Here is a 144,179-nt window from a genome sequence, read left to right as displayed (position 1 = left end):
TCCACAACTAGAAACTCCACAACTAGAAATTCCACAGCCATAAACACCACAACTAGAAACTCCACATCTAGAAACTCCGCAACAACAAACTCCACAACTAAAAACTCCACAACTAGAAATTTCACAACGAGAGACTCAACAAATAGAGACTCCTCAACTCAAAGCTCCACAACTAGAAACTTTACAACAAGAAACTCCGCAACTAGAAACCCGACAACTAGAAAATCAACAACTAGAAACTCCCCACCTATTAATTCCACAACTTGAAACTCCACAACTAAAACTGCACAACTGAAACTTCACAACTAGAAACTCCACAACTAGGAACTCCGCACCTAGAAACTCCCCAACTAGAAACTCCCCAACTAGAAACTCTGCAACTAGAAACTCCGCAACTAGAAACTCCACAGCTACAAACCCCAATACTATAAACTTCACAACTAGAAACTCAACAACTAGAGACTGCACAACTAGAAACTCCACAACTTGAAACCCAACAAATAGATACTCCAAAACTACAGACTCCACAACTTGAAACACCACAACTAGATACTCCGTAACTACAAATTCCGCAACTAGAAACTCCTAACTAGAAACTCCACAACTAGAAACTCCCCAACTAGAAACTGCACAGCTAGAATCTCTGCAACTAGAAACTCCGCAACTGGAAACTCTGCAACTAGAAACTCCGCCACTTGAAACTCCACAGCTAGAAACCCCACAACTCTAAACTTCACAACAAGCAACTCAACAACTAGAGACTGCACAACTAGAGACTCCGCCACTAGAAAATCCACAGCTAGTAATTCTGCAACTAGAAAATCCACAACTTCAAACTCCACCACTAGAATCTCCACAACTAGAAAACTCCGCAACTAGAAACTCTGCAACTAGAAACTCCACAGCTAGAAACTCCCCAACTTGAAACATTACAACTAGATACTCCACAACTACAAGTTCCACAGCTAGAAACTCCACAACTTGAGACTTCGCAACTAGAAACTCGGCAACTAGAATCTCCACAACTAGAAACTGTGCAACTAGAAACTCCGAAACTAGAGACTGCACAACTTGAGACTTTGCATTTAAAAACTCCTCAGATAAAACTACGCAACTAGAAACTCCACGACTAGAGATTACATAGGTAGAAACTCCACAGCTATAATTTCTACAACTAGAAACCCCACAACTAGAAACTCCACAACTAGGAACTCTGCAAATGGAAAATCTACAACTAGAAACTCCACAACTAGAAACTCCACAAGTAGAAGCTCCACACCTATAAATTCCACAACTAGCAACTCCACAACTACAGACTCCGCAACTCGAAAACTCCGCAACTAGAAACTCCCAACTAGACACTCCGCAACTAGAACTCTACAACTTCAAAATCCACAACTAGAAACTCCACAACTTAAAATTCCACAACTAGATACTCCTGAACTACAAACTCCACAACTAGAAACTTTGCAACTAGAAACTCCGCAACTAGAAACTCCACAGCTAGAAACTTCACTACTTGAAACACCACAACTAGATACTTCAAAACTACGAAGTCTACAAATAGAAACTCCGCAACTAGAAACTCCACAACCAGAAACTCGGCAACAAGAAACTCCGCAACTAGAAACTCCACAACTTGAAACTTCGTAACTAGAAACTCCACAACTAGAAACTCTACAAATAAAGACTCCACAACTAGAAACTCCACAGCTAGAAAATCCACCACTAGAAACTCCACAACTAGCAACTCCAACTACAGACTCCGCAACTAGAAAACTCCACAACTAGAAACTCTCAACCAGACACTCCGCAACTAAGAACTCTACAACTTCAAAATCCACAACTAGGACTCCACAACTTGAAACTCCACAACTAGAAACTCCATCACTAGAAACTCCACAACCAGGAACTCGGCAACAAGAAACTCCGCCACTAGAAACTCCACAACTTGAGACTTCGCAACTAGAAACTCCACAACTACAAACTCCACAACTAGAGACTCCACAACTAGAAAATTCATCACTAGAAACTCCCAACTAGACACTCCGCAACTAGGTACTCTACAACTTCAAAATCCACAACTAGAAACTCCATAACTAGAAACTCCACTACTAGAAAACTCCGCAACTAGAAACTCCGCAACTAGAAACTCCGCAATAGAGACTCCACAACTTGAAACACCACAACTAGATACTCCAAAACTACGAATTCCACAACTAGATACTCCACAACTAGAAACTCCCCAACTTGAAACTCCACAACTAGATACTCCACAACTACAAACTCCGCAACTAGAAACTCCACAACTAGAAACTCCACAACTTGAAACTCCACATCTAGACACTCCGCAACTAGGAACTCTACAACTTGAAACTGCGCAACTAGAAACTCTATAACTAGAAACTCCACTATTATAAAACTCCGCAACTAGAAACTTTGCAACTAGAAACTCCGCAACTAGAAACTCCACAGCTAGAAACTTCACTACTTGAAACACCACAACTAGATACTCCAAGACGACGAATTCCACAACTAGAAACTTCACAACTAGAAACTCCGCAACTAGAAACACCGCAACTAGAAACTCCACAGCTAGAAACTCCATAATTTGAGACTTTGCAACTAGAAACTCGGCAACTAGAAACCCAACAACTAGAAACTCCACAACTTGAAACTCCACAACTAGAAACTCCACAGCTTGAAACACAACTAATAGATACTCCACAACTACGAATTCCACAACTACAAACTCCACAACTAGAAACTCCGCAACTAGAAACTCCGCAACTAGAAACTCCACAACAAAAAACTCCACAACTTGAGACTTTGCAACTAGAAACTCGGCAACTAGAAACCCAACAACTAGAAACTCCGCAACTAGAAACTCCACAACTTGAAACACAACTAATAGGTACTCCACAACTAGAAATTCCACAACTAGAAACTCCACAACTAGAAACCCCGCAACTAGAAACTCCATCACTCGAAACTCCACAACCAGAAACTCGGCAACAAGAAACTCCGCAACTAGAAACTCCACAACTTGAAACTTCGCTACTACAAACTCCACAACTAGAAACTCCACAACTAGAGACTCCACAACTAGAAACTCCACAGCTAGAAAATTCACCACTAGAAACTCCACAACTGGCAACTCCACAACTACAGACTCCACAACTAAAAAACTCCGCAACTAGAAACTCCCAACTAGACACTCCGCAACTAGGAACTCTACAACTTCAAAATCCACAGCTAGAAACTCCACAACTTGAAACTCCACAACTAGATACTCCACAGCTACAAACTCCACAACTAGAAACTCCCCAACTAGAAACTCCACAACTTGAAACTCCGCAACTAAAAACTCCACAGCTAGAAACTCCATAATTTGAGACTTTGCAACTAGAAACTAGGCAACTAGAAACCCAACAACTAGAAACTCCACAACTAGAAACTCCACAACTAGAAACTCCACAGCTTGAAACACAACTAATAGATACTCCACAACTACGTATTCCACAACTAGAAACTCCACAACTAGAAACTCCGCAACTAGAAACTCCGCAACTAGAAACTCCACAGCTAGAAACTCCACAACTTGAGACTGCAACTAGAAACCCGGCAACTAGAAACCCAACAACTAGAAACTCCACAACTAGAAACTCCACATTTAAAAACTCCACAACTTGAAACACAACTAATAGACACTCCACAACAACAAATTCTACAACTAGAAACTCCACAACTAGAAACTCCGCAACTAGAAACTCCACAACCAGAAACTCGGCAACAAGAAACTCCGCAACTAGAAACTCCACAACTTGAAACTTCGTAACTAGAAACTCCACAACTAGAAACTCCACAAATAAAGACTCCACAACTAGAAACTCCACAGCTAGAAAATCCACCACTAGAAACTCCACAACTAGCAACTCCAACTACAGACTCCGCAACTAGAAAACTCCATAACTAGAAACTCTCAACCAGACACTCCGCAACTAAGAAATCTACAACTTCAAAATCCACAACTAGGACTCCACAACTTGAAACTCCACAACTAGAAACTCCATCACTAGAAACTCCACAACCAGGAACTCGGCAACAAGAAACTCCGCCACTAGAAACTCCACAACTTGAGACTTCGCAACTAGAAACTCCACAACTACAAACTCCACAACTAGAGACTCCACAACTAGAAAATCCATCACTAGAAACTCCCAACTAGACACTCCGCAACTAGGTACTCTACAACTTCAAAATCCACAACTAGAAACTCCATAACTAGAAACTCCACTACTAGAAAACTCCGCAACTAGAAACTCCGCAACTAGAAACTCCGCAATAGAAACTCCACAACTTGAAACACCACAACTAGATACTCCACAACTACAAATTCCACAACTAGAAACTTCACATTTTGAAACTCCGTATCTGTGAGTCCGCAACTAGAAGCTCCACAACTAGAGATTCCATAACTTGGAACTTTTCAACTAGAAACTCAAAAACTACAGACTCCACAACTAGAAACTCCACAACTAGAGACTCCACAACTAAAGAATGCACAACTAGAGACTCCGCAACTAGAAGTTCCACAGCTAGAAACTCCACAACTAGAAACTTCACAACTAGAGACTCCAGAACTAGAAACTTCACAACTAGAGACTCCGCAACAAGAAACTTCACAACTAGAACCTCCACAACTAGAAACTCCACAACCAAAGACTGCACAATTAGAGACTTTGCAATTAGAAACTCCTCAGGTAGAATCTACACAACTAGAAACTCCACGACTAGAGAATCCATAAGTAGAAACTCCAAAGCTAGAATTTCAAAATCTAGAAAACCCACAACTAAAACTCCACAACTAGGAACTCCGCAACTAGCAAATCTACAACTAAAAACTCGAAAACTGAAACCTCTAACTACAAACTTCACAACTTGAAACTCCACAACTAGACACTCTACAACTAGACAATTCGCAACTAGAAACTCTACAAACTGAGACTCCACAACTAGAAAACTCCGCTAATAGAAACTCCACGACTGGACACTCCGCAACTAAAACTCCACGACTAGAAACTCCACAACTACGTACTCCACAACTAGAGACTCCACAACCAGAAACCCTATAGCTAGAAACTCTACAAAATGAGACTCCACAACTAGAAAACTCCACAACTACAAACTCCATAACTTGAAACACCACAACTAGAAACTCAACAACTACAAATTTCACAACTACAAACTCCACAACTAGAAACTCTGCCACTAGAAACTCCGCAACTAGAAACGCCTTAGCTAGAAACTCCACAACTTGAGATTTTGGAACTAGAAACTCGGCAACTAGAAACTCAACCACCAGAAACTCCCCAACTAGAAACTCCTCAACTAGAAACTCCACAACTTGAATCTCCGCAACTACAAACTCCGCAACTAGAAACTCCACGTCTAGAGACTCCATAACTAGAAACTCCACAACTAGAAACTCCACAACTACAGACTCCACAACGACAGACTCCACAACTAGAAACTCCACAACTAGAAACTCCACAACCAGAAACTCCGCAACTAGAAACTCCGCAACTAAAAACTCCACAACTAGAAATTGCACAACTAGAGACTCCACAACTAGAGACTTCACAACTACAAACTCCGCAACTAGAAACTCCACAACTAGAAACTCCACAGCTAGAAACTCCACAACTTGAAACACCACTACTAGATACACCACAACTACAAATTCCACAACTAGAAACTCCACAACTTGACACTCCACAACTTGAAACCCAACAATTAGATACTTCACAACTACGGACTCCACAACTAGAAACTCCATAACTAGAAACTCCACTACTAGAAAACTCCACAACTAGAAACTCTGCAACTAGAAACTCCACAACTTGAGACTCTGAAGCTAGAAACTTCACTACTTGAAACACCACAACTAGATATTTCAAATCTACGAATTCCACAACAAGAAACTCCACAACTAGAAACTCCGTAACTAGAAACTCCGCAACTAGAAACTCCGCAACTAGAAACTCCACAGCTAGAAACTCAACAACTTCAGATTTTGCAACTAGAAACTCGGTACTAGAATCTCAACCACTAGAAACTCCACAACTAGAAACTCCTCAACTAGAAACTCCACAACTTGAAACACCACAACTAGATTCTTCACACTTACAAGTTCCACAACTAGAAACTCCACAACTTGAAACTCCTCAACTTGAAACCCAACAAATAGTTACTCCACAACTACGGACTCCACAACTAGAAACTCCAACACTAGAAACTCCACAACCAGAGACTCCGCAACTAAAAACTCCGCATCTAGAAACTCCACAGCTAGAAAATCCACAGCTAGAAATTCCACAACTAGTAGCTCCACAACTACAGACTCCGCATCTAGAAAACTCCGCAACTCTAAACTCCATACTAGACAATCCGCAACTAGGAACTCTACATTTTCAAAATCCACAACTAAAACTCCACAACTTGAAACTCCACAACTAGATACTCCACAACTAGATACTACACAACTACAAACTCCACAACTAGAAACTCCACAACTAGAAACTCCTCAACTAGAAACTCCACAACTAGAAACTCCACAACTTGAAACTCCGCAACTACAAATTCCACAACTAGAAACTCCACAACTTGAAACCCCACAAATAGATACTCCACAACTACGGACTCCACAACTAGAAACTCCAACACTAGAAACTCCACAACCAGAAACTCCGCATCTAAAAACTCCGCAACTAGAAACTCCACAGCTGGAAATTCCACAATTTGAAACTCTACACAAACTCCATAACTTGAAACACCACAACTAGAAACTCAACAACTACAAATTTCACAACTAGAAGCTCCACAACTAGAAACTCTGCCACTAGAAACTCCGCCACTAGAAACGCCTTAGCTAGAAACTCCACAACTTGAGATTTTGCAACTAGAAAGTCGGCAACTAGAAACTCAACCACCAGAAACTCCCCAACTAGAAACTCCTCAACTAGAAACTCCACAACTTGAAACTCCGCAACTACAAACTCCGCAACTAGAAACTCCACATCTAGAGACACCATAACTAGGAACTCCACGACTAGAAACTCCAGAACTACAGACTCCACGACTACAGACTCCACAACTAGAAACTCCACAACTAGAAACTCCACAACCAGAAACTCCGCAATTAAAAACTCCACAACTAGAAATTGCACAACTACAGACTCCACAACTAGAGACTTCACAACTACAAACTCCGCAACTAGAAACTCCACAACTAGAAACTCCACAGCTAGAAACTCCACAACTTGAAACACCACAACTAGATACTCCACAACTACAAATTCCACAACTAGAAACTCCACAACTAGAAACTCCACAACTTGACACTCCACAACTTGAAACCCAACAAATAGATACTCCACAACTACGCACTCCACAACTAGAAACTCCATAACTAGAATTTCCACTACTAGAAAACTCCGCAACTAGAAACTCTGCAACTAGAAACTCCGCAACTAGAAACTCCGAAGCTAGAAACTCCACAGCTAGAAACTCCACAACTTGAGACTTCGCAAATAGAAACTCATCAACTAGAAACTCAACAACTAGAAACTCCACAGCTATAAACTCCACACCTAGAAACTCCACAACTTGAAACCTAACAAATAGATACTCCACAACTACAGACCCCACAACTTGAAACACCACAACTAGATACTCCACCCCTACAAATTCCAAAACTAGAAACTCCACAACTTGAAACTCCACAACTAGAAACTCCACAGCTTGAAACACAACTAATAGATACTCCACAACTACGAATTCCACAACTACAAACTCCACAACTAGAAACTCCGCAACTAGAAACTCCGCAACTAGAAACTCCACAACAAAAAACTCCACAACTTGAGACTTTGCAACTAGAAACTCGGCAACTAGAAACCCAACAACTAGAAACTCCGCAACTAGAAACTCCACAACTTGAAACACAACTAATAGGTACTCCACAACTAGAAATTCCACAACTAGAAACTCCACAACTAGAAACCCCGCAACTAGAAACTCCATCACTCGAAACTCCACAACCAGAAACTCGGCAACAAGAAACTCCGCAACTAGAAACTCCACAACTTGAAACTTCGCTACTACAAACTCCACAACTAGAAACTCCACAACTAGAGACTCCACAACTAGAAACTCCACAGCTAGAAAATTCACCACTAGAAACTCCACAACTGGCAACTCCACAACTACAGACTCCACAACTAAAAAACTCCGCAACTAGAAACTCCCAACTAGACACTCCGCAACTAGGAACTCTACAACTTCAAAATCCACAGCTAGAAACTCCACAACTTGAAACTCCACAACTAGATACTCCACAGCTACAAACTCCACAACTAGAAACTCCCCAACTAGAAACTCCACAACTTGAAACTCCGCAACTAAAAACTCCACAGCTAGAAACTCCATAATTTGAGACTTTGCAACTAGAAACTAGGCAACTAGAAACCCAACAACTAGAAACTCCACAACTAGAAACTCCACAACTAGAAACTCCACAGCTTGAAACACAACTAATAGATACTCCACAACTACGTATTCCACAACTAGAAACTCCACAACTAGAAACTCCGCAACTAGAAACTCCGCAACTAGAAACTCCACAGCTAGAAACTCCACAACTTGAGACTGCAACTAGAAACCCGGCAACTAGAAACCCAACAACTAGAAACTCCACAACTAGAAACTCCACATTTAAAAACTCCACAACTTGAAACACAACTAATAGACACTCCACAACAACAAATTCTACAACTAGAAACTCCACAACTAGAAACTCCGCAACTAGAAACTCCACAACCAGAAACTCGGCAACAAGAAACTCCGCAACTAGAAACTCCACAACTTGAAACTTCGTAACTAGAAACTCCACAACTAGAAACTCCACAAATAAAGACTCCACAACTAGAAACTCCACAGCTAGAAAATCCACCACTAGAAACTCCACAACTAGCAACTCCAACTACAGACTCCGCAACTAGAAAACTCCATAACTAGAAACTCTCAACCAGACACTCCGCAACTAAGAAATCTACAACTTCAAAATCCACAACTAGGACTCCACAACTTGAAACTCCACAACTAGAAACTCCATCACTAGAAACTCCACAACCAGGAACTCGGCAACAAGAAACTCCGCCACTAGAAACTCCACAACTTGAGACTTCGCAACTAGAAACTCCACAACTACAAACTCCACAACTAGAGACTCCACAACTAGAAAATCCATCACTAGAAACTCCCAACTAGACACTCCGCAACTAGGTACTCTACAACTTCAAAATCCACAACTAGAAACTCCATAACTAGAAACTCCACTACTAGAAAACTCCGCAACTAGAAACTCCGCAACTAGAAACTCCGCAATAGAAACTCCACAACTTGAAACACCACAACTAGATACTCCACAACTACAAATTCCACAACTAGAAACTTCACATTTTGAAACTCCGTATCTGTGAGTCCGCAACTAGAAGCTCCACAACTAGAGATTCCATAACTTGGAACTTTTCAACTAGAAACTCAAAAACTACAGACTCCACAACTAGAAACTCCACAACTAGAGACTCCACAACTAAAGAATGCACAACTAGAGACTCCGCAACTAGAAGTTCCACAGCTAGAAACTCCACAACTAGAAACTTCACAACTAGAGACTCCAGAACTAGAAACTTCACAACTAGAGACTCCGCAACAAGAAACTTCACAACTAGAACCTCCACAACTAGAAACTCCACAACCAAAGACTGCACAATTAGAGACTTTGCAATTAGAAACTCCTCAGGTAGAATCTACACAACTAGAAACTCCACGACTAGAGAATCCATAAGTAGAAACTCCAAAGCTAGAATTTCAAAATCTAGAAAACCCACAACTAAAACTCCACAACTAGGAACTCCGCAACTAGCAAATCTACAACTAAAAACTCGAAAACTGAAACCTCTAACTACAAACTTCACAACTTGAAACTCCACAACTAGACACTCTACAACTAGACAATTCGCAACTAGAAACTCTACAAACTGAGACTCCACAACTAGAAAACTCCGCTAATAGAAACTCCACGACTGGACACTCCGCAACTAAAACTCCACGACTAGAAACTCCACAACTACGTACTCCACAACTAGAGACTCCACAACCAGAAACCCTATAGCTAGAAACTCTACAAAATGAGACTCCACAACTAGAAAACTCCACAACTACAAACTCCATAACTTGAAACACCACAACTAGAAACTCAACAACTACAAATTTCACAACTACAAACTCCACAACTAGAAACTCTGCCACTAGAAACTCCGCAACTAGAAACGCCTTAGCTAGAAACTCCACAACTTGAGATTTTGGAACTAGAAACTCGGCAACTAGAAACTCAACCACCAGAAACTCCCCAACTAGAAACTCCTCAACTAGAAACTCCACAACTTGAATCTCCGCAACTACAAACTCCGCAACTAGAAACTCCACGTCTAGAGACTCCATAACTAGAAACTCCACAACTAGAAACTCCACAACTACAGACTCCACAACGACAGACTCCACAACTAGAAACTCCACAACTAGAAACTCCACAACCAGAAACTCCGCAACTAGAAACTCCGCAACTAAAAACTCCACAACTAGAAATTGCACAACTAGAGACTCCACAACTAGAGACTTCACAACTACAAACTCCGCAACTAGAAACTCCACAACTAGAAACTCCACAGCTAGAAACTCCACAACTTGAAACACCACTACTAGATACACCACAACTACAAATTCCACAACTAGAAACTCCACAACTTGACACTCCACAACTTGAAACCCAACAATTAGATACTTCACAACTACGGACTCCACAACTAGAAACTCCATAACTAGAAACTCCACTACTAGAAAACTCCACAACTAGAAACTCTGCAACTAGAAACTCCACAACTAGAGACTCTGAAGCTAGAAACTTCACTACTTGAAACACCACAACTAGATATTTCAAATCTACGAATTCCACAACAAGAAACTCCACAACTAGAAACTCCGTAACTAGAAACTCCGCAACTAGAAACTCCGCAACTAGAAACTCCACAGCTAGAAACTCAACAACTTCAGATTTTGCAACTAGAAACTCGGTACTAGAATCTCAACCACTAGAAACTCCACAACTAGAAACTCCTCAACTAGAAACTCCACAACTTGAAACACCACAACTAGATTCTTCACACTTACAAGTTCCACAACTAGAAACTCCACAACTTGAAACTCCTCAACTTGAAACCCAACAAATAGTTACTCCACAACTACGGACTCCACAACTAGAAACTCCAACACTAGAAACTCCACAACCAGAGACTCCGCAACTAAAAACTCCGCATCTAGAAACTCCACAGCTAGAAAATCCACAGCTAGAAATTCCACAACTAGTAGCTCCACAACTACAGACTCCGCATCTAGAAAACTCCGCAACTATAAACTCCATACTAGACAATCCGCAACTAGGAACTCTACATTTTCAAAATCCACAACTAAAACTCCACAACTTGAAACTCCACAACTAGATACTCCACAACTAGATACTACACAACTACAAACTCCACAACTAGAAACTCCACAACTAGAAACTCCTCAACTAGAATCTCCACAACTAGAAACTCCACAACTTGAAACTCCGCAACTACAAATTCCACAACTAGAAACTCCACAACTTGAAACCCCACAAATAGATACTCCACAACTACGGACTCCACAACTAGAAACTCCAACACTAGAAACTCCACAACCAGAAACTCAGCATCTAAAAACTCCGCAACTAGAAACTCCACAGCTGGAAATTCCACAATTTGAAACTCTACACAAACTCCATAACTTGAAACACCACAACTAGAAACTCAACAACTACAAATTTCACAACTAGAAGCTCCACAACTAGAAACTCTGCCACTAGAAACTCCGCCACTAGAAACGCCTTAGCTAGAAACTCCACAACTTGAGATTTTGCAACTAGAAAGTCGGCAACTAGAAACTCAACCACCAGAAACTCCCCAACTAGAAACTCCTCAACTAGAAACTCCACAACTTGAAACTCCGCAACTACAAACTCCGCAACTAGAAACTCCACATCTAGAGACACCATAACTAGGAACTCCACGACTAGAAACTCCAGAACTACAGACTCCACGACTACAGACTCCACAACTAGAAACTCCACAACTAGAAACTCCACAACCAGAAACTCCGCAATTAAAAACTCCACAACTAGAAATTGCACAACTACAGACTCCACAACTAGAGACTTCACAACTACAAACTCCGCAACTAGAAACTCCACAACTAGAAACTCCACAGCTAGAAACTCCACAACTTGAAACACCACAACTAGATACTCCACAACTACAAATTCCACAACTAGAAACTCCACAACTAGAAACTCCACAACTTGACACTCCACAACTTGAAACCCAACAAATAGATACTCCACAACTACGCACTCCACAACTAGAAACTCCATAACTAGAAACTCCACTACTAGAAAACTCCGCAACTAGAAACTCTGCAACTAGAAACTCCGCAACTAGAAACTCCGAAGCTAGAAACTCCACAGCTAGAAACTCCACAACTTGAGACTTCGCAAATAGAAACTCATCAACTAGAAACTCAACAACTAGAAACTCCACAGCTATAAACTCCACACCTAGAAACTCCACAACTTGAAACCTAACAAATAGATACTCCACAACTACAGACCCCACAACTTGAAACACCACAACTAGATACTCCACCCCTACAAATTCCAAAACTAGAAACTCCACAACTAGAAACTCTCCAACTATAAACTCTGCAACTAGAAACTCCGCAACTAGAAACTCTGCAACTAGAAACTCCGCAACTAGAAACTCCACAGCTAGAAACCCCACAACTAGAAACTCCACAACTAGAGACTCCAAAACTAGAAACTCCACAACTACGAACCCCACAACTACTAACCCCACTACTAGCAACTCCACAACTAGAAACTCCACAACTAGAAACACCACAACTAGAAACTTCGCAACTAGAAAGTACACTACTAGAGTCTGCACAACGAGAAACTCCAAACCTAGAAACTCCACAACTACGAACCTCACAACTAGAAACTCCACAACTTGAAACTCTGCAACTAGAAACTCAACAACTAGAAAAGTCCGCAACTAGAAACTCTGCAACTAAAAACTCTGCAACTAGAAACTTCACAGCCAGAAACTCTACAACTTGAAACACCACAACTAGATACTCCACAACTACAAATTCCACAACTAGAAACTCCACAACTAGAAACTCCGCAACTAGAAACTTCACAGCTAGAAACTCCACAACTTGAGACTTCGCAACTAACAACTCGGCAACTAGAATCTCCACAACTAGAAACTCTGCAATTAAAAACTCCGCAACTAGAAACTCTACAGCTAGAAACTCCACAACTAGAAACTCCACAACTAAAGACTCCACAACTAGAAACTCCACAACTAGAAATTCCACAGCCATAAACACCACAACTAGAAACTCCACATCTAGAAACTCCGCAACAACAAACTCCACAACTAAAAACTCCACAACTAGAAATTTCACAACGAGAGACTCAACAAATAGAGACTCCTCAACTCAAAGCTCCACAACTAGAAACTTTACAACAAGAAACTCCGCAACTAGAAACCCGACAACTAGAAAATCAACAACTAGAAACTCCCCACCTATTAATTCCACAACTTGAAACTCCACAACTAAAACTGCACAACTGAAACTTCACAACTAGAAACTCCACAACTAGGAACTCCGCAACTAGAAACTCCCCAACTAGAAACTCCCCAACTAGAAACTCTGCAACTAGAAACTCCGCAACTAGAAACTCCACAGCTACAAACCCCAATACTATAAACTTCACAACTAGAAACTCAACAACTAGAGACTGCACAACTAGAAACTCCACAACTTGAAACCCAACAAATAGATACTCCAAAACTACAGACTCCACAACTTGAAACACCACAACTAGATACTCCATAACTACAAATTCCGCAACTAGAAACTCCTAACTAGAAACTCCACAACTAGAAACTCCCCAACTAGAAACTGCACAGCTAGAATCTCTGCAACTAGAAACTCCGCAACTGGAAACTCTGCAACTAGAAACTCCGCCACTTGAAACTCCACAGCTAGAAACCCCACAACTCTAAACTTCACAACAAGCAACTCAACAACTAGAGACTGCACAACTAGAGACTCCGCCACTAGAAAATCCACAGCTAGTAATTCTGCAACTAGAAAATCCACAACTTCAAACTCCACCACTAGAATCTCCACAACTAGAAAACTCCGCAACTAGAAACTCTGCAACTAGAAACTCCACAGCTAGAAACTCCCCAACTTGAAACATTACAACTAGATACTCCACAACTACAAGTTCCACAACTAGAAACTCCACAACTAGAAACTCCGCAACTAGAAACTCCACAGCTAGAAACTCCACAACTTGAGACTTCGCAACTAGAAACTCGGCAACTAGAATCTCCACAACTAGAATCTGTGCAACTAGAAACTCCGAAACTAGAGACTGCACAACTTGAGACTTTGCATTTAAAAACTCCTCAGATAAAACTACGCAACTAGAAACTCCACGACTAGAGATTACATAGGTAGAAACTCCACAGCTATAATTTCCACAACTAGAAACCCCACAACTAGAAACTCCACAACTAGGAACTCTGCAAATGGAAAATCTACAACTAGAAACTCCACAACTAGAAACTTCACAACTAGAAACTCCACAAGTAGAAGCTCCACACCTATAAATTCCACAACTAGAAACTCCACAACTACAGACTCCGCAACTCGAAAACTCCGCAACTAGAAACTCCCAACTAGACACTCCGCAACTAGAACTCTACAACTTCAAAATCCACAACTAGAAACTCCACAACTTAAAATTCCACAACTAGATACTCCTGAACTACAAACTCCACAACTAGAAACTTTGCAACTAGAAACTCCGCAACTAGAAACTCCACAGCTAGAAACTTCACTACTTGAAACACCACAACTAGATACTTCAAAACTACGAAGTCTACAAATAGAAACTCCGCAACTAGAAACTCCACAACCAGAAACTCGGCAACAAGAAACTCCGCAACTAGAAACTCCACAACTTGAAACTTCGTAACTAGAAACTCCACAACTAGAAACTCTACAAATAAAGACTCCACAACTAGAAACTCCACAGCTAGAAAATCCACCACTAGAAACTCCACAACTAGCAACTCCAACTACAGACTCCGCAACTAGAAAACTCCATAACTAGAAACTCTCAACCAGACACTCCGCAACTAAGAAATCTACAACTTCAAAATCCACAACTAGGACTCCACAACTTGAAACTCCACAACTAGAAACTCCATCACTAGAAACTCCACAACCAGGAACTCGGCAACAAGAAACTCCGCCACTAGAAACTCCACAACTTGAGACTTCGCAACTAGAAACTCCACAACTACAAACTCCACAACTAGAGACTCCACAACTAGAAAATCCATCACTAGAAACTCCCAACTAGACACTCCGCAACTAGGTACTCTACAACTTCAAAATCCACAACTACAAACTCCATAACTAGAAACTCCACTAATAGAAAACTCCGCAACTAGAAACTCCGCAACTAGAAACTCCGCAATAGAAACTCCACAACTTGAAACACCACAACTAGATACTCCACAACTACAAATTCCACAACTAGAAACTTCACATTTTGAAACTCCGTATCTATGAGTCCGCAACTAGAAGCTCCACAACTAGAGATTCCATAACTTGGAACTTTTCAACTAGAAACTCAAAAACTACAGACTCCACAACTAGAAACTCCACAACTAGAGACTCCACAACTAAAGAATGCACAACTAGAGACTCCGCAACTAGAAGTTCCACAGCTAGAAACTCCACAACTAGAAACTTCACAACTAGAGACTCCAGAACTAGAAACTTCACAACTAGAGACTCCGCAACAAGAAACTTCACAACTAGAACCTCCACAACTAGAAACTCCACAACCAAAGACTGCACAATTAGAGACTTTGCAATTAGAAACTCCTCAGGTAGAATCTACACAACTAGAAACTCCACGACTAGAGAATCCATAAGTAGAAACTCCAAAGCTAGAATTTCAAAATCTAGAAAACCCACAACTAAAACTCCACAACTAGGAACTCCGCAACTAGCAAATCTACAACTAAAAACTCGAAAACTGAAACCTCTAACTACAAACTTCACAACTTGAAACTCCACAACTAGACACTCTACAACTAGACAATTCGCAACTAGAAACTCTACAAACTGAGACTCCACAACTAGAAAACTCCGCTAATAGAAACTCCACGACTGGACACTCCGCAACTAAAACTCCACGACTAGAAACTCCACAACTACGTACTCCACAACTAGAGACTCCACAACCAGAAACCCTATAGCTAGAAACTCTACAAAATGAGACTCCACAACTAGAAAACTCCACAACTACAAACTCCATAACTTGAAACACCACAACTAGAAACTCAACAACTACAAATTTCACAACTACAAACTCCACAACTAGAAACTCTGCCACTAGAAACTCCGCAACTAGAAACGCCTTAGCTAGAAACTCCACAACTTGAGATTTTGGAACTAGAAACTCGCAACTAGAAACTCAACCACCAGAAACTCCCCAACTAGAAACTCCTCAACTAGAAACTCCACAACTTGAATCTCCGCAACTACAAACTCCGCAACTAGAAACTCCACGTCTAGAGACTCCATAACTAGAAACTCCACAACTAGAAACTCCACAACTACAGACTCCACAACGACAGACTCCACAACTAGAAACTCCACAACTAGAAACTCCACAACCAGAAACTCCGCAACTAGAAACTCCGCAACTAAAAACTCCACAACTAGAAATTGCACAACTAGAGACTCCACAACTAGAGACTTCACAACTACAAACTCCGCAACTAGAAACTCCACAACTAGAAACTCCACAGCTAGAAACTCCACAACTTGAAACACCACTACTAGATACACCACAACTACAAATTCCACAACTAGAAACTCCACAACTTGACACTCCACAACTTGAAACCCAACAATTAGATACTTCACAACTACGGACTCCACAACTAGAAACTCCATAACTAGAAACTCCACTACTAGAAAACTCCACAACTAGAAACTCTGCAACTAGAAACTCCACAACTAGAGACTCTGAAGCTAGAAACTTCACTACTTGAAACACCACAACTAGATATTTCAAATCTACGAATTCCACAACAAGAAACTCCACAACTAGAAACTCCGTAACTAGAAACTCCGCAACTAGAAACTCCGCAACTAGAAACTCCACAGCTAGAAACTCAACAACTTCAGATTTTGCAACTAGAAACTCGGTACTAGAATCTCAACCACTAGAAACTCCACAACTAGAAACTCCTCAACTAGAAACTCCACAACTTGAAACACCACAACTAGATTCTTCACACTTACAAGTTCCACAACTAGAAACTCCACAACTTGAAACTCCTCAACTTGAAACCCAACAAATAGTTACTCCACAACTACGGACTCCACAACTAGAAACTCCAACACTAGAAACTCCACAACCAGAGACTCCGCAACTAAAAACTCCGCATCTAGAAACTCCACAGCTAGAAAATCCACAGCTAGAAATTCCACAACTAGTAGCTCCACAACTACAGACTCCGCATCTAGAAAACTCCGCAACTATAAACTCCATACTAGACAATCCGCAACTAGGAACTCTACATTTTCAAAATCCACAACTAAAACTCCACAACTTGAAACTCCACAACTAGATACTCCACAACTAGATACTACACAACTACAAACTCCACAACTAGAAACTCCACAACTAGAAACTTGAAACCCCACAAATAGATACTCCACAACTACGGACTCCACAACTAGAAACTCCAACACTAGAAACTCCACAACCAGAAACTCCGCATCTAAAAACTCCGCAACTAGAAACTCCACTGCTAAAAAATCCAAAGCTAGAAATTCCACAATTAGAAACTCCACACAAACTCCATAACTTGAAACACCACAACTAGAAACTCAACAACTACAAATTTCACAACTAGAAGCTCCACAACTAGAAACTCTGCCACTAGAAACTCCGCCACTAGAAACGCCTTAGCTAGAAACTCCACAACTTGAGATTTTGCGACTAGAAAGTCGGCAACTAGAAACTCAACCACCAGAAACTCCCCAACTAGAAACTCCTCAACTAGAAACTCCACAACTTGAAACTCCGCAACTACAAACTCCGCAACTAGAAACTCCACATCTAGAGACTCCATATCTAGGAACTCCACAACTAGAAACTACACAACTACAGACTCCACAACTACAGACTCCACAACTAGAAACTCCACAACTAGAAACTCCACAACCAGAAACTCCGCAATTAAAAACTCCACAACTAGAAATTGCACAACTAGAGACTCCACAACTAGAGACTTCACAACTACAAACTCCGCAACTAGAAACTCCACAACTAGAAACTCCACAGCTAGAAACTCCACAACTTGAAACACCACAACTAGATACTCCACAACTACAAATTCCACAACTAGAAACTCCACAACAAGAAACTCCACAACTTGACACTCCACAACTTGAAACCCAACAATTAGATACTCCACAACTACGCACTCCACAACTAGAAACTCCATAACTAGAAACTCCACTACTAGAAAACTCCGCAACTAGAAACTCTGCAACTAGAAACTCCGCAACTAGAGACTCCGAAGCTAGAAACTTCACTACTTGAAAAACCACAACTAGATACTCCAAAACTACGAATTCCACCACTAGAAACTCCACAACTAGAAACTCCGCAACTAGAAACTCCGCAAATAGAAACTCCACAGCTAGAAACTCAACAACTTGAGATTTTGCAACTAGAAACTCGTCAACTAGAAACTGAACCACTAGAAAGTCCACAACTAGAAACTCCTCAACTAAAAACTCCACAACTTGAAACACCACAACTAGATACTCCACAACTACAAACTCCACAACTAGAAACTCCACAACTTGAAACTCCGCCACTAGAAACTCCACAACTAGAGACTCCATAACTAGGAACTCCACAACTAGAAACTCCACAACTACAGACTCCACAACTACAGACTCCACAACTAGAAACTCCACAACTAGAAACTCCACAACCAGAAACTCCGCAACTAGAAACTCCGCAACTAGAAATCCCACAAGTAGAGACTCCACAACTAGAGACTTTACAACTAGAAACTCCGCAACTAGAAACTCCAAAACTAGAACTCCACAACTTGAAACACCACAACTAGATTCTTCACAACTACAAGTTCCACAACTAGAAACTCCACAACTTGAAACTCCTCACCTTGAAACCCAACAAATAGATACTCCACAACTACGGACTCCACAACTAGAAACTCCAACACTAGAAACTCCACAACCAGAAACTCCGCAACTAAAAACTCCGCAACTAGAAACTCCACAGCTAGAAAATCCACAGCTAGAAATTCCACAACTAGTAGCTCCACAACTAAAGACTCCGCATCTAGAAAACTCCGCAACTATAAACTCCATACTAGACAATCCGCAACTAGGAACTCTACAACTTCAAAATCAGCAACTAAAACTCCACAACTTGAAACTCCACAACTAGATACTCCACAACTAGATACTCCACAACTACAAACTCCACAACTAGAAACTCCACAACTAGAAACTCCTCAACTAGAAACTCCGCAACTAGAAACTCCGCAACTAGAAACTCCGCAACTAGAAACTCCGCAGCTAGAAACTCAACAACTTGAGATTTTGCAACTAGAAACTCGGTACTAGAAACTCAATCACTAGAAACTCCGCAACTAGAAACTCCTCAACTAGAAACTCCACAACTTAAAACACCACAACTAGATACTCCACAACTACAAACTCCACAACTAGAAACTCCACAACTTGAAACTCCGCCACTAGAAACTCCACAACTAGAGCCTCCATAACTAGGAACTCCACAACTAGAAACTCCACAACTACAGACTCCACAACTACAGACTCCACAACTAGAAACTCCACAACTAGAAACTCCACAACCAGAAACTCCGCCACTAGAAATCCCACAAGTAGAGACTCCCCAACTAAAGACTTTACGACTAGAAACTCCGCAACTAGAAACTCCACAACTAGAAACTCCACAACTTGAAACACCACAACTAGATTCTTCACAACTACAAGTTCCACAACTAGAAACTCCCCAACTTGAAACTCCTCAACTTGAAACCCAACAAATAGATACTCCACAACTACGGACTCCACAACTAGAAACTCCAACACTAGAAACTCCACAACCAGAAACTCCGCCACTAAAAACTCCGCAACTAGAAACTCCACAGCTAGAAAATCCACAGCTAGAAATTCCACAACTAGTAGCTCCACAACTACAGACTCCGCATCTAGAAAACTCCGCAACTATAAACTCCACAACTTGAAACTCCGCAACTAGAAACTCCGCTACCACAATCTCCACAACTGGAAAACTCTGCAACTAGAAACTCTGCAACTAGAAACTCCACAGCTAGAAACTCCAGAACTACAAACTCCACAACTAGAGACTCCACAACTAGAAACTCCACAACTATGAACTCTACAACTACGAACCCCACAACTACAAACTCCACATCTAGAAACTCCACAACTAGAAACTCCACAACTTTAGACTTCGCAACTAGAAACTCCACAACTAGAGACTCCACAACTAGGAACTCCACAACTAGAGACTCCACAACCAGAAACTCCACAGCTAGAAACTCCACAACTTGAGACTTCGCATTTAGAGACTCAGCAACTAGAAACACCCAACTAGAAACTCCACAACTAGAAACTCTGGAACTAGAAACTCCGCAACTAGAAACTCTGCAACTAAAATCTCCGCAACTAGAAACTCCACAACTATAAACTCCACAACTTGAAACTCTGCAACTAGAAACTCCGCAACTAGAAACTCCACAGCTAGAAACTTCACTACTTGAAACACTACAACTAGATACTCCAAAACTACGAATTCCACAACAATAAACTCCAACACTAGAAACTCTGCAACTAGAAACTCCACAACTAGAAACTCCTCAACTAGAAACTCCACAACTTGAAACACCACAACTAGATTCTCCAGAAACTCCACAACTAGAAACTCCACAACTTGAAACTCCGCAACTACAAATTCCACAACTAGAAACTCCACAACTTGAAACCCCACAAATAGATACTCCACAACTACGGACTCCACAACTAGAAACTCCAACACTAGAAACTCCACAACCAGAAACTCCGCATCTAAAAACTCCGCAACTAGAAACTCCACTGCTAAAGAATCCAAAGCTAGAAATTCCACAATTAGAAACTCCACACAAACTCCATAACTTGAAACACCACAACTAGAAACTCAACAACTACAAATTTCACAACTAGAAGCTCCACAACTAGAAACTCTGCCACTAGAAACTCCGCCACTAGAAACGCCTTAGCTAGAAACTCCACAACTTGAGAATTTGCGACTAGAAAGTCGGCAACTAGAAACTCAACCACCAGAAACTCCCCAACTAGAAACTCCTCAACTAGAAACTCCACAACTTGAAACTCCGCAACTACAAACTCCGCAACTAGAAACTCCACATCTAGAGACTCCATATCTAGGAACTCCACAACTAGAAACTACACAACTACAGACTCCACAACTACAGACTCCACAACTAGAAACTCCACAACTAGAAACTCCACAACCAGAAACTCCGCAATTAAAAACTCCACAACTAGAAATTGCACAACTAGAGACTCCACAACTAGAGACTTCACAACTACAAACTCCGCAACTAGAAACTCCACAACTAGAAACTCCACAGCTAGAAACTCCACAACTTGAAACACCACAACTAGATACTCCACAACTACAAATTCCACAACTAGAAACTCCACAACAAGAAACTCCACAACTTGACACTCCACAACTTGAAACCCAACAATTAGATACTCCACAACTACGCACTCCACAACTAGAAACTCCATAACTAGAAACTCCACTACTAGAAAACTCCGCAACTAGAAACTCTGCAACTAGAAACTCCGCAACTAGAGACTCCGAAGCTAGAAACTTCACTACTTGAAAAACCACAACTAGATACTCCAAAACTACGAATTCCACCACTAGAAACTCCACAACTAGAAACTCCGCAACTAGAAACTCCGCAAATAGAAACTCCACAGCTAGAAACTCAACAACTTGAGATTTTGCAACTAGAAACTCGGCAACTAGAAACTCAACCACTAGAAAGTCCACAACTAGAAACTCCTCAACTAAAAACTCCACAACTTGAAACACCACAACTAGATACTCCACAACTACAAACTCCACAACTAGAAACTCCACAACTTGAAACTCCGCCACTAGAAACTCCACAACTAGAGACTCCATAACTAGGAACTCCACAACTAGAAACTCCACAACTACAGACTCCACAACTACAGACTCCACAACTAGAAACTCCACAACTAGAAACTCCACAACCAGAAACTCCGCAACTAGAAACTCCGCAACTAGAAATCCCACAAGTAGAGACTCCACAACTAGAGACTTTACAACTAGAAACTCCGCAACTAGAAACTCCAAAACTAGAACTCCACAACTTGAAACACCACAACTAGATTCTTCACAACTACAAGTTCCACAACTAGAAACTCCACAACTTGAAACTCCTCACCTTGAAACCCAACAAATAGATACTCCACAACTACGGACTCCACAACTAGAAACTCCCACACTAGAAACTCCACAACCAGAAACTCCGCAACTAAAAACTCCGCAACTAGAAACTCCACAGCTAGAAAATCCACAGCTAGAAATTCCACAACTAGTAGCTCCACAACTAAAGACTCCGCATCTAGAAAACTCCGCAACTATAAACTCCATACTAGACAATCCGCAACTAGGAACTCTACAACTTCAAAATCAGCAACTAAAACTCCACAACTTGAAACTCCACAACTAGATACTCCACAACTAGATACTCCACAACTACAAACTCCACAACTAGAAACTCCACAACTAGAAACTCCTCAACTAGAAACTCCGCAACTAGAAACTCCGCAACTAGAAACTCCGCAACTAGAAACTCCGCAACTAGAAACTCCGCAGCTAGAAACTCAACAACTTGAGATTTTGCAACTAGAAACTCGGTACTAGAAACTCAATCACTAGAAACTCCGCAACTAGAAACTCCTCAACTAGAAACTCCACAACTTAAAACACCACAACTAGATACTCCACAACTACAAACTCCACAACTAGAAACTCCACAACTTGAAACTCCGCCACTAGAAACTCCACAACTAGAGCCTCCATAACTAGGAACTCCACAACTAGAAACTCCACAACTACAGACTCCACAACTACAGACTCCACAACTAGAAACTCCACAACTAGAAACTCCACAACCAGAAACTCCGCCACTAGAAATCCCACAAGTAGAGACTCCCCAACTAAAGACTTTACAACTAGAAACTCCGCAACTAGAAACTCCACAACTAGAAACTCCACAACTTGAAACACCACAACTAGATTCTTCACAACTACAAGTTCCACAACTAGAAACTCCCCAACTTGAAACTCCTCAACTTGAAACCCAACAAATAGATACTCCACAACTACGGACTCCACAACTAGAAACTCCAACACTAGAAACTCCACAACCAGAAACTCCGCCACTAAAAACTCCGCAACTAGAAACTCCACAGCTAGAAAATCCACAGCTAGAAATTCCACAACTAGTAGCTCCACAACTACAGACTCCGCATCTAGAAAACTCCGCAACTATAAACTCCACAACTTGAAACTCCGCAACTAGAAACTCCGCTACCACAATCTCCACAACTGGAAAACTCTGCAACTAGAAACTCTGCAACTAGAAACTCCACAGCTAGAAACTCCAGAACTACAAACTCCACAACTAGAGACTCCACAACTAGAAACTCCACAACTATGAACTCTACAACTACGAACCCCACAACTACAAACTCCACATCTAGAAACTCCACAACTAGAAACTCCACAACTTTAGACTTCGCAACTAGAAACTCCACAACTAGAGACTCCACAACTAGGAACTCCACAACTAGAGACTCCACAACCAGAAACTCCACAGCTAGAAACTCCACAACTTGAGACTTCGCATTTAGAGACTCAGCAACTAGAAACACCCAACTAGAAACTCCACAACTAGAAACTCTGGAACTAGAAACTCCGCAACTAGAAACTCTGCAACTAAAATCTCCGCAACTAGAAACTCCACAACTATAAACTCCACAACTTGAAACTCTGCAACTAGAAACTCCGCAACTAGAAACTCCACAGCTAGAAACTTCACTACTTGAAACACTACAACTAGATACTCCAAAACTACGAATTCCACAACAATAAACTCCAACACTAGAAACTCTGCAACTAGAAACTCCACAACTAGAAACTCCTCAACTAGAAACTCCACAACTTGAAACACCACAACTAGATTCTCCAGAAACTCCACAACTAGAAACTCCACAACTTGAAACTCCGCAACTACAAATTCCACAACTAGAAACTCCACAACTTGAAACCCCACAAATAGATACTCCACAACTACGGACTCCACAACTAGAAACTCCAACACTAGAAACTCCACAACCAGAAACTCCGCATCTAAAAACTCCGCAACTAGAAACTCCACTGCTAAAAAATCCAAAGCTAGAAATTCCACAATTAGAAACTCCACACAAACTCCATAACTTGAAACACCACAACTAGAAACTCAACAACTACAAATTTCACAACTAGAAGCTCCACAACTAGAAACTCTGCCACTAGAAACTCCGCCACTAGAAACGCCTTAGCTAGAAACTCCACAACTTGAGATTTTGCGACTAGAAAGTCGGCAACTAGAAACTCAACCACCAGAAACTCCCCAACTAGAAACTCCTCAACTAGAAACTCCACAACTTGAAACTCCGCAACTACAAACTCCGCAACTAGAAACTCCACATCTAGAGACTCCATATCTAGGAACTCCACAACTAGAAACTACACAACTACAGACTCCACAACTACAGACTCCACAACTAGAAACTCCACAACTAGAAACTCCACAACCAGAAACTCCGCAATTAAAAACTCCACAACTAGAAATTGCACAACTAGAGACTCCACAACTAGAGACTTCACAACTACAAACTCCGCAACTAGAAACTCCACAACTAGAAACTCCACAGCTAGAAACTCCACAACTTGAAACACCACAACTAGATACTCCACAACTACAAATTCCACAACTAGAAACTCCACAACAAGAAACTCCACAACTTGACACTCCACAACTTGAAACCCAACAATTAGATACTCCACAACTACGCACTCCACAACTAGAAACTCCATAACTAGAAACTCCACTACTAGAAAACTCCGCAACTAGAAACTCTGCAACTAGAAACTCCGCAACTAGAGACTCCGAAGCTAGAAACTTCACTACTTGAAAAACCACAACTAGATACTCCAAAACTACGAATTCCACCACTAGAAACTCCACAACTAGAAACTCCGCAACTAGAAACTCCGCAAATAGAAACTCCACAGCTAGAAACTCAACAACTTGAGATTTTGCAACTAGAAACTCGGCAACTAGAAACTCAACCACTAGAAAGTCCACAACTAGAAACTCCTCAACTAAAAACTCCACAACTTGAAACACCACAACTAGATACTCCACAACTACAAACTCCACAACTAGAAACTCCACAACTTGAAACTCCGCCACTAGAAACTCCACAACTAGAGACTCCATAACTAGGAACTCCACAACTAGAAACTCCACAACTACAGACTCCACAACTACAGACTCCACAACTAGAAACTCCACAACTAGAAACTCCACAACCAGAAACTCCGCAACTAGAAACTCCGCAACTAGAAATCCCACAAGTAGAGACTCCACAACTAGAGACTTTACAACTAGAAACTCCGCAACTAGAAACTCCAAAACTAGAACTCCACAACTTGAAACACCACAACTAGATTCTTCACAACTACAAGTTCCACAACTAGAAACTCCACAACTTGAAACTCCTCACCTTGAAACCCAACAAATAGATACTCCACAACTACGGACTCCACAACTAGAAACTCCAACACTAGAAACTCCACAACCAGAAACTCCGCAACTAAAAACTCCGCAACTAGAAACTCCACAGCTAGAAAATCCACAGCTAGAAATTCCACAACTAGTAGCTCCACAACTAAAGACTCCGCATCTAGAAAACTCCGCAACTATAAACTCCATACTAGACAATCCGCAACTAGGAACTCTACAACTTCAAAATCAGCAACTAAAACTCCACAACTTGAAACTCCACAACTAGATACTCCACAACTAGATACTCCACAACTACAAACTCCACAACTAGAAACTCCACAACTAGAAACTCCTCAACTAGAAACTCCGCAACTAGAAACTCCGCAACTAGAAACTCCGCAACTAGAAACTCCGCAGCTAGAAACTCAACAACTTGAGATTTTGCAACTAGAAACTCGGTACTAGAAACTCAATCACTAGAAACTCCGCAACTAGAAACTCCTCAACTAGAAACTCCACAACTTAAAACACCACAACTAGATACTCCACAACTACAAACTCCACAACTAGAAACTCCACAACTTGAAACTCCGCCACTAGAAACTCCACAACTAGAGCCTCCATAACTAGGAACTCCACAACTAGAAACTCCACAACTACAGACTCCACAACTACAGACTCCACAACTAGAAACTCCACAACTAGAAACTCCACAACCAGAAACTCCGCCACTAGAAATCCCACAAGTAGAGACTCCCCAACTAAAGACTTTACAACTAGAAACTCCGCAACTAGAAACTCCACAACTAGAAACTCCACAACTTGAAACACCACAACTAGATTCTTCACAACTACAAGTTCCACAACTAGAAACTCCCCAACTTGAAACTCCTCAACTTGAAACCCAACAAATAGATACTCCACAACTACGGACTCCACAACTAGAAACTCCAACACTAGAAACTCCACAACCAGAAACTCCGCCACTAAAAACTCCGCAACTAGAAACTCCACAGCTAGAAAATCCACAGCTAGAAATTCCACAACTAGTAGCTCCACAACTACAGACTCCGCATCTAGAAAACTCCGCAACTATAAACTCCACAACTTGAAACTCCGCAACTAGAAACTCCGCTACCACAATCTCCACAACTGGAAAACTCTGCAACTAGAAACTCTGCAACTAGAAACTCCACAGCTAGAAACTCCAGAACTACAAACTCCACAACTAGAGACTCCACAACTAGAAACTCCACAACTATGAACTCTACAACTACGAACCCCACAACTACAAACTCCACATCTAGAAACTCCACAACTAGAAACTCCACAACTTTAGACTTCGCAACTAGAAACTCCACAACTAGAGACTCCACAACTAGGAACTCCACAACTAGAGACTCCACAACCAGAAACTCCACAGCTAGAAACTCCACAACTTGAGACTTCGCATTTAGAGACTCAGCAACTAGAAACACCCAACTAGAAACTCCACAACTAGAAACTCTGGAACTAGAAACTCCGCAACTAGAAACTCTGCAACTAAAATCTCCGCAACTAGAAACTCCACAACTATAAACTCCACAACTTGAAACTCTGCAACTAGAAACTCCGCAACTAGAAACTAAACAGCTAGAAACTTCACTACTTGAAACACTACAACTAGATACTCCAAAACTACGAATTCCACAACAATAAACTCCAACACTAGAAACTCTGCAACTTGAAACACCACAACTAGATTCTCCAGAAACTCCACAACTAGAAACTCCACAACTTGAAACTCCGCAACTACAAATTCCACAACTAGAAACTCCACAACTTGAAACCCCACAAATAGATACTCCACAACTACGGACTCCACAACTAGAAACTCCAACACTAGAAACTCCACAACCAGAAACTCCGCATCTAAAAACTCCGCAACTAGAAACTCCACTGCTAAAAAATCCAAAGCTAGAAATTCCACAATTAGAAACTCCACACAAACTCCATAACTTGAAACACCACAACTAGAAACTCAACAACTACAAATTTCACAACTAGAAGCTCCACAACTAGAAACTCTGCCACTAGAAACTCCGCCACTAGAAACGCCTTAGCTAGAAACTCCACAACTTGGGAATTTGCGACTAGAAAGTCGGCAACTAGAAACTCAACCACCAGAAACTCCCCAACTAGAAACTCCTCAACTAGAAACTCCACAACTTGAAACTCCGCAACTACAAACTCCGCAACTAGAAACTCCACATCTAGAGACTCCATATCTAGGAACTCCACAACTAGAAACTACACAACTACAGACTCCACAACTACAGACTCCACAACTAGAAACTCCACAACTAGAAACTCCACAACCAGAAACTCCGCAATTAAAAACTCCACAACTAGAAATTGCACAACTAGAGACTCCACAACTAGAGACTTCACAACTACAAACTCCGCAACTAGAAACTCCACAACTAGAAACTCCACAGCTAGAAACTCCACAACTTGAAACACCACAACTAGATACTCCACAACTACAAATTCCACAACTAGAAACTCCACAACAAGAAACTCCACAACTTGACACTCCACAACTTGAAACCCAACAATTAGATACTCCACAACTACGCACTCCACAACTAGAAACTCCATAACTAGAAACTCCACTACTAGAAAACTCCGCAACTAGAAACTCTGCAACTAGAAACTCCGCAACTAGAGACTCCGAAGCTAGAAACTTCACTACTTGAAAAACCACAACTAGATACTCCAAAACTACGAATTCCACCACTAGAAACTCCACAACTAGAAACTCCGCAACTAGAAACTCCGCAAATAGAAACTCCACAGCTAGAAACTCAACAACTTGAGATTTTGCAACTACAGACTCCACAACTACAGACTCCACAACTAGAAACTCCACAACTAGAAACTCCACAACCAGAAACTCCGCAACTAGAAACTCCGCAACTAGAAATCCCACAAGTAGAGACTCCACAACTAGAGACTTTACAACTAGAAACTCCGCAACTAGAAACTCCAAAACTAGAACTCCACAACTTGAAACACCACAACTAGATTCTTCACAACTACAAGTTCCACAACTAGAAACTCCACAACTTGAAACTCCTCACCTTGAAACCCAACAAATAGATACTCCACAACTACGGACTCCACAACTAGAAACTCCAACACTAGAAACTCCACAACCAGAAACTCCGCAACTAAAAACTCCGCAACTAGAAACTCCACAGCTAGAAAATCCACAGCTAGAAATTCCACAACTAGTAGCTCCACAACTAAAGACTCCGCATCTAGAAAACTCCGCAACTATAAACTCCATACTAGACAATCCGCAACTAGGAACTCTACAACTTCAAAATCAGCAACTAAAACTCCACAACTTGAAACTCCACAACTAGATACTCCACAACTAGATACTCCACAACTACAAACTCCACAACTAGAAACTCCACAACTAGAAACTCCATAACTAGAAACTCCGCAACTAGAAACTCCGCAACTAGAAACTCCGCAACTAGAAACTCCGCAGCTAGAAACTCAACAACTTGAGATTTTGCAACTAGAAACTCGGTACTAGAAACTCAATCACTAGAAACTCCGCAACTAGAAACTCCTCAACTAGAAACTCCACAACTTAAAACACCACAACTAGATACTCCACAACTACAAACTCCACAACTAGAAACTCCACAACTTGAAACTCCGCCACTAGAAACTCCACAACTAGAGCCTCCATAACTAGGAACTCCACAACTAGAAACTCCACAACTACAGACTCCACAACTACAGACTCCACAACTAGAAACTCCACAACTAGAAACTCCACAACCAGAAACTCCGCCACTAGAAATCCCACAAGTAGAGACTCCCCAACTAAAGACTTTACAACTAGAAACTCCGCAACTAGAAACTCCACAACTAGAAACTCCACAACTTGAAACACCACAACTAGATTCTTCACAACTACAAGTTCCACAACTAGAAACTCCCCAACTTGAAACTCCTCAACTTGAAACCCAACAAATAGATACTCCACAACTACGGACTCCACAACTAGAAACTCCAACACTAGAAACTCCACAACCAGAAACTCCGCCACTAAAAACTCCGCAACTAGAAACTCCACAGCTAGAAAATCCACAGCTAGAAATTCCACAACTAGTAGCTCCACAACTACAGACTCCGCATCTAGAAAACTCCGCAACTATAAACTCCACAACTTGAAACTCCGCAACTAGAAACTCCGCTACCACAATCTCCACAACTGGAAAACTCTGCAACTAGAAACTCTGCAACTAGAAACTCCACAGCTAGAAACTCCAGAACTACAAACTCCACAACTAGAGACTCCACAACTAGAAACTCCACAACTATGAACTCTACAACTACGAACCCCACAACTACAAACTCCACATCTAGAAACTCCACAACTAGAAACTCCACAACTTTAGACTTCGCAACTAGAAACTCCACAACTAGAGACTCCACAACTAGGAACTCCACAACTAGAGACTCCACAACCAGAAACTCCACAGCTAGAAACTCCACAACTTGAGACTTCGCATTTAGAGACTCAGCAACTAGAAACACCCAACTAGAAACTCCACAACTAGAAACTCTGGAACTAGAAACTCCGCAACTAGAAACTCTGCAACTAAAATCTCCGCAACTAGAAACTCCACAACTATAAACTCCACAACTTGAAACTCTGCAACTAGAAACTCCGCAACTAGAAACTCCACAGCTAGAAACTTCACTACTTGAAACACTACAACTAGATACTCCAAAACTACGAATTCCACAACAATAAACTCCAACACTAGAAACTCTGCAACTAGAAACTCCACAACTAGAAACTCCTCAACTAGAAACTCCACAACTTGAAACACCACAACTAGATTCTCCAGAAACTCCACAACTAGAAACTCCACAACTTGAAACTCCGCAACTACAAATTCCACAACTAGAAACTCCACAACTTGAAACCCCACAAATAGATACTCCACAACTACGGACTCCACAACTTGAAACTCCGCAACTACAAACTCCGCAACTAGAAACTCCACATCTAGAGACTCCATATCTAGGAACTCCACAACTAGAAACTACACAACTACAGACTCCACAACTACAGACTCCACAACTAGAAACTCCACAACTAGAAACTCCACAACCAGAAACTCCGCAATTAAAAACTCCACAACTAGAAATTGCACAACTAGAGACTCCACAACTAGAGACTTCACAACTACAAACTCCGCAACTAGAAACTCCACAACTAGAAACTCCACAGCTAGAAACTCCACAACTTGAAACACCACAACTAGATACTCCACAACTACAAATTCCACAACTAGAAACTCCACAACAAGAAACTCCACAACTTGACACTCCACAACTTGAAACCCAACAATTAGATACTCCACAACTACGCACTCCACAACTAGAAACTCCATAACTAGAAACTCCACTACTAGAAAACTCCGCAACTAGAAACTCTGCAACTAGAAACTCCGCAACTAGAGACTCCGAAGCTAGAAACTTCACTACTTGAAAAACCACAACTAGATACTCCAAAACTACGAATTCCACCACTAGAAACTCCACAACTAGAAACTCCGCAACTAGAAACTCCGCAAATAGAAACTCCACAGCTAGAAACTCAACAACTTGAGATTTTGCAACTAGAAACTCGGCAACTAGAAACTCAACCACTAGAAAGTCCACAACTAGAAACTCCTCAACTAAAAACTCCACAACTTGAAACACCACAACTAGATACTCCACAACTACAAACTCCACAACTAGAAACTCCACAACTTGAAACTCCGCCACTAGAAACTCCACAACTAGAGACTCCATAACTAGGAACTCCACAACTAGAAACTCCACAACTACAGACTCCACAACTACAGACTCCACAACTAGAAACTCCACAACTAGAAACTCCACAACCAGAAACTCCGCAACTAGAAACTCCGCAACTAGAAATCCCACAAGTAGAGACTCCACAACTAGAGACTTTACAACTAGAAACTCCGCAACTAGAAACTCCAAAACTAGAACTCCACAACTTGAAACACCACAACTAGATTCTTCACAACTACAAGTTCCACAACTAGAAACTCCACAACTTGAAACTCCTCACCTTGAAACCCAACAAATAGATACTCCACAACTACGGACTCCACAACTAGAAACTCCAACACTAGAAACTCCACAACCAGAAACTCCGCAACTAAAAACTCCGCAACTAGAAACTCCACAGCTAGAAAATCCACAGCTAGAAATTCCACAACTAGTAGCTCCACAACTAAAGACTCCGCATCTAGAAAACTCCGCAACTATAAACTCCATACTAGACAATCCGCAACTAGGAACTCTACAACTTCAAAATCAGCAACTAAAACTCCACAACTTGAAACTCCACAACTAGATACTCCACAACTAGATACTCCACAACTACAAACTCCACAACTAGAAACTCCACAACTAGAAACTCCTCAACTAGAAACTCCGCAACTAGAAACTCCACAGCTAGAAACTCCACAACTTGAGACTTCGCAACTAGAAACTCGGCAACTAGAATCTCCACAACTAGAAACTGTGCAACTAGTAACTCCGAAACTAGAGACTGCACAACTTGAGACTTTGCATTTAAAAACTCCTCAGATAAAACTACGCAACTAGAAACTCCACGAATAGAGATTACATAGGTAGAAACTCCACAGCTATAATTTCCACAACTAGAAACCCCACAACTAGAAACTCCACAACTAGGAACTCCACAAATATGCACCCCACAACTAGAAACTCCACAGCTAGAGACTCCACAACTAGGAACTCCACAAATTGAGACTCCACAACTAGAAACTACACAGATTGAAACTCCACAACTTGAAACTCCACAACCAGAAACCCGACCACTAGAAACTCCACAAGTAGAAACTCCACACCTATAAATTCCACAACTAGCAACTCCACAACTACAGACTCCGCAACTAGAAAACTCCGCAACTAGAAACTCCCAACTAGACACTCCGCAACTAGAACTCTACAACTTCAAAATCCACAACTAGAAACTCCACAACTTAAAATTCCACAACTAGATACTCCACAACTACAAACTCCACAACTAGAAAATCTGCAACTAGAAACTCCGCAACTAGAAACTCCACAGCTAGAAACTTCACTACTTGAAACACCACAACTAGATACTTCAAAACTACGAATTCCACAACTAGAAACTCCGCAACTAGAAACTCCGCAACTAGAAACTCCGCAACTAGAAACTCCGCAACTAGAAACTCCACAGCTAGAAACTCCACAACTTGAGATTTTGCTACTAGAAACTCGGCAACTAGAAACTCAACCACTAGAAACTCCACAACTAGAAACTTCTCAACTAAAAACTCCACAACTTGAAACACCACAACTAGATACTCCACAACTACAAACTCCACAACTAGAAACTCCACAACTACAAACTCCACAATTTGAAACTCCATAACTAGAAACTCCACTACTAGAAAACTCCACAACTAGAAACTCCACAACTTAAAACACCACAACTAGATACTCCACAACTACAAACTCCACAACTAGAAACTCCACAACTTGAAACTCCGCCACTAGAAACTCCACAACTAGAGCCTCCATAACTAGGAACTCCACAACTAGAAACTCCACAACTACAGACTCCACAACTACAGACTCCACAACTAGAAACTCCACAACTAGAAACTCCACAACCAGAAACTCCGCCACTAGAAATCCCACAAGTAGAGACTCCCCAACTAAAGACTTTACAACTAGAAACTCCGCAACTAGAAACTCCACAACTAGAAACTCCACAACTTGAAACACCACAACTAGATTCTTCACAACTACAAGTTCCACAACTAGAAACTCCCCAACTTGAAACTCCTCAACTTGAAACCCAACAAATAGATACTCCACAACTACGGACTCCACAACTAGAAACTCCAACACTAGAAACTCCACAACCAGAAACTCCGCCACTAAAAACTCCGCAACTAGAAACTCCACAGCTAGAAAATCCACAGCTAGAAATTCCACAACTAGTAGCTCCACAACTACAGACTCCGCATCTAGAAAACTCCGCAACTATAAACTCCGCTACCACAATCTCCACAACTGGAAAACTCTGCAACTAGAAACTCTGCAACTAGAAACTCCACAGCTAGAAACTCCAGAACTACAAACTCCACAACTAGAGACTCCACAACTAGAAACTCCACAACTATGAACTCTACAACTACGAACCCCACAACTACAAACTCCACATCTAGAAACTCCACAACTAGAAACTCCACAACTTTAGACTTCGCAACTAGAAACTCCACAACTAGAGACTCCACAACTAGGAACTCCACAACTAGAGACTCCACAACCAGAAACTCCACAGCTAGAAACTCCACAACTTGAGACTTCGCATTTAGAGACTCAGCAACTAGAAACACCCAACTAGAAACTCCACAACTAGAAACTCTGGAACTAGAAACTCCGCAACTAGAAACTCTGCAACTAAAATCTCCGCAACTAGAAACTCCACAACTATAAACTCCACAACTTGAAACTCTGCAACTAGAAACTCCGCAACTAGAAACTCCACAGCTAGAAACTTCACTACTTGAAACACTACAACTAGATACTCCAAAACTACGAATTCCACAACAATAAACTCCAACACTAGAAACTCTGCAACTAGAAACTCCACAACTAGAAACTCCTCAACTAGAAACTCCACAACTTGAAACACCACAACTAGATTCTCCAGAAACTCCACAACTAGAAACTCCACAACTTGAAACTCCGCAACTACAAATTCCACAACTAGAAACTCCACAACTTGAAACCCCACAAATAGATACTCCACAACTACGGACTCCACAACTAGAAACTCCAACACTAGAAACTCCACAACCAGAAACTCCGCATCTAAAAACTCCGCAACTAGAAACTCCACTGCTAAAAAATCCAAAGCTAGAAATTCCACAATTAGAAACTCCACACAAACTCCATAACTTGAAACACCACAACTAGAAACTCAACAACTACAAATTTCACAACTAGAAGCTCCACAACTAGAAACTCTGCCACTAGAAACTCCGCCACTAGAAACGCCTTAGCTAGAAACTCCACAACTTGAGATTTTGCGACTAGAAAGTCGGCAACTAGAAACTCAACCACCAGAAACTCCCCAACTAGAAACTCCTCAACTAGAAACTCCACAACTTGAAACTCCGCAACTACAAACTCCGCAACTAGAAACTCCACATCTAGAGACTCCATATCTAGGAACTCCACAACTAGAAACTACACAACTACAGACTCCACAACTACAGACTCCACAACTAGAAACTCCACAACTAGAAACTCCACAACCAGAAACTCCGCAATTAAAAACTCCACAACTAGAAATTGCACAACTAGAGACTCCACAACTAGAGACTTCACAACTACAAACTCCGCAACTAGAAACTCCACAACTAGAAACTCCACAGCTAGAAACTCCACAACTTGAAACACCACAACTAGATACTCCACAACTACAAATTCCACAACTAGAAACTCCACAACAAGAAACTCCACAACTTGACACTCCACAACTTGAAACCCAACAATTAGATACTCCACAACTACGCACTCCACAACTAGAAACTCCATAACTAGAAACTCCACTACTAGAAAACTCCGCAACTAGAAACTCTGCAACTAGAAACTCCGCAACTAGAGACTCCGAAGCTAGAAACTTCACTACTTGAAAAACCACAACTAGATACTCCAAAACTACGAATTCCACCACTAGAAACTCCACAACTAGAAACTCCGCAACTAGAAACTCCGCAAATAGAAACTCCACAGCTAGAAACTCAACAACTTGAGATTTTGCAACTAGAAACTCGGCAACTAGAAACTCAACCACTAGAAAGTCCACAACTAGAAACTCCTCAACTAAAAACTCCACAACTTGAAACACCACAACTAGATACTCCACAACTACAAACTCCACAACTAGAAACTCCACAACTTGAAACTCCGCCACTAGAAACTCCACAACTAGAGACTCCATAACTAGGAACTCCACAACTAGAAACTCCACAACTACAGACTCCACAACTACAGACTCCACAACTAGAAACTCCACAACTAGAAACTCCACAACCAGAAACTCCGCAACTAGAAACTCCGCAACTAGAAATCCCACAAGTAGAGACTCCACAACTAGAGACTTTACAACTAGAAACTCCGCAACTAGAAACTCCAAAACTAGAACTCCACAACTTGAAACACCACAACTAGATTCTTCACAACTACAAGTTCCACAACTAGAAACTCCACAACTTGAAACTCCTCACCTTGAAACCCAACAAATAGATACTCCACAACTACGGACTCCACAACTAGAAACTCCAACACTAGAAACTCCACAACCAGAAACTCCGCAACTAAAAACTCCGCAACTAGAAACTCCACAGCTAGAAAATCCACAGCTAGAAATTCCACAACTAGTAGCTCCACAACTAAAGACTCCGCATCTAGAAAACTCCGCAACTATAAACTCCATACTAGACAATCCGCAACTAGGAACTCTACAACTTCAAAATCAGCAACTAAAACTCCACAACTTGAAACTCCACAACTAGATACTCCACAACTAGATACTCCACAACTACAAACTCCACAACTAGAAACTCCACAACTAGAAACTCCTCAACTAGAAACTCCGCAACTAGAAACTCCGCAACTAGAAACTCCGCAACTAGAAACTCCGCAGCTAGAAACTCAACAACTTGAGATTTTGCAACTAGAAACTCGGTACTAGAAACTCAATCACTAGAAACTCCGCAACTAGAAACTCCTCAACTAGAAACTCCACAACTTAAAACACCACAACTAGATACTCCACAACTACAAACTCCACAACTAGAAACTCCACAACTTGAAACTCCGCCACTAGAAACTCCACAACTAGAGCCTCCATAACTAGGAACTCCACAACTAGAAACTCCACAACTACAGACTCCACAACTACAGACTCCACAACTAGAAACTCCACAACTAGAAACTCCACAACCAGAAACTCCGCCACTAGAAATCCCACAAGTAGAGACTCCCCAACTAAAGACTTTACAACTAGAAACTCCGCAACTAGAAACTCCACAACTAGAAACTCCACAACTTGAAACACCACAACTAGATTCTTCACAACTACAAGTTCCACAACTAGAAACTCCCCAACTTGAAACTCCTCAACTTGAAACCCAACAAATAGATACTCCACAACTACGGACTCCACAACTAGAAACTCCAACACTAGAAACTCCACAACCAGAAACTCCGCCACTAAAAACTCCGCAACTAGAAACTCCACAGCTAGAAAATCCACAGCTAGAAATTCCACAACTAGTAGCTCCACAACTACAGACTCCGCATCTAGAAAACTCCGCAACTATAAACTCCACAACTTGAAACTCCGCAACTAGAAACTCCGCTACCACAATCTCCACAACTGGAAAACTCTGCAACTAGAAACTCTGCAACTAGAAACTCCACAGCTAGAAACTCCAGAACTACAAACTCCACAACTAGAGACTCCACAACTAGAAACTCCACAACTATGAACTCTACAACTACGAACCCCACAACTACAAACTCCACATCTAGAAACTCCACAACTAGAAACTCCACAACTTTAGACTTCGCAACTAGAAACTCCACAACTAGAGACTCCACAACTAGGAACTCCACAACTAGAGACTCCACAACCAGAAACTCCACAGCTAGAAACTCCACAACTTGAGACTTCGCATTTAGAGACTCAGCAACTAGAAACACCCAACTAGAAACTCCACAACTAGAAACTCTGGAACTAGAAACTCCGCAACTAGAAACTCTGCAACTAAAATCTCCGCAACTAGAAACTCCACAACTATAAACTCCACAACTTGAAACTCTGCAACTAGAAACTCCGCAACTAGAAACTAAACAGCTAGAAACTTCACTACTTGAAACACTACAACTAGATACTCCAAAACTACGAATTCCACAACAATAAACTCCAACACTAGAAACTCTGCAACTTGAAACACCACAACTAGATTCTCCAGAAACTCCACAACTAGAAACTCCACAACTTGAAACTCCGCAACTACAAATTCCACAACTAGAAACTCCACAACTTGAAACCCCACAAATAGATACTCCACAACTACGGACTCCACAACTAGAAACTCCAACACTAGAAACTCCACAACCAGAAACTCCGCATCTAAAAACTCCGCAACTAGAAACTCCACTGCTAAAAAATCCAAAGCTAGAAATTCCACAATTAGAAACTCCACACAAACTCCATAACTTGAAACACCACAACTAGAAACTCAACAACTACAAATTTCACAACTAGAAGCTCCACAACTAGAAACTCTGCCACTAGAAACTCCGCCACTAGAAACGCCTTAGCTAGAAACTCCACAACTTGGGAATTTGCGACTAGAAAGTCGGCAACTAGAAACTCAACCACCAGAAACTCCCCAACTAGAAACTCCTCAACTAGAAACTCCACAACTTGAAACTCCGCAACTACAAACTCCGCAACTAGAAACTCCACATCTAGAGACTCCATATCTAGGAACTCCACAACTAGAAACTACACAACTACAGACTCCACAACTACAGACTCCACAACTAGAAACTCCACAACTAGAAACTCCACAACCAGAAACTCCGCAATTAAAAACTCCACAACTAGAAATTGCACAACTAGAGACTCCACAACTAGAGACTTCACAACTACAAACTCCGCAACTAGAAACTCCACAACTAGAAACTCCACAGCTAGAAACTCCACAACTTGAAACACCACAACTAGATACTCCACAACTACAAATTCCACAACTAGAAACTCCACAACAAGAAACTCCACAACTTGACACTCCACAACTTGAAACCCAACAATTAGATACTCCACAACTACGCACTCCACAACTAAAAACTCCATAACTAGAAACTCCACTACTAGAAAACTCCGCAACTAGAAACTCTGCAACTAGAAACTCCGCAACTAGAGACTCCGAAGCTAGAAACTTCACTACTTGAAAAACCACAACTAGATACTCCAAAACTACGAATTCCACCACTAGAAACTCCACAACTAGAAACTCCGCAACTAGAAACTCCGCAAATAGAAACTCCACAGCTAGAAACTCAACAACTTGAGATTTTGCAACTACAGACTCCACAACTACAGACTCCACAACTAGAAACTCCACAACTAGAAACTCCACAACCAGAAACTCCGCAACTAGAAACTCCGCAACTAGAAATCCCACAAGTAGAGACTCCACAACTAGAGACTTTACAACTAGAAACTCCGCAACTAGAAACTCCAAAACTAGAACTCCACAACTTGAAACACCACAACTAGATTCTTCACAACTACAAGTTCCACAACTAGAAACTCCACAACTTGAAACTCCTCACCTTGAAACCCAACAAATAGATACTCCACAACTACGGACTCCACAACTAGAAACTCCAACACTAGAAACTCCACAACCAGAAACTCCGCAACTAAAAACTCCGCAACTAGAAACTCCACAGCTAGAAAATCCACAGCTAGAAATTCCACAACTAGTAGCTCCACAACTAAAGACTCCGCATCTAGAAAACTCCGCAACTATAAACTCCATACTAGACAATCCGCAACTAGGAACTCTACAACTTCAAAATCAGCAACTAAAACTCCACAACTTGAAACTCCACAACTAGATACTCCACAACTAGATACTCCACAACTACAAACTCCACAACTAGAAACTCCACAACTAGAAACTCCTCAACTAGAAACTCCGCAACTAGAAACTCCGCAACTAGAAACTCCGCAACTAGAAACTCCGCAGCTAGAAACTCAACAACTTGAGATTTTGCAACTAGAAACTCGGTACTAGAAACTCAATCACTAGAAACTCCGCAACTAGAAACTCCTCAACTAGAAACTCCACAACTTAAAACACCACAACTAGATACTCCACAACTACAAACTCCACAACTAGAAACTCCACAACTTGAAACTCCGCCACTAGAAACTCCACAACTAGAGCCTCCATAACTAGGAACTCCACAACTAGAAACTCCACAACTACAGACTCCACAACTACAGACTCCACAACTAGAAACTCCACAACTAGAAACTCCACAACCAGAAACTCCGCCACTAGAAATCCCACAAGTAGAGACTCCCCAACTAAAGACTTTACAACTAGAAACTCCGCAACTAGAAACTCCACAACTAGAAACTCCACAACTTGAAACACCACAACTAGATTCTTCACAACTACAAGTTCCACAACTAGAAACTCCCCAACTTGAAACTCCTCAACTTGAAACCCAACAAATAGATACTCCACAACTACGGACTCCACAACTAGAAACTCCAACACTAGAAACTCCACAACCAGAAACTCCGCCACTAAAAACTCCGCAACTAGAAACTCCACAGCTAGAAAATCCACAGCTAGAAATTCCACAACTAGTAGCTCCACAACTACAGACTCCGCATCTAGAAAACTCCGCAACTATAAACTCCACAACTTGAAACTCCGCAACTAGAAACTCCGCTACCACAATCTCCACAACTGGAAAACTCTGCAACTAGAAACTCTGCAACTAGAAACTCCACAGCTAGAAACTCCAGAACTACAAACTCCACAACTAGAGACTCCACAACTAGAAACTCCACAACTATGAACTCTACAACTACGAACCCCACAACTACAAACTCCACATCTAGAAACTCCACAACTAGAAACTCCACAACTTTAGACTTCGCAACTAGAAACTCCACAACTAGAGACTCCACAACTAGGAACTCCACAACTAGAGACTCCACAACCAGAAACTCCACAGCTAGAAACTCCACAACTTGAGACTTCGCATTTAGAGACTCAGCAACTAGAAACACCCAACTAGAAACTCCACAACTAGAAACTCTGGAACTAGAAACTCCGCAACTAGAAACTCTGCAACTAAAATCTCCGCAACTAGAAACTCCACAACTATAAACTCCACAACTTGAAACTCTGCAACTAGAAACTCCGCAACTAGAAACTCCACAGCTAGAAACTTCACTACTTGAAACACTACAACTAGATACTCCAAAACTACGAATTCCACAACAATAAACTCCAACACTAGAAACTCTGCAACTAGAAACTCCACAACTAGAAACTCCTCAACTAGAAACTCCACAACTTGAAACACCACAACTAGATTCTCCAGAAACTCCACAACTAGAAACTCCACAACTTGAAACTCCGCAACTACAAATTCCACAACTAGAAACTCCACAACTTGAAACCCCACAAATAGATACTCCACAACTACGGACTCCACAACTAGAAACTCCAACACTAGAAACTCCACAACCAGAAACTCCGCATCTAAAAACTCCGCAACTAGAAACTCCACTGCTAAAAAATCCAAAGCTAGAAATTCCACAATTAGAAACTCCACACAAACTCCATAACTTGAAACACCACAACTAGAAACTCAACAACTACAAATTTCACAACTAGAAGCTCCACAACTAGAAACTCTGCCACTAGAAACTCCGCCACTAGAAACGCCTTAGCTAGAAACTCCACAACTTGAGATTTTGCGACTAGAAAGTCGGCAACTAGAAACTCAACCACCAGAAACTCCCCAACTAGAAACTCCTCAACTAGAAACTCCACAACTTGAAACTCCGCAACTACAAACTCCGCAACTAGAAACTCCACATCTAGAGACTCCATATCTAGGAACTCCACAACTAGAAACTACACAACTACAGACTCCACAACTACAGACTCCACAACTAGAAACTCCACAACTAGAAACTCCACAACCAGAAACTCCGCAATTAAAAACTCCACAACTAGAAATTGCACAACTAGAGACTCCACAACTAGAGACTTCACAACTACAAACTCCGCAACTAGAAACTCCACAACTAGAAACTCCACAGCTAGAAACTCCACAACTTGAAACACCACAACTAGATACTCCACAACTACAAATTCCACAACTAGAAACTCCACAACAAGAAACTCCACAACTTGACACTCCACAACTTGAAACCCAACAATTAGATACTCCACAACTACGCACTCCACAACTAGAAACTCCATAACTAGAAACTCCACTACTAGAAAACTCCGCAACTAGAAACTCTGCAACTAGAAACTCCGCAACTAGAGACTCCGAAGCTAGAAACTTCACTACTTGAAAAACCACAACTAGATACTCCAAAACTACGAATTCCACCACTAGAAACTCCACAACTAGAAACTCCGCAACTAGAAACTCCGCAAATAGAAACTCCACAGCTAGAAACTCAACAACTTGAGATTTTGCAACTAGAAACTCGGCAACTAGAAACTCAACCACTAGAAAGTCCACAACTAGAAACTCCTCAACTAAAAACTCCACAACTTGAAACACCACAACTAGATACTCCACAACTACAAACTCCACAACTAGAAACTCCACAACTTGAAACTCCGCCACTAGAAACTCCACAACTAGAGACTCCATAACTAGGAACTCCACAACTAGAAACTCCACAACTACAGACTCCACAACTACAGACTCCACAACTAGAAACTCCACAACTAGAAACTCCACAACCAGAAACTCCGCAACTAGAAACTCCGCAACTAGAAATCCCACAAGTAGAGACTCCACAACTAGAGACTTTACAACTAGAAACTCCGCAACTAGAAACTCCAAAACTAGAACTCCACAACTTGAAACACCACAACTAGATTCTTCACAACTACAAGTTCCACAACTAGAAACTCCACAACTTGAAACTCCTCACCTTGAAACCCAACAAATAGATACTCCACAACTACGGACTCCACAACTAGAAACTCCAACACTAGAAACTCCACAACCAGAAACTCCGCAACTAAAAACTCCGCAACTAGAAACTCCACAGCTAGAAAATCCACAGCTAGAAATTCCACAACTAGTAGCTCCACAACTAAAGACTCCGCATCTAGAAAACTCCGCAACTATAAACTCCATACTAGACAATCCGCAACTAGGAACTCTACAACTTCAAAATCAGCAACTAAAACTCCACAACTTGAAACTCCACAACTAGATACTCCACAACTAGATACTCCACAACTACAAACTCCACAACTAGAAACTCCACAACTAGAAACTCCTCAACTAGAAACTCCGCAACTAGAAACTCCACAGCTAGAAACTCCACAACTTGAGACTTCGCAACTAGAAACTCGGCAACTAGAATCTCCACAACTAGAAACTGTGCAACTAGTAACTCCGAAACTAGAGACTGCACAACTTGAGACTTTGCATTTAAAAACTCCTCAGATAAAACTACGCAACTAGAAACTCCACGAATAGAGATTACATAGGTAGAAACTCCACAGCTATAATTTCCACAACTAGAAACCCCACAACTAGAAACTCCACAACTAGGAACTCCACAAATATGCACCCCACAACTAGAAACTCCACAGCTAGAGACTCCACAACTAGGAACTCCACAAATTGAGACTCCACAACTAGAAACTACACAGATTGAAACTCCACAACTTGAAACTCCACAACCAGAAACCCGACCACTAGAAACTCCACAAGTAGAAACTCCACACCTATAAATTCCACAACTAGCAACTCCACAACTACAGACTCCGCAACTAGAAAACTCCGCAACTAGAAACTCCCAACTAGACACTCCGCAACTAGAACTCTACAACTTCAAAATCCACAACTAGAAACTCCACAACTTAAAATTCCACAACTAGATACTCCACAACTACAAACTCCACAACTAGAAAATCTGCAACTAGAAACTCCGCAACTAGAAACTCCACAGCTAGAAACTTCACTACTTGAAACACCACAACTAGATACTTCAAAACTACGAATTCCACAACTAGAAACTCCGCAACTAGAAACTCCGCAACTAGAAACTCCGCAACTAGAAACTCCGCAACTAGAAACTCCACAGCTAGAAACTCCACAACTTGAGATTTTGCTACTAGAAACTCGGCAACTAGAAACTCAACCACTAGAAACTCCACAACTAGAAACTTCTCAACTAAAAACTCCACAACTTGAAACACCACAACTAGATACTCCACAACTACAAACTCCACAACTAGAAACTCCACAACTACAAACTCCACAATTTGAAACTCCATAACTAGAAACTCCACTACTAGAAAACTCCACAACTAGAAACTCTGCAACTAGAAACTCCAAAGCCAGAAACTTCACTACTTGAAACACTACAACTAGATACTCCAAAACTACGAATTCCACAACAATATACTCCAACACTAGAAACTCCACAACTAGAAACTCCACAACTAGAAACTCCTCAACTAGAAACTCCACAACTTGAAACACCACAACTAGATTCTCTAGAAACTCCACAACTAGAAACTCCACAACTTGAAACTCCGCAACTACAAATTCCACAACTAGAAACTCCACAACTTGAAACCCCACAAATAGATACTCCACAACTACGGACTCCACAACTAGAAACTCCAACACTAGAAACTCCACAACCAGAAACTCCGCATCTAAAAACTCCGCAACTAGAAACTCCACTGCTAAAAAATCCAAAGCTAGAAATTCCACAATTAGAAACTCCACACAAACTCCATAACTTGAAACACCACAACTAGAAACTCAACAACTACAAATTTCACAACTAGAAGCTCCACAACTAGAAACTCTGCCACTAGAAACTCCGCCACTAGAAACGCCTTAGCTAGAAACTCCACAACTTGAGATTTTGCGACTAGAAAGTCGGCAACTAGAAACTCAACCACCAGAAACTCCCCAACTAGAAACTCCTCAACTAGAAACTCAACAACTTGAAACTCCGCAACTACAAACTCCGCAACTAGAAACTCCACATCTAGAGACTCCATATCTAGGAACTCCACAACTAGAAACTACACAACTACAGACTCCACAACTACAGACTCCACAACTAGAAACTCCACAACTAGAAACTCCACAACCAGAAACTCCGCAATTAAAAACTCCACAACTAGAAATTGCACAACTAGAGACTCCACAACTAGAGACTTCACAACTACAAACTCCGCAACTAGAAACTCCACAACTAGAAACTCCACAGCTAGAAACTCCACAACTTGAAACACCACAACTAGATACTCCACAACTACAAATTCCACAACTAGAAACTCCACAACAAGAAACTCCACAACTTGACACTCCACAACTTGAAACCCAACAATTAGATACTCCACAACTACGCACTCCACAACTAGAAACTCCATAACTAGAAACTCCACTACTAGAAAACTCCGCAACTAGAAACTCTGCAACTAGAAACTCCGCAACTAGAGACTCCGAAGCTAGAAACTTCACTACTTGAAAAACCACAACTAGATACTCCAAAACTACGAATTCCACCACTAGAAACTCCACAACTAGAAACTCCGCAACTAGAAACTCCGCAAATAGAAACTCCACAGCTAGAAACTCAACAACTTGAGATTTTGCAACTAGAAACTCGGCAACTAGAAACTCAACCACTAGAAAGTCCACAACTAGAAACTCCTCAACTAAAAACTCCACAACTTGAAACACCACAACTAGATACTCCACAACTACAAACTCCACAACTAGAAACTCCACAACTTGAAACTCCGCCACTAGAAACTCCACAACTAGAGACTCCATAACTAGGAACTCCACAACTAGAAACTCCACAACTACAGACTCCACAACTACAGACTCCACAACTAGAAACTCCACAACTAGAAACTCCACAACCAGAAACTCCGCAACTAGAAACTCCGCAACTAGAAATCCCACAAGTAGAGACTCCACAACTAGAGACTTTACAACTAGAAACTCCGCAACTAGAAACTCCAAAACTAGAACTCCACAACTTGAAACACCACAACTAGATTCTTCACAACTACAAGTTCCACAACTAGAAACTCCACAACTTGAAACTCCTCACCTTGAAACCCAACAAATAGATACTCCACAACTACGGACTCCACAACTAGAAACTCCAACACTAGAAACTCCACAACCAGAAACTCCGCAACTAAAAACTCCGCAACTAGAAACTCCACAGCTAGAAAATCCACAGCTAGAAATTCCACAACTAGTAGCTCCACAACTACAGACTCCGCATCTAGAAAACTCCGCAACTATAAACTCCATACTAGACAATCCGCAACTAGGAACTCTACAACTTCAAAATCAGCAACTAAAACTCCACAACTTGAAACTCCACAACTAGATACTCCACAACTAGATACTCCACAACTACAAACTCCACAACTAGAAACTCCACAACTAGAAACTCCTCAACTAGAAACTCCGCAACTAGTAACTCCACAGCTAGAAACTCCACAACTTGAGACTTCGCAACTAGAAACTCGGCAACTAGAATCTCCACAACTAGAAACTGTGCAACTAGAAACTCCGCAACTAGAAACTCCGCAACTAGAAACTCCGCAACTAGAAACTCCACAGCTAGAAACTCCACAACTTGAGATTTTGCTACTAGAAACTCGGCAACTAGAAACTCAACCACTAGAAACTCCACAACTAGAAACTTCTCAACTAAAAACTCCACAACTTGAAACACCACAACTAGATACTCCACAACTACAAACTCCACAACTAGAAACTCCACAACTACAAACTCCACAATTTGAAACTCCATAACTAGAAACTCCACTACTAGAAAACTCCACAACTAGAAACTCTGCAACTAGAAACTCCAAAGCCAGAAACTTCACTACTTGAAACACTACAACTAGATACTCCAAAACTACGAATTCCACAACAATATACTCCAACACTAGAAACTCCACAACTAGAAACTCCACAACTAGAAACTCCTCAACTAGAAACTCCACAACTTGAAACACCACAACTAGATTCTCTAGAAACTCCACAACTAGAAACTCCACAACTTGAAACTCCGCAACTACAAATTCCACAACTAGAAACTCCACAACTTGAAACCCCACAAATAGATACTCCACAACTACGGACTCCACAACTAGAAACTCCAACACTAGAAACTCCACAACCAGAAACTCCGCATCTAAAAACTTCGCAACTAGAAACTCCACAGCTAAAAAATCCACAGCTAGAAATTCCACAATTAGAAACTCCACACAAACTCCATAACTTGAAACACCACAACTAGAAACTCAACAACTACAAATTTCACAACAAGAAACTCCACAACTAGAAACTCTGCCACTAGAAACTCCGCCACTAGAAACGCCTTAGCTAGAAACTCCACAACTTGAGATTTTGCAACTAGAAAGTCGGAAACTAGAAACTCAACCACCTGAAACTCCCCAACTAGAAACTCTTCAACTAGAAACTCCACAACTTGAAACTCCGCAGCTACAAACTCCGCAACTAGAAACTCCACATCTAGAGACTCCATAACTAGGAACTCCACAACTAGAAACTCCACAACTACAGACTCCACAACTACAGACTCCACAACTAGAAACTCCACAACTAGAAACTCCACAACCAGAAACTCCGCAACTAAAAACTCCACAACTAGAAATTGCACAACTAGAGACTCCACAACTAGAGACTTCACAACTACAAACTCCGCAACTACAAACTCCACAACTAGAAACTCCACAGCTAGAAACTCCACAACTAGAAACTCCACAACTAGAAACTCCACAACTTGACACTCCACAACTTGAAACCCAACAATTAGATACTCCACAACTACGCACTCCACAACTAGAAACTCCATAACTAGAAACTCCACTACTAGAAAACTCCGCAACTAGAAACTCTGCAACTAGAAACTCCGCAACTAGAGACTCCGAAGCTAGAAACTTCACTACGTGAAACACCACAACTAGATACTCCAAAACTACGAATTCCACAACTAGATACTCCACAACTAGAAACTCCACAACTTGAAACTCCGCACCTAGAAACTCCCCAACTTGAAACTCCACAACTAGATACTCCACAACTACAAACTCCGCCACTAGAAACTCCACAACTAGAAACTCCACAACTTGAAACTCCACAACTAATAAACTCCGCAACTAGAAAATCTGCAACTAGAAACTCCGCAACTAGAAACTCCACAGCTAGAAACTTCACTACTTGAAACACCACAACTAGATACTCCACAACTACGAATTCCACAACTAGAAACTCCATCACTCGAAACTCCACAACCAGAAACTCTGCAACTAGAAACTCCACAACTAGAAACTGCACAGCTATAAAATCCACCACTAAAACTCCACAACTAGCAACTCCACAACTACAGACTCCGCAACTAGAAAACTGCGCAACTAGAAACGCCCAACTAGACTTTCCAAAAGAAGAAACTTCACAACTGGAAACTCCACAGCTAGAAACTCCACAACCAAAAACTGCACAATTAGAGACTTTGCATTTAGAAACTCCTCAGGTAGAAACTACACAACTATAAACTCCACGACTAGAGAATCCATAAGTAGAAACTCCACAGCTAGAATTTCAACATCTAGAAAACCCACAACTAAAAACTCCACTACTAGGAACTCCGCAACTAGGAAATCTACAACTAAAAACTCGAAAACTAAAACCTCTAACTACAAACTTCACAACTTAAACTCCACAACTAGAAACTCCGCAACTAGAAATCCCACAAATAGAGACTCCACAACTAGAGACTTCACAACTAGAAACTCCGCAACTAGAAACTCCACAACTTGGAACTCCGCAGCTAGAAACTCCACAACTTGAAACACCACAACTAGAAACTCCACAGCTTGAAACACAACTAATAGATACTCCACAACTACGAATTCCACAACTACAAACTCCACAACTAGAAACTCCGCAACTAGAAACTCCGCAACTAGAAACTCCGCAACTAGAAACTCCACAACAAAAAACTCCACAACTTGAGACTTTGCAACTAGAAACTCGGCAACTAGAAACCCAACAACTAGAAACTCCGCAACTAGAAACTCCACAACTTGAAACACAACTAATAGGTACTCCACAACTAGAAATTCCACAACTAGAAACTCCACAACTAGAAACCCCGCAACTAGAAACTCCATCACTCGAAACTCCACAACCAGAAACTCGGCAACAAGAAACTCCGCAACTAGAAACTCCACAACTTGAAACTTCGCTACTACAAACTCCACAACTAGAAACTCCACAACTAGAGACTCCACAACTAGAAACTCCACAGCTAGAAAATTCACCACTAGAAACTCCACAACTGGCAACTCCACAACTACAGACTCCACAACTAAAAAACTCCGCAACTATAAACTCCCAACTAGACACTCCGCAACTAGGAACTCTACAACTTCAAAATCCACAGCTAGAAACTCCACAACTTGAAACTCCACAACTAGATACTCCACAGCTACAAACTCCACAACTAGAAACTCCCCAACTAGAAACTCCACAACTTGAAACTCCGCAACTAAAAACTCCACAGCTAGAAACTCCATAATTTGAGACTTTGCAACTAGAAACTAGGCAACTAGAAACCCAACAACTAGAAACTCCACAACTAGAAACTCCACAACTAGAAACTCCACAGCTTGAAACACAACTAATAGATACTCCACAACTACGTATTCCACAACTAGAAACTCCACAACTAGAAACTCCGCAACTAGAAACTCCGCAACTAGAAACTCCACAGCTAGAAACTCCACAACTTGAGACTGCAACTAGAAACCCGGCAACTAGAAACCCAACAACTAGAAACTCCACAACTAGAAACTCCACATTTAAAAACTCCACAACTTGAAACACAACTAATAGACACTCCACAACAACAAATTCTACAACTAGAAACTCCACAACTAGAAACTCCGCAACTAGAAACTCCACAACCAGAAACTCGGCAACAAGAAACTCCGCAACTAGAAACTCCACAACTTGAAACTTCGTAACTAGAAACTCCACAACTAGAAACACCACAAATAAAGACTCCACAACTAGAAACTCCACAGCTAGAAAATCCACCACTAGAAACTCCACAACTAGCAACTCCAACTACTGACTCCGCAACTAGAAAACTCCATAACTAGAAACTCTCAACCAGACACTCCGCAACTAAGAAATCTACAACTTCAAAATCCACAACTAGGACTCCACAACTTGAAACTCCACAACTAGAAACTCCATCACTAGAAACTCCACAACCAGGAACTCGGCAGCAAGAAACTCCGCCACTAGAAACTCCACAACTTGAGACTTCGCAACTAGAAACTCCACAACTACAAACTCCACAACTAGAGACTCCACAACTAGAAAATCCATCACTAGAAACTCCCAACTAGACACTCCGCAACTAGGTACTCTACAACTTCAAAATCCACAACTAGAAACTCCATAACTAGAAACTCCACTACTAGAAAACTCCGCAACTAGAAACTCCGCAACTAGAAACTCCGCAATAGAAACTCCACAACTTGAAACACCACAACTAGATACTCCACAACTACAAATTCCACAACTAGAAACTTCACATTTTGAAACTCCGTATCTATGAGTCCGCAACTAGAAGCTCCACAACTAGAGATTCCATAACTTGGAACTTTTCAACTAGAAACTCAAAAACTACAGACTCCACAACTAGAAACTCCACAACTAGAGACTCCACAACTAAAGAATGCACAACTAGAGACTCCGCAACTAGAAGTTCCACAGCTAGAAACTCCACAACTAGAAACTTCACAACTAGAGACTCCAGAACTAGAAACTTCACAACTAGAGACTCCGCAACAAGAAACTTCACAACTAGAACCTCCACAACTAGAAACTCCACAACCAAAGACTGCACAATTAGAGACTTTGCAATTAGAAACTCCTCAGGTAGAATCTACACAACTAGAAACTCCACGACTAGAGAATCCATAAGTAGAAACTCCAAAGCTAGAATTTCAAAATCTAGAAAACCCACAACTAAAACTCCACAACTAGGAACTCCGCAACTAGCAAATCTACAACTAAAAACTCGAAAACTGAAACCTCTAACTACAAACTTCACAACTTGAAACTCCACAACTAGACACTCTACAACTAGACAATTCGCAACTAGAAACTCTACAAACTGAGACTCCACAACTAGAAAACTCCGCTAATAGAAACTCCACGACTGGACACTCCGCAACTAAAACTCCACGACTAGAAACTCCACAACTACGTACTCCACAACTAGAGACTCCACAACCAGAAACCCTATAGCTAGAAACTCTACAAAATGAGACTCCACAACTAGAAAACTCCACAACTACAAATTCCACAACTAGAAACTCCACAACTTGACACTCAACAACTTGAAACCCAACAATTAGATACTTCACAACTACGGACTCCACAACTAGAAACTCCATAACTAGAAACTCCACTACTAGAAAACTCCACAACTAGAAACTCTGCAACTAGAAACTCCACAACTAGAGACTCTGAAGCTAGAAACTTCACTACTTGAAACACCACAACTAGATATTTCAAATCTACGAATTCCACAACAAGAAACTCCACAACTAGAAACTCCGTAACTAGAAACTCCGCAACTAGAAACTCCGCAACTAGAAACTCCACAGCTAGAAACTCAACAACTTCAGATTTTGCAACTAGAAACTCGGTACTAGAATCTCAACCACTAGAAACTCCACAACTAGAAACTCCTCAACTAGAAACTCCACAACTTGAAACACCACAACTAGATTCTTCACACTTACAAGTTCCACAACTAGAAACTCCACAACTTGAAACTCCTCAACTTGAAACACAACAAATAGTTACTCCACAACTACGGACTCCACAACTAGAAACTCCAACACTAGAAACTCCACAACCAGAGACTCCGCAACTAAAAACTCCGCATCTAGAAACTCCACAGCTAGAAAATCCACAGCTAGAAATTCCACAACTAGTAGCTCCACAACTACAGACTCCGCATCTAGAAAACTCCGCAACTATAAACTCCATACTAGACAATCCGCAACTAGGAACTCTACATTTTCAAAATCCACAACTAAAACTCCACAACTTGAAACTCCACAACTAGATACTCCACAACTAGATACTACACAACTACAAACTCCACAACTAGAAACTCCACAACTAGAAACTCCTCAACTAGAAACTCCACAACTAGAAACTCCACAACTTGAAACTCCGCAACTACAAATTCCACAACTAGAAACTCCACAACTTGAAACCCCACAAATAGATACTCCAAAACTACGGACTCCACATCTAGAAACTCCAACACTAGAAACTCCACAACCAGAAACTCAGCATCTAAAAACTCCGCAACTAGAAACTCCACAGCTAGAAATTCCACAATTTGAAACTCTACACAAACTCCATAACTTGAAACACCACAACTAGAAACTCAACAACTACAAATTTCACAACTAGAAGCTCCACAACTAGAAACTCTGCCACTAGAAACTCCGCCACTAGAAACGCCTTAGCTAGAAACTCCACAACTTGAGATTTTGCAACTAGAAAGTCGGCAACTAGAAACTCAACCACCAGAAACTCCCCAACTAGAAACTCCTCAACTAGAAACTCCACAACTTGAAACTCCGCAACTACAAACTCCGCAACTAGAAACTCCACATCTAGAGACACCATAACTAGGAACTCCACGACTAGAAACTCCAGAACTACAGACTCCACAACTACAGACTCCACAACTAGAAACTCCACAACTAGAAACTCCACAACCAGAAACTCCGCAATTAAAAACTCCACAACTAGAAATTGCACAACTACAGACTCCACAACTAGAGACTTCACAACTACAAACTCCGCAACTAGAAACTCCACAACTAGAAACTCCACAGCTAGAAACTCCACAAATTGAAACACCACAACTAGATACTCCACAACTACAAATTCCACAACTAGAAACTCCACAACTAGAAACTCCACAACTTGACACTCCACAACTTGAAACCCAACAAATAGATACTCCACAACTACGCACTCCACAACTAGAAACTCCATAACTAGAAACTCCACTACTAGAAAACTCCGCAACTAGAAACTCTGCAACTAGAAACTCCGCAACTAGAAACTCCGAAGCTAGAAACTTCACTACTTGAAACACCACAACTAGAAACTCCAAAACTACGAATTCCACAACTAGAAACTCCACAACTAGAAACTCTGCAACTAGAAACTCCGCAACTAGAAACTCCACAGCTAGATACTCAACAACTTGAGATTTTGCAACTAGAAACTCCACAGCTAGATACTCAACAACTTGAGATTTTGCAACTAGAAACTCGGCAACTAGAAACTCAATCACTAGAACGTCCACAACTAGAAACTCCTCAACTAAAAACTCCACAACTTGAAACACCACAACTAGATACTCCACAACTACAAAATCCACAACTAGAAACTCCACAACTAGAAACTCCACAACTAGAAACTCCGCCACTAGAAACTCCACAACTAGAGACTCCATAACTAGGAACTCCACAACTAGAAACTCCACAACTAGAGACTTCACAACTACAAACTCCGATACTAGAAACTCCACAACTAGAAACTCCACAGCTAGAAACTCCACAACTTGAAACACCACTACTAGATACACCACAACTACAAATTCCACAACTAGAAACTCCACAACTTGACACTCCACAACTTGAAACCCAACAATTAGATACTCCACAACTACGGACTCCACAACTAGAAACTCCATAACTAGAAACTCCACCACTAGAAAACTCCACAACTAGAAACTCTGAAATTAGAAACTCCACAACTAGAGACTCTGAAGCTAGAAACTTCACTACTTGAAACACCACAACTAGATACTCCAAATCTACGAATTCCACAACAAGAAACTCCACAACTAGAAACTCCGTAACTAGAAACTCCGCAACTAGAAACTCCGCAACTAGAAACTCCACAGCTAGAAACTCAACAACTTGAGATTTTGCAACTAGAAACTCGGTACTAGATACTCAACCACTAGAAACTCCACAACTAGAAACTCCTCAACTAGAAACTCCACAACTTGAAACACCACAACTAGATACTCCACAACTACAAACTCCACAACTAGAAACTCCACAACTTGAAACTCCGCCACTAGAAACTCCACAACTAGAGCCTCCATAACTAGGAACTCCACAACTAGAAACTCCACAACTAAAGACTTTACAACTAGAAACTCCGCAACTAGAAACTCCACAACTAGAAACTCCACAACTTGAAACACCACAACTAGATTCTTCACAACTACAAGTTCCACAACTAGAAACTCCTCAACTTGAAACTCCTCAACTTGAAACCCAACACATCGATACTCTACAACTACGGACTCCACAACTTGAAACTCCAACACTAGAAACTCCACAACCAGAAACTCCGCAACTAAAAACTCCGCAACTAGAAACTCCACAGCTAGAAAATCCACAGCTAGAAATTCCACAACTAGTAGCTCCACAACTACAGACTCCGCATCTAGAAAACTCCGCAACTATAAACTCCATACTAGACAATCCGCAACTAGGAACTCTACAACTTCAAAATCAGCAACTAAAACTCCACAACTTGAAACTCCACAACTAGATACTCCACAACTAGATACTCCACAACTACAAACTCCACAACTAGAAACTTCACAACTTGAAACTCCGCAACTAGAAACTCCGCCACCACAATCTCCACAACTGGAAAACTCTGCAACTAGAAACTCTGCAACAAGAAACTCCACAGCTAGAAACTCCACAACTACAAACTCCACAACTAGAGACTCCACAACTAGAAACTCCACAACTACGAACTCTACAACTACGAACCCCACAACTACAAACTCCACATCTAGAAACTCCACAACTAGAAACTCCACAACTTTAGACTTCGCAACTAGAAACTCCACAACTAGAGACTCCACAACTAGGAACTCCACAACTAGAGACTCCACAACCAGAAACTCCACAGCTAGAAACTCCACAACTTGAGACTTCGCATTTAGAGACTCAGCAACTAGAAACACCCAACTAGAAACTCCACAACTAGAAACTCTGGAACTAGAAACTCCGCAACAAGAAACTCTGCAACTAAAATCTCCGCAACTAGAAACTCCACAACTATAAACTCCACAACTTGAAACTCTGCAACTAGAAACTCCATAACTAGAAACTCCACTACTAGAAAAATCCACAACTAGAAACTCTGCAACTGGAAACTCCGCCACTAGAAACTCCACAGCTAGAAACTTCACTACATGAAACACAACTAGATACTCCAAAACTACGAATTCCACAACTAGAAACTCCACAACTACAAACTCCGCAACTAGAAACTCCACAGCTAGAAACTCCACAAGAGCAGACTTTGAAACTAGAAACTCGGCAACTAGAAACTCCACATCTAGAGACTCCATAACTAGGAACTCCACAACTAGAAACTCCACAACTACAGACTCCACAACTACAGACTCCACAACTAGAAACTCCACAACTAGAAACTCCACAACCAGAAACTCCGCAATTAAAAACTCCACAACTAGAAATTGCACAACTAGAGACTCCACAACTAGAGACTTCACAACTACAAACTCCGCAACTAGAAACTCCACAACTAGAAACTCCACAGCTAGAAACTCCACAACTTGAAACACCACAACTAGATACTCCACAACTAGAAACTCCATAACTAGAAACTCCACTACTAGAAACCTCCGCAACTAGAAACTCTGCAACTAGAAACTCCGCAACTAGAGACTCCGAACCTAGAAACTTCACTACTTGAAACACCACAACTAGAAACTCCAAAACTACGAATTCCACAACTAGAAACTCCACAACTATAAACTCCGCAACTAGAAACTCCGCAACTAGAAACTCCGCAACTAGAAACTCCACAGCTAGAAACTCAACAACTTGAGATTTTGCAACTAGAAACTCGGCAACTAGAAACTCAATCACTAGAAAGTCCACAACTAGAAACTCCTCAACTAAAAACTCCACAACTTGAAACACCACAACTAGATACTCCACAACTACAAAATCCACAACTAGAAACTCCACAACTAGAAACTCCACAACTAGGAACTCCACAACTAGAAACTCCACAACTAGAGACTTCACAACTACAAACTCCGATACTAGAAACTCCACAACTGGAAACTCCACAGCTAGAAACTCCACAACTTGAAACACCACTACTAGATACACCACAACTACAAATTCCACAACTAGAAACTCGACAACTTGACACTCCACAACTTGAAACCCAACAATTAGATACTCCACAATTACGGACTCCACAACTAGAAACTCCATAACTAGAAACTCCACCACTAGAAAACTCCACAACTAGAAACTCTGCAACTAGAAACTCCACAACCAGAGACTCTGAAGCTAGAAACTTCACTACTTGAAACACCACAACTAGATACTCCAAATCTACGAATTCCACAACAAGAAACTCCACAACTAGAAACTCCGTAACTAGAAACTCCGCAACTAGAAACTCCGCAACTAAAAACTCCGCAGCTAGAAACTCAACAACTTGAGATTTTGCAACTAGAAACTCGGTACTAGAAACTCAATCACTAGAAACTCCGCAACTAGAAACTCCTCAACTAGAAACTCCACAACTTAAAACACCACAACTAGATACTCCACAACTACAAACTCCACAACTAGAAACTCCACAACTTGAAACTCCGCCACTAGAAACTCCACAACTAGAGCCTCCATAACTAGGAACTCCACAACTAGAAACTCCACAACTACAGACTCCACAACTACAGACTCCACAACTAGAAACTCCACAACTAGAAACTCCACAACCAGAAACTCCGCCACTAGAAATCCCACAAGTAGAGACTCCCCAACTAAAGACTTTACAACTAGAAACTCCGCAACTAGAAACTCCACAACTAGAAACTCCAAAACTTGAAACACCACAACTAGATTCTTCACAACTACAAGTTCCACAACTAGAAACTCCCCAACTTGAAACTCCTCAACTTGAAACCCAACAAATAGATACTCCACAACTACGGACTCCACAACTAGAAACTCCAACACTAGAAACTCCACAACCAGAAACTCCGCCACTAAAAACTCCGCAACTAGAAACTCCACAGCTAGAAAATCCACAGCTAGAAATTCCACAACTAGTAGCTCCACAACTACAGACTCCGCATCTAGAAAACTCCGCAACTATAAACTCCACAACTTGAAACTCCGCAACTAGAAACTCCGCTACCACAATCTCCACAACTGGAAAACTCTGCAACTAGAAACTCTGCAACTAGAAACTCCGCAACTAGAAACTCCACAGCTAGAAACTCAACAACTTGAGATTTTGCAACTAGAAACTCGGCAACTAGAAACTCAATCACTAGAAAGTCCACAACTAGAAACTCCTCAACTAAAAACTCCACAACTTGAAACACCACAACTAGATACTCCACAACTACAAAATCCACAACTAGAAACTCCACAACTAGAAACTCCACAACTAGGAACTCCACAACTAGAAACTCCACAACTAGAGACTTCACAACTACAAACTCCGATACTAGAAACTCCACAACTAGAAACTCCACAGCTAGAAACTCCACAACTTGAAACACCACTACTAGATACACCACAACTACAAATTCCACAACTAGAAACTCGACAACTTGACACTCCACAACTTGAAACCCAACAATTAGATACTCCACAATTACGGACTCCACAACTAGAAACTCCATAACTAGAAACTCCACCACTAGAAAACTCCACAACTAGAAACTCTGCAACTAGAAACTCCACAACCAGAGACTCTGAAGCTAGAAACTTCACTACTTGAAACACCACAACTAGATACTCCAAATCTACGAATTCCACAACAAGAAACTCCACAACTAGAAACTCCGTAACTAGAAACTCCGCAACTAGAAACTCCGCAACTAAAAACTCCGCAGCTAGAAACTCAACAACTTGAGATTTTGCAACTAGAAACTCGGTACTAGAAACTCAATCACTAGAAACTCCGCAACTAGAAACTCCTCAACTAGAAACTCCACAACTTAAAACACCACAACTAGATACTCCACAACTACAAACTCCACAACTAGAAACTCCACAACTTGAAACTCCGCCACTAGAAACTCCACAACTAGAGCCTCCATAACTAGGAACTCCACAACTAGAAACTCCACAACTACAGACTCCACAACTACAGACTCCACAACTAGAAACTCCACAACTAGAAACTCCACAACCAGAAACTCCGCCACTAGAAATCCCACAAGTAGAGACTCCCCAACTAAAGACTTTACAACTAGAAACTCCGCAACTAGAAACTCCACAACTAGAAACTCCAAAACTTGAAACACCACAACTAGATTCTTCACAACTACAAGTTCCACAACTAGAAACTCCCCAACTTGAAACTCCTCAACTTGAAACCCAACAAATAGATACTCCACAACTACGGACTCCACAACTAGAAACTCCAACACTAGAAACTCCACAACCAGAAACTCCGCCACTAAAAACTCCGCAACTAGAAACTCCACAGCTAGAAAATCCACAGCTAGAAATTCCACAACTAGTAGCTCCACAACTACAGACTCCGCATCTAGAAAACTCCGCAACTATAAACTCCACAACTTGAAACTCCGCAACTAGAAACTCCGCTACCACAATCTCCACAACTGGAAAACTCTGCAACTAGAAACTCTGCAACTAGAAACTCCACAGCTAGAAACTCCAGAACTACAAACTCCACAACTAGAGACTCCACAACTAGAAACTCCACAACTATGAACTCTACAACTACGAACCCCACAACTACAAACTCCACATCTAGAAACTCCACAACTAGAAACTCCACAACTTTAGACTTCGCAACTAGAAACTCCACAACTAGAGACTCCACAACTAGGAACTCCACAACTAGAGACTCCACAACCAGAAACTCCACAGCTAGAAACTCCACAACTTGAGACTTCGCATTTAGAGACTCAGCAACTAGAAACACCCAACTAGAAACTCCACAACTAGAAACTCTGGAACTAGAAACTCCGCAACTAGAAACTCTGCAACTAAAATCTCCGCAACTAGAAACTCCACAACTATAAACTCCACAACTTGAAACTCTGCAACTAGAAACTCCGCAACTAGAAACTCCACAGCTAGAAACTTCACTACTTGAAACACTACAACTAGATACTCCAAAACTACGAATTCCACAACAATAAACTCCAACACTAGAAACTCTGCAACTAGAAACTCCACAACTAGAAACTCCTCAACTAGAAACTCCACAACTTGAAACACCACAACTAGATTCTCCAGAAACTCCACAACTAGAAACTCCACAACTTGAAACTCCGCAACTACAAATTCCACAACTAGAAACTCCACAACTTGAAACCCCACAAATAGATACTCCACAACTACGGACTCCACAACTAGAAACTCCAACACTAGAAACTCCACAACCAGAAACTCCGCATCTAAAAACTCCGCAACTAGAAACTCCACTGCTAAAAAATCCAAAGCTAGAAATTCCACAATTAGAAACTCCACACAAACTCCATAACTTGAAACACCACAACTAGAAACTCAACAACTACAAATTTCACAACTAGAAGCTCCACAACTAGAAACTCTGCCACTAGAAACTCCGCCACTAGAAACGCCTTAGCTAGAAACTCCACAACTTGAGATTTTGCGACTAGAAAGTCGGCAACTAGAAACTCAACCACCAGAAACTCCCCAACTAGAAACTCCTCAACTAGAAACTCCACAACTTGAAACTCCGCAACTACAAACTCCGCAACTAGAAACTCCACATCTAGAGACTCCATATCTAGGAACTCCACAACTAGAAACTACACAACTACAGACTCCACAACTACAGACTCCACAACTAGAAACTCCACAACTAGAAACTCCACAACCAGAAACTCCGCAATTAAAAACTCCACAACTAGAAATTGCACAACTAGAGACTCCACAACTAGAGACTTCACAACTACAAACTCCGCAACTAGAAACTCCACAACTAGAAACTCCACAGCTAGAAACTCCACAACTTGAAACACCACAACTAGATACTCCACAACTACAAATTCCACAACTAGAAACTCCACAACAAGAAACTCCACAACTTGACACTCCACAACTTGAAACCCAACAATTAGATACTCCACAACTACGCACTCCACAACTAGAAACTCCATAACTAGAAACTCCACTACTAGAAAACTCCGCAACTAGAAACTCTGCAACTAGAAACTCCGCAACTAGAGACTCCGAAGCTAGAAACTTCACTACTTGAAAAACCACAACTAGATACTCCAAAACTACGAATTCCACCACTAGAAACTCCACAACTAGAAACTCCGCAACTAGAAACTCCGCAAATAGAAACTCCACAGCTAGAAACTCAACAACTTGAGATTTTGCAACTAGAAACTCGGCAACTAGAAACTCAACCACTAGAAAGTCCACAACTAGAAACTCCTCAACTAAAAACTCCACAACTTGAAACACCACAACTAGATACTCCACAACTACAAACTCCACAACTAGAAACTCCACAACTTGAAACTCCGCCACTAGAAACTCCACAACTAGAGACTCCATAACTAGGAACTCCACAACTAGAAACTCCACAACTACAGACTCCACAACTACAGACTCCACAACTAGAAACTCCACAACTAGAAACTCCACAACCAGAAACTCCGCAACTAGAAACTCCGCAACTAGAAATCCCACAAGTAGAGACTCCACAACTAGAGACTTTACAACTAGAAACTCCGCAACTAGAAACTCCAAAACTAGAACTCCACAACTTGAAACACCACAACTAGATTCTTCACAACTACAAGTTCCACAACTAGAAACTCCACAACTTGAAACTCCTCACCTTGAAACCCAACAAATAGATACTCCACAACTACGGACTCCACAACTAGAAACTCCAACACTAGAAACTCCACAACCAGAAACTCCGCAACTAAAAACTCCGCAACTAGAAACTCCACAGCTAGAAAATCCACAGCTAGAAATTCCACAACTAGTAGCTCCACAACTACAGACTCCGCATCTAGAAAACTCCGCAACTATAAACTCCATACTAGACAATCCGCAACTAGGAACTCTACAACTTCAAAATCAGCAACTAAAACTCCACAACTTGAAACTCCACAACTAGATACTCCACAACTAGATACTCCACAACTACAAACTCCACAACTAGAAACTCCACAACTAGAAACTCCTCAACTAGAAACTCCGCAACTAGAAACTCCACAGCTAGAAACTCCACAACTTGAGACTTCGCAACTAGAAACTCGGCAACTAGAATCTCCACAACAAGAAACTGTGCAACTAGTAACTCCGAAACTAGAGACTGCACAACTTGAGACTTTGCATTTAAAAACTCCTCAGATAAAACTACGCAACTAGAAACTCCACGAATAGAGATTACATAGGTAGAAACTCCACAGCTATAATTTCCACAACTAGAAACCCCACAACTAGAAACTCCACAACTAGGAACTCCACAAATATGCACCCCACAACTAGAAACTCCACAGCTAGAGACTCCACAACTAGGAACTCCACAAATTGAGACTCCACAACTAGAAACTACACAGATTGAAACTCCACAACTTGAAACTCCACAACCAGAAACCCGACCACTAGAAACTCCACAAGTAGAAACTCCACACCTATAAATTCCACAACTAGCAACTCCACAACTACAGACTCCGCAACTAGAAAACTCCGCAACTAGAAACTCCCAACTAGACACTCCGCAACTAGAACTCTACAACTTCAAAATCCACAACTAGAAACTCCACAACTTAAAATTCCACAACTAGATACTCCACAACTACAAACTCCACAACTAGAAAATCTGCAACTAGAAACTCCGCAACTAGAAACTCCACAGCTAGAAACTTCACTACTTGAAACACCACAACTAGATACTTCAAAACTACGAATTCCACAACTAGAAACTCCGCAACTAGAAACTCCGCAACTAGAAACTCCGCAACTAGAAACTCCACAGCTAGAAACTCCACAACTTGAGGTTTTGCTACTAGAAACTCGGCAACTAGAAACTCAACCACTAGAAACTCCACAACTAGAAACTTCTCAACTAAAAACTCCACAACTTGAAACACCACAACTAGATACTCCACAACTACAAACTCCACAACTAGAAACTCCACAACTACAAACTCCACAATTTGAAACTCCATAACTAGAAACTCCACTACTAGAAAACTCCACAACTAGAAACTCTGCAACTAGAAACTCCAAAGCCAGAAACTTCACTACTTAAAACACTACAACTAGATACTCCAAAACTACGAATTCCACAACAATATACTCCAACACTAGAAACTCCACAACTAGAAACTCCACAACTAGAAACTCCTCAACTAGAAACTCCACAACTTGAAACACCACAACTAGATTCTCTAGAAACTCCACAACTAGAAACTCCACAACTTGAAACTCCGCAACTACAAATTCCACAACTAGAAACTCCACAACTTGAAACCCCACAAATAGATACTCCACAACTACGGACTCCACAACTAGAAACTCCAACACTAGAAACTCCACAACCAGAAACTCCGCATCTAAAAACTTCGCAACTAGAAACTCCACAGCTAAAAAATTCACAGCTAGAAATTCCACAATTAGAAACTCCACACAAACTCCATAACTTGAAACACCACAACTAGAAACTCAACAACTACAAATTTCACAACTAGAAACTCCACAACTAGAAACTCTGCCACTAGAAACTCCGCCACTAGAAACGCCTTAGCTAGAAACTCCACAACTTGAGATTTTGCAACTAGAAAGTCGGAAACTAGAAACTCAACCACCTGAAACTCCCCAACTAGAAACTCCTCAACTAGAAACTCCACAACTTGAAACTCCGCAGCTACAAACTCCGCAACTAGAAACTCCACATCTAGAGACTCCATAACTAGGAACTCCACAACTAGAAACTCCACAACTACAGACTCCACAACTACAGACTCCACAACTAGAAACTCCACAACTAGAAACTCCACAACCAGAAACTCCGCAACTAAAAACTCCACAACTAGAAATTGCACAACTAGAGACTCCACAACTAGAGACTTCACAACTACAAACTCCGCAACTACAAACTCCACAACTAGAAACTCCACAGCTAGAAACTCCACAACTAGAAACTCCACAACTAGAAACTTCACTACATGAAACACAACTAGATACTCCAAAACTACGAATTCCACAACTAGAAACTCCACAACTACAAACTCCACAACTAGAAACTCCACAGCTAGAAACTCCACAAGAGCAGACTTTGAAACTAGAAACTCGGCAACTAGAAACTCCACATCTAGAGACTCCATAACTAGGAACTCCACAACTAGAAACTCCACAACTACAGACTCCACAACTACAGACTCCACAACTAGAAACTCCACAACTAGAAACTCCACAACCAGAAACTCCGCAATTAAAAACTCCACAACTAGAAATTGCACAACTAGAGACTCCACAACTAGAGACTTCACAACTACAAACTCCGCAACTAGAAACTCCACAACTAGAAACTCCACAGCTAGAAACTCCACAACTTGAAACACCACAACTAGATACTCCACAACTACAAATTCCACAACTAGAAACTCCACAACTAGAAACTCCACAACTACGCCCTCCACAACTAGAAACTCCATAACTAGAAACTCCACTACTAGAAACCTCCGCAACTAGAAACTCTGCAACTAGAAACTCCGCAACTAGAGACTCCGAACCTAGAAACTTCACTACTTGAAACACCACAACTAGAAACTCCAAAACTACGAATTCCACAACTAGAAACTCCACAACTATAAACTCCGCAACTAGAAACTCCGCAACTAGAAACTCCGCAACTAGAAACTCCACAGCTAGAAACTCAACAACTTGAGATTTTGCAACTAGAAACTCGGCAACTAGAAACTCAATCACTAGAAAGTCCACAACTAGAAACTCCTTAACTAAAAACTCCACAACTTGAAACACCACAACTAGATACTCCACAACTACAAAATCCACAACTAGAAACTCCACAACTAGAAACTCCACAACTAGGAACTCCACAACTAGAAACTCCACAACTAGAGACTTCACAACTACAAACTCCGATACTAGAAACTCCACAACTAGAAACTCCACAGCTAGAAACTCCACAACTTGAAACACCACTACTAGATACACCACAACTACAAATTCCACAACTAGAAACTCGACAACTTGACACTCCACAACTTGAAACCCAACAATTAGATACTCCACAATTACGGACTCCACAACTAGAAACTCCATAACTAGAAACTCCACCACTAGAAAACTCCACAACTAGAAACTCTGCAACTAGAAACTCCACAACCAGAGACTCTGAAGCTAGAAACTTCACTACTTGAAACACCACAACTAGATACTCCAAATCTACGAATTCCACAACAAGAAACTCCACAACTAGAAACTCCGTAACTAGAAACTCCGCAACTAGAAACTCCGCAACTAAAAACTCCGCAGCTAGAAACTCAACAACTTGAGATTTTGCAACTAGAAACTCGGTACTAGAAACTCAATCACTAGAAACTCCGCAACTAGAAACTCCTCAACTAGAAACTCCACAACTTAAAACACCACAACTAGATACTCCACAACTACAAACTCCACAACTAGAAACTCCACAACTTGAAACTCCGCCACTAGAAACTCCACAACTAGAGCCTCCATAACTAGGAACTCCACAACTAGAAACTCCACAACTACAGACTCCACAACTACAGACTCCACAACTAGAAACTCCACAACTAGAAACTCCACAACCAGAAACTCCGCCACTAGAAATCCCACAAGTAGAGACTCCCCAACTAAAGACTTTACAACTAGAAACTCCGCAACTAGAAACTCCACAACTAGAAACTCCACAACTTGAAACACCACAACTAGATTCTTCACAACTACAAGTTCCACAACTAGAAACTCCCCAACTTGAAACTCCTCAACTTGAAACCCAACAAATAGATACTCCACAACTACGGACTCCACAACTAGAAACTCCAACACTAGAAACTCCACAACCAGAAACTCCGCCACTAAAAACTCCGCAACTAGAAACTCCACAGCTAGAAAATCCACAGCTAGAAATTCCACAACTAGTAGCTCCACAACTACAGACTCCGCATCTAGAAAACTCCGCAACTATAAACTCCACAACTTGAAACTCCGCAACTAGAAACTCCGCTACCACAATCTCCACAACTGGAAAACTCTGCAACTAGAAACTCTGCAACTAGAAACTCCACAGCTAGAAACTCCAGAACTACAAACTCCACAACTAGAGACTCCACAACTAGAAACTCCACAACTATGAACTCTACAACTACGAACCCCACAACTACAAACTCCACATCTAGAAACTCCACAACTAGAAACTCCACAACTTTAGACTTCGCAACTAGAAACTCCACAACTAGAGACTCCACAACTAGGAACTCCACAACTAGAGACTCCACAACCAGAAACTCCACAGCTAGAAACTCCACAACTTGAGACTTCGCATTTAGAGACTCAGCAACTAGAAACACCCAACTAGAAACTCCACAACTAGAAACTCTGGAACTAGAAACTCCGCAACTAGAAACTCTGCAACTAAAATCTCCGCAACTAGAAACTCCACAACTATAAACTCCACAACTTGAAACTCTGCAACTACAAACTCCGCAACTAGAAACTCCACATCTAGAGACTCCATATCTAGGAACTCCACAACTAGAAACTACACAACTACAGACTCCACAACTACAGACTCCACAACTAGAAACTCCACAACTAGAAACTCCACAACCAGAAACTCCGCAATTAAAAACTCCACAACTAGAAATTGCACAACTAGAGACTCCACAACTAGAGACTTCACAACTACAAACTCCGCAACTAGAAACTCCACAACTAGAAACTCCACAGCTAGAAACTCCACAACTTGAAACACCACAACTAGATACTCCACAACTACAAATTCCACAACTAGAAACTCCACAACAAAAAACTCCACAACTTGACACTCCACAACTTGAAACCCAACAATTAGATACTCCACAACTACGCACTCCACAACTAGAAACTCCATAACTAGAAACTCCACTACTAGAAAACTCCGCAACTAGAAACTCTGCAACTAGAAACTCCGCAACTAGAGACTCCGAAGCTAGAAACTTCACTACTTGAAAAACCACAACTAGATACTCCAAAACTACGAATTCCACCACTAGAAACTCCACAACTAGAAACTCCGCAACTAGAAACTCCGCAAATAGAAACTCCACAGCTAGAAACTCAACAACTTGAGATTTTGCAACTAGAAACTCGGCAACTAGAAACTCAACCACTAGAAAGTCCACAACTAGAAACTCCTCAACTAAAAACTCCACAACTTGAAACACCACAACTAGATACTCCACAACTACAAACTCCACAACTAGAAACTCCACAACTTGAAACTCCGCCACTAGAAACTCCACAACTAGAGACTCCATAACTAGGAACTCCACAACTAGAAACTCCACAACTACAGACTCCACAACTACAGACTCCACAACTAGAAACTCCACAACTAGAAACTCCACAACCAGAAACTCCGCAACTAGAAACTCCGCAACTAGAAATCCCACAAGTAGAGACTCCACAACTAGAGACTTTACAACTAGAAACTCCGCAACTAGAAACTCCAAAACTAGAACTCCACAACTTGAAACACCACAACTAGATTCTTCACAACTACAAGTTCCACAACTAGAAACTCCACAACTTGAAACTCCTCACCTTGAAACCCAACAAATAGATACTCCACAACTACGGACTCCACAACTAGAAACTCCAACACTAGAAACTCCACAACCAGAAACTCCGCAACTAAAAACTCCGCAACTAGAAACTCCACAGCTAGAAAATCCACAGCTAGAAATTCCACAACTAGTAGCTCCACAACTACAGACTCCGCATCTAGAAAACTCCGCAACTATAAACTCCATACTAGACAATCCGCAACTAGGAACTCTACAACTTCAAAATCAGCAACTAAAACTCCACAACTTGAAACTCCACAACTAGATACTCCACAACTAGATACTCCACAACTACAAACTCCACAACTAGAAACTCCACAACTAGAAACTCCTCAACTAGAAACTCCGCAACTAGAAACTCCACAGCTAGAAACTCCACAACTTGAGACTTCGCAACTAGAAACTCGGCAACTAGAATCTCCACAACTAGAAACTGTGCAACTAGTAACTCCGAAACTAGAGACTGCACAACTTGAGACTTTGCATTTAAAAACTCCTCAGATAAAACTACGCAACTAGAAACTCCACGAATAGAGATTACATAGGTAGAAACTCCACAGCTATAATTTCCACAACTAGAAACCCCACAACTAGAAACTCCACAACTAGGAACTCCACAAATATGCACCCCACAACTAGAAACTCCACAGCTAGAGACTCCACAACTAGGAACTCCACAAATTGAGACTCCACAACTAGAAACTACACAGATTGAAACTCCACAACTTGAAACTCCACAACCAGAAACCCGACCACTAGAAACTCCACAAGTAGAAACTCCACACCTATAAATTCCACAACTAGCAACTCCACAACTACAGACTCCGCAACTAGAAAACTCCGCAACTAGAAACTCCCAACTAGACACTCCGCAACTAGAACTCTACAACTTCAAAATCCACAACTAGAAACTCCACAACTTAAAATTCCACAACTAGATACTCCACAACTACAAACTCCACAACTAGAAAATCTGCAACTAGAAACTCCGCAACTAGAAACTCCACAGCTAGAAACTTCACTACTTGAAACACCACAACTAGATACTTCAAAACTACGAATTCCACAACTAGAAACTCCGCAACTAGAAACTCCGCAACTAGAAACTCCGCAACTAGAAACTCCGCAACTAGAAACTCCACAGCTAGAAACTCCACAACTTGAGATTTTGCTACTAGAAACTCGGCAACTAGAAACTCAACCACTAGAAACTCCACAACTAGAAACTTCTCAACTAAAAACTCCACAACTTGAAACACCACAACTAGATACTCCACAACTACAAACTCCACAACTAGAAACTCCACAACTACAAACTCCACAATTTGAAACTCCATAACTAGAAACTCCACTACTAGAAAACTCCACAACTAGAAACTCTGCAACTAGAAACTCCAAAGCCAGAAACTTCACTACTTAAAACACTACAACTAGATACTCCAAAACTACGAATTCCACAACAATATACTCCAACACTAGAAACTCCACAACTAGAAACTCCACAACTAGAAACTCCTCAACTAGAAACTCCACAACTTGAAACACCACAACTAGATTCTCTAGAAACTCCACAACTAGAAACTCCACAACTTGAAACTCCGCAACTACAAATTCCACAACTAGAAACTCCACAACTTGAAACCCCACAAATAGATACTCCACAACTACGGACTCCACAACTAGAAACTCCAACACTAGAAACTCCACAACCAGAAACTCCGCATCTAAAAACTTCGCAACTAGAAACTCCACAGCTAAAAAATCCACAGCTAGAAATTCCACAATTAGAAACTCCACACAAACTCCATAACTTGAAACACCACAACTAGAAACTCAACAACTACAAATTTCACAACTAGAAACTCCACAACTAGAAACTCTGCCACTAGAAACTCCGCCACTAGAAACGCCTTAGCTAGAAACTCCACAACTTGAGATTTTGCAACTAGAAAGTCGGAAACTAGAAACTCAACCACCTGAAACTCCCCAACTAGAAACTCCTCAACTAGAAACTCCACAACTTGAAACTCCGCAGCTACAAACTCCGCAACTAGAAACTCCACATCTAGAGACTCCATAACTAGGAACTCCACAACTAGAAACTCCACAACTACAGACTCCACAACTACAGACTCCACAACTAGAAACTCCACAACTAGAAACTCCACAACCAGAAACTCCGCAACTAAAAACTCCACAACTAGAAATTGCACAACTAGAGACTCCACAACTAGAGACTTCACAACTACAAACTCCGCAACTACAAACTCCACAACTAGAAACTCCACAGCTAGAAACTCCACAACTAGAAACTCCACAACTAGAAACTCCACAACTTGACACTCCACAACTTGAAACCCAACAATTAGATACTCCACAACTACGCACTCCACAACTAGAAACTCCATAACTAGAAACTCCACTACTAGAAAACTCCGCAACTAGAAACTCTGCAACTAGAAACTCCGCAACTAGAGACTCCGAAGCTAGAAACTTCACTACGTGAAACACCACAACTAGATACTCCAAAACTACGAATTCCACAACTAGATACTCCACAACTAGAAACTCCACAACTTGAAACTCCGCAACTAGAAACTCCCCAACTTGAAACTCCACAACTAGATACTCCACAACTACAAACTCCGCCACTAGAAACTCCACAACTAGAAACTCCACAACTTGAAACTCCACAACTAATAAACTCCGCAACTAGAAAATCTGCAACTAGAAACTCCGCAACTAGAAACTCCACAGCTAGAAACTTCACTACTTGAAACACCACAACTAGATACTCCACAACTACGAATTCCACAACTAGAAACTCCATCACTCGAAACTCCACAACCAGAAACTCTGCAACTAGAAACTCCACAACTAGAAACTGCACAGCTATAAAATCCACCACTAAAACTCCACAACTAGCAACTCCACAACTACAGACTCCGCAACTAGAAAACTGCGCAACTAGAAACGCCCAACTAGACTTTCTAAAAGAAGAAACTTCACAACTGGAAACTCCACAGCTAGAAACTCCACAACCAAAAACTGCACAATTAGAGACTTTGCATTTAGAAACTCCTCAGGTAGAAACTACACAACTATAAACTCCACGACTAGAGAATCCATAAGTAGAAACTCCACAGCTAGAATTTCAACATCTAGAAAACCCACAACTAAAAACTCCACTACTAGGAACTCCGCAACTAGGAAATCTACAACTAAAAACTCGAAAACTAAAACCTCTAACTACAAACTTCACAACTTAAACTCCACAACTAGAAACTCCGCAACTAGAAATCCCACAAATAGAGACTCCACAACTAGAGACTTCACAACTAGAAACTCCGCAACTAGAAACTCCACAACTTGGAACTCCGCAGCTAGAAACTCCACAACTTGAAACACCACAACTAGATACTCCACAACTACAAATTCCACAACTAGAAACTCAACAACTTAAAACTCCACAACTTGAAACCCAACAAATAGATACTTCAAAACTACGGACTCCACAACTAAAAACTCCAACACTAGAAACTCCACAACCAAAAACTCTGCAACTAGAATTTCCACAGCTAGAAAATCCTCAGCTAGAAATTCCACAACTAGAAACTCCACAACTACAGACTCCGCAACTAGAAAACTCCGCAACTATACACTCCACAACTAGACAATCCGCAACTAGGAACTCTACAACTTCAAAATTCACAACTAAAAACTCCACAACTTGAAACTCCTCAACTAGAAACTCCACAACTTGAAACTCCGCAACTACAAACTCCGTTACTAGAAACTCCACATCTAGAGACTCCATAACTAGGAACTCCACAACTAGAAACTCCACAACTACAGACTCCTCAACTACAGACTCCACAACTAGAAACTCCACAACTAGAAACTCCACAACCAGAAACTTCGCAATTAAAAACTCCACAACTAGAAATTGCACAACTAGAGACTCCATCACTAGAGTCTTCACAACTACAAACTCCGCCACTAGAAACTCCACAAATAGAAACTTCACAGCTAGAAACTCCACAACTTGAAACACCACAAATAGATACTCCACAACTACAAATTCCACAACTAGAAACTCCACAACAAGAAACTCCACAACTTGACACTCCACAACTTGAAACGCAACAATTAGATACTCCATAACTACGCACTCCACAACTAGAAACTCCATAACTAGAAACTCCACTACTAGAAAACTCCGCAACTAGAAACTCTGCAACTAGAAACTCCGCAACTAGAGACTCCGAAGCTAGAAACTTCACTACTTAAAACACCACAACTAGATACTCCAAAACTACGAATTCCACAACTAGAAACTCCACAACTAGAAACTCCGCAACTAGAAACTCCGCAACTAGAAACTCCGCAACTAGAAACTCCACAGCTAGAAACTCCACAACTTGAGATTTTACTAGTAGAAACTCGGCAACTAGAAACTCAACCACTAGAAACTCCACAACTAGAAACTTCTCAACTAAAAACTCCACAACTTGAAACACCACAACTAGATACTCCACAACTACAAACTCCACAACTAGAAACTCCACAACTACAAACTCCACAACTTGAAACTCCATAACTAGAAACTCCACTACTAGAAAACTCCACAACTAGAAACTCTGCAACTAGAAACTCCGCAACTATAAACTCCACAGCTAGAAACTTCACTACTTGAAACACTACAAATAGATACTCCAAAACTACGAATTCCACAACAATAAACTCCAACAGTAGAAACTCTGCAACTAGAAACTCCACAACTAGAAACTCCTCAACTATAAACTCCACAACTTGAAACACCACAACTAGATTCTCTAGAAACTCCACAACTAGAAACTCCACAACTTGAAACTCCGCAACTACAAATTCCACAACTAGAAACTCCACAACTTGAAACCCCACAAATAGATACTCCACAACTACGGACTCCACAACTAGAAACTCCAACACTAGAAACTCCACAACCAGAAACTCCGCATCTAAAAACTCCGCAACTAGAAACTCCACAGCTAAAAAATCCGCAGCTAGAAATTCCACAATTAGAAACTCCACACAAACTCCATAACTTGAAACACCACAACTAGAAACTCAACAACTACAAATTTCACAACTAGAAACTCCACAACTAGAAACTCTGCCACAAGAAACTCCGCCACTAGAAACGCCTTAGCTAGAAACTCCACAACTTGACATTTTGCAACTAGAAAGTTGGCAACTAGAAACTCAACCACCAGAAACTCCCCAACTAGAAACTCCTCAACTAGAAACTCCACAACTTGAAACTCCGCAACTAGAAACTCCACATCTAGAGACTCCATAACTAGGAACTCCACAACTAGAAACTCCCCAACTACAGACTCCACAACTACAGACTCCACAACTAGAAACTCCACAACTAGAAACTCCACAACCAGAAACTCCGCAACTAAAAACTCCACAACTAGAAATTGCACAACTAGAGACTCCACAACTAGAGACTTCACAACTACAAACTCCGCAACTAGAAACTCCACAACTAGAAACTCCACAGCTAGAAACTCCACAACTTGAAACACCACAACTAGATACTCCACAACTACAAATTCCACAACTAGAAACTCCACAAATAGAAACTCCACAACTTCACACTCCACAACTTGAAACCCAACAATCAGATACTCCACAACTACGCACTCCACAACTAGAAACTCCATAACTAGAAACTCCACTACTAGAAAACTCCGCAACTAGAAACTCTGCAACTAGAAACTCCGCAACTAGAGACTCCGAAGCTAGAAACTTCACTACGTGAAACACCACAACTAGATACTCCAAAACTACGAATTCCACAACTAGAAACTCCCCAACTTGAAACTCCACAACTAGATACTCCACAACTACAAACTCCGCAACTAGAAACTCAACAACTAGAAACTCCACAACTTGAAACTCCACAACTAATAAACTCCGCAACTAGAAAATCTGCAACTAGAAACTCCGCAACTAGAAACTCCACAGCTAGAAACTTCACTACTTGAAACACCACAACTAGATACTCCACAACTACGAATTCCACAACTAGAAACTCCATCACTCGAAACTCCACAACCAGAAACTCTGCAACTAGAAACTCCACAACTAGAAACTGCACAGCTATAAAATCCACCACTAAAACTCCACAACTAGCAACTCCACAACTACAGACTCCGCAACTAGAAAACTGCGCAACTAGAAACTCCCAACTAGACTTTCCGCAAGAAGAAACTTCACAACTGGAAACTCCACAGCTAGAAACTCCACAACCAAAAACTGCACAATTAGAGACTTTGCATTTAGAAACTCCTCAGGTAGAAACTACACAACTATAAACTCCACGACTAGAGATTCCATAAGTAGAAACTCCACAGCTAGAATTTCAACATCTAGAAAACCCACAACTAAAAACTCCACTACTAGGAACTCCGCAACTAGGAAATCTACAACTAAAAACTCGAAAACTAAAACCTCTAACTACAAACTTCACAACTTAAACTCCACAACTAGAAACTTCGCAACTAGAAATCCCACAAATAGAGACTCCACAACTAGAGACTTCACAACTAGAAACTCCGCAACTAGAAACTCCACAACTCGGAACTCCGCAGCTAGAAACTCCACAACTTGAAACACCACAACTAGATACTCCACAACTACAAATTCCACAACTAGAAACTCAACAACTTAAAACTCCACAACTTGAAACCCAACAAATAGATACTTCAAAACTACGGACTCCACAACTAAAAACTCCAACACTAGAAACTCCACAACCAAAAACTCTGCAACTAGAATTTCCACAGCTAGAAAATCCTCAGCTAGAAATTCCACAACTAGAAACTCCACAACTACAGACTCCGCAACTAGAAAACTCCGCAACTATACACTCCACAACTAGACAATCCGCAACTAGGAACTCTACAACTTCAAAATTCACAACTAAAAACTCCACAACTTGAAACTCCTCAACTAGAAACTCCACAACTTGAAACTCCGCAACTACAAACTCCGCAACTAGAAACTCCACATCTAGAGACTCCATAACTAGGAACTCCACAACTAGAAACTCCACAACTACAGACTCCTCAACTACAGACTCCACAACTAGAAACTCCACAACTAGAAACTCCACAACCAGAAACTTCGCAATTAAAAACTCCACAACTAGAAATTGCACAACTAGAGACTCCATCACTAGAGTCTTCACAACTACAAACTCCGCCACTAGAAACTCCACAAATAGAAACTTCACAGCTAGAAACTCCACAACTTGAAACACCACAACTAGATACTCCACAACTACAAATTCCACAACTAGAAACTCCACAACAAGAAACTCCACAACTTGACACTCCACAACTTGAAACCCAACAATTAGATACTCCACAACTACGCACTCCACAACTAGAAACTCCATAACTAGAAACTCCACTACTAGAAAACTCCGCAACTAGAAACTATGCAACTAGAAACTCCGCAACTAGAGACTCCGAAGCTAGAAACTTCACTACTTAAAACACCACAACTAGATACTCCAAAACTACGAATTCCACAACTAGAAACTCCACAACTAGAAACTCCGCAACTAGAAACTCCGCAACTAGAAACTCCGCAACTAGAAACTCCACAGCTAGAAACTCCACAACTTGAGATTTTACTAGTAGAAACTCGGCAACTAGAAACTCAACCACTAGAAACTCTACAACTAGAAACTTCTCAACTAAAAACTCCACAACTTGAAACACCACAACTAGATACTCCACAACAACAAACTCCACAACTAGAAACTCCACAACTACAAACTCCACAACTTGAAACTCCATAACTAGAAACTCCACTACTAGAAAACTCCACAACTAGAAACTCTGCAACTAGAAACTCCGCAACTAGAAACTCCACAGCTAGAAACTTCACTACTTGAAACACTACAACTAGATACTCCAAAACTACGAATTCCACAACAATAAACTCCAACACTAGAAACACTGCAACTAGAAACTCCACAACTAGAAACTCCTCAACTATAAACTCCACAACTTGAAACACCACAACTAGATTCTCTAGAAACTCCACAACTAGAAACTCCACAACTTGAAACTCCGCAACTACAAATTCCACAACTAGAAACTCCACAACTTGAAACCCCACAAATAGATACTCCACAACTACGGACTCCACAACTAGAAACTCCAACACTAGAAACTCCACAACCAGAAACTCCGCATCTAAAAACTCCGCAACTAGAAACTCCACAGCTAAAAAATCCGCAGCTAGAAATTCCACAATTAGAAACTCCACACAAACTCCATAACTTGAAACACCACAACTAGAAACTCAACAACTACAAATTTCACAACTAGAAACTCCACAACTAGAAACTCTGCCACTAGAAACTCCACCACTAGAAACGCCTTAGCTAGAAACTCCACAACTTGACATTTTGCAACTAGAAAGTTGGCAACTAGAAACTCAACCACCAGAAACTCCCCAACTAGAAACTCCTCAACTAGAAACTCCACAACTACAGACTCCACAACTACAGACTCCACAACTAGAAACTCCACAACTAGAAACTCCACAACTAGAGACTTCACAACTACAAACTCCGATACTAGAAACTCCACAACTAGAAACTCCACAGCTAGAAACTCCACAACTTGAAACACCACTACTAGATACACCACAACTACAAATTCCACAACTAGAAACTCGACAACTTGACACTCCACAACTTGAAACCCAACAATTAGATACTCCACAATTACGGACTCCACAACTAGAAACTCCATAACTAGAAACTCCACCACTAGAAAACTCCACAACTAGAAACTCTGCAACTAGAAACTCCACAACCAGAGACTCTGAAGCTAAAAACTTCACTACTTGAAACACCACAACTAGATACTCCAAATCTACGAATTCCACAACAAGAAACTCCACAACTAGAAACTCCGTAACTAGAAACTCCGCAACTAGAAACTCCGCAACTAAAAACTCCGCAGCTAGAAACTCAACAACTTGAGATTTTGCAACTAGAAACTCGGTACTAGAAACTCAATCACTAGAAACTCCGCAACTAGAAACTCCTCAACTAGAAACTCCACAACTTAAAACACCACAACTAGATACTCCACAACTACAAACTCCACAACTAGAAACTCCACAACTTGAAACTCCGCCACTAGAAACTCCACAACTAGAGCCTCCATAACTAGGAACTCCACAACTAGAAACTCCACAACTACAGACTCCACAACTGCAGACTCCACAACTAGAAACTCCACAACTAGAAACTCCACAACCAGAAACTCCGCCACTAGAAATCCCACAAGTAGAGACTCCCCAACTAAAGACTTTACAACTAGAAACTCCGCAACTAGAAACTCCACAACTAGAAACTCCACAACTTGAAACACCACAACTAGATTCTTCACAACTACAAGTTCCACAACTAGAAACTCCCCAACTTGAAACTCCTCAACTTGAAACCCAACAAATAGATACTCCACAACTACGGACTCCACAACTAGAAACTCCAACACTAGAAACTCCACAACCAGAAACTCCGCCACTAAAAACTCCGCAACTAGAAACTCCACAGCTAGAAAATCCACAGCTAGAAATTCCACAACTAGTAGCTCCACAACTACAGACTCCGCATCTAGAAAACTCCGCAACTATAAACTCCACAACTTGAAACTCCGCAACTAGAAACTCCGCTACCACAATCTCCACAACTGGAAAACTCTGCAACTAGAAACTCTGCAACTAGAAACTCCACAGCTAGAAACTCCAGAACTACAAACTCCACAACTAGAGACTCCACAACTAAAAACTCCACAACTATGAACTCTACAACTACGAACCCCACAACTACAAACTCCACATCTAGAAACTCCACAACTAGAAACTCCACAACTTTAGACTTCGCAACTAGAAACTCCACAACTAGAGACTCCACAACTAGGAACTCCACAACTAGAGACTCCACAACCAGAAACTCCACAGCTAGAAACTCCACAACTTGAGACTTCGCATTTAGAGACTCAGCAACTAGAAACACCCAACTAGAAACTCCACAACTAGAAACTCTGGAACTAGAAACTCCGCAACTAGAAACTCTGCAACTAAAATCTCCGCAACTAGAAACTCCACAACTATAAACTCCACAACTTGAAACTCTGCAACTAGAAACTCCGCAACTAGAAACTCCACAGCTAGAAACTTCACTACTTGAAACACTACAACTAGATACTCCAAAACTACGAGTTCCACAACAATAAACTCCAACACTAGAAACTCTGCAACTAGAAACTCCACAACTAGAAACTCCTCAACTAGAAACTCCACAACTTGAAACACCACAACTAGATTCTCCAGAAACTCCACAACTAGAAACTCCACAACTTGAAACTCCGCAACTACAAATTCCACAACTAGAAACTCCACAACTTGAAACCCCACAAATAGATACTCCACAACTACGGACTCCACAACTAGAAACTCCAACACTAGAAACTCCACAACCAGAAACTCCGCATCTAAAAACTCCGCAACTAGAAACTCCACTGCTAAAAAATCCAAAGCTAGAAATTCCACAATTAGAAACTCCACACAAACTCCATAACTTGAAACACCACAACTAGAAACTCAACAACTACAAATTTCACAACTAGAAGCTCCACAACTAGAAACTCTGCCACTAGAAACTCCGCCACTAGAAACGCCTTAGCTAGAAACTCCACAACTTGAGATTTAGCGACTAGAAAGTCGGCAACTAGAAACTCAACCACCAGAAACTCCCCAACTAGAAACTCCTCAACTAGAAACTCCACAACTTGAAACTCCGCAACTACAAACTCCGCAACTAGAAACTCCACATCTAGAGACTCCATATCTAGGAACTCCACAACTAGAAACTACACAACTACAGACTCCACAACTACAGACTCCACAACTAGAAACTCCACAACTAGAAACTCCACAACCAGAAACTCCGCAATTAAAAACTCCACAACTAGAAATTGCACAACTAGAGACTCCACAACTAGAGACTTCACAACTACAAACTCCGCAACTAGAAACTCCACAACTAGAAACTCCACAGCTAGAAACTCCACAACTTGAAACACAACAACTAGATACTCCACAACTACAAATTCCACAACTAGAAACTCCACAACAAGAAACTCCACAACTTGACACTCCACAACTTGAAACCCAACAATTAGATACTCCACAACTACGCACTCCACAACTAGAAACTCCATAACTAGAAACTCCACTACTAGAAAACTCCGCAACTAGAAACTCTGCAACTAGAAACTCCGCAACTAGAGACTCCGAAGCTAGAAACTTCACTACTTGAAAAACCACAACTAGATACTCCAAAACTACGAATTCCACCACTAGAAACTCCACAACTAGAAACTCCGCAACTAGAAACTCCGCAAATAGAAACTCCACAGCTAGAAACTCAACAACTTGAGATTTTGCAACTAGAAACTCGGCAACTAGAAACTCAACCACTAGAAAGTCCACAACTAGAAACTCCTCAACTAAAAACTCCACAACTTGAAACACCACAACTAGATACTCCACAACTACAAACTCCACAACTAGAAACTCCACAACTTGAAACTCCGCCACTAGAAACTCCACAACTAGAGACTCCATAACTAGGAACTCCACAACTAGAAACTCCACAACTACAGACTCCACAACTACAGACTCCACAACTAGAAACTCCACAACTAGAAACTCCACAACCAGAAACTCCGCAACTAGAAACTCCGCAACTAGAAATCCCACAAGTAGAGACTCCACAACTAGAGACTTTACAACTAGAAACTCCGCAACTAGAAACTCCAAAACTAGAACTCCACAACTTGAAACACCACAACTAGATTCTTCACAACTACAAGTTCCACAACTAGAAACTCCACAACTTGAAACTCCTCACCTTGAAACCCAACAAATAGATACTCCACAACTACGGACTCCACAACTAGAAACTCCAACACTAGAAACTCCACAACCAGAAACTCCGCAACTAAAAACTCCGAAACTAGAAACTCCACAGCTAGAAAATCCACAGCTAGAAATTCCACAACTAGTAGCTCCACAACTACAGACTCCGCATCTAGAAAACTCCGCAACTATAAACTCCATACTAGACAATCCGCAACTAGGAACTCTACAACTTCAAAATCAGCAACTAAAACTCCACAACTTGAAACTCCACAACTAGATACTCCACAACTAGATACTCCACAACTACAAACTCCACAACTAGAAACTCCACAACTAGAAACTCCTCAACTAGAAACTCCGCAACTAGAAACTCCACAGCTAGAAACTCCACAACTTGAGACTTCGCAACTAGAAACTCGGCAACTAGAATCTCCACAACTAGAAACTGTGCAACTAGTAACTCCGAAACTAGAGACTGCACAACTTGAGACTTTGCATTTAAAAACTCCTCAGATAAAACTACGCAACTAGAAACTCCACGAATAGAGATTACATAGGTAGAAACTCCACAGCTATAATTTCCACAACTAGAAACCCCACAACTAGAAACTCCACAACTAGGAACTCCACAAATATGCACCCCACAACTAGAAACTCCACAGCTAGAGACTCCACAACTAGGAACTCCACAAATTGAGACTCCACAACTAGAAACTACACAGATTGAAACTCCACAACTTGAAACTCCACAACCAGAAACCCGACCACTAGAAACTCCACAAGTAGAAACTCCACACCTATAAATTCCACAACTAGCAACTCCACAACTACAGACTCCGCAACTAGAAAACTCCGCAACTAGAAACTCCCAACTAGACACTCCGCAACTAGAACTCTACAACTTCAAAATCCACAACTAGAAACTCCACAACTTAAAATTCCACAACTAGATACTCCACAACTACAAACTCCACAACTAGAAAATCTGCAACTAGAAACTCCGCAACTAGAAACTCCACAGCTAGAAACTTCACTACTTGAAACACCACAACTAGATACTTCAAAACTACGAATTCCACAACTAGAAACTCCGCAACTAGAAACTCCGCAACTAGAAACTCCGCAACTAGAAACTCCGCAACTAGAAACTCCACAGCTAGAAACTCCACAACTTGAGATTTTGCTACTAGAAACTCGGCAACTAGAAACTCAACCACTAGAAACTCCACAACTAGAAACTTCTCAACTAAAAACTCCACAACTTGAAACACCACAACTAGATACTCCACAACTACAAACTCCACAACTAGAAACTCCACAACTACAAACTCCACAATTTGAAACTCCATAACTAGAAACTCCACTACTAGAAAACTCCACAACTAGAAACTCTGCAACTAGAAACTCCAAAGCCAGAAACTTCACTACTTAAAACACTACAACTAGATACTCCAAAACTACGAATTCCACAACAATATACTCCAACACTAGAAACTCCACAACTAGAAACTCCACAACTAGAAACTCCTCAACTAGAAACTCCACAACTTGAAACACCACAACTAGATTCTCTAGAAACTCCACAACTAGAAACTCCACAACTTGAAACTCCGCAACTACAAATTCCACAACTAGAAACTCCACAACTTGAAACCCCACAAATAGATACTCCACAACTACGGACTCCACAACTAGAAACTCCAACACTAGAAACTCCACAACCAGAAACTCCGCATCTAAAAACTTCGCAACTAGAAACTCCACAGCTAAAAAATCCACAGCTAGAAATTCCACAATTAGAAACTCCACACAAACTCCATAACTTGAAACACCACAACTAGAAACTCAACAACTACAAATTTCACAACTAGAAACTCCACAACTAGAAACTCTGCCACTAGAAACTCCGCCACTAGAAACGCCTTAGCTAGAAACTCCACAACTTGAGATTTTGCAACTAGAAAGTCGGAAACTAGAAACTCAACCACCTGAAACTCCCCAACTAGAAACTCCTCAACTAGAAACTCCACAACTTGAAACTCCGCAGCTACAAACTCCGCAACTAGAAACTCCACATCTAGAGACTCCATAACTAGGAACTCCACTACTAGAAACTCCACAACTACAGACTCCACAACTACAGACTCCACAACTAGAAACTCCACAACTAGAAACTCCACAACCAGAAACTCCGCAACTAAAAACTCCACAACTAGAAATTGCACAACTAGAGACTCCACAACTAGAGACTTCACAACTACAAACTCCGCAACTACAAACTCCACAACTAGAAACTCCACAGCTAGAAACTCCACAACTAGAAACTCCACAACTAGAAACTCCACAACTTGACACTCCACAACTTGAAACCCAACAATTAGATACTCCACAACTACGCACTCCACAACTAGAAACTCCATAACTAGAAACTCCACTACTAGAAAACTCCGCAACTAGAAACTCTGCAACTAGAAACTCCGCAACTAGAGACTCCGAAGCTAGAAACTTCACTACGTGAAACACCACAACTAGATACTCCAAAACTACGAATTCCACAACTAGATACTCCACAACTAGAAACTCCACAACTTGAAACTCCGCAACTAGAAACTCCCCAACTTGAAACTCCACAACTAGATACTCCACAACTACAAACTCCGCCACTAGAAACTCCGCAACTAGAAACTCCACAGCTAGAAACTTCAATACTTGAAACACCACAACTAGATACTCCACAACTACGAATTCCACAACTAGAAACTCCATCACTCGAAACTCCACAACCAGAAACTCTGCAACTAGAAACTCCACAACTAGAAACTGCACAGCTATAAAATCCACCACTAAAACTCCACAACTAGCAACTCCACAACTACAGACTCCGCAACTAGAAAACTGCGCAACTAGAAACGCCCAACTAGACTTTCCAAAAGAAGAAACTTCACAACTGGAAACTCCACAGCTAGAAACTCCACAACCAAAAACTGCACAATTAGAGACTTTGCATTTAGAAACTCCTCAGGTAGAAACTACACAACTATAAACTCCACGACTAGAGAATCCATAAGTAGAAACTCCACAGCTAGAATTTCAACATCTAGAAAACCCACAACTAAAAACTCCACTACTAGGAACTCCGCAACTAGGAAATCTACAACTAAAAACTCGAAAACTAAAACCTCTAACTACAAACTTCACAACTTAAACTCCACAACTAGAAACTCCGCAACTAGAAATCCCACAAATAGAGACTCCACAACTAGAGACTTCACAACTAGAAACTCCGCAACTAGAAACTCCACAACTTGGAACTCCGCAGCTAGAAACTCCACAACTTGAAACACCACAACTAGATACTCCACAACTACAAATTCCACAACTAGAAACTCAACAACTTAAAACTCCACAACTTGAAACCCAACAAATAGATACTTCAAAACTACGGACTCCACAACTAAAAACTCCAACACTAGAAACTCCACAACCAAAAACTCTGCAACTAGAATTTCCACAGCTAGAAAATCCTCAGCTAGAAATTCCACAACTAGAAACTCCACAACTACAGACTCCGCAACTAGAAAACTCCGCAACTATACACTCCACAACTAGACAATCCGCAACTAGGAACTCTACAACTTCAAAATTCACAACTAAAAACTCCACAACTTGAAACTCCTCAACTAGAAACTCCACAACTTGAAACTCCGCAACTACAAACTCCGTTACTAGAAACTCCACATCTAGAGACTCCATAACTAGGAACTCCACAACTAGAAACTCCACAACTACAGACTCCTCAACTACAGACTCCACAACTAGAAACTCCACAACTAGAAACTCCACAACCAGAAACTTCGCAATTAAAAACTCCACAACTAGAAATTGCACAACTAGAGACTCCATCACTAGAGTCTTCACAACTACAAACTCCGCCACTAGAAACTCCACAAATAGAAACTTCACAGCTAGAAACTCCACAACTTGAAACACCACAAATAGATACTCCACAACTACAAATTCCACAACTAGAAACTCCACAACAAGAAACTCCACAACTTGACACTCCACAACTTGAAACCCAACAATTAGATACTCCACAACTACGCACTCCACAACTAGAAACTCCATAACTAGAAACTCCACTACTAGAAAACTCCGCAACTAGAAACTCTGCAACTAGAAACTCCGCAACTAGAGACTCCGAAGCTAGAAACTTCACTACTTAAAACACCACAACTAGATACTCCAAAACTACGAATTCCACAACTAGAAACTCCACAACTAGAAACTCCGCAACTAGAAACTCCGCAACTAGAAACTCCGCAACTAGAAACTCCACAGCTAGAAACTCCACAACTTGAGATTTTACTAGTAGAAACTCGGCAACTAGAAACTCAACCACTAGAAACTCCACAACTAGAAACTTCTCAACTAAAAACTCCACAACTTGAAACACCACAACTAGATACTCCACAACTACAAACTCCACAACTAGAAACTCCACAACTACAAACTCCACAACTTGAAACTCCATAACTAGAAACTCCACTACTAGAAAACTCCACAACTAGAAACTCTGCAACTAGAAACTCCGCAACTATAAACTCCACAGCTAGAAACTTCACTACTTGAAACACTACAAATAGATACTCCAAAACTACGAATTCCACAACAATAAACTCCAACAGTAGAAACTCTGCAACTAGAAACTCCACAACTAGAAACTCCTCAACTATAAACTCCACAACTTGAAACACCACAACTAGATTCTCTAGAAACTCCACAACTAGAAACTCCACAACTTGAAACTCCGCAACTACAAATTCCACAACTAGAAACTCCACAACTTGAAACCCCACAAATAGATACTCCACAACTACGGACTCCACAACTAGAAACTCCAACACTAGAAACTCCACAACCAGAAACTCCGCATCTAAAAACTCCGCAACTAGAAACTCCACAGCTAAAAAATCCGCAGCTAGAAATTCCACAATTAGAAACTCCACACAAACTCCATAACTTGAAACACCACAACTAGAAACTCAACAACTACAAATTTCACAACTAGAAACTCCACAACTAGAAACTCTGCCACAAGAAACTCCGCCACTAGAAACGCCTTAGCTAGAAACTCCACAACTTGACATTTTGCAACTAGAAAGTTGGCAACTAGAAACTCAACCACCAGAAACTCCCCAACTAGAAACTCCTCAACTAGAAACTCCACAACTTGAAACTCCGCAACTAGAAACTCCACATCTAGAGACTCCATAACTAGGAACTCCACAACTAGAAACTCCCCAACTACAGACTCCACAACTACAGACTCCACAACTAGAAACTCCACAACTAGAAACTCCACAACCAGAAACTCCGCAACTAAAAACTCCACAACTAGAAATTGCACAACTAGAGACTCCACAACTAGAGACTTCACAACTACAAACTCCGCAACTAGAAACTCCACAACTAGAAACTCCACAGCTAGAAACTCCACAACTTGAAACACCACAACTAGATACTCCACAACTACAAATTCCACAACTAGAAACTCCACAACTAGAAACTCCACAACTTGACACTCCACAACTTGAAACCCAACAATCAGATACTCCACAACTACGCACTCCACAACTAGAAACTCCATAACTAGAAACTCCACTACTAGAAAACTCCGCAACTAGAAACTCTGCAACTAGAAACTCCGCAACTAGAGACTCCGAAGCTAGAAACTTCACTACGTGAAACACCACAACTAGATACTCCAAAACTACGAATTCCACAACTAGAAACTCCCCAACTTGAAACTCCACAACTAGATACTCCACAACTACAAACTCCGCAACTAGAAACTCCACAACTAGAAACTCCACAACTTGAAACTCCACAACTAATAAACTCCGCAACTAGAAAATCTGCAACTAGAAACTCCGCAACTAGAAACTCCACAGCTAGAAACTTCACTACTTGAAACACCACAACTAGATACTCCACAACTACGAATTCCACAACTAGAAACTCCATCACTCGAAACTCCACAACCAGAAACTCTGCAACTAGAAACTCCACAACTAGAAACTGCACAGCTATAAAATCCACCACTAAAACTCCACAACTAGCAACTCCACAACTACAGACTCCGCAACTAGAAAACTGCGCAACTAGAAACTCCCAACTAGACTTTCCGCAAGAAGAAACTTCACAACTGGAAACTCCACAGCTAGAAACTCCACAACCAAAAACTGCACAATTAGAGACTTTGCATTTAGAAACTCCTCAGGTAGAAACTACACAACTATAAACTCCACGACTAGAGATTCCATAAGTAGAAACTCCACAGCTAGAATTTCAACATCTAGAAAACCCACAACTAAAAACTCCACTACTAGGAACTCCGCAACTAGGAAATCTACAACTAAAAACTCGAAAACTAAAACCTCTAACTACAAACTTCACAACTTAAACTCCACAACTAGAAACTTCGCAACTAGAAATCCCACAAATAGAGACTCCACAACTAGAGACTTCACAACTAGAAACTCCGCAACTAGAAACTCCACAACTCGGAACTCCGCAGCTAGAAACTCCACAACTTGAAACACCACAACTAGATACTCCACAACTACAAATTCCACAACTAGAAACTCAACAACTTAAAACTCCACAACTTGAAACCCAACAAATAGATACTCCACAACTACAAATTCCACAACTAGAAACTCCACAACAAGAAACTCCACAACTTGACACTCCACAACTTGAAACCCAACAATTAGATACTCCACAACTACGCACTCCACAACTAGAAACTCCATAACTAGAAACTCCACTACTAGAAAACTCCGCAACTAGAAACTCTGCAACTAGAAACTCCGCAACTAGAGACTCCGAAGCTAGAAACTTCACTACTTAAAACACCACAACTAGATACTCCAAAACTACGAATTCCACAACTAGAAACTCCACAACTAGAAACTCCGCAACTAGAAACTCCGCAACTAGAAACTCCGCAACTAGAAACTCCACAGCTAGAAACTCCACAACTTGAGATTTTACTAGTAGAAACTCGGCAACTAGAAACTCAACCACTAGAAACTCCACAACTAGAAACTTCTCAACTAAAAACTCCACAACTTGAAACACCACAACTAGATACTCCACAACTACAAACTCCACAACTAGAAACTCCACAACTACAAACTCCACAACTTGAAACTTCATAACTAGAAACTCCACTACTAGAAAACTCCACAACTAGAAACTCTGCAACTAGAAACTCCGCAACTATAAACTCCACAGCTAGAAACTTCACTACTTGAAACACTGCAAATAGATACTCCAAAACTACGAATTCCACAACAATAAACTCCAACAGTAGAAACTCTGCAACTAGAAACTCCACAACTAGAAACTCCTCAACTATAAACTCCACAACTTGAAACACCACAACTAGATTCTCTAGAAACTCCACAACTAGAAACTCCACAACTTGAAACTCCGCAACTACAAATTCCACAACTAGAAACTCCACAACTTGAAACCCCACAAATAGATACTCCACAACTACGGACTCCACAACTAGAAACTCCAACACTAGAAACTCCACAACCAGAATCTCCTCATCTAAAAACTCCGCAACTAGAAACTCCACAGCTAAAAAATCCGCAGCTAGAAATTCCACAATTAGAAACTCCACACAAACTCCACAACTTGAAACACCACAACTAGAAACTCAACAACTGCAAATTTCACAACTAGAAACTCCACAACTAGAAACTCTGCCACAAGAAACTCCGCCACTAGAAACGCCTTAGCTAGAAACTCCACAACTTGACATTTTGCAACTAGAAAGTTGGCAACTAGAAACTCAACCACCAGAAACTCCCCAACTAGAAACTCCTCAACTAGAAACTCCACAACTTGAAACTCCGCAACTAGAAACTCCACATCTAGAGACTCCATAACTAGGAACTCCACAACTAGAAACTCCCCAACTACAGACTCCACAACTACAGACTCCACAACTAGAAACTCCACAACTAGAAACTCCACAACCAGAAACTCCGCAACTAAAAACTCCACAACTAGAAATTGCACAACTAGAGACTCCACAACTAGAGACTTCACAACTACAAACTCCGCAACTAGAAACTCCACAACTAGAAACTCCACAGCTAGAAACTCCACAACTTGAAACACCACAACTAGATACTCCACAACTACAAATTCCACAACTAGAAACTCCACAACTAGAAACTCCACAACTTGGCACTCCACAACTTGAAACCCAACAATCAGATACTCCACAACTACGCACTCCACAACTAGAAACTCCATAACTAGAAACTCCACTACTAGAAAACTCCGCAACTAGAAACTCTGCAACTAGAAACTCCGCAACTAGAGACTCCGAAGCTAGAAACTTCACTACGTGAAACACCACAACTAGATACTCCAAAACTACGAATTCCACAACTAGAAACTCCCCAACTTGAAACTCCACAACTAGATACTCCACAACTACAAACTCCGCAACTAGAAACTCCACAACTAGAAACTCCACAACTTGAAACTCCACAACTAATAAACTCCGCAACTAGAAAATCTGCAACTAGAAACTCCGCAACTAGAAACTCCACAGCTAGAAACTTCACTACTTGAAACACCACAACTAGATACTCCACAACTACGAATTCCACAACTAGAAACTCCATCACTCGAAACTCCACAACCAGAAACTCTGCAACTAGAAACTCCACAACTAGAAACTGCACAGCTATAAAATCCACCACTAAAACTCCACAACTAGCAACTCCACAACTACAGACTCCGCAACTAGAAAACTGCGCAACTAGAAACTCCCAACTAGACTTTCCGCAAGAAGAAACTTCACAACTGGAAACTCCACAGCTAGAAACTCCACAACCAAAAACTGCACAATTAGAGACTTTGCATTTAGAAACTCCTCAGGTAGAAACTACACAACTATAAACTCCACGACTAGAGATTCCATAAGTAGAAACTCCACAGCTAGAATTTCAACATCTAGAAAACCCACAACTAAAAACTCCACTACTAGGAACTCCGCAACTAGGAAATCTACAACTAAAAACTCGAAAACTAAAACCTCTAACTACAAACTTCACAACTTAAACTCCACAACTAGAAACTTCGCAACTAGAAATCCCACAAATAGAGACTCCACAACTAGAGACTTCACAACTAGAAACTCCGCAACTAGAAACTCCACAACTCGGAACTCCGCAGCTAGAAACTCCACAACTTGAAACACCACAACTAGATACTCCACAACTACAAATTCCACAACTAGAAACTCAACAACTTAAAACTCCACAACTTGAAACCCAACAAATAGATACTTCAAAACTACGGACTCCACAACTAAAAACTCCAACACTAGAAACTCCACAACCAAAAACTCTGCAACTAGAATTTCCACAGCTAGAAAATCCTCAGCTAGAAATTCCACAACTAGAAACTCCACAACTACAGACTCCGCAACTAGAAAACTCCGCAACTATACACTCCACAACTAGACAATCCGCAACTAGGAACTCTACAACTTCAAAATTCACAACTAAAAACTCCACAACTTGAAACTCCTCAACTAGAAACTCCACAACTTGAAACTCCGCAACTACAAACTCCGCAACTAGAAACTCCACATCTAGAGACTCCATAACTAGGAACTCCACAACTAGAAACTCCACAACTACAGACTCCTCAACTACAGACTCCACAACTAGAAACTCCACAACTAGAAACTCCACAACCAGAAACTTCGCAATTAAAAACTCCACAACTAGAAATTGCACAACTAGAGACTCCATCACTAGAGTCTTCACAACTACAAACTCCGCCACTAGAAACTCCACAAATAGAAACTTCACAGCTAGAAACTCCACAACTTGAAACACCACAACTAGATACTCCACAACTACAAATTCCACAACTAGAAACTCCACAACAAGAAACTCCACAACTTGACACTCCACAACTTGAAACCCAACAATTAGAAACTCCACAACTACGCACTCCACAACTAGAAACTCCATAACTAGAAACTCCACTACTAGAAAACTCCGCAACTAGAAACTATGCAACTAGAAACTCCGCAACTAGAGACTCCGAAGCTAGAAACTTCACTACTTAAAACACCACAACTAGATACTCCAAAACTACGAATTCCACAACTAGAAACTCCACAACTAGAAACTCCGCAACTAGAAACTCCGCAACTAGAAACTCCGCAACTAGAAACTCCACAGCTAGAAACTCCACAACTTGAGATTTTACTAGTAGAAACTCGGCAACTAGAAACTCAACCACTAGAAACTCTACAACTAGAAACTTCTCAACTAAAAACTCCACAACTTGAAACACCACAACTAGATACTCCACAACAACAAACTCCACAACTAGAAACTCCACAACTACAAACTCCACAACTTGAAACTCCATAACTAGAAACTCCACTACTAGAAAACTCCACAACTAGAAACTCTGCAACTAGAAACTCCGCAACTAGAAACTCCACAGCTAGAAACTTCACTACTTGAAACACTACAACTAGATACTCCAAAACTACGAATTCCACAACAATAAACTCCAACACTAGAAACTCTGCAACTAGAAACTCCACAACTAGAAACTCCTCAACTATAAACTCCACAACTTGAAACACCACAACTAGATTCTCTAGAAACTCCACAACTAGAAACTCCACAACTTGAAACTCCGCAACTACAAATTCCACAACTAGAAACTCCACAACTTGAAACCCCACAAATAGATACTCCACAACTACGGACTCCACAACTAGAAACTCCAACACTAGAAACTCCACAACCAGAAACTCCGCATCTAAAAACTCCGCAACTAGAAACTCCACAGCTAAAAAATCCGCAGCTAGAAATTCCACAATTAGAAACTCCACACAAACTCCATAACTTGAAACACCACAACTAGAAACTCAACAACTACAAATTTCACAACTAGAAACTCCACAACTAGAAACTCTGCCACTAGAAACTCCACCACTAGAAACGCCTTAGCTAGAAACTCCACAACTTGACATTTTGCAACTAGAAAGTTGGCAACTAGAAACTCAACCACCAGAAACTCCCCAACTAGAAACTCCTCAACTAGAAACTCCACAACTTGAAACTCCGCAACTATTAACTCCGCAACTAGAAACTCCACATCTAGAGACTCCATAACTAGGAACTCCACAACTAGAAACTCCACAACTACAGACTCCACAACTACAGACTCCACAACTAGAAACTCCACAACTAGAAACTCCACAACCAGAAACTCCGCAACTAAAATCTCCACAACTAGAAATTGCACAACTAGAGACTCCACAACTAGAGACTTCACAACTACAAACTCCGCAACTAGAAACTCCACAACTAGAAACTCCACAGCTAGAAACTCCACAACTTGAAACACCACAACTAGATACTCCACAACTACAAATTCCACAACTAGAAACTCCACAACTAGAAACTCCACAACTTGACACTCCTTAACTTGAAACCCAACAATTAGATACTCCACAACTACGCACTCCACAACTAGAAACTCCATAACTAGAAACTCCACTACTAGAAAACTCCGCAACTAGAAACTCTGCAACTAGAAACTCCGCAACTAGAGACTCCGAAGCTAGAAACTTCACTATTTGAAACACCACAACTAGATACTCCAAAACTACGAATTCCACAGCTAGATACTCCACAACTAGAAACTCCACAACTTGAAACTCCGCAACTAGAAACTCCCCAACTTGAAACTCCACAACTAGATACTCCATAACTACAAACTCCGCAACTAGAAACTCCACAACTAGAAACTCCACAACTTGAAACTCTACAACTAATAAACTCCGCAACTAGAAAATCTGCAACTAGAAACTCCGGAACTAGAAACTCCACAGCTAGAAACTTCACTACTTGAAACACCACAACTAGATACTCCACAACTACGAATTCCACAACTAGAAACTCCATCACTCGAAACTCCACAACCAGAAACTCTGCAACTAGAAACTCAACAACTAGAAACTGCACAGCTATAAAATCCACCACTAAAACACCACAACTAGCAACTCCACAACTACAGACTCCGCAACTAGAAAACTGCGCAACTAGAAACTCCCAACAAGACTTTCCGCAAGAAGAAACTTCACAACTGGAAACTCCACAGCTAGAAACTCCACAACCAAAAACTGCACAATTAGAGACTTTGCATTTAGAAACTCCACAGCTAGAAACTCCACAACTTGAAACACCACAACTAGGAACTCCACAATTACGAACCCCACAAGTACAAACTCCACAACTAGAAACTCCACAACTAGAAACTCCACATCTACGAACTCCACAATTACGAACCCCACAACTACAAACTCCACAACTAGAAACTCCACAACTAGAAACTCCACAACTTTAGACTTGGCACCTAGAAACTTCACAACTTGAGACTCCACAACCAGAAACTCCACAGCTAAAAACTCTACAACTTGAGACTTCGCATTTAGAGACTCGGCAACTAGAAACTCCACAACTAAAAACTCCACAACTAGGAACTCTATAACTTCAAAATCCACAACTGGAAACTCCCCAACTTGAAACTCCACAACTAGAAAATCTGCAACTAGAAACTGCGCAACCAGAAACTCCACAGCTAGAAACTTCACTACTTGAAACACCACAACTAGATACTCCACAACTACGAATTCCACAACTAGAAACTCCACAGCTAGAAAGTCTGCAACTAGAGATTTTGCAACTAGAAACTCCACAACTAGAAACTGCACAGCTAGAAAATCCACCACTAGAAACTCCACAACTAGCAACTCCACAACTACAACTCCGCAACTAGAAAACTGCGCAACTAGAAACTCCCAACTAGACTTTCCGCAACAAGAAATCCGCAACTAGAAACCCCACAACTTGAGACTTCGCAACTAGAAACTCCACAACTAGAAACTTCACAACTAGAAACTCCAAAAGTAGAAGCTCCACAACTAGAAACTCCGCAACTATAAACTCCACAGCTAGAAAGTCCGCAACTAGACACTCCGCAACTAGGAACTCTACAACTTCAAAATCCACATCTAGAAACTCCACAACTAGATACTCCACAACAACAAACTCCACATCTAGAAACTCCCCAACTAGAAACTCCACAACTTGAAACTCCGCAACTAGAAACTCTATAACTAGAAACTCCACTACTATTAAACTCCGCAACTAGAAACTCTGCAACTAGAAACTTCACTACTTGAAACACCACAACTAGATACTCCAAGACGACGAATTCCACAACTAGAAACTTCACAACTAGAAACTCCGCAACTAGAAACTCCGCAACTAGAAACTCCACAGCTAGAAACTCCATAATTTGAGACTTTGCAACTAGAAACTCGGCAACTAGAAACCCAACAACAAGAAACTCCACAACTTGAAACTCCACAACTAGAAACTCCACAGCTTGAAACACAACTAATAGATACTCCACAACTACGAATTCCACAACTACAAACTCCACAACTAGAAACTCCGCAACTAGAAACTCCGCAACTAGAAACTCCACAGCAAAAAACTCCACAACTTGAGACTTTGCAACTAGAAACTCGGCAACTAGAAACCCAACAACTAGAAACTCCGCAACTAGAAACTCCACAACTTGAAACACAACTAATAGATACTCCACAACTACAAATTCCACAACTAGAAACTCCACAACTAGAAACCCCGCAACTAGAAACTCCATCACTGGAAACTCCACAACCAGAAACTCGGCAACAAGAAACTCCGCAACTAGAAACTCCACAACTTGAAACTTCGCTACTACAAACTCCACAACTAGAAACTCCACAACTAGAGACTCCACAACTAGAAACTCCACAGCTAGAAAATCCACCACTAGATACTCCACAACTTGCAACTCCACAACAACAGACTTCGCAACTAGAAAACTCCGCAACTAGAAACTCCCAACCAGACACTCCGCAACTAGGTACTCTACAACTTCAAAATCCACAACTAGAAACTCCTCAACTTGAAACTCCACAACTAGATACTCCACAACTACAAACTCCACAACTAGAAACTCCACAACTTGAAACTTCGCAACTAGAAACTCCATAACTAGAAACTCCACTACTAGAAAACTCCGCAACATGAAACTCCGCAACTAGAAACTCCGCAATAGAAACTCCACAACTTGAAACACCACAACTAGATACTCCACAACTACAAATTCCACAACTAGAAACTCAACAACTTAAAACTCCACAACTTGAAACCCAACAAATAGATACTCCACAACTACAAATTCCACAACAAGAAACTCCACAACAAGAAACTCCACAACTTGACACTCCACAACTTGAAACCCAACAATTAGATACTCCACAACTACGCACTCCACAACTAGAAACTCCATAACTAGAAACTCCACTACTAGAAAACTCCGCAACTAGAAACTCTGCAACTAGAAACTCCGCAACTAGAGACTCCGAAGCTAGAAACTTCACTACTTAAAACACCACAACTAGATACTCCAAAACTACGAATTCCACAACTAGAAACTCCACAACTAGAAACTCCGCAACTAGAAACTCCGCAACTAGAAACTCCGCAACTAGAAACTCCACAACTTGAGATTTTACTAGTAGAAACTCGGCAACTAGAAACTCAACCACTAGAAACTCCACAACTAGAAACTTCTCAACTAAAAACTCCACAACTTGAAACACCACAACTAGATACTCCACAACTACAAACTCCACAACTAGAAACTCCACAACTACAAACTCCACAACTTGAAACTCCATAACTAGAAACTCCACTACTAGAAAACTCCACAACTAGAAACTCTGCAACTAGAAACTCCGCAACTATAAACTCCACAGCTAGAAACTTCACTACTTGAAACACTACAAATAGATACTCCAAAACTACGAATTCCACAACAATAAACTCCAACAGTAGAAACTCTGCAACTAGAAACTCCACAACTAGAAACTCCTCAACTATAAACTCCACAACTTGAAACACCACAACTAGATTCTCTAGAAACTCCACAACTAGAAAATCCACAACTTGAAACTCCGCAACTACAAATTCCACAACTAGAAACTCCACAACTTGAAACCCCACAAATAGATACTCCACAACTACGGACTCCACAACTAGAAACTCCAACACTAGAAACTCCACAACCAGAAACTCCGCATCTAAAAACTCCGCAACTAGAAACTCCACAGCTAAAAAATCCGCAGCTAGAAATTCCACAATTAGAAACTCCACACAAACTCCATAACTTGAAACACCACAACTAGAAACTCAACAACTACAAATTTCACAACTAGAAACTCCACAACTAGAAACTCTGCCACAAGAAACTCCGCCACTAGAAACGCCTTAGCTAGAAACTCCACAACTTGACATTTTGCAACTAGAAAGTTGGCAACTAGAAACTCAACCACCAGAAACTCCCCAACTAGAAACTCCTCAACTAGAAACTCCACAACTTGAAACTCCGCAACTAGAAACTCCACATCTAGAGACTCCATAACTAGGAACTCCACAACTAGAAACTCCCCAACTACAGACTCCACAACTACAGACTCCACAACTAGAAACTCCACAACTAGAAACTCCACAACCAGAAACTCCGCAACTAAAAACTCCACAACTAGAAATTGCACAACTAGAGACTCCACAACTAGAGACTTCACAACTACAAACTCCGCAACTAGAAACTCCACAACTAGAAACTCCACAGCTAGAAACTCCACAACTTGAAACACCACAACTAGATACTCCACAACTACAAATTCCACAACTAGAAACTCCACAACTAGAAACTCCACAACTTGACACTCCACAACTTGAAACCCAACAATCAGATACTCCACAACTACGCACTCCACAACTAGAAACTCCATAACTAGAAACTCCACTACTAGAAAACTCCGCAACTAGAAACTCTGCAACTAGAAACTCCGCAACTAGAGACTCCGAAGCTAGAAACTTCACTACGTGAAACACCACAACTAGATACTCCAAAACTACGAATTCCACAACTAGAAACTCCCCAACTTGAAACTCCACAACTAGATACTCCGCAAATAGAAACTCCACAGCTAGAAACTCAACAACTTGAGATTTTGCAACTAGAAACTCGGCAACTAGAAACTCAACCACTAGAAAGTCCACAACTAGAAACTCCTCAACTAAAAACTCCACAACTTGAAACACCACAACTAGATACTCCACAACTACAAACTCCACAACTAGAAACTCCACAACTTGAAACTCCGCCACTAGAAACTCCACAACTAGAGACTCCATAACTAGGAACTCCACAACTAGAAACTCCACAACTACAGACTCCACAACTACAGACTCCACAACTAGAAACTCCACAACTAGAAACTCCACAACCAGAAACTCCGCAACTAGAAACTCCGCAACTAGAAATCCCACAAGTAGAGACTCCACAACTAGAGACTTTACAACTAGAAACTCCGCAACTAGAAACTCCAAAACTAGAACTCCACAACTTGAAACACCACAACTAGATTCTTCACAACTACAAGTTCCACAACTAGAAACTCCACAACTTGAAACTCCTCACCTTGAAACCCAACAAATAGATACTCCACAACTACGGACTCCACAACTAGAAACTCCAACACTAGAAACTCCACAACCAGAAACTCCGCAACTAAAAACTCCGAAACTAGAAACTCCACAGCTAGAAAATCCACAGCTAGAAATTCCACAACTAGTAGCTCCACAACTACAGACTCCGCATCTAGAAAACTCCGCAACTATAAACTCCATACTAGACAATCCGCAACTAGGAACTCTACAACTTCAAAATCAGCAACTAAAACTCCACAACTTGAAACTCCACAACTAGATACTCCACAACTAGATACTCCACAACTACAAACTCCACAACTAGAAACTCCACAACTAGAAACTCCTCAACTAGAAACTCCGCAACTAGAAACTCCACAGCTAGAAACTCCACAACTTGAGACTTCGCAACTAGAAACTCGGCAACTAGAATCTCCACAACTAGAAACTGTGCAACTAGTAACTCCGAAACTAGAGACTGCACAACTTGAGACTTTGCATTTAAAAACTCCTCAGATAAAACTACGCAACTAGAAACTCCACGAATAGAGATTACATAGGTAGAAACTCCACAGCTATAATTTCCACAACTAGAAACCCCACAACTAGAAACTCCACAACTAGGAACTCCACAAATATGCACCCCACAACTAGAAACTCCACAGCTAGAGACTCCACAACTAGGAACTCCACAAATTGAGACTCCACAACTAGAAACTACACAGATTGAAACTCCACAACTTGAAACTCCACAACCAGAAACCCGACCACTAGAAACTCCACAAGTAGAAACTCCACACCTATAAATTCCACAACTAGCAACTCCACAACTACAGACTCCGCAACTAGAAAACTCCGCAACTAGAAACTCCCAACTAGACACTCCGCAACTAGAACTCTACAACTTCAAAATCCACAACTAGAAACTCCACAACTTAAAATTCCACAACTAGATACTCCACAACTACAAACTCCACAACTAGAAAATCTGCAACTAGAAACTCCGCAACTAGAAACTCCACAGCTAGAAACTTCACTACTTGAAACACCACAACTAGATACTTCAAAACTACGAATTCCACAACTAGAAACTCCGCAACTAGAAACTCCGCAACTAGAAACTCCGCAACTAGAAACTCCGCAACTAGAAACTCCACAGCTAGAAACTCCACAACTTGAGATTTTGCTACTAGAAACTCGGCAACTAGAAACTCAACCACTAGAAACTCCACAACTAGAAACTTCTCAACTAAAAACTCCACAACTTGAAACACCACAACTAGATACTCCACAACTACAAACTCCACAACTAGAAACTCCACAACTACAAACTCCACAATTTGAAACTCCATAACTAGAAACTCCACTACTAGAAAACTCCACAACTAGAAACTCTGCAACTAGAAACTCCAAAGCCAGAAACTTCACTACTTAAAACACTACAACTAGATACTCCAAAACTACGAATTCCACAACAATATACTCCAACACTAGAAACTCCACAACTAGAAACTCCACAACTAGAAACTCCTCAACTAGAAACTCCACAACTTGAAACACCACAACTAGATTCTCTAGAAACTCCACAACTAGAAACTCCACAACTTGAAACTCCGCAACTACAAATTCCACAACTAGAAACTCCACAACTTGAAACCCCACAAATAGATACTCCACAACTACGGACTCCACAACTAGAAACTCCAACACTAGAAACTCCACAACCAGAAACTCCGCATCTAAAAACTTCGCAACTAGAAACTCCACAGCTAAAAAATCCACAGCTAGAAATTCCACAATTAGAAACTCCACACAAACTCCATAACTTGAAACACCACAACTAGAAACTCAACAACTACAAATTTCACAACTAGAAACTCCACAACTAGAAACTCTGCCACTAGAAACTCCGCCACTAGAAACGCCTTAGCTAGAAACTCCACAACTTGAGATTTTGCAACTAGAAAGTCGGAAACTAGAAACTCAACCACCTGAAACTCCCCAACTAGAAACTCCTCAACTAGAAACTCCACAACTTGAAACTCCGCAGCTACAAACTCCGCAACTAGAAACTCCACATCTAGAGACTCCATAACTAGGAACTCCACTACTAGAAACTCCACAACTACAGACTCCACAACTACAGACTCCACAACTAGAAACTCCACAACTAGAAACTCCACAACCAGAAACTCCGCAACTAAAAACTCCACAACTAGAAATTGCACAACTAGAGACTCCACAACTAGAGACTTCACAACTACAAACTCCGCAACTACAAACTCCACAACTAGAAACTCCACAGCTAGAAACTCCACAACTAGAAACTCCACAACTAGAAACTCCACAACTTGACACTCCACAACTTGAAACCCAACAATTAGATACTCCACAACTACGCACTCCACAACTAGAAACTCCATAACTAGAAACTCCACTACTAGAAAACTCCGCAACTAGAAACTCTGCAACTAGAAACTCCGCAACTAGAGACTCCGAAGCTAGAAACTTCACTACGTGAAACACCACAACTAGATACTCCAAAACTACGAATTCCACAACTAGATACTCCACAACTAGAAACTCCACAACTTGAAACTCCGCAACTAGAAACTCCCCAACTTGAAACTCCACAACTAGATACTCCACAACTACAAACTCCGCCACTAGAAACTCCACAACTAGAAACTCCACAACTTGAAACTCCACAACTAATAAACTCCGCAACTAGAAAATCTGCAACTAGAAACTCCGCAACTAGAAACTCCACAGCTAGAAACTTCAATACTTGAAACACCACAACTAGATACTCCACAACTACGAATTCCACAACTAGAAACTCCATCACTCGAAACTCCACAACCAGAAACTCTGCAACTAGAAACTCCACAACTAGAAACTGCACAGCTATAAAATCCACCACTAAAACTCCACAACTAGCAACTCCACAACTACAGACTCCGCAACTAGAAAACTGCGCAACTAGAAACGCCCAACTAGACTTTCCAAAAGAAGAAACTTCACAACTGGAAACTCCACAGCTAGAAACTCCACAACCAAAAACTGCACAATTAGAGACTTTGCATTTAGAAACTCCTCAGGTAGAAACTACACAACTATAAACTCCACGACTAGAGAATCCATAAGTAGAAACTCCACAGCTAGAATTTCAACATCTAGAAAACCCACAACTAAAAACTCCACTACTAGGAACTCCGCAACTAGGAAATCTACAACTAAAAACTCGAAAACTAAAACCTCTAACTACAAACTTCACAACTTAAACTCCACAACTAGAAACTCCGCAACTAGAAATCCCACAAATAGAGACTCCACAACTAGAGACTTCACAACTAGAAACTCCGCAACTAGAAACTCCACAACTTGGAACTCCGCAGCTAGAAACTCCACAACTTGAAACACCACAACTAGATACTCCACAACTACAAATTCCACAACTAGAAACTCAACAACTTAAAACTCCACAACTTGAAACCCAACAAATAGATACTTCAAAACTACGGACTCCACAACTAAAAACTCCAACACTAGAAACTCCACAACCAAAAACTCTGCAACTAGAATTTCCACAGCTAGAAAATCCTCAGCTAGAAATTCCACAACTAGAAACTCCACAACTACAGACTCCGCAACTAGAAAACTCCGCAACTATACACTCCACAACTAGACAATCCGCAACTAGGAACTCTACAACTTCAAAATTCACAACTAAAAACTCCACAACTTGAAACTCCTCAACTAGAAACTCCACAACTTGAAACTCCGCAACTACAAACTCCGTTACTAGAAACTCCACATCTAGAGACTCCATAACTAGGAACTCCACAACTAGAAACTCCACAACTACAGACTCCTCAACTACAGACTCCACAACTAGAAACTCCACAACTAGAAACTCCACAACCAGAAACTTCGCAATTAAAAACTCCACAACTAGAAATTGCACAACTAGAGACTCCATCACTAGAGTCTTCACAACTACAAACTCCGCCACTAGAAACTCCACAAATAGAAACTTCACAGCTAGAAACTCCACAACTTGAAACACCACAAATAGATACTCCACAACTACAAATTCCACAACTAGAAACTCCACAACAAGAAACTCCACAACTTGACACTCCACAACTTGAAACCCAACAATTAGATACTCCACAACTACGCACTCCACAACTAGAAACTCCATAACTAGAAACTCCACTACTAGAAAACTCCGCAACTAGAAACTCTGCAACTAGAAACTCCGCAACTAGAGACTCCGAAGCTAGAAACTTCACTACTTAAAACACCACAACTAGATACTCCAAAACTACGAATTCCACAACTAGAAACTCCACAACTAGAAACTCCGCAACTAGAAACTCCGCAACTAGAAACTCCGCAACTAGAAACTCCACAGCTAGAAACTCCACAACTTGAGATTTTACTAGTAGAAACTCGGCAACTAGAAACTCAACCACTAGAAACTCCACAACTAGAAACTTCTCAACTAAAAACTCCACAACTTGAAACACCACAACTAGATACTCCACAACTACAAACTCCACAACTAGAAACTCCACAACTACAAACTCCACAACTTGAAACTCCATAACTAGAAACTCCACTACTAGAAAACTCCACAACTAGAAACTCTGCAACTAGAAACTCCGCAACTATAAACTCCACAGCTAGAAACTTCACTACTTGAAACACTACAAATAGATACTCCAAAACTACGAATTCCACAACAATAAACTCCAACAGTAGAAACTCTGCAACTAGAAACTCCACAACTAGAAACTCCTCAACTATAAACTCCACAACTTGAAACACCACAACTAGATTCTCTAGAAACTCCACAACTAGAAACTCCACAACTTGAAACTCCGCAACTACAAATTCCACAACTAGAAACTCCACAACTTGAAACCCCACAAATAGATACTCCACAACTACGGACTCCACAACTAGAAACTCCAACACTAGAAACTCCACAACCAGAAACTCCGCATCTAAAAACTCCGCAACTAGAAACTCCACAGCTAAAAAATCCGCAGCTAGAAATTCCACAATTAGAAACTCCACACAAACTCCATAACTTGAAACACCACAACTAGAAACTCAACAACTACAAATTTCACAACTAGAAACTCCACAACTAGAAACTCTGCCACAAGAAACTCCGCCACTAGAAACGCCTTAGCTAGAAACTCCACAACTTGACATTTTGCAACTAGAAAGTTGGCAACTAGAAACTCAACCACCAGAAACTCCCCAACTAGAAACTCCTCAACTAGAAACTCCACAACTTGAAACTCCGCAACTAGAAACTCCACATCTAGAGACTCCATAACTAGGAACTCCACAACTAGAAACTCCCCAACTACAGACTCCACAACTACAGACTCCACAACTAGAAACTCCACAACTAGAAACTCCACAACCAGAAACTCCGCAACTAAAAACTCCACAACTAGAAATTGCACAACTAGAGACTCCACAACTAGAGACTTCACAACTACAAACTCCGCAACTAGAAACTCCACAACTAGAAACTCCACAGCTAGAAACTCCACAACTTGAAACACCACAACTAGATACTCCACAACTACAAATTCCACAACTAGAAACTCCACAACTAGAAACTCCACAACTTGACACTCCACAACTTGAAACCCAACAATCAGATACTCCACAACTACGCACTCCACAACTAGAAACTCCATAACTAGAAACTCCACTACTAGAAAACTCCGCAACTAGAAACTCTGCAACTAGAAACTCCGCAACTAGAGACTCCGAAGCTAGAAACTTCACTACGTGAAACACCACAACTAGATACTCCAAAACTACGAATTCCACAACTAGAAACTCCCCAACTTGAAACTCCACAACTAGATACTCCACAACTACAAACTCCGCAACTAGAAACTCCACAACTAGAAACTCCACAACTTTAAACTCCACAACTAATAAACTCCGCAACTAGAAAATCTGCAACTAGAAACTCCGCAACTAGAAACTCCACAGCTAGAAACTTCACTACTTGAAACACCACAACTAGATACTCCACAACTACGAATTCCACAACTAGAAACTCCATCACTCGAAACTCCACAACCAGAAACTCTGCAACTAGAAACTCCACAACTAGAAACTGCACAGCTATAAAATCCACCACTAAAACTCCACAACTAGCAACTCCACAACTACAGACTCCGCAACTAGAAAACTGCGCAACTAGAAACTCCCAACTAGACTTTCCGCAAGAAGAAACTTCACAACTGGAAACTCCACAGCTAGAAACTCCACAACCAAAAACTGCACAATTAGAGACTTTGCATTTAGAAACTCCTCAGGTAGAAACTACACAACTATAAACTCCACGACTAGAGATTCCATAAGTAGAAACTCCACAGCTAGAATTTCAACATCTAGAAAACCCACAACTAAAAACTCCACTACTAGGAACTCCGCAACTAGGAAATCTACAACTAAAAACTCGAAAACTAAAACCTCTAACTACAAACTTCACAACTTAAACTCCACAACTAGAAACTTCGCAACTAGAAATCCCACAAATAGAGACTCCACAACTAGAGACTTCACAACTAGAAACTCCGCAACTAGAAACTCCACAACTCGGAACTCCGCAGCTAGAAACTCCACAACTTGAAACACCACAACTAGATACTCCACAACTACAAATTCCACAACTAGAAACTCAACAACTTAAAACTCCACAACTTGAAACCCAACAAATAGATACTCCACAACTACAAATTCCACAACTAGAAACTCCACAACAAGAAACTCCACAACTTGACACTCCACAACTTGAAACCCAACAATTAGATACTCCACAACTACGCACTCCACAACTAGAAACTCCATAACTAGAAACTCCACTACTAGAAAACTCCGCAACTAGAAACTCTGCAACTAGAAACTCCGCAACTAGAGACTCCGAAGCTAGAAACTTCACTACTTAAAACACCACAACTAGATACTCCAAAACTACGAATTCCACAACTAGAAACTCCACAACTAGAAACTCCGCAACTAGAAACTCCGCAACTAGAAACTCCGCAACTAGAAACTCCACAGCTAGAAACTCCACAACTTGAGATTTTACTAGTAGAAACTCGGCAACTAGAAACTCAACCACTAGAAACTCCACAACTAGAAACTTCTCAACTAAAAACTCCACAACTTGAAACACCACAACTAGATACTCCACAACTACAAACTCCACAACTAGAAACTCCACAACTACAAACTCCACAACTTGAAACTCCATAACTAGAAACTCCACTACTAGAAAACTCCACAACTAGAAACTCTGCAACTAGAAACTCCGCAACTATAAACTCCACAGCTAGAAACTTCACTACTTGAAACACTACAAATAGATACTCCAAAACTACGAATTCCACAACAATAAACTCCAACAGTAGAAACTCTGCAACTAGAAACTCCACAACTAGAAACTCCTCAACTATAAACTCCACAACTTGAAACACCACAACTAGATTCTCTAGAAACTCCACAACTAGAAACTCCACAACTTGAAACTCCGCAACTACAAATTCCACAACTAGAAACTCCACAACTTGAAACCCCACAAATAGATACTCCACAACTACGGACTCCACAACTAGAAACTCCAACACTAGAAACTCCACAACCAGAAACTCCTCATCTAAAAACTCCGCAACTAGAAACTCCACAGCTAAAAAATCCGCAGCTAGAAATTCCACAATTAGAAACTCCACACAAACTCCATAACTTGAAACACCACAACTAGAAACTCAACAACTGCAAATTTCACAACTAGAAACTCCACAACTAGAAACTCTGCCACAAGAAACTCCGCCACTAGAAACGCCTTAGCTAGAAACTCCACAACTTGACATTTTGCAACTAGAAAGTTGGCAACTAGAAACTCAACCACCAGAAACTCCCCAACTAGAAACTCCTCAACTAGAAACTCCACAACTTGAAACTCCGCAACTAGAAACTCCACATCTAGAGACTCCATAACTAGGAACTCCACAACTAGAAACTCCCCAACTACAGACTCCACAACTACAGACTCCACAACTAGAAACTCCACAACTAGAAACTCCACAACCAGAAACTCCGCAACTAAAAACTCCACAACTAGAAATTGCACAACTAGAGACTCCACAACTAGAGACTTCACAACTACAAACTCCGCAACTAGAAACTCCACAACTAGAAACTCCACAGCTAGAAACTCCACAACTTGAAACACCACAACTAGATACTCCACAACTACAAATTCCACAACTAGAAACTCCACAACTAGAAACTCCACAACTTGACACTCCACAACTTGAAACCCAACAATCAGATACTCCACAACTACGCACTCCACAACTAGAAACTCCATCACTCGAAACTCCACAACCAGAAACTCTGCAACTAGAAACTCCACAACTAGAAACTGCACAGCTATAAAATCCACCACTAAAACTCCACAACTAGCAACTCCACAACTACAGACTCCGCAACTAGAAAACTGCGCAACTAGAAACTCCCAACTAGACTTTCCGCAAGAAGAAACTTCACAACGGGAAACTCCACAGCTAGAAACTCCACAACCAAAAACTGCACAATTAGAGACTTTGCATTTAGAAACTCCTCAGGTAGAAACTACACAACTATAAACTCCACGACTAGAGAATCCATAAGTAGAAACTCCACAGCTAGAATTTCAACATCTAGAAAACCCACAACTAAAAACTCCACTACTAGGAACTCCGCAACTAGGAAATCTACAACTAAAAACTCGAAAACTAAAACCTCTAACTACAAACTTCACAACTTAAACTCCACAACTAGAAACTCCGCAACTAGAAATCCCACAAATAGAGACTCCACAACTAGAGACTTCACAACTAGAAACTCCGCAACTAGAAACTCCACAACTTGGAACTCCGCAGCTAGAAACTCCACAACTTGAAACACCACAACTAGATACTCCACAACTACAAATTCCACAACTAGAAACTCAACAACTTAAAACTCCACAACTTGAAACCCAACAAATAGATACTTCAAAACTACGGACTCCACAACTAAAAACTCCAACACTAGAAACTCCACAACCAAAAACTCTGCAACTAGAATTTCCACAGCTAGAAAATCCTCAGCTAGAAATTCCACAACTAGAAACTCCACAACTACAGACTCCGCAACTAGAAAACTCCGCAACTATACACTCCACAACTAGACAATCCGCAACTAGGAACTCTACAACTTCAAAATTCACAACTAAAAACTCCACAACTTGAAACTCCTCAACTAGAAACTCCACAACTTGAAACTCCGCAACTACAAACTCCGTTACTAGAAACTCCACATCTAGAGACTCCATAACTAGGAACTCCACAACTAGAAACTCCACAACTACAGACTCCTCAACTACAGACTCCACAACTAGAAACTCCACAACTAGAAACTCCACAACCAGAAACTTCGCAATTAAAAACTCCACAACTAGAAATTGCACAACTAGAGACTCCATCACTAGAGTCTTCACAACTACAAACTCCGCCACTAGAAACTCCACAAATAGAAACTTCACAGCTAGAAACTCCACAACTTGAAACACCACAAATAGATACTCCACAACTACAAATTCCACAACTAGAAACTCCACAACAAGAAACTCCACAACTTGACACTCCACAACTTGAAACCCAACAATTAGATACTCCACAACTACGCACTCCACAACTAGAAACTCCATAACTAGAAACTCCACTACTAGAAAACTCCGCAACTAGAAACTCTGCAACTAGAAACTCCGCAACTAGAGACTCCGAAGCTAGAAACTTCACTACTTAAAACACCACAACTAGATACTCCAAAACTACGAATTCCACAACTAGAAACTCCACAACTAGAAACTCCGCAACTAGAAACTCCGCAACTAGAAACTCCGCAACTAGAAACTCCACAGCTAGAAACTCCACAACTTGAGATTTTACTAGTAGAAACTCGGCAACTAGAAACTCAACCACTAGAAACTCCACAACTAGAAACTTCTCAACTAAAAACTCCACAACTTGAAACACCACAACTAGATACTCCACAACTACAAACTCCACAACTAGAAACTCCACAACTACAAACTCCACAACTTGAAACTCCATAACTAGAAACTCCACTACTAGAAAACTCCACAACTAGAAACTCTGCAACTAGAAACTCCGCAACTATAAACTCCACAGCTAGAAACTTCACTACTTGAAACACTACAAATAGATACTCCAAAACTACGAATTCCACAACAATAAACTCCAACAGTAGAAACTCTGCAACTAGAAACTCCACAACTAGAAACTCCTCAACTATAAACTCCACAACTTGAAACACCACAACTAGATTCTCTAGAAACTCCACAACTAGAAACTCCACAACTTGAAACTCCGCAACTACAAATTCCACAACTAGAAACTCCACAACTTGAAACCCCACAAATAGATACTCCACAACTACGGACTCCACAACTAGAAACTCCAACACTAGAAACTCCACAACCAGAAACTCCGCATCTAAAAACTCCGCAACTAGAAACTCCACAGCTAAAAAATCCGCAGCTAGAAATTCCACAATTAGAAACTCCACACAAACTCCATAACTTGAAACACCACAACTAGAAACTCAACAACTACAAATTTCACAACTAGAAACTCCACAACTAGAAACTCTGCCACAAGAAACTCCGCCACTAGAAACGCCTTAGCTAGAAACTCCACAACTTGACATTTTGCAACTAGAAAGTTGGCAACTAGAAACTCAACCACCAGAAACTCCCCAACTAGAAACTCCTCAACTAGAAACTCCACAACTTGAAACTCCGCAACTAGAAACTCCACATCTAGAGACTCCATAACTAGGAACTCCACAACTAGAAACTCCCCAACTACAGACTCCACAACTACAGACTCCACAACTAGAAACTCCACAACTAGAAACTCCACAACCAGAAACTCCGCAACTAAAAACTCCACAACTAGAAATTGCACAACTAGAGACTCCACAACTAGAGACTTCACAACTACAAACTCCGCAACTAGAAACTCCACAACTAGAAACTCCACAGCTAGAAACTCCACAACTTGAAACACCACAACTAGATACTCCACAACTACAAATTCCACAACTAGAAACTCCACAACTAGAAACTCCACAACTTGACACTCCACAACTTGAAACCCAACAATCAGATACTCCACAACTACGCACTCCACAACTAGAAACTCCATAACTAGAAACTCCACTACTAGAAAACTCCGCAACTAGAAACTCTGCAACTAGAAACTCCGCAACTAGAGACTCCGAAGCTAGAAACTTCACTACGTGAAACACCACAACTAGATACTCCAAAACTACGAATTCCACAACTAGAAACTCCCCAACTTGAAACTCCACAACTAGATACTCCACAACTACAAACTCCGCAACTAGAAACTCCACAACTAGAAACTCCACAACTTTAAACTCCACAACTAATAAACTCCGCAACTAGAAAATCTGCAACTAGAAACTCCGCAACTAGAAACTCCACAGCTAGAAACTTCACTACTTGAAACACCACAACTAGATACTCCACAACTACGAATTCCACAACTAGAAACTCCATCACTCGAAACTCCACAACCAGAAACTCTGCAACTAGAAACTCCACAACTAGAAACTGCACAGCTATAAAATCCACCACTAAAACTCCACAACTAGCAACTCCACAACTACAGACTCCGCAACTAGAAAACTGCGCAACTAGAAACTCCCAACTAGACTTTCCGCAAGAAGAAACTTCACAACTGGAAACTCCACAGCTAGAAACTCCACAACCAAAAACTGCACAATTAGAGACTTTGCATTTAGAAACTCCTCAGGTAGAAACTACACAACTATAAACTCCACGACTAGAGATTCCATAAGTAGAAACTCCACAGCTAGAATTTCAACATCTAGAAAACCCACAACTAAAAACTCCACTACTAGGAACTCCGCAACTAGGAAATCTACAACTAAAAACTCGAAAACTAAAACCTCTAACTACAAACTTCACAACTTAAACTCCACAACTAGAAACTTCGCAACTAGAAATCCCACAAATAGAGACTCCACAACTAGAGACTTCACAACTAGAAACTCCGCAACTAGAAACTCCACAACTCGGAACTCCGCAGCTAGAAACTCCACAACTTGAAACACCACAACTAGATACTCCACAACTACAAATTCCACAACTAGAAACTCAACAACTTAAAACTCCACAACTTGAAACCCAACAAATAGATACTCCACAACTACAAATTCCACAACTAGAAACTCCACAACAAGAAACTCCACAACTTGACACTCCACAACTTGAAACCCAACAATTAGATACTCCACAACTACGCACTCCACAACTAGAAACTCCATAACTAGAAACTCCACTACTAGAAAACTCCGCAACTAGAAACTCTGCAACTAGAAACTCCGCAACTAGAGACTCCGAAGCTAGAAACTTCACTACTTAAAACACCACAACTAGATACTCCAAAACTACGAATTCCACAACTAGAAACTCCACAACTAGAAACTCCGCAACTAGAAACTCCGCAACTAGAAACTCCGCAACTAGAAACTCCACAGCTAGAAACTCCACAACTTGAGATTTTACTAGTAGAAACTCGGCAACTAGAAACTCAACCACTAGAAACTCCACAACTAGAAACTTCTCAACTAAAAACTCCACAACTTGAAACACCACAACTAGATACTCCACAACTACAAACTCCACAACTAGAAACTCCACAACTACAAACTCCACAACTTGAAACTCCATAACTAGAAACTCCACTACTAGAAAACTCCACAACTAGAAACTCTGCAACTAGAAACTCCGCAACTATAAACTCCACAGCTAGAAACTTCACTACTTGAAACACTACAAATAGATACTCCAAAACTACGAATTCCACAACAATAAACTCCAACAGTAGAAACTCTGCAACTAGAAACTCCACAACTAGAAACTCCTCAACTATAAACTCCACAACTTGAAACACCACAACTAGATTCTCTAGAAACTCCACAACTAGAAACTCCACAACTTGAAACTCCGCAACTACAAATTCCACAACTAGAAACTCCACAACTTGAAACCCCACAAATAGATACTCCACAACTACGGACTCCACAACTAGAAACTCCAACACTAGAAACTCCACAACCAGAAACTCCTCATCTAAAAACTCCGCAACTAGAAACTCCACAGCTAAAAAATCCGCAGCTAGAAATTCCACAATTAGAAACTCCACACAAACTCCATAACTTGAAACACCACAACTAGAAACTCAACAACTGCAAATTTCACAACTAGAAACTCCACAACTAGAAACTCTGCCACAAGAAACTCCGCCACTAGAAACGCCTTAGCTAGAAACTCCACAACTTGACATTTTGCAACTAGAAAGTTGGCAACTAGAAACTCAACCACCAGAAACTCCCCAACTAGAAACTCCTCAACTAGAAACTCCACAACTTGAAACTCCGCAACTAGAAACTCCACATCTAGAGACTCCATAACTAGGAACTCCACAACTAGAAACTCCCCAACTACAGACTCCACAACTACAGACTCCACAACTAGAAACTCCACAACTAGAAACTCCACAACCAGAAACTCCGCAACTAAAAACTCCACAACTAGAAATTGCACAACTAGAGACTCCACAACTAGAGACTTCACAACTACAAACTCCGCAACTAGAAACTCCACAACTAGAAACTCCACAGCTAGAAACTCCACAACTTGAAACACCACAACTAGATACTCCACAACTACAAATTCCACAACTAGAAACTCCACAACTAGAAACTCCACAACTTGACACTCCACAACTTGAAACCCAACAATCAGATACTCCACAACTACGCACTCCACAACTAGAAACTCCATCACTCGAAACTCCACAACCAGAAACTCTGCAACTAGAAACTCCACAACTAGAAACTGCACAGCTATAAAATCCACCACTAAAACTCCACAACTAGCAACTCCACAACTACAGACTCCGCAACTAGAAAACTGCGCAACTAGAAACTCCCAACTAGACTTTCCGCAAGAAGAAACTTCACAACGGGAAACTCCACAGCTAGAAACTCCACAACCAAAAACTGCACAATTAGAGACTTTGCATTTAGAAACTCCTCAGGTAGAAACTACACAACTATAAACTCCACGACTAGAGATTCCATAAGTAGAAACTCCACAGCTAGAATTTCAACATCTAGAAAACCCACAACTAAAAACTCCACTACTAGGAACTCCGCAACTAGGAAATCTACAACTAAAAACTCGAAAACTAAAACCTCTAACTACAAACTTCACAACTTAAACTCCACAACTAGAAACTTCGCAACTAGAAATCCCACAAATAGAGACTCCACAACTAGAGACTTCACAACTAGAAACTCCGCAACTAGAAACTCCACAACTCGGAACTCCGCAGCTAGAAACTCCACAACTTGAAACACCACAACTAGATACTCCACAACTACAAATTCCACAACTAGAAACTCAACAACTTAAAACTCCACAACTTGAAACCCAACAAATAGATACTTCAAAACTACGGACTCCACAACTAAAAACTCCAACACTAGAAACTCCACAACCAAAAACTCTGCAACTAGAATTTCCACAGCTAGAAAATCCTCAGCTAGAAATTCCACAACTAGAAACTCCACAACTACAGACTCCGCAACTAGAAAACTCCGCAACTATACACTCCACAACTAGACAATCCGCAACTAGGAACTCTACAACTTCAAAATTCACAACTAAAAACTCCACAACTTGAAACTCCTCAACTAGAAACTCCACAACTTGAAACTCCGCAACTACAAACTCCGCAACTAGAAACTCCACATCTAGAGACTCCATAACTAGGAACTCCACAACTAGAAACTCCACAACTACAGACTCCTCAACTACAGACTCCACAACTAGAAACTCCACAACTAGAAACTCCACAACCAGAAACTTCGCAATTAAAAACTCCACAACTAGAAATTGCACAACTAGAGACTCCATCACTAGAGTCTTCACAACTACAAACTCCGCCACTAGAAACTCCACAAATAGAAACTTCACAGCTAGAAACTCCACAACTTGAAACACCACAACTAGATACTCCACAACTACAAATTCCACAACTAGAAACTCCACAACAAGAAACTCCACAACTTGACACTCCACAACTTGAAACCCAACAATTAGATACTCCACAACTACGCACTCCACAACTAGAAACTCCATAACTAGAAACTCCACTACTAGAAAACTCCGCAACTAGAAACTATGCAACTAGAAACTCCGCAACTAGAGACTCCGAAGCTAGAAACTTCACTACTTAAAACACCACAACTAGATACTCCAAAACTACGAATTCCACAACTAGAAACTCCACAACTAGAAACTCCGCAACTAGAAACTCCGCAACTAGAAACTCCGCAACTAGAAACTCCACAGCTAGAAACTCCACAACTTGAGATTTTACTAGTAGAAACTCGGCAACTAGAAACTCAACCACTAGAAACTCTACAACTAGAAACTTCTCAACTAAAAACTCCACAACTTGAAACACCACAACTAGATACTCCACAACAACAAACTCCACAACTAGAAACTCCACAACTACAAACTCCACAACTTGAAACTCCATAACTAGAAACTCCACTACTAGAAAACTCCACAACTAGAAACTCTGCAACTAGAAACTCCGCAACTAGAAACTCCACAGCTAGAAACTTCACTACTTGAAACACTACAACTAGATACTCCAAAACTACGAATTCCACAACAATAAACTCCAACACTAGAAACTCTGCAACTAGAAACTCCACAACTAGAAACTCCTCAACTATAAACTCCACAACTTGAAACACCACAACTAGATTCTCTAGAAACTCCACAACTAGAAACTCCACAACTTGAAACTCCGCAACTACAAATTCCACAACTAGAAACTCCACAACTTGAAACCCCACAAATAGATACTCCACAACTACGGACTCCACAACTAGAAACTCCAACACTAGAAACTCCACAACCAGAAACTCCGCATCTAAAAACTCCGCAACTAGAAACTCCACAGCTAAAAAATCCGCAGCTAGAAATTCCACAATTAGAAACTCCACACAAACTCCATAACTTGAAACACCACAACTAGAAACTCAACAACTACAAATTTCACAACTAGAAACTCCACAACTAGAAACTCTGCCACTAGAAACTCCACCACTAGAAACGCCTTAGCTAGAAACTCCACAACTTGACATTTTGCAACTAGAAAGTTGGCAACTAGAAACTCAACCACCAGAAACTCCCCAACTAGAAACTCCTCAACTAGAAACTCCACAACTTGAAACTCCGCAACTATTAACTCCGCAACTAGAAACTCCACATCTAGAGACTCCATAACTAGGAACTCCACAACTAGAAACTCCACAACTACAGACTCCACAACTACAGACTCCACAACTAGAAACTCCACAACTAGAAACTCCACAACCAGAAACTCCGCAACTAAAATCTCCACAACTAGAAATTGCACAACTAGAGACTCCACAACTAGAGACTTCACAACTACAAACTCCGCAACTAGAAACTCCACAACTAGAAACTCCACAGCTAGAAACTCCACAACTTGAAACACCACAACTAGATACTCCACAACTACAAATTCCACAACTAGAAACTCCACAACTAGAAACTCCACAACTTGACACTCCTTAACTTGAAACCCAACAATTAGATACTCCATAACTACAAACTCCGCAACTAGAAACTCCACAACTAGAAACTCCACAACTTGAAACTCTACAACTAATAAACTCCGCAACTAGAAAATCTGCAACTAGAAACTCCGGAACTAGAAACTCCACAGCTAGAAACTTCACTACTTGAAACACCACAACTAGATACTCCACAACTACGAATTCCACAACTAGAAACTCCATCACTCGAAACTCCACAACCAGAAACTCTGCAACTAGAAACTCAACAACTAGAAACTGCACAGCTATAAAATCCACCACTAAAACACCACAACTAGCAACTCCACAACTACAGACTCCGCAACTAGAAAACTGCGCAACTAGAAACTCCCAACAAGACTTTCCGCAAGAAGAAACTTCACAACTGGAAACTCCACAGCTAGAAACTCCACAACCAAAAACTGCACAATTAGAGACTTTGCATTTAGAAACTCCACAGCTAGAAACTCCACAACTTGAAACACCACAACTAGGAACTCCACAATTACGAACCCCACAAGTACAAACTCCACAACTAGAAACTCCACAACTAGAAACTCCACATCTACGAACTCCACAATTACGAACCCCACAACTACAAACTCCACAACTAGAAACTCCACAACTAGAAACTCCACAACTTTAGACTTGGCACCTAGAAACTTCACAACTTGAGACTCCACAACCAGAAACTCCACAGCTAAAAACTCCACAACTTGAGACTTCGCATTTAGAGACTCGGCAACTAGAAACTCCACAACTAAAAACTCCACAACTAGGAACTCTATAACTTCAAAATCCACAACTGGAAACTCCCCAACTTGAAACTCCACAACTAGAAAATCTGCAACTAGAAACTGCGCAACCAGAAACTCCACAGCTAGAAACTTCACTACTTGAAACACCACAACTAGATACTCCACAACTACGAATTCCACAACTAGAAACTCCACAGCTAGAAAGTCTGCAACTAGAGATTTTGCAACTAGAAACTCCACAACTAGAAACTGCACAGCTAGAAAATCCACCACTAGAAACTCCACAACTAGCAACTCCACAACTACAACTCCGCAACTAGAAAACTGCGCAACTAGAAACTCCCAACTAGACTTTCCGCAACAAGAAATCCGCAACTAGAAACCCCACAACTTGAGACTTCGCAACTAGAAACTCCACAACTAGAAACTTCACAACTAGAAACTCCAAAAGTAGAAGCTCCACAACTAGAAACTCCGCAACTATAAACTCCACAGCTAGAAAGTCCGCAACTAGACACTCCGCAACTAGGAACTCTACAACTTCAAAATCCACATCTAGAAACTCCACAACTAGATACTCCACAACAACAAACTCCACATCTAGAAACTCCCCAACTAGAAACTCCACAACTTGAAACTCCGCAACTAGAAACTCTATAACTAGAAACTCCACTACTATTAAACTCCGCAACTAGAAACTCTGCAACTAGAAACTTCACTACTTGAAACACCACAACTAGATACTCCAAGACGACGAATTCCACAACTAGAAACTTCACAACTAGAAACTCCGCAACTAGAAACTCCGCAACTAGAAACTCCACAGCTAGAAACTCCATAATTTGAGACTTTGCAACTAGAAACTCGGCAACTAGAAACCCAACAACAAGAAACTCCACAACTTGAAACTCCACAACTAGAAACTCCACAGCTTGAAACACAACTAATAGATACTCCACAACTACGAATTCCACAACTACAAACTCCACAACTAGAAACTCCGCAACTAGAAACTCCGCAACTAGAAACTCCACAGCAAAAAACTCCACAACTTGAGACTTTGCAACTAGAAACTCGGCAACTAGAAACCCAACAACTAGAAACTCCGCAACTAGAAACTCCACAACTTGAAACACAACTAATAGATACTCCACAACTACAAATTCCACAACTAGAAACTCCACAACTAGAAACCCCGCAACTAGAAACTCCATCACTGGAAACTCCACAACCAGAAACTCGGCAACAAGAAACTCCGCAACTAGAAACTCCACAACTTGAAACTTCGCTACTACAAACTCCACAACTAGAAACTCCACAACTAGAGACTCCACAACTAGAAACTCCACAGCTAGAAAATCCACCACTAGATACTCCACAACTTGCAACTCCACAACAACAGACTTCGCAACTAGAAAACTCCGCAACTAGAAACTCCCAACCAGACACTCCGCAACTAGGTACTCTACAACTTCAAAATCCACAACTAGAAACTCCTCAACTTGAAACTCCACAACTAGATACTCCACAACTACAAACTCCACAACTAGAAACTCCACAACTTGAAACTTCGCAACTAGAAACTCCATAACTAGAAACTCCACTACTAGAAAACTCCGCAACATGAAACTCCGCAACTAGAAACTCCGCAATAGAAACTCCACAACTTGAAACACCACAACTAGATACTCCACAACTACAAATTCCACAACTAGAAACTCAACAACTTAAAACTCCACAACTTGAAACCCAACAAATAGATACTCCACAACTACAAATTCCACAACAAGAAACTCCACAACAAGAAACTCCACAACTTGACACTCCACAACTTGAAACCCAACAATTAGATACTCCACAACTACGCACTCCACAACTAGAAACTCCATAACTAGAAACTCCACTACTAGAAAACTCCGCAACTAGAAACTCTGCAACTAGAAACTCCGCAACTAGAGACTCCGAAGCTAGAAACTTCACTACTTAAAACACCACAACTAGATACTCCAAAACTACGAATTCCACAACTAGAAACTCCACAACTAGAAACTCCGCAACTAGAAACTCCGCAACTAGAAACTCCGCAACTAGAAACTCCACAACTTGAGATTTTACTAGTAGAAACTCGGCAACTAGAAACTCAACCACTAGAAACTCCACAACTAGAAACTTCTCAACTAAAAACTCCACAACTTGAAACACCACAACTAGATACTCCACAACTACAAACTCCACAACTAGAAACTCCACAACTACAAACTCCACAACTTGAAACTCCATAACTAGAAACTCCACTACTAGAAAACTCCACAACTAGAAACTCTGCAACTAGAAACTCCGCAACTATAAACTCCACAGCTAGAAACTTCACTACTTGAAACACTACAAATAGATACTCCAAAACTACGAATTCCACAACAATAAACTCCAACAGTAGAAACTCTGCAACTAGAAACTCCACAACTAGAAACTCCTCAACTATAAACTCCACAACTTGAAACACCACAACTAGATTCTCTAGAAACTCCACAACTAGAAAATCCACAACTTGAAACTCCGCAACTACAAATTCCACAACTAGAAACTCCACAACTTGAAACCCCACAAATAGATACTCCACAACTACGGACTCCACAACTAGAAACTCCAACACTAGAAACTCCACAACCAGAAACTCCGCATCTAAAAACTCCGCAACTAGAAACTCCACAGCTAAAAAATCCGCAGCTAGAAATTCCACAATTAGAAACTCCACACAAACTCCATAACTTGAAACACCACAACTAGAAACTCAACAACTACAAATTTCACAACTAGAAACTCCACAACTAGAAACTCTGCCACAAGAAACTCCGCCACTAGAAACGCCTTAGCTAGAAACTCCACAACTTGACATTTTGCAACTAGAAAGTTGGCAACTAGAAACTCAACCACCAGAAACTCCCCAACTAGAAACTCCTCAACTAGAAACTCCACAACTTGAAACTCCGCAACTAGAAACTCCACATCTAGAGACTCCATAACTAGGAACTCCACAACTAGAAACTCCCCAACTACAGACTCCACAACTACAGACTCCACAACTAGAAACTCCACAACTAGAAACTCCACAACCAGAAACTCCGCAACTAAAAACTCCACAACTAGAAATTGCACAACTAGAGACTCCACAACTAGAGACTTCACAACTACAAACTCCGCAACTAGAAACTCCACAACTAGAAACTCCACAGCTAGAAACTCCACAACTTGAAACACCACAACTAGATACTCCACAACTACAAATTCCACAACTAGAAACTCCACAACTAGAAACTCCACAACTTGACACTCCACAACTTGAAACCCAACAATCAGATACTCCACAACTACGCACTCCACAACTAGAAACTCCATAACTAGAAACTCCACTACTAGAAAACTCCGCAACTAGAAACTCTGCAACTAGAAACTCCGCAACTAGAGACTCCGAAGCTAGAAACTTCACTACGTGAAACACCACAACTAGATACTCCAAAACTACGAATTCCACAACTAGAAACTCCCCAACTTGAAACTCCACAACTAGATACTCCACAACTACAAACTCCCCAACTAGAAACTCCACAACTAGAAACTCCACAACTTGAAACTCCACAACTAATAAACTCCGCAACTAGAAAATCTGCAACTAGAAACTCCGCAACTAGAAACTCCACAGCTAGAAACTTCACTACTTGAAACACCACAACTAGATACTCCACAACTACGAATTCCACAACTAGAAACTCCATCACTCGAAACTCCACAACCAGAAACTCTGCAACTAGAAACTCCACAACTAGAAACTGCACAGCTATAAAATCCACCACTAAAACTCCACAACTAGCAACTCCACAACTACAGACTCCGCAACTAGAAAACTGCGCAACTAGAAACTCCCAACTAGACTTTCCGCAAGAAGAAACTTCACAACTGGAAACTCCACAGCTAGAAACTCCACAACCAAAAACTGCACAATTAGAGACTTTGCATTTAGAAACTCCTCAGGTAGAAACTACACAACTATAAACTCCACGACTAGAGATTCCATAAGTAGAAACTCCACAGCTAGAATTTCAACATCTAGAAAACCCACAACTAAAAACTCCACTACTAGGAACTCCGCAACTAGGAAATCTACAACTAAAAACTCGAAAACTAAAACCTCTAACTACAAACTTCACAACTTAAACTACACAACTAGAAACTTCGCAACTAGAAATCCCACAAATAGAGACTCCACAACTAGAGACTTCACAACTAGAAACTCCGCAACTAGAAACTCCACAACTCGGAACTCCGCAGCTAGAAACTCCACAACTTGAAACACCACAACTAGATACTCCACAACTACAAATTCCACAACTAGAAACACAACAACTTAAAACTCCACAACTTGAAACCCAACAAATAGATACTTCAAAACTACGGACTCCACAACTAAAAACTCCAACACTAGAAACTCCACAACCAAAAACTCTGCAACTAGAATTTCCACAGCTAGAAAATCCTCAGCTAGAAATTCCACAACTAGAAACTCCACAACTACAGACTCCGCAACTAGAAAACTCCGCAACTATACACTCCACAACTAGACAATCCGCAACTAGGAACTCTACAACTTCAAAATTCACAACTAAAAACTCCACAACTTGAAACTCCTCAACTAGAAACTCCACAACTTGAAACTCCGCAACTACAAACTCCGCAACTAGAAACTCCACATCTAGAGACTCCATAACTAGGAACTCCACAACTAGAAACTCCACAACTACAGACTCCTCAACTACAGACTCCACAACTAGAAACTCCACAACTAGAAACTCCACAACCAGAAACTTCGCAATTAAAAACTCCACAACTAGAAATTGCACAACTAGAGACTCCATCACTAGAGTCTTCACAACTACAAACTCCGCCACTAGAAACTCCACAAATAGAAACTTCACAGCTAGAAACTCCACAACTTGAAACACCACAACTAGATACTCCACAACTACAAATTCCACAACTAGAAACTCCACAACAAGAAACTCCACAACTTGACACTCCACAACTTGAAACCCAACAATTAGATACTCCACAACTACGCACTCCACAACTAGAAACTCCATAACTAGAAACTCCACTACTAGAAAACTCCGCAACTAGAAACTATGCAACTAGAAACTCCGCAACTAGAGACTCCGAAGCTAGAAACTTCACTACTTAAAACACCACAACTAGATACTCCAAAACTACGAATTCCACAACTAGAAACTCCACAACTAGAAACTCCGCAACTAGAAACTCCGCAACTAGAAACTCCGCAACTAGAAACTCCACAGCTAGAAACTCCACAACTTGAGATTTTACTAGTAGAAACTCGGCAACTAGAAACTCAACCACTAGAAACTCTACAACTAGAAACTTCTCAACTAAAAACTCCACAACTTGAAACACCACAACTAGATACTCCACAACAACAAACTCCACAACTAGAAACTCCACAACTACAAACTCCACAACTTGAAACTCCATAACTAGAAACTCCACTACTAGAAAACTCCACAACTAGAAACTCTGCAACTAGAAACTCCGCAACTAGAAACTCCACAGCTAGAAACTTCACTACTTGAAACACTACAACTAGATACTCCAAAACTACGAATTCCACAACAATAAACTCCAACACTAGAAACTCTGCAACTAGAAACTCCACAACTAGAAACTCCTCAACTATAAACTCCACAACTTGAAACACCACAACTAGATTCTCTAGAAACTCCACAACTAGAAACTCCACAACTTGAAACTCCGCAACTACAAATTCCACAACTAGAAACTCCACAACTTGAAACCCCACAAATAGATACTCCACAACTACGGACTCCACAACTAGAAACTCCAACACTAGAAACTCCACAACCAGAAACTCCGCATCTAAAAACTCCGCAACTAGAAACTCCACAGCTAAAAAATCCGCAGCTAGAAATTCCACAATTAGAAACTCCACACAAACTCCATAACTTGAAACACCACAACTAGAAACTCAACAACTACGAATTTCACAACTAGAAACTCCACAACTAGAAACTCTGCCACTAGAAACTCCACCACTAGAAACGCCTTAGCTAGAAACTCCACAACTTGACATTTTGCAACTAGAAAGTTGGCAACTAGAAACTCAACCACCAGAAACTCCCCAACTAGAAACTCCTCAACTAGAAACTCCACAACTTGAAACTCCGCAACTATTAACTCCGCAACTAGAAACTCCACATCTAGAGACTCCATAACTAGGAACTCCACAACTAGAAACTCCACAACTACAGACTCCACAACTACAGACTCCACAACTAGAAACTCCACAACTAGAAACTCCACAACCAGAAACTCCGCAACTAAAATCTCCACAACTAGAAATTGCACAACTAGAGACTCCACAACTAGAGACTTCACAACTACAAACTCCGCAACTAGAAACTCCACAACTAGAAACTCCACAGCTAGAAACTCCACAACTTGAAACACCACAACTAGATACTCCACAACAACAAATTCCACAACTAGAAACTCCACAACTAGAAACTCCACAACTTGACACTCCTTAACTTGAAACCCAACAATTAGATACTCCACAACTACGCACTCCACAACTAGAAACTCCATAACTAGAAACTCCACTACTAGAAAACTCCGCAACTAGAAACTCTGCAACTAGAAACTCCGCAACTAGAGACTCCGAAGCTAGAAACTTCACTATTTGAAACACCACAACTAGATACTCCAAAACTACGAATTCCACAGCTAGATACTCCACAACTAGAAACTCCACAACTTGAAACTCCGCAACTAGAAACTCCCCAACTTGAAACTCCACAACTAGATACTCCATAACTACAAACTCCGCAACTAGAAACTCCACAACTAGAAACTCCACAACTTGAAACTCTACAACTAATAAACTCCGCAACTAGAAAATCTGCAACTAGAAACTCCGGAACTAGAAACTCCACAGCTAGAAACTTCACTACTTGAAACACCACAACTAGATACTCCACAACTACGAATTCCACAACTAGAAACTCCATCACTCGAAACTCCACAACCAGAAACTCTGCAACTAGAAACTCAACAACTAGAAACTGCACAGCTATAAAATCCACCACTAAAACACCACAACTAGCAACTCCACAACTACAGACTCCGCAACTAGAAAACTGCGCAACTAGAAACTCCCAACAAGACTTTCCGCAAGAAGAAACTTCACAACTGGAAACTCCACAGCTAGAAACTCCACAACCAAAAACTGCACAATTAGAGACTTTGCATTTAGAAACTCCACAGCTAGAAACTCCACAACTTGAAACACCACAACTAGGAACTCCACAATTACGAACCCCACAAGTACAAACTCCACAACTAGAAACTCCACAACTAGAAACTCCACATCTACGAACTCCACAATTACGAACCCCACAACTACAAACTCCACAACTAGAAACTCCACAACTAGAAACTCCACAACTTTAGACTTGGCACCTAGAAACTTCACAACTTGAGACTCCACAACCAGAAACTCCACAGCTAAAAACTCCACAACTTGAGACTTCGCATTTAGAGACTCGGCAACTAGAAACTCCACAACTAAAAACTCCACAACTAGGAACTCTATAACTTCAAAATCCACAACTGGAAACTCCCCAACTTGAAACTCCACAACTAGAAAATCTGCAACTAGAAACTGCGCAACCAGAAACTCCACAGCTAGAAACTTCACTACTTGAAACACCACAACTAGATACTCCACAACTACGAATTCCACAACTAGAAACTCCACAGCTAGAAAGTCTGCAACTAGAGATTTTGCAACTAGAAACTCCACAACTAGAAACTGCACAGCTAGAAAATCCACCACTAGAAACTCCACAACTAGCAACTCCACAACTACAACTCCGCAACTAGAAAACTGCGCAACTAGAAACTCCCAACTAGACTTTCCGCAACAAGAAATCCGCAACTAGAAACCCCACAACTTGAGACTTCGCAACTAGAAACTCCACAACTAGAAACTTCACAACTAGAAACTCCAAAAGTAGAAGCTCCACAACTAGAAACTCCGCAACTATAAACTCCACAGCTAGAAAGTCCGCAACTAGACACTCCGCAACTAGGAACTCTACAACTTCAAAATCCACATCTAGAAACTCCACAACTAGATACTCCACAACAACAAACTCCACATCTAGAAACTCCCCAACTAGAAACTCCACAACTTGAAACTCCGCAACTAGAAACTCTATAACTAGAAACTCCACTACTATAAAACTCCGCAACTAGAAACTCTGCAACTAGAAACTTCACTACTTGAAACACCACAACTAGATACTCCAAGACGACGAATTCCACAACTAGAAACTTCACAACTAGAAACTCCGCAACTAGAAACTCCGCAACTAGAAACTCCACAGCTAGAAACTCCATAATTTGAGACTTTGCAACTAGAAACTCGGCAACTAGAAACCCAACAACAAGAAACTCCACAACTTGAAACTCCACAACTAGAAACTCCACAGCTTGAAACACAACTAATAGATACTCCACAACTACGAATTCCACAACTACAAACTCCACAACTAGAAACTCCGCAACTAGAAACTCCGCAACTAGAAACTCCACAGCAAAAAACTCCACAACTTGAGACTTTGCAACTAGAAACTCGGCAACTAGAAACCCAACAACTAGAAACTCCGCAACTAGAAACTCCACAACTTGAAACACAACTAATAGATACTCCACAACTACAAATTCCACAACTAGAAACTCCACAACTAGAAACCCCGCAACTAGAAACTCCATCACTGGAAACTCCACAACCAGAAACTCGGCAACAAGAAACTCCGCAACTAGAAACTCCACAACTTGAAACTTCGCTACTACAAACTCCACAACTAGAAACTCCACAACTAGAGACTCCACAACTAGAAACTCCACAGCTAGAAAATCCACCACTAGATACTCCACAACTTGCAACTCCACAACAACAGACTTCGCAACTAGAAAACTCCGCAACTAGAAACTCCCAACCAGACACTCCGCAACTAGGTACTCTACAACTTCAAAATCCACAACTAGAAACTCCTCAACTTGAAACTCCACAACTAGATACTCCACAACTACAAACTCCACAACTAGAAACTCCACAACTTGAAACTTCGCAACTAGAAACTCCATAACTAGAAACTCCACTACTAGAAAACTCCGCAACATGAAACTCCGCAACTAGAAACTCCGCAATAGAAACTCCACAACTTGAAACACCACAACTAGATACTCCACAACTACAAATTCCACAACTAGAAACTCAACAACTTAAAACTCCACAACTTGAAACCCAACAAATAGATACTTCAAAACTACGGACTCCACAACTAAAAACTCCAACACTAGAAACTCCACAACCAAAAACTCTGCAACTAGAATTTCCACAGCTAGAAAATCCTCAGCTAGAAATTCCACAACTAGAAACTCCACAACTACAGACTCCGCAACTAGAAAACTCCGCAACTATACACTCCACAAATAGACAATCCGCAACTAGGAACTCTACAACTTCAAAATTCACAACTAAAAACTCCACAACTTGAAACTCCTCAACTAGAAACTCCACAACTTGAAACTCCGCAACTACAAACTCCGCAACTAGAAACTCCACATCTAGAGACTCCATAACTAGGAACTCCACAACTAGAAACTCCACAACTACAGACTCCTCAACTACAGACTCCACAACTAGAAACTCCACAACTAGAAACTCCACAACCAGAAACTTCGCAATTAAAAACTCCACAACTAGAAATTGCACAACTAGAGACTCCATCACTAGAGTCTTCACAACTACAAACTCCGCCACTAGAAACTCCACAAATAGAAACTTCACAGCTAGAAACTCCACAACTTGAAACACCACAACTAGATACTCCACAACTACAAATTCCACAACTAGAAACTCCACAACAAGAAACTCCACAACTTGACACTCCACAACTTGAAACCCAACAATTAGATACTCCACAACTACGCACTCCACAACTAGAAACTCCATAACTAGAAACTCCACTACTAGAAAACTCCGCAACTAGAAACTATGCAACTAGAAACTCCGCAACTAGAGACTCCGAAGCTAGAAACTTCACTACTTAAAACACCACAACTAGATACTCCAAAACTACGAATTCCACAACTAGAAACTCCACAACTAGAAACTCCGCAACTAGAAACTCCGCAACTAGAAACTCCGCAACTAGAAACTCCACAGCTAGAAACTCCACAACTTGAGATTTTACTAGTAGAAACTCGGCAACTAGAAACTCAACCACTAGAAACTCTACAACTAGAAACTTCTCAACTAAAAACTCCACAACTTGAAACACCACAACTAGATACTCCACAACAACAAACTCCACAACTAGAAACTCCACAACTACAAACTCCACAACTTGAAACTCCATAACTAGAAACTCCACTACTAGAAAACTCCACAACTAGAAACTCTGCAACTAGAAACTCCGCAACTAGAAACTCCACAGCTAGAAACTTCACTACTTGAAACACTACAACTAGATACTCCAAAACTACGAATTCCACAACAATAAACTCCAACACTAGAAACTCTGCAACTAGAAACTCCACAACTAGAAACTCCTCAACTATAAACTCCACAACTTGAAACACCACAACTAGATTCTCTAGAAACTCCACAACTAGAAACTCCACAACTTGAAACTCCGCAACTACAAATTCCACAACTAGAAACTCCACAACTTGAAACCCCACAAATAGATACTCCACAACTACGGACTCCACAACTAGAAACTCCAACACTAGAAACTCCACAACCAGAAACTCCGCATCTAAAAACTCCGCAACTAGAAACTCCACAGCTAAAAAATCCGCAGCTAGAAATTCCACAATTAGAAACTCCACACAAACTCCATAACTTGAAACACCACAACTAGAAACTCAACAACTACAAATTTCACAACTAGAAACTCCACAACTAGAAACTCTGCCACTAGAAACTCCACCACTAGAAACGCCTTAGCTAGAAACTCCACAACTTGACATTTTGCAACTAGAAAGTTGGCAACTAGAAACTCAACCACCAGAAACTCCCCAACTAGAAACTCCTCAACTAGAAACTCCACAACTTGAAACTCCGCAACTATTAACTCCGCAACTAGAAACTCCACATCTAGAGACTCCATAACTAGGAACTCCACAACTAGAAACTCCACAACTACAGACTCCACAACTACAGACTCCACAACTAGAAACTCCACAACTAGAAACTCCACAACCAGAAACTCCGCAACTAAAATCTCCACAACTAGAAATTGCACAACTAGAGACTCCACAACTAGAGACTTCACAACTACAAACTCCGCAACTAGAAACTCCACAACTAGAAACTCCACAGCTAGAAACTCCACAACTTGAAACACCACAACTAGATACTCCACAACTACAAATTCCACAACTAGAAACTCCACAACTAGAAACTCCACAACTTGACACTCCTTAACTTGAAACCCAACAATTAGATACTCCACAACTACGCACTCCACAACTAGAAACTCCATAACTAGAAACTCCACTACTAGAAAACTCCGCAACTAGAAACTCTGCAACTAGAAACTCCGCAACTAGAGACTCCGAAGCTAGAAACTTCACTATTTGAAACACCACAACTAGATACTCCAAAACTACGAATTCCACAGCTAGATACTCCACAACTAGAAACTCCACAACTTGAAACTCCGCAACTAGAAACTCCCCAACTTGAAACTCCACAACTAGATACTCCATAACTACAAACTCCGCAACTAGAAACTCCACAACTAGAAACTCCACAACTTGAAACTCTACAACTAATAAACTCCGCAACTAGAAAATCTGCAACTAGAAACTCCGGAACTAGAAACTCCACAGCTAGAAACTTCACTACTTGAAACACCACAACTAGATACTCCACAACTACGAATTCCACAACTAGAAACTCCATCACTCGAAACTCCACAACCAGAAACTCTGCAACTAGAAACTCAACAACTAGAAACTGCACAGCTATAAAATCCACCACTAAAACACCACAACTAGCAACTCCACAACTACAGACTCCGCAACTAGAAAACTGCGCAACTAGAAACTCCCAACAAGACTTTCCGCAAGAAGAAACTTCACAACTGGAAACTCCACAGCTAGAAACTCCACAACCAAAAACTGCACAATTAGAGACTTTGCATTTAGAAACTCCACAGCTAGAAACTCCACAACTTGAAACACCACAACTAGGAACTCCACAATTACGAACCCCACAAGTACAAACTCCACAACTAGAAACTCCACAACTAGAAACTCCACATCTACGAACTCCACAATTACGAACCCCACAACTACAAACTCCACAACTAGAAACTCCACAACTAGAAACTCCACAACTTTAGACTTGGCACCTAGAAACTTCACAACTTGAGACTCCACAACCAGAAACTCCACAGCTAAAAACTCCACAACTTGAGACTTCGCATTTAGAGACTCGGCAACTAGAAACTCCACAACTAAAAACTCCACAACTAGGAACTCTATAACTTCAAAATCCACAACTGGAAACTCCCCAACTTGAAACTCCACAACTAGAAAATCTGCAACTAGAAACTGCGCAACCAGAAACTCCACAGCTAGAAACTTCACTACTTGAAACACCACAACTAGATACTCCACAACTACGAATTCCACAACTAGAAACTCCACAGCTAGAAAGTCTGCAACTAGAGATTTTGCAACTAGAAACTCCACAACTAGAAACTGCACAGCTAGAAAATCCACCACTAGAAACTCCACAACTAGCAACTCCACAACTACAACTCCGCAACTAGAAAACTGCGCAACTAGAAACTCCCAACTAGACTTTCCGCAACAAGAAATCCGCAACTAGAAACCCCACAACTTGAGACTTCGCAACTAGAAACTCCACAACTAGAAACTTCACAACTAGAAACTCCAAAAGTAGAAGCTCCACAACTAGAAACTCCGCAACTATAAACTCCACAGCTAGAAAGTCCGCAACTAGACACTCCGCAACTAGGAACTCTACAACTTCAAAATCCACATCTAGAAACTCCACAACTAGATACTCCACAACAACAAACTCCACATCTAGAAACTCCCCAACTAGAAACTCCACAACTTGAAACTCCGCAACTAGAAACTCTATAACTAGAAACTCCACTACTATAAAACTCCGCAACTAGAAACTCTGCAACTAGAAACTTCACTACTTGAAACACCACAACTAGATACTCCAAGACGACGAATTCCACAACTAGAAACTTCACAACTAGAAACTCCGCAACTAGAAACTCCGCAACTAGAAACTCCACAGCTAGAAACTCCATAATTTGAGACTTTGCAACTAGAAACTCGGCAACTAGAAACCCAACAACAAGAAACTCCACAACTTGAAACTCCACAACTAGAAACTCCACAGCTTGAAACACAACTAATAGATACTCCACAACTACGAATTCCACAACTACAAACTCCACAACTAGAAACTCCGCAACTAGAAACTCCGCAACTAGAAACTCCACAGCAAAAAACTCCACAACTTGAGACTTTGCAACTAGAAACTCGGCAACTAGAAACCCAACAACTAGAAACTCCGCAACTAGAAACTCCACAACTTGAAACACAACTAATAGATACTCCACAACTACAAATTCCACAACTAGAAACTCCACAACTAGAAACCCCGCAACTAGAAACTCCATCACTGGAAACTCCACAACCAGAAACTCGGCAACAAGAAACTCCGCAACTAGAAACTCCACAACTTGAAACTTCGCTACTACAAACTCCACAACTAGAAACTCCACAACTAGAGACTCCACAACTAGAAACTCCACAGCTAGAAAATCCACCACTAGATACTCCACAACTTGCAACTCCACAACAACAGACTCCGCAACTAGAAAACTCCGCAACTAGAAACTCCCAACCAGACACTCCGCAACTAGGTACTCTACAACTTCAAAATCCACAACTAGAAACTCCTCAACTTGAAACTCCACAACTAGATACTCCACAACTACAAACTCCACAACTAGAAACTCCACAACTTGAAACTTCGCAACTAGAAACTCCATAACTAGAAACTCCACTACTAGAAAACTCCGCAACTAGAAACTCCGCAACTAGAAACTCCGCAATAGAAACTCCACAACTTGAAACACCACAACTAGATACTCCACAACTACAAATTCCACAACTAGAAACTTCACATTTTGAAACTCCGTATCTATGACTCCGCAACTAGAAGCTCCACAACTAGAGATTCCACAACTTGGAACTTCTCAACTAGAAACTCAACAACTACAGACTCCACAACTAGAAACTCCACAACTAGAGACTCCACAACAAGAAACTTCACAACTAGAAACTCCACAACTAGAAACTCCACAACCAAAGACTGCACAATTAGAGACTTTGCAATTAGAAACTCCTCAGGTAGAAACTACACAACTAGAAACTCAAAATCTAGAAAACCCACAACTAAAACTCCACAACTAGGAACTCCGTAACTAGCAAATTTACAACTAAAAACTCGAAAACTGAAACCTCTCACTACAAACTTCACAACTTGAAACTCCACAACTAGACACTCTACAACTAGACAATTCGCAACTAGAAACTCTACAAAATGAGACTCCACAACTAGAAAACTCCGCTAATAGAAACTCCACGACTGGACACTCCGCAACTAAAACTCCACGACTAGAAACTCCACAACTACGTAGTCCACAACTAGAGACTCCACAACCAGAAACTCTATAGCTAGAAACTCAACAACTAGAAACTCCACAACTAGAAACTCCACATCTACAAACTCCATAACTTGAAACACCACAACTAGAAACTCAACAACTACAAATTTCACAACTAGAAACACCACAACTAGAAACTCTGCCACTAGAAACTCCGCAACTAGAAACGCCTTAGCTAGAAACTCCACAACTTGAGATTTTGCAACTAGGAACTCGGCAACTAGAAACTCAACCACCAGAAACTCCCCAACTAGAAACTCCTCAACTAGAAACTCCACAACTCGAATCTCCGCAACTACAAACTCCGCAACTAGAAACTCCACATCTAGAGACTCCATAACTAGAAACTCCACAACTATAAACTCCACAACTACAGACTCCACAACTACAGACTCCACAACTAGAAACTCCACAACTAGAAACTCCACAACCAGAAACTCCGCAACTAGAAACTCCGCAACTAAAAACTCCACAACTAGAAATTGCACAACTAGAGACTCCACAACTAGAGACTTCACAACTACAAACTCCGCAACTAGAAACTCCACAACTAAAAACTCCACAGCTAGAAACTCCACAACTTGAAACACCACAACTAGATACTCCACAACTACAAATTCCACAACTAGAAACTCCATAACTTGACACTCCACAACTTGAAACCCAACAATTAGATACTCCACAACTACGGACTCCACAACTAGAAACTCCATAACTAGAAACTCCACTACTAGAAAACTTCGCAACTAGAAACTCTGCAACTAGAAGCTCCGCAACTAGAGACTCTGAAGCTAGAAATTTCAACACTTGAAACACCACAACTAGATACTCCAAATCTACGAATTCCACAACAAGAAACTCTACAACTAGAAACTCCGTAACTAGAAACTCCGCAACTAGAAACTCCGCAACTAGAAACTCCACAGCTAGAAACTTTACAACTAGAAGCTTCACAACTACAAATTCCACAACTAGAAACTCCACAACTTGAAACTCCACAACTTGAAACCCAACAAATAGATACTCCACAACTACAGACTCCACAACTAGAAACTCCAACACTAGAAAATCCACGACCAGAAACTCCGCAACTAAAAACTCCGCAACTAGAAACTCCACAGATAGAATATCGACAGCTAGAAATTCCACAGCTAGAAACTCCACAACTACAGGCTCCGCAACTAGAAAACTCCGCAACTATAAACTCCACAACTAGACCATCCGCAACTAGGAACTCTACAACTTTAAAATCTACAACTAAAAACTCCACAACTTGAAACTCCACAACTTGAAACTCCGCAACTAGAAACTCCGCCACTACAATCTCCACAACTGGAAAACTCTGCAACTAGAAACTCTGCAACTAGAAACTCCCCAACTTGAAACTCCACAACTAGATACTCCACAACTACAAACTCCGCAACTAGAAACTCCAAAACTAGAAACTCCACAACTTGAAACTCCACAACTAATAAACTCCGCAACTAGAAAATCTGCAACTAGAAACTCCGCAACTGGAAACTCCACAGCTAGAAACTTCACTACTTGAAACACCACAACTAGATACTCCACAAGTACGAATTCCACAGCTAGAAACTCCACAGATAGAAAGTCCGCAACTAGAAACTCTGAAACTAGAAACTCCACAACTAGAAACTGCACTGCTAGAAAATCCACCACTAGAAACTCCACAACTAGCAACTCCACCACCACAGACTCCGCAACTAGAAAACTGCGCAACTAGAAACTCCCAACTGCACAATTAGAGACTTTGCATTTAAAACTCCTCAGGTAGAAACTACACAACTATAAACTCCACGACTAGAGAATCCATAAGTAGAAACTCCACAGCTAGAATTTCAACATCTAGAAAACCCACAACTAAAAACTCCACTATTAGGAACTCCGCAACTAGGAAATCTACTACTAAAAACTCGAAAACTAAAACCTCTAACTACAAACTTCACAACTTGAAACACCACAACTAGAAACTCCGCAACTAGAAATCCCACAAATAGAGACTCCACAACTAGAGACTTCACAACTAGAAACAACGCAACTAGAAACTCCACAACTAGGAACTCCACAGCTAGAAACTCCACAACTTGAAAAACCACAACTAGATACTCCACAACTACAAATTCCACAACTAGAAACTCCACAACTTAAAACTCCACAACTTGAAACCCAACAAATAGATACTCCAAAACTACGGACTCCACAACTAAAAACTCCAACACTAGAAACTCCACAACCAGAAACTCCGCAACTAGAATTTCCACAGCTAGGAAATCCTTTGCTAGAAATTCCACAACTAGAAACTCCACAACTACAGACTCCGCAACTAGAAAACTCCGCAACTATAAACTCCACAACTAGACAATCCGCAACTAGGAACTCTACAACTTCAAAATTCACAACTAAAAACTCCACAACTTGAAACTCCACAACTAGATACTCCACAACTAGAAACTCCACAACTTGAAACTCCGAAACTAGAAACTCCACAACTAGAAGCTCCACAACTACGAACTCCACAATTACGAACCCCACAAGTACAAACTCCACAACTAGAAACTCCACAACTAGAAACTCCACAACTACGAACTCCACAATTACGAACCCCACAACTACAAACTCCACAACTAGAAACTCCACAACTTTAGAATTGGCACCTAGAAACTTCACAACTAGAGACTCCACAACTAGGAACTCCACAACTAGAGACTCCACAACCAGAAACTCCACAGCTAAAAACTCCACAACTTGAGACTTCGCATTTAGAGACTCGGCAACTAGAAACTCCACAACTAAAAACTCCGCAACTAGGAACTCTACAACTTCAAAATCCACAATCGGAAACTCCCCAACTTGAAACTCCACAACTAGAAAATCTGCAACTAGAAACTCCGCAACCAGAAACTCCACAGCTAGAAACTTCACTACTTGAAACACCACAACTAGATACTCCACAACTACGAATTCCACAACTAGAAACACCACAGCTAGAAAGTCTGCAACTAGAGATTTTGCAACTAGAAACTCCACAACTAGAAACTGCACAGCTAGAAAATCCACCACTAGAAACTCCAAAACTAGCAACTCCCCAACTACAACTCCTCAACTAGAAAACTGCGCAGCTAGAAACTCCCAACTAGACTTTCCGCAACAAGAAACTCCGCAACTAGAAACCCCACAACTTGAGACTTCGCAACTAGAAACTCCACAACTAGAAACTTCACAACTAGAAATTGCACAACTAGAGACTCCACAACTATAGACTTCACAACTACAAACTCCGAAACTAGAAACTCCAGAACTAGAAACTCCACAGCTAGAAACTCCACAACTTGAAACACCACAACTAGATACTCCACAACTACAAATTCCACAACTAGAAACTCCACAACTTGACACTCCACAACTTGAAACCCAACAATTAGATACTCCACAACTACGGACTCCACAACTAGAAACTCCACAACTAGAAACTCCAGAACCAGAAACTCCGCAACTAGAAATCCCACAAGTAGAGACTCCACAACTAAAGACTTTACAACTAGAAACTCCGCAACTAGAAACTCCACAACTAGAAACTCCACAAATTGAAACACCACAACTAGATTCTTCACAACTACAAGTTCCACAACTAGAAACTCCACAACTTGAAACTCCTCAACTTGAAACCCAACAAATAGATACTCCACAACCACGGACTCCACAACTAGAAACTCTAACACTAGAAACTCCACAACCAGAAACTCCGCAACTAAAAACTCCGCAACTAGAAACTCCACAGCTAGAAAATCCACAACTAGAAATTCCACAACTAGTAGCTCCACAACTACAGACTCCGCATCTAGAAAACTCCGCAACTATAAACTCCATACTAGACAATCCGCAACTAGGAACTCTACAACTTCAAAATCCACAACTAAAAACTCCACAACTAGATACTCCACAACTAGATACTCCACAACTACAAACTCCACAACTAGAAACTCCACAACTTGAAACTCCGCAACTAGAAACTCCGCCACTACAATCTCCACAACTGGAAAACTCTGCAACTAGAAACTCTGCAACTAGAAACTCCACAGCTAGAAACTCCACAACTACAAACTCCACAACTAGAGACTCCACAACTAGAAACTCCACAACTACGAACTCTACAACTACGAACCCCACAACTACAAACTCCACAACTAGAAACTCCACAACTAGAAACTTCACAACTTTAGACTTCGCAACTGGAAACTCCACAACTAGAGACTTCACAACTAGGAACTCCACAACTAGAGACTCCACAACCAGAAACTCCACAGCTAGAAACTCCACAACTTGAGACTTCGCATTTAGAGACTCAGCAACTAGAAACTCAACAACTAGAAACTCCACAACTAAAAACTCCACAACTAGAAACTCCACAACTTGAAACACCACAACTAGATACTCCACAACTACAAATTTAACAACTAGAAACTCCACAACTAAAAACTCCGCAACTATAAACTCCGCAACTAGAACCTCCACAGCTAGAAAGTCCGCAACTAGAAACTCTGCAACTAGAAACTCCGCAACTAGAAACTCCACAGCTAGAAAATCCACCACTAGATACTCCACAACTTGCAACTCCACAACAACAGACTCCGCAACTAGAAAACTCCGCAACTAGAAACTCCCAACCAGACACTCCGCAACTAGGTACTCTACAACTTCAAAATCCACAACTAGAAACTCCTCAACTTGAAACTCCACAACTAGATACTCCACAACTACAAACTCCACAACTAGAAACTCCACAACTTGAAACTTCGCAACTAGAAACTCCATAACTAGAAACTCCACTACTAGAAAACTCCGCAACTAGAAACTCCGCAACTAGAAACTCCGCAATAGAAACTCCACAACTTGAAACACCACAACTAGATACTCCACAACTACAAATTCCACAACTAGAAACTTCACATTTTGAAACTCCGTATCTATGACTCCGCAACTAGAAGCTCCACAACTAGAGATTCCATAACTTGGAACTTCTCAACTAGAAACTCAACAACTACAGACTCCACAACTAGAAACTCCACAACTAGAGACTCCACAACTAAAGACTGCACAACTAGAGACTCCGCAACTAGAAATTCCACAGCTAGAAACTCCACAACTAGAAACTCCACAACTAGAGACTCCAGAACTAGAAACTTCACAACTAGAGACTCCGCAACAAGAAACTTCACAACTAGAAACTCCACAACCAAAGACTGCACAATTAGAGACTTTGCAATTAGAAACTCTTCAGGTAGAAACTACACAACTAGAAACTCCACGACTAGAGAATCCATAAGTAGAAACTCAACAGCTAGAATTTCAAAATCTAGAAAACCCACAACTAAAACTCCACAACTAGGAACTCCGCAACTAGCAAATCTACAACTAAAAACTCGAAAACTGAAACCTTTAACTACAAACTTCACAACTTGAAACTCCACAACTAGACACTCTACAACTAGACATTTCGCAACTAGAAACTCTACAAAATGAGACTCCACACCTGAAAACTCTGCTAATAGAAACTCCACGACTGGACACTCCGCAACTAAAACTCCACGACTAGAAACTCCACAACTACATAGTCCACAACTAGAGACTCCACAACCAGAAACTCTATAGCTAGAAACTCCACAACTAGAAACTCCACAACTAGAAACTCCACAACTACAAACTCCATAACTTGAAACACCACAACTAGAAACTCAACAACTACAAATTTCACAACTATAAACACCACAACTAGAAACTCTGCCACTAGAAACTCCGCAACTAGAAACGCCTTAGCTAGAAACTCCACAACTTGAGATTTTGCAACTAGAAACTCGGCAACTAGAAACTCAACCACCAGAAACTCCCCAACTAGAAACTCCTCAACTAGAAACTCCACAACTCGAATCTCCGCAACTACAAACTCCGCAACTAGAAACTCCACATCTAGAGACTCCATAACCAGAAACTCCACAACTAGAAACTCCACAACTACAGACTCCACAACTACAGACTCCACAACTAGAAACTCCACAACTAGAAACTCCACAACCAGAAACTCCGCAACTAGAAACTCCGCAACTAAAAACTCCACAACTAGAAATTGCACAACTAGAGACTCCACGACTAGAGACTTCACAACTGCAAACTCCGCAACTAGAAACTCCACAACTAGAAACTCCACAGCTAGAAACTCCACAACTTGAAACACCACAACTAGATACTCCACAACTACAAATTCCACAACTAGAAACTCCATAACTTGACACTCCACAACTTGAAACCCAACAATTAGATACTCCACAACTACGGACTCCACAACTAGAAACTCCATAACTAGAAACTCCACTACTAGAAAACTTCGCAACTAGAAACTCTGCAACTAGAAACTCCGCAACTAGAGACTCTGAAGCTAGAAACTTCACTACTTGAAACACCACAACTAGATACTCCAAATCTACGAATTCCACAACAAGAAACTCCACAACTAGAAACTCCGTAACTAGAAACTCCGCAACTAGAAACTCCGCAACTAGAAACTCCACAGCTAGAAACTCAACAACTTGGGATTTTGCAACTAGAAACTCGGCAACTAGAAACTCCACAACTAGAAACTGCACAGCAAGGAAATCCACCACTAGAAACTCCACAACTAGCAACTCCACAACTACAGACTCCGCAACTATAAAACTGCGCAACTAGAAACTCCCAACTATACTTTCCGCAACAAGAAACTCCGCAACTAGAAACTCCACAACTTGAGACTTCGCACAAATTCCACAACTAGAAACTCCACAACTTGAAACTCCACAACTTGAAACCCAACAAATAGATGCCCCACAACTACAGACTCCACAACTAGAAACTCCAACACTAGAAAATCCACAGCTAGAAATTCCACAGCTAGAAACTCCACAACTACAGGCTCCGCAACTAGAAAACTCCGCAACTATAAACTCCACAACTAGACCATCCGAAACTAGGAACTCTACAACTTTCAAATCTACAACTAAAAACTCCACAACTTGAAACTCCACAACTTGAAACTCCGCAACTAGAAACTCCGCCACTACAATCTCCACAACTGGAAAACTCTGCAACTAGAAACTCTGCAACTAGAAAGTCCACAACTAGAAACTCCACAGCTAGAAACTCCACAGCTAGAAAATCCACCACTAGAAACTCCACAACTAGCCACTCCAAAAATACAGACTCCGCAACTAGAAAACTCCGCATCTAGAAACTCCCAACCAGACACTCTGCAACTAGGAACTCTACAACTTCAAAATCCACAACTACAAACTCCGCAACTAGAAACTCCAAAACTAGAAACTCCACAACTTGAAACTCCACAACTAATAAACTCCGCAACTAGAAAATCTGCAACTAGAAACTCCGCAACTGGAAACTCCACAGCTAGAAACTTCACTACTTGAAACACCACAACTAGATACTCCACAAGTACGAATTCCACAACTAGAAACTCCACAGATAGAAAGTCCGCAACTAGAAACTCTGAAACTAGAAACTCCACAACTAGAAACTGCACTGCTAGAAAATCCACCACTAGAAACTCCACAACTAGCAACTCCACCACCACAGACTCCGCAACTAGAAAACTGCGCAACTAGAAACTCCCAACTGCACAATTAGAGACTTTGCATTTAGAAACTCCTCAGGTAGAAACTACACAACTATAAACTGCACGACTAGAGAATCCATAAGTAGAAACTCCACAGCTAGAATTTGAACATCTAGAAAACCCACAACTAAAAACTCCACTATTAGGAACTCCTCAACTAGGAAATCTACTACTAAAAACTCGAAAACTAAAACCTCTAACTACAAACTTCACAACTTGAAACTCCACAACTAGAAACTCCGCAACTAGAAATCCCACAAATAGAGACTCCACAACTAGAGACTTCACAACTAGAAACTCCGCAACTAGAAACTCCACAACTAGGAACTCCACAGCTAGAAACTCCACAACTTGAAACACCACAACTAGATACTCCACAACTACAAATTCCACAACTAGAAACTCCACAACTTAAAACTCCACAACTTGAAACCCAACAAATAGATACTCCAAAACTACGGACTCCACAACTAAAAACTCCAACACTAGAAACTCCACAACCAGAAACTCCGCAACTAGAATTTCCACAGCTAGAAAATCCTCAGCTAGAAATTCCACAACTAGAAACTCCACAACTACAGACTCCGCAACTAGAAAACTCCGCAACTATAAACTCCACAACTAGGCAATCCGCAACTAGGAATTCTACAACTTCAAAATTCACATATAAAAACTCCACAACTTGAAACTCCGCAACTAGAAACTCCACAACTAGAAGCTCCACAACTACGAACTCCACAATTACGAACCCCACAAGTACAAACTCCACAACTAGAAACTCCACAACTAGAAACTCCACAACTACGAACTCCACAATTACGAACCCCACAACTACAAACTCCACAACTAGAAACTCCACAACTAGAAACTCCACAACTTTAGACTTGGCACCTAGAAACTTCACAACTAGAGACTCCACAACTAGGAACTCCACAACAAGAGACTCCACAACCAGAAACTCCACAGCTAAAAACTCCACAACTTGAGACTTCGCATTTAGAGACTCGGCAACTAGAAACTCCACAACTAAAAACTCCGCAACTAGGAACTCTACAACTTCAAAATCCACAATCGGAAACTCCCCAACTTGAAACTCCACAACTAGAAAATCTGCAACTAGAAACTCCGCAACCAGAAACTCCACAGCTAGAAACTTCACTCCTTGAAACACCACAACTAGTAACTCCACAACTACGAATTCCACAACTAGAAACACCACAGCTAGAAAGTCTGCAACTAGAGATTTTTCAACTAGAAACTCCACAACTAGAAACTGCACAGCTAGAAAATCCACCACTAGAAACTCCAAAACTAGCAACTCCACAACTACAACTCCTCAACTAGAAAACTGCGCAACTAGAAACTCCCAACTAGACTTTCCGCAACAAGAAACTCCGCAACTAGCAACTCCACAACTACAGACTCCGCAACTAGAAAACTCCGCAACTAGAAACTCCCAACTAGACACTCCGCAACTAGAAACTCTGCAACTAGGAACTCCGCAACTAGCAACTCCACAATTAGAAAATCCACCACTAGAAACTCCACAACTAGCAACTCCACAACTACAGACTCCGCAACTAGAAAACTTCGCAACTAGAAACTCCCAACCAGACACTCCCCATTTAGGAACTCTACAACTTCAAAATCCACCACTAGAAACTCCCCAACTTGAAACTGCACAACAAGATACTCCACAACTACAAACTCCGCATCTAGAAACTTCACAACTAGAAACTCCACAACTTGAAACTCCACAACTAATAAACTCCGCAACTAGAAAATCTGCAAATAGAAACTCTGCAACTGGAAGTTCCATGGCTAGAAACTTCACTACTTGAAACACCACAACCAGAAACTCCGCAACTAGAAACTCCGCAACTAAAAACTCCACAACTAGAAATTGCACAACTAGAGACTCCACAACAAGAGACTTCACAACTACAAACTCCGAAACTAGAAACTCCACAACTAGAAACTCCACAGCTAGAAACTCCACAACTTGAAACACCACAACTAGATACTCCCCAACTACAAATTCCACAACTAGAAACTCCACAACTTGACACTCCACAACTTGAAACCCAACAATTAGATACTCCACAACTACGGACTCCACAACTAGAAACCCCATAACTAGAAACTCCACAACTACAGACTCCACAACTAGAAACTCCACAACTAGAAACTCCACAACCAGAAACTCCGCAACTAGAAATCCCACAAGTAGAGACTCCACAACTAAAGACTTTACAACTAGAAACTCCGCAACTAGAAACTCCACAACTAGAAACTCCACAACTTGAAACACCACAACTAGATTCTTCACAACTACAAGTTCCACACTTAGAAACTCCACAACTTGAAACTCCTCAACTTGAAACCCAACAAATAGATACTCCACAACTACAGACTCCACAACTAGAAACTCCAACACTAGAAAATCCACAACCAGAAACTCCGCAACTAAAAACTCCGCAACTAGAAACTCCACAACTAATAAACTCCGCAACTAGAAAATCTGCAAATAGAAACTCCGCAACTGGAAACTCCATGGCTAGAAACTTCACTACTTGAAACACAACAACTAGATACTCCACAACTACGAATTCCACAACTAGAAACTCCACAGCTAGAAAGTCCGCAACTAGAAACTCTGCAACTAGAAACTCCACAACTAGAAACTGCACAGCTAGAAAATTCACCATTAGAAACTCCACAACTAGCAACTCCACAACTACAGACTCCGCAACTATAAAACTGCGCAACTAGAAACTCCCAACTATACTTTCCGCAACAAGAAACTCCGCAACTAGAAACTCCACAACTTGAGACTTCGCAACTAGAAACTTTACAACTAGAAACTTCACAACTACAAATTCCACAACTAGAAACTCCACAACTTGAAACTCCACAACTTGAAACCCAACAAATAGATATTCCACAACTACAGACTCCACAACTAGAAACTCCAACACTAGAAAATCCACAACCAGAAACTCCGCATTTAAAAACTCCGCAACTAGAAACTCCACAGCAAGAAAATCCACAGCTAGAAATTCCACAACTAGAAACTCCACAACTACAGGCTCCGCAACTAGAAAACTCCGCAACTATAAACTCCACAACTAGACAATCCGCAACTAGGAACTCTACAACTTTAAAATCTACAACTAAAAACTCCACAACTTGAAACTCCACAACTAGATACTCCACAACTAGAAACTCCACAACTTGAAACTCCCCAACTAGAAACTCCGCCACTACAATCTCCACAACTGGAAAACTCTGCAACTAGAAACTCTGCAACTAGAAACTCCACAACTAGAAACTCCACAGCTAGAAACTCCACAGCTAGAAAATCCACCACTAGAAACTCCACATTTAGCCACTCCAAAAATACAGACTCCGCAACTAGAAAACTCCGCATCTAGAAACTCCCAACCAGACTTTCCGCAACAAGAAACTCCGCAACTAGAAACCCCACAACTTGAGACTTCGCAACTAGAAACTCCACAACTAGAAACTTCACAACTAGAAACTCCAAAACTAGAAGCTCCACAACTAGAAACTCCGCAACTAGAAACTCCACAGCTAGAAAGTCCGCAACTAGACACTCCGCAACTAGGAACTCTACAACTTCAAAATCCACAACTAGAAACTCCACAACTAGATACTCCACAACAACAAACTCCACATCTAGAAACTCCCCAACTAGAAACTCCACAACTTGAAACTCCTCAACTAGAAACTCTATAACTAGAAACTCCACTACTATAAAACTCCGTAACTAGCAACTGCAACTAGAAACTCCGCAACTAGAAACTCCACAGCTAGAAACTCCATAATTTGAGACTTTGCAACTAGAAACTCGGCAACTAGAAACCCAACAACTAGAAACTCCACAACTTGAAACTCCACAACTAGAAACTCCACAGCTTGAAACACAACTAATAGATACTCCACAACTACGAATTCCACAACTACAAACTCCACAACTAGAAACTCCGCAACTAGAAACTCCACAGCAAAAAACTCCACAACTTGAGACTTTGCAACTAGAAACTCGGCAACTAGAAACCCAATCTAGAAACTCCACAACTAGAAACTCCACAACTTGAAACACAACTAATTGATACTCCACAAATACAAATTCCACAACTAGAAACTCCACAACAAGAAACCCCGCAACTAGAAACTCCATCACTCGAAACTCCACAACCAGAAACTCGGCAACAAGAAACTCCGCAACTAGAAACTCCACAACTTGAAACTTCGCAACTACAAACTCCACAACTAGAAACTCCACAACTAGAGACTCCACAACTAGAAACTCCACAGCTAGAAAATTCACCACTAGAAACTCCACAACTGGCAACCCCACAACTACAGACTCCACAACTAGAAAACTCCGCAACTAGAAACTCCCAACTAGACACTCCGCAACTAGGAACTCCACAACTTCAATATCCACAGCTAGAAACTCCATAATTTGAGGCTTTGCAACTAGAAACTAGGCAACTAGAAACCCAACAACTAGAAACTCCACAACTAGAAACTCCACATTCAAAAACTCCACAACTTGAAACACAACTAATAGATACTCCACAACAACAAATTCTACAACTAGAAACTCCACAACTAGAAACTCCGCAAGTAGAAACTCCACAACCAGAAACTCGGCAACAAGAAACTCCGGAAACTAGAAACTCCACAACTTGAAACTTCGTAACTAGAAACTCCACAACTAGAAACTCCACAAATAAAGACTCCACAAATAGAAACTCCACAGCTAGAAAATCCACCACTAGAAACTCCACAACTAGCAACTCCAACTACAGACTCCGCAACTAGAAAACTCCACAACTAGAAACTCTCAACCAGACACTCCGCAACTAAGAACTCTACAACTTCAAAATCTACAACTAGGACTCCACAACTTGAAACTCCACAACTAGAGACTCCATCACTAGAAACTCCACAACCAGGAACTCGGCAACAAGAAACTCCGCAACTAGAAACTCCACAACTTGAGACTTCGCAACTAGAAACTCCACAACTACAAACTGCACAACTAGAGACTCCACAACTAGAAAATCCATCACTAGAAACTCCCAACTAGACACTCCGCAACTAGGTACTCTACAACTTCAAAATCCACAACTAGAAACTCCTCAACTTGAAACTCCACAACTAGATACTCCACAACTACAAACTCCACAACTAGAAACTCCAAAACTTGAAACTTCGCAACTAGAAACGCCATAACTAGAAACTCCACTACTAGAAAACTCCGCAACTAGAAACTCCGCAACTACAAACTCCGCAATAGAAACTCCACAACTTGAAACACCACAACTAGATACTCCACAACTACAAATTCCACAACTAGAAACTTCACATTTTGAAACCCCGTATCTATGACTCCGCAACTAGAAGCTCCTCAACAAGAGATTCCATAACTTGGAACTTCTCAACTACAAACTCAACAACTACAGACTCCACAACTAGAAACTCCACAACTAGAGACTCCACAACTAAAGACTGCACAACTAGCGACTCCGCAACTAGAAATTCCACAGCTAGAAACTCCACAACTAGAAACTCCACAACTAGAGACTCCAGAACTAGAAACTTCACAACTAGAGACTCCTCAACAAGAAACTTCACAACTAGAAACTCCACAACTAGAAACTCCACAACCAAAGACTGCACAATTAGAGACTTTGCAATTAGAAACTCCTCAGGTAGAAACTACACAACTAGAAACTCCACGACTAGAGAATCCATAAGTAGAAACTCCACAGCTAGAATTTCAAAATCTAGAAAACCCACAACTAAAAATCCACAACTAGGAACTCCGCAACTAGCAAATCTACAACTAAAAACTCGAAAACTGAAACCTCTAACTACAAACTTCACAACTTGAAACTCCACAACTAGACGCTCTACAACTAGACAATTCGCAACTAGAAACTCCACAAAATGAGACTCCACAACTAGAAAACTCCGCTAATAGAAACTCCACGTCTGGACACTCCGCAACTAAAACTCCACGACTAGAAACTCCACAACTACGTACTCCACAACTAGAGACTCCACAACCAGAAACTCTATAGCTATAACTCAACAACTACAAATTTCACAACTAGAAACTCCACAACTAGAAACTCTGCCACTAGAAACTCCGCAACTAGAAACGCCTTAGCTAGAAACTCCACAACTTGAGATTTTGCAACTAGAAACTCGGCAACTAGAAACTCAACCACCAGAAACTCCCTAACTAGAAACTCCTCAACTAGAAACTCCACAACTAGAAACTCCACAACTACAGACTCCACAACTACAGACTCCACAACTAGAAACTCCACAACTAGAAACTCCACAACCAGAAACTCCGCGACTAGAAACTCCACAACTAAAAACTCCACAACTAGAAATTGCACAACTAGAGACTCCACAACTAGAGACTTCACAACTACAAACACCGCAACTAGAAACTCCACAACTAGAAACTCCACAGCTAGAAACTCCACAACTTGAAACACCGCAACTAGATACTCCACAACTACAAATTCCACAACTAGAAACTCCACAACTTGACACTCCACAATTTGAAACCCAAAAATTAGATTCTCCACAACTACAGACTCCACAACTAGAAACTCCATAACTAGAAACTCCACTACTAGAAAACTCCGCAACTAGAAACTCCGCAACTAGAAACTCCGCAACTAGAAATTCCACAGCTAGAAACTCAACAACTTGAGATTTTGCAACTAGAAACTCGGCAACTAGAAACTCGACCACTAGAAACTCCACAACTAGAAACTCCTCAACTAGAAACTCCACAACTTGAAACACCACAATTAGATACTCCACAATTAAAAACTCCACAACTAGAAACTCCACAACTTGAAACTCCGCCACTAGAAACTCCACAACTGGAGACTCCATAACTAGGAACTCCACAACTAGAAACTCCACAACTACAGACTCCACAACTACAGACTCCACAACTAGAAACTCCACAACTAGAAACTTCACAACCAGAAACTCCGCAACTAGAAATCCCACAAGTAGAGACTCCACAACTAAAGACTTTACAACTAGAAACTCCGCAACTAGAAACTCCACAACTAGAAACTCCACAACTTGAAACCCAACAAATAGATACTCCACAACTACGGACTCCACAACTAGAAACTCCAACACTAGAAACTCCACAACCAGAAAGTCCGCAACTAAAAACTCCGCAACTAGAAACTCCACAGCTAGAAAATCCACAGCTAGAAATTCCACAACTAGTAGCTCCACAACTACAGACTCCGCAACTTGAAAACTCCGCAACTATAAACTCCATACTAGACAATCCGAAACTAGGAACTCTACAACTTCAAAATCCACAACTAAAAACTCCACAACTTGAAACTCCACAACTAGATACTCCACAACTAGATACTCCACAACTACAAACTCCACAACTAGAAACTCCACAACTTGAAACTCCGCAACTAGAAACTCCGCCACTACAATCTCCACAACTAAAAAACTCTGCAACTATAAACTCTGCAACAAGAAACTCCACAGCTAGAAACTCCACAACTTGAAACTCCGCAACTAGAAACTCCGCCACTAAAATCTCCACAACTGGAAAACTCTGCAACTAGAAACTCTGCAACTAGAAACTCCACAGCTAGAAACTCCACAACTACAAACTCCACAACTAGAGACTCCACAACTAGAAACTCCACAACTACGAACTCTACAATTACGAACCCCACAACTACAAACTCCACAACTAGAAACTCTACAACTAGGAACTCCGCAACTTTAGACTTCGCAACTAGAAACTCCACAACTAGAGACTCCACAACTAGGAATTCCACAACTAGAGACTCCGCCACCAGAAACTCCACAGCTAGAAACTCCACAACTTGAGACTTCGCATTTAGAGACTCAGCAACTAGAAACTCAACAACTAGAAACTCCACAACTAGAAACTCCACAACTTGAAACA

The sequence above is a fragment of the Rhipicephalus microplus genome, unplaced genomic scaffold (assembly GCF_043290135.1).
Source record: "Rhipicephalus microplus isolate Deutch F79 unplaced genomic scaffold, USDA_Rmic scaffold_12, whole genome shotgun sequence".
Classification (NCBI taxonomy): domain Eukaryota; kingdom Metazoa; phylum Arthropoda; class Arachnida; order Ixodida; family Ixodidae; genus Rhipicephalus; species Rhipicephalus microplus.
Note: the sequence above shows the minus strand (reverse complement) of the source record.